The sequence below is a fragment of the Nycticebus coucang genome, chromosome 4 (assembly GCF_027406575.1).
Source record: "Nycticebus coucang isolate mNycCou1 chromosome 4, mNycCou1.pri, whole genome shotgun sequence".
Classification (NCBI taxonomy): domain Eukaryota; kingdom Metazoa; phylum Chordata; class Mammalia; order Primates; family Lorisidae; genus Nycticebus; species Nycticebus coucang.
This window is the reverse complement of record NC_069783.1, coordinates 97,223,894-97,368,072: the sequence shown is the minus strand read 5'-3', so window position 1 is coordinate 97,368,072 and position 144,179 is coordinate 97,223,894. Positions and strand designations below refer to the sequence as shown.

Genomic DNA, 144,179 nt, shown 5'->3' with positions numbered 1-144,179 from the left:
ACAGGGCCATCACCTGGGCAGGTGAGGGGACAACTTAGCCTGCAGTGGAATTCCAGGATGATGGTTGAAGGCATCTCCACTTCAACCTCCACCTCCCCTCTAAAGGCAGGGACCTGGCCAGGCTGCATGCCTATCCTGTGGCAGTCCTATCAGCATTTATTTCTAATCACACAGATTGAGGGACCAGGGGATTGCATTCTGAACCCACTGTCATCTCCTATCACATCAATACAATATCGTTTTAGTCTATTAAAGTGTCATAACAAAAACTGAGGTGTTAGGGCATGGTAGCACCTGTCGGGGGGTTGAGATACTGGATTAAACCAGTTTCATGACTTTAGTGGCAGTAACTTATCCCTGCAGACTACATTAGTCATTTGCACTATGTAAATGAAGGTGTCCCATATGGGCTAATATTTTTTTTTTAAGTTCCCCTTACAGAGTTGTGGCATTTAAAAAATCTAGCATCAAGAGGAGTTTGGAGACTGTAACACAGCATCTCTGTCCTCACTCTTCAAGGCCAAGCTCACCAGCTCCCTCCTCCATGAGCCCTTACTAACCTTTTCCATCTACATGTATATGGGTGAATGTAGATACTTTGATCATTTTCAAGCAAGGAATTAAAGTAACATAATTTACACTGGAATCTAGCTGCCTCCCTATTTGTTGTTTCTTTGACTAAATTGTAAACTCCTTGAAAGAATAAGGACAATCTTCTCTTCCTCTTCACCATAGCATTCAGCATCGGGCTTTCCATGTATCAAGAACACAGTGATTATTCACTGATGGTCTAGCGCAGTCTTTTTTTTTTTAACAGATGAATAGAACAACCCATGTACGTCATAGAAGAGCTATTTAGTGGCGGAAATTTTTTCAGTCGCCTCTCCAAAGTACACATTCGTTTATTGTACAGAGGAATAATCTCATTCACTATTTATAAGGATATAGGCAGACCTTAAATTAAGAATTTAAGATTAGGCCTTCAAATCTAAATATGAGCTGTGAGGTTATCAAGCTGGGATTTGAGCACACTGGTTTCTAATCTTACATTTTATTACTAGGTGGCTAAACACAAAATATTCACTTTATCCCAGAAATGCTCTGCAATAGTGATGAAATAGTAAGAGAAGAACATAAATTTTTTAAAGTCTTGATAAAACTCACTGGTTTATTTTCCACATTCACAGGCTATTTGGAAAATAATAGCATTGGGAATGATGATCCTTGTGGGGATGATGTTACTGCAACACCAGCTGCAGGAAAACTCCAGGGCCTGGGCTACAAAGTAGAATGTGACCCCAGGTAACAACTCATTTATAATGTCGATGATCATACCAGCCTCCTGCCTAACTAGTTTCCATTGTCTCTTAATATGGGATCTAAAACGTTTAAAAGGAGGAACCTGAAGTTGGCTCTCTGCTCTGGGATGCAAGGAACTAAAAATGTAACATTTAATACATTTGAATAAATTTACTATTAATACAACCCGATCAGAAATAGAGCCCAGGTTCCCCCCAGAGACAGGGCTCTCTGCCCTCATAGACGGTTCCCATTGCGCTGATGTTCATGAAACCCACTGGCTTGTCTGCTCCTCCCTGTAGCACATGAGCATGCACATCCCTCAGCACCGAGGCTTAGTTTCACCTGTTTTTAAACCTTCTTTTCCTCAACATTACAGTCATGAAATCCAACCATGTTTTTGTTTCCAGCTAGAAGCTCACTCATTTTCAGTGGTGTATATGATGTCATTATGTAAATACACCCTATTTATTTATGCATACTGTTGATAATGACAATTTGGGTTCTCTTGTTCAAGATAGTAATAATGCTATTAAAAATATTCTTTTGGGGGGTGGCACCTGTGGCTCAAGGGAGTAGGGCACCGGACCCATATGCCGGAGGTGGCAGGTTCAAACCCAGCCCCAGCCAGAACCTGCAAAAAAAAAAAATATATATATATATATGTGTGTATATATATATATGTTCTTTTGTGTGTGGATATATAGACAGATATAAACATAGATACATATAAATATCTACATATAATCAATATATATTACATGTACATATACATTTATCTTATGCACATATGCACACATTTAGAGGGTATATTTCTAGGTTGGTAATTTCTGCATCATAAATTTAGATTATCTTCAACTTTAGTAAATAATTCTAAGCCATTTTTCAAAGCAGCTCTACCAAGATTCACCATCATTAGACATGTATAAGAATTAATACTGCTTCTTTTTCTTCAATATATCATGTCTTTTTAAATTTCAGCCACTCTTGAGATTATGTGCATAGTATATTTTAGTATGTGTGTATTGCATGTCCCTGATCATGAATGAGTTTAAGATTGTTAATATATTTATCAGCCACTTTAGAAAGGATGATGTGTTTGTCTTTCTCCCACTGATATATAAGACTTCCTCATATACAGTATTTTTGAAATGAAATTGTGAGGGTTACATGCATTAAAATTATATCCTCCAACTCTGTTACATTTGTTTTCATCCCTTCTGGAATGATTTTGAAAAAGAAACTTTTAAAATTTAAAATTGTCACTCTATTCCTTTTAATTTTTTTTTTTTTTTCAGAGACAGAGTCTCACTTTGTTGCACTCGGTAGAGTGCCATGGTGTCACAGCTCACAGCAACCTCTAGCTCTTGGGCTTAGGCGATTCTCTTGCCTCAGCCTCCTGAGTAGCTGGGACTACAGGCGCCCACCACAACACCTGGCTATTTTTTGTTGCAGTTTGGCTGGGGCCGGGTTCGAACCCGCCATCCTCAGTATATGGGGCCAGTGCCCTACTCACTGAGCCACAGGCACCACCCTATTCCATTTAAATTTTAAGGCTGTCTATCTTTGTGATGATAGCACCTGGTCTTAAAATTACAAAGTCTTGATATGTAGTAAGTTCTACAGCCTGCCTTGTTATTCTTTTAATTTCTTGTTATTTTTTAATTTCTTGGACTTTTGCATTTCACAACAATGGTAATATAAAACAATAAAGTTCCACAAAAATAAAATTTGAATTTTGGTTATGATTGCAGTGAAACTCTAGATCAATCAGTTTGGCATATTTATGAAAATGAGCCTTCCAATTCACTACCTTAATGTGGTCCTCCACTCACTTAGGTCCTTTAATTTATCTCAATAAGGTTTTAATTTTTTTTATGTAGAGGTTTCAGCCATAATTTTTTTGGTGTACTTGCAGATATCATCATGTCATTATAAATGGTTATCTTTTCAATTTTAATTTTTAAGTGATTTGTTGATAGTAAGTAAAGATAAAATTTAGGTATGTATTTTTTGTGGTATATGTATACTTTGTATAGTTATGTATTTGTATGCTGTTGTGGACTGAATGACCCCAAATTCATTATGTTTATGTTGAAGCCATGGAATCTGGAGGTGTGGTCTTTGGGGGAAAACTAAGTTTAGATGAGGTCATGAGGGTGGGGTCCTCCTAATGGGATTAGAGCCCTTAGAACAGCAGTTCTCAACCTGTGGGTTGTGACCTCTTTGGGGGTCAAACAACCCTTTCATAGGGGTCGCCTAAGACCATTGGAAAACACATATTTCCGATGGTCTTAGGAACCAAGACACGGCTCCTCTATCTGTCTCCAGGCAGGTCCGCCCACATGCAGATACATACACATACAAGTACCCATGTGCTGACATCATCACACCAACCCCATCACATACACCCTGTACAAATACAGGTGCTTTAATTATGTTCAATTTGTAATAATGAAAATGCATCCTGCGTATCAGATATTTACCTTATGATTCATAACAGTAGCAAAATTACAGTTATGAAGTAGCAATGAAAATAATTTTATGGTTGGGGGGTCACCACAACATGAGGAACTGTATTAAAGGGTCACAGCACTAGGAAGGTTGAGAACCACTGGCCTAGAAGAAAATAAGAGAGAAAGGCATCCAGCAAAAGCCATGCGAGCACACAGTGCAAAAGCAGCTGTTTTGTATGTCAGAAAGTGAAAGGCATCCAGCAAAAGCCATGCGAGCACACAGTGCAAAAGCAGCTGTTTTGTATGTCAGAAAGTGGATCCCCACCCAAAACCAAGTCTGCAAGTAATTTGATCTTGAACTTTGGCATCCAGCACTGTGAGGAATAAATGATGTGCTGTTTAAGCAACACAGTCTATGGTGTTCTGTTAAAGCAGCCTGAACTGACTGAGAAATATGCTGCTCAGATCTCCTGCTAAACTAACTTACTGATTACAATAATTTATCTGAGATTCCTTTCAAAGTTTTGCACACAAGGTCTGACAATTAAGTTTGCAAACTCATCCTAGAAAAAGAGAAAGTGCCACATACCGCAGAACAGTTGTTGTAAAATTAAGTTCATGAACTTGCCACCATGTGCTTATGTTGGTAGCACTGTACAAACAACTTGGTAGGGTTTAATAACCTTGGTATATTAGTATCTCACAGCTGTGTCCAGGTCTAAAATTGCTTTGAAGGATGGACTAGGTGCTGGCAGCCATGCATAGCTTCCCAAGGTGTATACTTTGAAGATGACTATAGTGGCATTGGACAATGAGATATGTAGCAATTTTTTTTTTTTTTTGAGACAGAGTCTCATTCTTTTGCCTAAGCTAGAGTGCTGTGGCATCAGCCTGGCTCACAGAAAACTCAGAATCTTGGGTGCAAGTGATCCTCCTGCCTCAGCCTCCCAAGTAACTGGTTCTACAGGTGCCAGACACAAAGCTGGCTATTTTTTTCTTTCTTTTTTTTTTCTTTTTTTTGTAGAGACAGGGATTGAATCTTGCTCAGGCTGGTCTGGAATTCCTGAACTCAAGGAATCCTGCTGCTTTGGCCTCCCAGAATGCTGGGATGACAGTCATGAGGCACTGCACCAGCCAGTTTATAGTACTTTTTCTGGATGAGTTCCTAAACTTAATTATTAGACCCGGTGCATAATCCTATTATATCATATCATAATGGATTTTATATTTATCAATTTTCAATTAGTATACTTTTTCTGTAAGCATGAAGCAAGGATTATTGAGAAGAAGAAAGATATGTTTATGGAGTAAGAGCATGATATAGGTTTATGGAGCAAGATACATTTGCCATAGACAACAAATGGCCTCCATTGTCTCAACAAGAAAATGCCTGCATACCTCTTATTTATGTTTATCACCCTACTCCATTATTCAAGCACATCAAGTTCAATATTGAATAGAAATGGTGACAGCAAAATTCTCATCATTTTCTGATTTCACAGGGAAGGCATTCACATTTCATTGCTAAACATGGCTTTTTATGGATCCTTTTCAAGTAAAAAAGTTTTTCTGTATTCCCAGTTCATTGAGTTTTCCTAAAATTATAAATGCACGTAGGATTTTGTTTAGAAACTTATTTGTCTATGCAGATGACCTTATAATGTGTCTCCTTTATTCCATTAATATGATAAACTACCTTGCTTTCTTTTCAAATGTTAAATCAACTTTACATTCCTAAAACATACCCAACATATCATACTAGATTATAATTTTGATAGTTTTAAAGATTAGGTTTGATATTTTGTGTAGAAGTTTTATATATATATTCATAAATTAAAATGACCTATCCTGTTCCTTTCTCATAGTTCCCTTAACAAGTTTTTATAACAAGGTTACACAGGCATCTCAAAACCTGTTCTGGGATGTTGCCTTTTTTCCTCCCCATTCTCTGCAAGGATCTGTGAATGATTTATAATATTTATTCTTTAAATTCTTGGTAAAACCCACTGGTAAGCCATCTGTACCTGGAGTCTTATTTGTGGAGGTTTACAATAACTCTCCCATTTATTTAGAATGATTACTAAGGTTTTGTATTTCTGCATTAGTCATTTTGGTAACTCATACTATCCCACAAATTTAACCACTTCATAATCATTTTCAAATTTATTGAAATAAATTTGTTGATGATGTTGTGATGGTGTTTTTTGTTTTTTGTTTTTGTTTTCCCAAGATAGAGCCTCAAGCCGTTGCCCTGGGTAGAGTGCTGTGACATCGCAGCTCACAGCAACCTCCAACTCCTGGGCTCAAGTGATTCTCCTGCCTCTGCCTCTGCCTCCCAAGTAGCTGGGACCACAGGCAACCGCCACAACGCCCGGCTATTTTTTGGTTGCAGCCGTCATTGTTATTTGGTGGGCCAAGGCTGGATTCGAACCTACCAGCTCAGATGTATGTGGCTGGCGCCTTAGCCTTTTGAGCCATAGGCACCAAGCCTGTGATGGTATTTTTAATGACTATAGATTTTTCGATGAGGTCTCCTTTGGCATTCCTGTTACTGCTATATCTGTACCTTCCCCCTTTTTTCCTAGATCTGTTTCAACAGGTGTTATTAAAGTTACAAGAATAGTGTAATGAATTATTTATTAGTTATTACTGTTTTAATTATTAATTATTCTATTTTGCTTGTTTCTATTTTTAAATTAGTTAGGGCTCTTTATTCTTTCCTTTCCCTCATTTTACTTGGGTTTAATTTGTAATTCTTTTTTTCAAATGTTTGCCTTGAATTTATGGACTTTTATGCCTTCTTCTCTACCATAGGTCACTGAGGCTATATATTTCTAAGTATTGCTTACGTTGTATTCTACAAGTTTTGATAAATTTTACAATTCATTTTCTAATTTTCTAATTATTCTTTGGTACATGGGTTACCCTGAACTGTATTTTCTTCCAAACATATAGAGACTTTGTATTATCTTTTTTGTTATTGCTTTTTAGCTTAATCTGTCATGGGAAAAAATATATATATGCCACATTACTTCCATCCCTTGAAAGCCCAGAGGCTTGCTGTGTAAGATTACATTATTGTTTAAAACGTGTACTTTCCTACCTCTTATGTCCCTTTCTGCAGCAAAAGTATACTTTCTGCACTACTGATGTAGCCTTAAGCAATGTAACCTGCTTTGTCCAACCAGGTGTGCATGACAGTGACATGACATACTTCCGAAATCTCTTTTCCCTCTGCCAAAATCTCAATGTCCCAGACAGAGAAAGTTATGCCAGCCTGGGTCATGGAATGAAGGAGACATGGAGAAGGGTCAGGGGCAATATTAATGACATTTGTAATCCTGGGGTCATTTTGACTACAGAATTATCTAGTGTGTTAGGAAGACATTAGGATAGCCTTCCATGACTTCTGTCTCCTGGCATTCATGGCCTTGTGTAATCCCTTACCTTGAGAATTTAGAGACTTGTTTGCTTCAAATAAAATGAAGTAAAGTTAATGGGATGGCACTCTGAAATTAGGTTACAAAATGACGGTGGCTTCCACCTTCTCTCACCATCTGTTTCTCTGATTTTATCTCTTCTCCCACTCTCTCCCTCTGTCTTTCCCTCTCTCTCCTACCATCTCTTTCTCAACAGCCATAACCATATCATAACAAGGCCCAGGAAGCACAGGCAGATATTCCCATGGTGAGGCACTGAGACCTGCCAGGATAGGTGAGTTTGGAAATGGATCTTCTGAGCCAGCCACGCAAGTAAGCCAGGAAGTGGAATCCTTGAGCCCCAGTTGAGCCTTCAGATGATTTTGGCCCCAGAAAATAGCTTTACTGCAGCTTCACAGGATTATTAATCGGAACCATCCTGGTTAGCCACTACGAGACCCTCAATAAACAGAAACTGTGCAATAATACATATTCCTTGTTTTAAGACACTAAGTTTTGGGGTGATTTATTATACAACAATAGTTAAATAACACATTTTGGTACCATAAATGAGATGTTACCATGAATGCCTAACAAGTGACTTAATATGTGAAGGTAGCTTCAAAAACAGACAGTGGATGAATGCTGGAAAGATTTTTGGGAACATGTTACAAAAGGATAAATTCCCTTGAATGGATTCTTAGTAGCATGTGGATTTTGAGAACACAGTCACTAGGGGCCTATAGGGAAATGACAAACATGTTATTGAAAATTGGAGGAAGGAGGATCCTTGTTAAATGGTGATAGGCAGGTCTGTAATATTATCACCAACAGTAACAATGAAAGTAATCACTGGAACTAAGTAAAGTAGTCACAGGAACCTCACAAATTGTTGAGGTACCCCATGATTTCTTTTTCCTGCTTATATTAAAATACAATAGAAGAGAGATAAATTATAACAAGAACTGTTAGTCACAAAGAAACTAGGACTCTCTGGATGTGAAAATTCTCAACCCCTAGAGAAGACAAATGATACTAAAGTTAAGAAATGGCTTCAGAGTAAAATTCAAATCAAGGGCATAACCAGCAAAATATAATTTAGAGACGGAGCATAGGATGAGGAAGATGAATAAAATCTTCTTAAATATAAGGAATAAAATCTTCTTAAATATAAGGAAGATGAAAGTTGGTACCCTAGAGTGCTAGTTATGTGAACAAAGGTCCTTTAAAAAGACCAAGGGTTTGCCTTGAAGAGCATCTTAAGGAAAAAATAGGACCTCTAAAAAGCTTAAGCATTTATGGAAAAGGGATTTAGAGATGTGGCTATTACCCGATGGAGCAAACCACAAGGCAATTCTAAGGAGACCTCTAAGTTTTTGAGAGTTATGTTAGGAAAAATATGATTACTTCAAACTAAAGCAGCCAGACAGTATAATATGAAAAGAGGTATTTGAACCCAAAAAAATCTAATGGCAAGAAGCAAATGAAGAAAACTACTCAGCTGCAAACAAATGCTACATTTTATGAAAAAGAAGAATGACTTGCAGGATGGCATCAACAGCCAGAAAATATATGCCAGGCCTTGAAACCGGATCAAGGAGCTTTCATTATTTTTTCCAGATAGATTTCAAAATTGCCATGGACCAGTGACTTCTTTATGGACCACAATTTTTATTTACATTTTTGAACAATAACATCTGTAGCAATTTCCTATGCCTGCCCTACCCTTGTATTGATATGTTGGGCATGTACTGAGAAGGATAACTTCTTTCCTCCGTTTCATGGATTTAAAGATAAAGAGGGACCATACTGGAGTTCCACTTAAAGAAATACCTACCCGAGGAACCTCATCCACACCTGGACCTGATTCAGATAATGTCACTCTGAACTCTGAATTGAGGTTATGATGAAACTTTGGTAGACACTGAGAGAATATGAATGTATTTTGCATAGAAGAGAGACCATCGTGTTAGGCAACCTGTAAGATGCCCCCCAAATACCTCTGGCTCCTGGTATTCACTTCCTTGTATGATTCCTTCTCCCTAAGTGTATACTGGATTTAGTGTTTTGCATGGCATTCAAAGGATGTCACTTTTGCAAGCATGTATCCAAAAAGATAATGGGCTTTATCTTGAGTACACTCACTCTTTTGGTCACTTACTCTAAGGAAACTTGCTCTCATGTTGTGAGACGTTCTATGTCAAGGCCCACATGACAAAGAACTTGAGTCTCTGGCCAAAAGCCTGAGGCCTCCCAACAGCTACAATGAGTGATCTTGGAAATATATCCTCCTTCAGTAAAGCCTTAAGATAACCTGTCACTAGGACAAATACCTCGATTATAGCCTTGTGGAAAACCTCCAGCTAAAAGAACTCAGTTAAGCCATTCCCTGATTCTTGACCCACAGAGATCATGAGAAAACAAGTAGTTGTATTGTAAGGCATTATATTTCAGGAGTGATTTGTTACAAAACAGCAGATAATGAATACACCTGGTCTAAACTGAGCTAATTGATTATATTGCTTAATGGCCTAATACAGTAATCTTTAAGAAAACAATAAAACCACACATCCTGAAACTGTTGAATAGCTTCTGAATCTGTAGACAACTGTCAATCACTGTCCTTCCAAATATTGTTTCTGTCTTCCTCTCTTTTTTGTGGGATTCCAATTAAACATATATTAACACTCTACACTGTAAACATCTATGCCCCTTACCTTCTTTTTAAATTTTTAGAACCTGTTATCTTACTGTCCTTTTATCTGTGTTTCTTTTGGGTTATCATTCAATTTTTACCTTTTATCTTTAGTGTGTATATGTTCTAATATGCTCTTAAAACTATACACTGAGTATTAAATTTCATTTATTATATTTTTTAAGTTTCAGAATGTCCATCTGTCACTGACTACTCCAATATCCAGAACCCCTGGATAGCCTGGGTTTTAATTTTTTCCTCTTGTTTTGTATTCAGGATATTTTATATCTGAAAATATCAATCATATAAATTAATCATAATTTTACTATTTTCTGGGTATTAATTATATTTGCAAAAGTACATGAAGAATTAGGTTTAGGCTTTCATAGATGATTGGTGTTTGCTTTTGCCATGTTTTTGGAGACTCTGACACTTGAGAGTCACTCCAGTTTCATGATTAAAGTGTCATCCTCACAAAGGCATTTCCCTTTGTTTGTAGCTTTTAAGAGTTTCAATGCAAAGCTATGGTGGTTCACTAGGGCACTCCTTCATTTAACATATTCTATATATCATTTCATGTTGTCATAGTCCCCAGAGCTTGTCAAAAGCAATGCTCAGTGTCTCCTCATTTCAGCCTCTCCCTTTATGAATCATCACTTGTCCTTGGAGAAATGAGGGCCAGATGATTCTGTTGCAGGGAACTTTGAGAACCACCACTTTATAATGACAATAAGAACCTGAAAAGCTCCTTCTTCTTAAGGAGTAACAATATGCTAAATCTTAGCTCAAGAATAGACCATTTCTTAGGTGATAGCCATGATGTTAACTTGATAATATTATAATGGCATATATCTACTAGCTAAAACATAACATTTCTGTCATTGTACCAGATCAATTTAGAAAGAGAAATGTTGCATAGCACATATGTCTCAACTTCTATTTTTTTTGAACCACCACTTTCTTTTATGTTGTTTCTTTGTGACTTAGGCTAACACAGAGGCAACACTAAGTTTCCCCCTAGATCAGTGGTTCTCAACCTTCCTAATGCCTCCTAATGCCACGACCTTTTAATACAGTTCCTCATGTTGTGGTGACCCTCAACCATAAAATTATTTTCATTGCTATTTCATAACTATAATTTTGCTAATGTTACGAATCATAATGTAAATATCTGATATGCAGGATGTATTTTCATTGTTACAAAGGGGTTGCAACCCATGGGTTGTGAACCACTGCTCTAGATAAATGCTCCTGCCTTTTTAGAATGGGAATATTCTTCTGCTGAATTCTTGATTTATTTATCTCCCATTGCCTCTTTCCTGCTTCTTCTACCCTCCAAAATTGCTATCAAAAAAATAATAATAACTACTTTGTCTTATACCAAGTATATGAAAACTCATTTTTAGACTTTTGCAACACACCAGGAGATCCATAGAGCTCCCCAGGCTATTGAAAACATCAAGGTTTAGAACCAGTACTGTGATCTGCAGTCTTGGCTTGAAGTTAGAATTGCCCAGGCATGTGGCCCAAGCCCAAAGGAACTGATTTAGTTGGTCTGAGGATATGACCCACCCTCATACCTGGCATTTATTCCAAAGGACCCCAGGGAGTATGTTAAACTTCACCTAGGGTTGAGAAATAATTTTTAGCCCAACTCTAGCACATAGGGGGCTTACTTTTTGCTCCCTGACCTCATAAGCCCTGAGGCAAATACACTGGACTGTGTTAGATGCTTCTGCCTTCCAAGAGCAATTTTAAAGAAACCCACCATTACCACCACCTCACAACAATACTGAAGACTTCTAGTAAAATTACATTCTGAAAGTGGCAAAAGACAAATCAGAGTCTATTAAAATTACTCTCAAACTGGATCTCCAACAGATATAGGACTTTGGGCTTCATTAAAAGATAGTTTGCAACTTTCTTATGGAATTTTTATTCCTCTCTTATTCTCTGCTCCAAGCTATAGTCAGAGTGAACTGGGTTTCCAGTAACCCCAGCCTAAGGACTGCAGCAGCCTGGTGCTCTCCAAGGTAGGTGGAAGTGCTGGTGAAAGCTCCAGGCGGATACAGAACATGAACCATCAGACACCATCCAGCTCATGAATGTAGTCTCAGCAGGGTGGGAGGCAGCTCAGCGAGAGGCCACAAAGAAGTATGTGCCCTTGAGCCAACACCCAGAATCCCTCCACATACTTCAGCTTTCAGCCTTATCCTGTCAGATGGTTTGTGCTGAAATTTTTGTGTTTGATTCTCACTTTTTATTCCTTTAGTGAAAATGCCGTTATTTCCAACAGCTGTGTGTCAAGAAAAACATGGATTTTGTGTACTAACAAAAGGATCCTGTACTTGTTTCTCCAGATAGCCATCGGTAAAATCGTTTTATCCCACTTTCTTTCTTTATATTATAAAGGCTTTGTGCAGGAAGGGGAATAGATACTTTAAGGTGGGAAACTTCTGAAAGAATGAATGCAATCCCTACAAAACAGAAGAAAGTTTATAATGATCATATTTTTAAATAGTCTAGACCAAAAACAAAGTACACATATACCACTGAATTATTATTTGAAATGTATCATTTCTAGATAAATTCATAGTGGGAAAGAAGACAAGGAAGGTGACAGACACTGCTAGTGCAAGCCTTGACATTGATTTCCGAAGCATTGGAGCTCACTACAAAAGAACTTCACAGTTTAATTAGGATGGCTCAAATCCAGAGTCTATATTTAGGATAAGCTGAAAATTACAGAGTAGAAATAAGAATCATCCACCAAAAGTCCAAATGGGGGGGCAGGGGAGGCAGAGAGGCTATGGAAAAAACACCATAGCATTCCACAGTTAACCATACGATTTCTTAACTTTTGTTTTTCCCTAGACACAAGCTGAATCATCTCTAAGAACTTCTTATTTTTTTTACCTATTCAGCTGAGAGATTATGTTTTTTAAAGTTTGCCCTCATATATGTACCCCCAATTCTCCTCAATACCTGTATGATCTGCTTAAGTGCAGATAAATTTGGCATTTAACTTACAACACATCAAGAGAATCTCATTAAAATTCTGAATGTATATAAACATATTTTATACCATTAATATTTTGGCTTCTCTTTAAAAGTGGCTGGCAAAGTACTCATGGCACAATATCATTAATTTCTTAAATATTCCTGTTTTCTTCTCATCATGGGTATATCATCAAATAAATTAGTTCAAACTCAAAATGTGACAGAAAGAAACATATGATTGATTTTTTTTATTTATACTTTAGGAAATGTTTTGAATGATTTTAGTGCAAGTAATATTGGCTTATGGTCTAATAATTTATTCAAGGAGCACGTGATTATTTATGACCATAATTATGGGTTTTGGATGTCAGACAAGGGTATTTATCTTTTTCCTCTTTTTCTTCTTTACAGTGACCTGGCTCTGAATTCAAATACGCTTGTTAGTAATTTCCCTAAAAGCAGTTTAAATGCTCTAAATAATATACTCAGAATTGTTAAGAAAATAAATCACTCTGGGAAACTGACCTCATCAGCAAAGATGCTCTAATGCACAATGACTAATACAGCCAAAAAGAAGCAGGGACAAATTAGACTCGCAAGAGTAGAGTTTGAAATTCATTCAAATTAAAGTTACTTGCCTTGGCTGAAGGCTTAATTTTAAATTACAAGGAAGGAAATACTCCAGGTAAAATAGCTCTTACCTACTTTCAAATAACAAATTTCAGATATCTGCTTTAGAGGCTGAGTTTGCAACAGTCTCTTATTCGTGAATTAACTTCTCCTCATTCATTAATTTTGCAATAGGACCCACGCTCCCATACTACAGTAGAATGATCAGTCAGGATTTCCACCCGGCATTTACACCACAAGGTCTATGCTTCCGTTCAGCATGACGACTCATATTTCTACATGGCCTGAAATTCACCAAATTCCACTCTGAAGACCCTGTCTAATTAAGTTGAATTCACTTGCCTTTACGTTAATGCTAATTGAACAACTGCTATATATAACAGTGTAGAAATGAGACCAATTAACTCTCTTAATTCTTATTACTTAGTGATTGTTGTTCACATTCTACAAACGAATAAACTGAGGTTAAGTATGATTTAGTAATTTAATACCAGAGCTTTAGTGCAGACGCAGCTTCCAAGCACACGCTTACTCTCTGCTGTTCTGGGTCTCCGGTGAAGCTTTTGGAAAAAAAGTAACTGGCTGGTCCAGGAGCTGCCTGAGGCTTGAGTGAAAAACTGGGCACTGAAACTGTTTTAGTAAATGCAGGTGAAACCCACAGAGTGGATCTGGCATGCCCTATCTTTTGAAGGGAAAGCGGGAAAGGTATCAATCAGGGCTGAAATAAACGCCTTGCGCTGCCAACAATTTTTATCAGAATGGTAGCTGTCTGCAGCACTCTGAAAAACCGTGTTGGTTCTTTTAACTCAAATTGAAAACCTTCAGATTTCCACCAAAAAACTTTCATGTACTTTTGAACCAACTAATCTGAAGGACAGCTACTGATTTCCACGACAAGGCGGGCAAACCAGGCTGGGGGGAGCAGAGCAGCAATCCCGGTTTCCCGTCCCGAGCTGACCCCAGGGAGCTGAGCCGGGGATACCGCTCGGCAGCCAGGCTGGACGCGGTCGTCTGCGTCTGCGCAGGCGCCGCCAGGGCTGGCAGGGCCGCAGGAAAACAGAGAACTCTCAGGCAGAGGAAGGGCAAGGTCTCGGTAATGAGAGGCTCGCCCGGGAAGGAAATGTGCCTAACACCGCCACCAGGTGGTCTTTCCAGGGAGAGAGTTATTAAGAACAAAAACCCAGGAGGGTTTCTTGCTAATGATCAGAATCCAATGAAATCTCAGATCTATCATCAGTTTACAAGCGGAATGGTACTGGAGAATCCCATCAGCCAAGCCCAGAATTTGTAAATCTTTAGGATAAATGACCCACTGTCTCCAACACATGGAGGAAAGAAAAAAGAATGAAAGGGAGGTAGCAGGCGGGCAGGTGGGAGAAGGAAGCTACATACTTCAGGACGCCTAAGAGACCACTCAACGTGTGGGTCTTATTTGGACCTTGATTCAAATAAATACTATAAAAAGATATTTTTGAGCCCATTTGGGGCAATCAAATAGGGCCTGGATATCAAATGATATTAAGAAATTGTTTATTTTGCCAATAATGGTATTGAGACTTATTTTTTAAAGGTGGATGGAGGAAGTGCTTTATTTACTAAATAGAGGGAATCCTTTGGTGAAATGACATAGTATCCAGGATTTGCTTTAAAAGTTCCAGAAAAAAAGTGGGGCTGGGAATAGATGAAATGATGGAAGATTGTTTGTTGCTAATCCGTTGAACCTGGAGAATGGCCCCTAAATACAGTATTCCAAAGTATCTTCAGTAAAAAGATTTCTTTTTAAGTTTGCTACTTTACAAGGGAAATGATTCATAATTCTAAATTAAATAAAATGTTATATAAAAATAATGCTCTTTTTAATCCATCTTGGGGCAAAATTTATTGACCATATCACCTTTCTCTTCCCACAATGAAACAGATATTTACCACAATAGTTTCTGTCCATGTCACCTGTGTTGCTATAAAAGCTTGTCTGTCCAAACTTACAAAAGAAAGTGGGTTTTGAAACAGTAACAACTTTATTAATCAAAGCCTTCACAGCTCCACTTTAAAAGTCTAGAAATATTAAGAGTCCATTTTGCCTCCTCTGGTGAAAGGCTTTTCTCAGGGAAATGCTGTGTATTCTGTAATTTATGTTATTTCCCTCTTCCTTCATTTCTGTGATGTGGAAAGATAGAAAACAAACATATGAGATGTCTACTTCTACTTTCAAACAATCTCAGTCTTTGGGCACATCTTAATATATTTCTCTAGTACTTAAGGGGGTAAAAATCAACCAATCTTTGATAATGATACAAACATCGTATCTGAACTCTGAAAGTCAAGTTCATGTTTGGCATTCAAATTCCAGAAGGGTAACACGCACTCACAGAGTAAAATGCTACCATACACATAAAGCAAATCAAAGCATTCTCATGAAATGGGGCACGAGACTGTTTTAATTTTCTGGTTGGAATTTCAAAAGAATAAGATCGCTGACCATGTTATAACCATTGGTTGTAAAAAGTAAGAGATACAAAGAAGAGGGAAAAGTAATATAAATTTTTTAAACTGAATTTTTAAAAATAACTCCAAAATATTTGCTCCAAGATTTTTTCTTAGTTTTTAGTGTTCTGTTTTATTTTGTTTGGGGTTGGGTGGAATGGGCCTTACGTAAACATACCTAATATGATCAGGGCAATGGTGACCCTCCTGGTTAATCATGCATTTTACAAGGAGATCACTTCATGTGATAAAGGGGTGCTGAAAATTCATTGGATACAATTCCATTTTTCTCTAATTACCATTTCTCTTTACCCAAGACAGGAGGGTTGGTTTTGCTTCACAAATTTCAGAGAAGTCTCCATATCTGATTTTATGCAGAGACTTTAATTGGCCTCTTGTTTTAAGTGTGACTCTGATCTATTATCACCCCAAAGGTAAAGACTCTGATCAATAAGTCTAGGCACAAATCCCAGCTTCATCATCCACTAACTTGGGGACAGGAGCAATTCATTTCATCTCTCAATGTCTTCAATTTTAAAGTGGACACAAATCATATCAAGGTTTTGAGGATCTAGAGAATTCTATTTCCCCAAAGTGCTCAGGGAAAAATAACCTGGCAGGAGTGACAACTAAGCACAGCCCACAACAGGGAGCATGCCCACGGCACGTGTGGAACACACTCACACAGCCCCCAGCCCTGGCCCTGCACTGCCCACATCTTTCCAGCTCAGGGTCTCTGGCAGCTTCCATGACTGCACCTGGAAAACTCCTCTCCCTGAGCATACCTTGCCCTTGTCATCTCACCTTCGCGGTCAGCAGAGGCAGAAGCCTCTCTTTACCCAAAGCTCGTACCTAGTGTCCTGCTGAACTGGTTCCTGAAATGTAGCTGTAAGATTGACATGGTTACTAGGAAAGAGTTAATTAGAAAGAGCACTTGTTGAGGTACTAACTTTATTCTTCTAAGAGTACTTATAAGACTAGGAGCTGTGTGGCTTTATGCAAGGTATTTAACTCCTCTGGGCCTGAGTTTCTGCCTGGTTAAAATGAGTTTGATGGGAGACCCTGCCTCACATGGTTGTCGGGAGGGTTCAGTGAATACGTGCAGTGGTGCACAGCCCTCCCTCGGTTTGCGTGCACTGGGACTCTACTACCAGTATGGGAAGTCCCCGAGTTACAAACATCTGATTTATGTACAACCTTAAGTTAGGAATAGAGGTTATTACAGGTAATAGGTAAGTGTACCTGTTCCAGCTTACGTACAAATTCGACTTAACAGCACACCTACAGAATCTATCTCGGTTGTAACCCAGAGAATGCCTATACATTGACACCAGGATAGTAGTAGCTAGCTGCCAAGGACCTGGAACTCCGACTGGGAAGGAAAAATAGGGACAACAACAGGGCCACCCTCTGGCCTTCCGAGAGGGCACCATCTTTGAATGTCACATTGCAAAGCCAGGCTTTCCCGCGCCCAGTACCTGAGCTTCCTTCCAGCCCTTGTCTCCTTGAGGAGAAAATCAGCAAAGGCTGATGCAGCAAAGTGACGGGAGCAGCTGCCACTGAGAGCAGCTTGGGAGGGTAGAAGAAGAGAGACAGGAACGCTGCCAATAGCAGCATGGAGAATGGAACTGTGAGGGAAGGAATCCCTTTACTCTCAGTGACAGGCCACTTAGTAAAGGCAGGAGGAGCGGGTGACCCTTACTCCTCAGTGCTCCTCCACCCCTGTTCACCTTTGGCCCTGCAAGGCCAGCAAAGTCACCTTCAGCCTGAGATGTCAGCAGAGGGCAAGCAAATGCAGGCAGAAGACGGACAGTCAGGAGGATGAAAACACATTTGGCCCAAGGCACTGGCCTGGCTCCAGCCTGGAGTGACCATCCCATCTCCCAGTCAGGAGGGACCAGCAGACGAACCAGGCCTCCCGCCTGGATGCAATTAGCTATTAACAGGCTCCAGGAATCTGCATGCCAATGTACTCATATGGCAACCTTACTTCTTTTCCAAAGCCATAACTTTTTAAAAATTTCATGCAGGGACAGAAATATCTGAGACAAGGTGGCCTCTGCTGACCACCAGGTCACCATCAAGGTTCCTGGTCAGAAACCACTATCCATTAATCACCCTGACAGGAGCAATTACCAAGGGGACATTCCACAAAGGGAATGTTGCATTTCCAAGCTATGTGGGAATTGACAAGGGAATGGGTAATTGGAAGCATTTTTGGAAAAACAAATACTATAATTCCCAATTGCCTTTAATTAGAAATATAAGCAGGTATGCCTTTTATCTATTCATTCAATCAATATTTATAAGGCATGGTATTGTAGGAGAGACACATTTAAACAAACAGCATTGAGGAATAAGAGTAGGATACAAGGATTTGAGCATTAAGCATTTAAGAGAAAAAAAATTTAAAAACAAATGCAAGACTTGGTCTCTGCTTCCAAGTGCTTACACCCAAAGGGGATCAGGGAAAGGGGAAAATACCATCAATCGGAATAAAATAGAGAGGAGGATGTGAACGCATATGGGTAATACTTTGGCATTTGAGTCCGAAGGAGGCTTCTGAGCAGAGTTGGTCAGTAGTCATTGGGTGAATACACGCCTGAGCCCAAAGGGGACAAAGCAGTCATCTTCCTAGGGTAGTTATAGTTTAAAGATGGATAATGACTGTGAACAGAATTTATCCAAAGTGAAATTAAAATATTAAAATTATAATGAAATTTCTACACCCTTTCAGTAATGCATCTGGATTCAGATTAACTAACCATACCATGTATCTTCATGAATAGTATTTTATTTAACCTTTGCAATTGCCCTGTCATGGAACTGAGGCTTAAAGCTCTAAGTTACATAAATCGTCCAAAGTAACATACCCATGGCTTTATAGCAAGAATCTGAACCCAGATTTTCGGATTCCTTCTTTCTTTACAAGAGGTCAACTTTCCTCTTCTTATTAAAACAAACAAACAAAAATACCAGTCCAAACAGTGAGCAAACAGGACAAAAATCTGTTATCTGTGTTCCACTTTGAAATGCAGCTGTCTTCTTAATATTCTCGTGGATAATTGTTCAGCTTTAATCTACTTTTTAAAATTTGACAGATCAGGGGAACTTAACAGTTCATGGCAACAGACATTCCATAGTCACAGCGTTGGAGTCAGTGGAGAGAGTTTTAAAATCCCCGTGTGTCAGGGCTGCCGAGCTTGTGGCGCAGTTTTGGGTCCAGGCGCTTGGTCCGAGGCTCAGCTTGCTGAACCCGGGCCTGTTCTTTCCCCTACATCAATAACTCCACAGTGACACCTGCTGGCGAGGGAGAACGGCTAGGGCCCGGGGCCGGCTGGAGAGCTCCCTGGCTGTGAAGGGGGGGTCTGCAGGCCCCGTGGCCATCGAGCAGTGGCTGTCCCCAGTCCTCCACGAGGACACTGGAGCGCTGCCCCATGATTGATAGCCGGACGCTGGGGCCCCACAGAGCTGGCCCGGTGTTTGAACCAGGTCCAGAGCAGAGGACCTCCGTGGGAATGGCAGGGACACGGGACATCATCTTATTGCCCCGTTTCTTCTCCAGCTCCGGCTACGCCTCTGTCTGCAGCCGTTAGTTCCTCCACCACATGCCATTCGTGACTGTTTGTTTCTCCATGGATCTCTGTGATCCTGAGCTTAATAACAAAGTGAAATTGAAAAAACTCCCCTGGCATAACTGAGAACAAGACGACTTCCGCGGAAAGTGCCAAAATGTTTTAGAAATAAACAGCAGACAACAAAGTCGTTGCATATTTCACTAGGCTGGGTAGTAATTTATGTAATGTATTTTTAACCGTGAGAAGTGATGGGGAAACCACTTAAATATAAAGTGAATTGAAGATTTGTCAGTTATGTGGTTCATACAGTGGCAGATCTAGAAAACGTTACACAAATTGAAGGATTACCAACAGAGAATGCCTAAAATCAGAGCTCTTATTTGAGTTCTAACTCCCCCTATCGCTGGCAATTTATGCTTTCTGGGAATATTTTCCTTTTTGTAAAAGGAGCCGGAGTTATACACCGTCAGTCACATATTCTTTTAAAATCACCTTCCTTCGTTTTGTTTGAGTCCTTCAGCCCTCCTGGCAGCCTCTGTGACGTTCAGATGGCCTGAATATCATCTACCCGGCCCCAACTCGCTCCGTGTTTATTTTGGTTCCTGCCCCATTTTAGGTGGAGGGAACTTTTGGAGAACAATGGAGGATTCACCAAGTCTGGATCGCTCCATGGAAGAGTTATACGGAAATTACTAGTCTTTAAGTGCTGTAAGTATTGTGGTTACAGCAGGGAAAAACGGCATCTGTAAGCCATGGTGAATTCACACTTAGGCACACACCTTTCCCAAAAGCTACCCAAGGCTATAACTCTCCATCTCTTGCCACCCCTCTCCTCCCCCCACAACCTGCCACTCCCTCATCCTCCTGTCAGTCCACCCCACCCTTTCAACCCTCAACTACTCTTTAAGACAGGCTCAAAAGCCCTTTGCAAAGTTCCTGAGTTTTCAATGGAAAGGTTTCTTTATAGATGAAATGCGCCCTCTAGTGGCAACTGTAAAACTTGCGGTCTGTATTCTATTTTTATGATTTGGAGGCTGCTGGTTCAGCTGCTTCCTGCTTTCAGGACCCATCCAGGCCTATTCTCACTCCTTGTAACTGCTTTCCCCGAAAACAATCCTACACTCCTTTTCACAGTATGCAGAAACCCCCAGGATCTTTCCTTTGTCTACTATTGGAGCAACTCATTCTCCTGGGTTGACTGCCAGAAAATTAATCTAGGATCTTCCAGCCCCCTGGACTTCCCTGATGTAGAATTACTGGGCTTCTGACATCAGAAGTCGCATGGTGAGAATGATAACACCACCATGGCAGTCAGTTAGTGAATTAACAAACACTTGTCTCCCAAATCCCCTTACAGAGGACTAGATTCCCAGTTTGACTAGGAACTAGAGCCACATTACATTTTAGTTTCATGGTGTTTCAATATTTAACATCCCCACCCCAAAGCCCTATATTCCATCATGTTGGTCCTATCTAATACCTACCTTTTTATTTTTATAGCACTCCAAAAAAACAGAAGAGACAAATTTTGAAAATTTAAGATAAAGTGCTAGGAAGTACTAAGTTTAACTTTTAAAATCTTCTTTCTGAAGTTTGGAGAATGCTCAAGGAACTAAAAGTAGACCTACTGTTTGATCCTGCAATTCCTCTACTAGTTATATACACAGATGATCAAAAATTATTTTACAACAAAGACATTTGCACCAGAATGTTTATTTCAGCCCAATTCATAATAGTCAAGACATGGAAACAGCCCAAGCACCAATTGACCCATGAATAGATTAACAAATTGTGGTATATGTACACCATGGAATATTATGCAGCCATAAAAAAGATGGAGACTTCACATCTTTTATGTTTACCTGGATGGAGCTGGAATATATTCTTCTTAGTAAAGTATCTCAAGAATGGGGGAAAAAAAGTATCCAGTGTACTCAATACTACTATGAAATCAATATATAATCACCTACATATTCATACAAATGGCAAAACATAACTATAGTCAAGAAAGTAGAAGGGAAGAGGAGAGAGAGGGGAGGGGAGGAGATATGGGAGGAGGGAGGGTATTTGGGGGTACCTCACCTAATGTTCATGATGCAAAGATACATTTCAAAACTATTAAGAAATGAGTATAATTGTGATGGATGTTACTTAGTTCAATGTAAACATTTGACAGAAAAAAAATAAATAAAATAAAATCTTCTTTCTTAGCAGTTTGATTTACTTATTCCACAATGTATACACATATTAAAACATCCCATTGTGCTCCATAAATATATACAATTATTATTTGTCAATTAAAATAAATAGTTTCAACTTTCACAATGGGTACGATGTGAAGCTATTGAAGGCAAAGAGATATGAAATTGGTGCTACTCTGGATGTGAGAATTGCGGCATCTCCCTCCAGTCAACAGGTGCTCTGTGGGATCTTCATCAGTCAGAAAAAAATGACCTGTATTTAGCACCCACTGTTGAATGTCATGTGAAATAAACATCATTACAAAGGCAAAAAAGAAGATTCCTGGTCACTTCATGTTTAGGGTCACGTGCAAAAGGGAGAAAAAAACAATAGGCAAAAGTCAATTAAGAACTATTTTTTCAGAAACTTAGAAACATAAGCACAATTACTACAAGTGAGTTGGTGCTGTATGGAGTATTACTAATGATGAATACATGGCATTCGCTCAGGCGACGAAGGACTTTATTTGTGCTGCCTTGGAGAAGATGGCAGTTCTTTAACCATCCTTAGTTTCTCTCTCCTGCTTTAATTTTTTACATCTACAATGTATTTAAAATTTATTCTCCTTCTCTGCTAATTGCTTAATTGAGGTCTCAAGGTCTCTCTGCCTGAACAGTTGTGAGACGCTCATGGACTCAAATCCCCTCCATTTGTTTCACCCGAAGCCTTTTCGCCCATTCTCCACAGAGCCCTGATCTGATCCCTGCTTTAAAAATGGTTGGTGACCTCCTGTTTCCAATACAACAGTTGCCAGTCCACATTCAGGATTCTGATTCCCGGGGATGTTACTGACAAATGAAGGGGGCTCCACGTTAGGGAATGGCACATATGCATTGAGAATTACCGAGAGGCCGAGGGGAGGGGAAAGGCAGAACCTAGATCCTTCCACCCAGGAGACCTCTGCAGAGCCTTCCCTTCCACCTGCTGCTGAATTAAGCCCTCCTTCCTCTGCACACCCTCAATACTTTAGACATACATTGAATTTATACACACTGCATTACATTCACTTAGTTACATGCTTCACACGCTGTTAGAGTATGAGCTCTTGAGAGGAGGAACATTATCTAATCATGTCTGTAGTCCACTGCCCAGGCCAGGGAACTAAGGAAAACAAGAATAACAACTTCCTATAGTCAACAAAGGCAGACCCTCAGTAAAAACTATAGCCAGCCCTCAAAAGTGATGACAGAGCTTCACAGTTTCCTGCTTAAGACTTCCCAAACTTTTATCCATGCAGCACTGGATAATCAGGTTTCTCAAATAAAAGAGAATAAGACTTCATGAATGTTTGAACAGTCATCCAATTGTATTTCTTATTAATATTAATTTCCCTGTGAAAAAGTTGATAGTAGAGTGGTCTTCTACTAGGTTTTTCTTTTTACTGAAACACAGGGAGATGAAGCAATGTGCCTTGTTCATTTTTACCTGATTTTCCTCTAATCACATCAAAGTTTAGGTCGAGACAGAGGCCTGTCTTCTAACTGCCATGGTTTTGATACAAGGATAAGAAGAAATACTAACCTCTCATGTCACCTGCTTCAGGGTGTGATCTGTGCAGTCACATAGGGTCCCCACTCAGAAGGACCCCACACTTGGTTCATACTTCACAGCCACTATCTTGAAATTCTTGATAATTTTGCACCAAGAGACTCCATTTTTTCGCTTTTCATTGAGCCCCACAAGTTCCAAAGACAGTCTCACAGTGGGGAGCCCTCAGAAACCAGTTTTTGCCTCCCTAAACAGTCAACTTTCCTGGAAGTCCTTTCCCCAGAGCAGAGAGAGAGAGAACGAAACCAGTCTGCATAGTTGGGAGTCAGGGAAGGAGAAAGTGCAGCTAGAATTCAACCCACTTGAGGCACCAAGGACCCATCAGCCCCTCATCTGCCCTGCATGATCAGTGTGCAGCTAACATTGTGGCTCTGCAGAGGCTCATTTTGGCTCTTCTGCTCCAGGTTCCAGCATTACTTTATGAACCACTAGCAAAATCCATGGCTCCCTGTAAGTGGCACCAAAACAGCCCCAAGGCCCCCAGATCCCACAAAGCTCAGAGGCATTGCTACAGAGAAAGATTCTCCGAGACCAGCACTGGCCTCAGACACCTGCAACTCTGCCATCAGCATGGAGAGCTCTGATATTCATTTTCTAGAACACACTCTCCACCCTCTTAACAATAGCAAATCATTCTACAATGTGTCTGCAGAATCTCCTCAACATTTGGCTATGTGTGCTTTGTTTTGCTCTAGTTCAAGTCAAAAACAAAGAATTGTTTTATTTATCTTAACGAACAACTTTATAACGCTTGACATTTTTTGGAATTACAACTCCCTAAATTGGACAAAAAGCAAATGCAGAAACTTCACCTTCTTATGTCTAACATTTGTTTTTAAAATTGAATTGGGTTGGAACTAATGTTCTAAGAATTCTCTGTGACACATGAAAAAATTAGAAACACCACGGGGTGTCAGAGAACTGGGGATGGAAACTACCTAAGAAAACAATTAACGTTGGAAGGAGGTGCCATAATAACATGGAGCTCTCATCTGCAGCTGGCGTTCATGCACAGGGTAGCAACATATTTCAACTAGCTTGTGAGGCAAGGCTAAGTTTTATGTGTCACACTCAAGAGAGGTCCCCTGTCTCTGATTTGAGCTTTAAATTAAATGCATTTTAATAATCACCATCTTGGAGAGAAGCTTGGAATGGCCATCACATACCAGGATCCCTCATATAAACCAAGACTGAACACTCTCTATGGGAGGCCAATTCCAGCAAGATTGACAAATGAGAGGTGATATGTGGTAAGGGTGACACAGCTGACAGAGACCCAGGTCTCTTCCTGTGTCCATAGCCATGTAACCATGAGTGAGTCCTTTAACACTTGAATCAATTTCCTTCTCTGTAAAAGGAGAGGGTAGACCAAAAAAGTCAGGATTAAAAAAAAAAAAAAAATCAATGTTGTCACAGGAACATGGTCTGCTTCACACTCCCCAAGAGCTCATCTGAACACGTGGCTTTTGAGTTTGCTGCTTATGAAACCTTGGGCAAGTCATGTAACCTTTTTAAACTTCCCTCACACCAAATGCTGCAGAGGGTGTGAGGCAATAGGAACTCTTATCCACTGCTGGTGGGAGTAGAAGATGGTGCAGCCCATTTGGAAGACAACTGGGCAGTTTCTTACAAAATTAAGCACACTCTTCCCTTGTGATCCAGCAACTGTGATCTTTATATTTACTCCAAGAAATTAAAAATGTATGTCCTGAAGCTGGGCATGGTGGCTCACACCTGTAATCCTAGCCCTCTGGGAGGCCAAGCTGGGTAGATCACTTGAGCTCGTGGATTTGAGACCAGCCTGAGCTAGAGTGAGGCCCCATCTCTAAAAATAGCTGGGTGTTGTGGTAGCGCCTGTAGTTCCAACTACTCAGGAGACTGAGGCAAGAAGATCACTTGAGCCCAAGAGTTTGAGGTTGCTGTGAGTGGTGAGCCACAGCACTCTACAAAGGGTGACAAAGTGAAACTCTGTCTCAAAAAAAAGAAAAAAAAACTGTGTCCTGCACATGAATGTGTATTGCAGCTTTATTCATAATTGCCAAAACTTGGAAACAACCAAGATGTCCTTCAGTGGGTGAATAGACAATCACACTGCGGTACATTCACACAATGGAATATTATTCAGTGCTAAAAAGAAATGAGCTATCAAGCCATGAAAAGAAAGGGAGCGACCTTCAACACATAACAATATGTGAAAGAGGCCAGTCTGAAAAGGCTCCATACTGTAGGATTCCAACCATGGAACGTTCTGAAAAAGACAAAACCACTGAAATAGTAAAAAATCAAAGTTTTCCAGGGGTCATAAGAGATGGGGGTGGGGGGGAATAGACAGAACACAGAGGACTAGGGGGCAGTGGGACAATTCTATATGGTAGCAGAGAGGTGGGTACTTATAGTTACACATTTGTCCAAACCTGCAGAATGTACAACACTAAGAATAAGCCCTGATGTAAACTGTGGACTTGGGATGACAAGGATGTGTCAGTGGTAATAAATGCACCACTCTGGGGTAGGATGTTAATAACGAGGGAAGACTGTGCGTGGGGTGGGGCAGGGAGGATATGGAAAATCTGTACCCTCTGATAATATTGCTGTGAACTTAAAACAGCTCTGAAAATTCATTAAAAATAGGGCTATGGTTATTGTTATCTAAACCCCCTTCTAGCTTCAGATTCTGGTGCTACATGTAGCCAATATGTATTTGTTGAATGAAGTCAACATTTGATCAGCACTTATGTCATCTTAGCCCCTGGTGGTGGATTTGCAGAGCTGCCATAATTCTTACTACTGAATTTAGCACTTTTGTACCACAGTTCCCCAATCTTGATCTTGGTTTTTCTGTGAGCTGTTATGATTATTGAGCCTGTCACACTCTACTCCCAGCCAATTACTGTTATTACCCTTAATTGGTAAAGGAGGAAACAGGCACAGTAAGCCCTCATATAAACAGTGTTATTGGGGCTTAGATAACCCCTCAGGTGTAAAAGCAAGGTAAAAATTTCCATTTTGGCATTCAATTAGAACTAGACCCTAGGAATATTTTATTCCTAAGATAATAGCCAGCAAGTGGAAATCCCAGAGTGATTAACTAAGGATACCTGGCTTTTGTAATAAGCTGCTAATAAATTCAGACATTGAGCCATCTGCTTATACATGGGACTGCACGGTATCTGCCAGAGCCCTGGGCCTCTTTTGCTGATGAGCCTTGAATGGCGAGGTAGACCAATAGACTAAGTATTCAGAGACCCTGGCAAGATCCCCTAGTCAAGTGTGCATTGTCATGGTCACATAACTTTAGCAAGACCTTGAACCTTTCTAAAACATCAGTTTTGTTTTCTATTTAGAGTAGAGAAAACCCTGTCTTTTCTCTGCCCAATTCCCAAGGCTCACCTATATCTGTTCAAATGAGATCTTGTATTTGCAAATGGATTGGACATCAGAGGAGGGGGGCCTGGTGTCCCTCTTACCTTCCATTTTATTTCTTCTATTCTCCCATCCTCTAGATTTCCCGAGAGGCTAAGGAGAAAAAAATAAATAAATGAGGGACATGCAGATGCAAATAGTCAGGCCTAAGATGGTACAGGAATGAGGGTTTCTTTTTATAGGTAGAGTGTGGTGACATGAAGCTCATCAATGTATGGTCCTTCAGCCTTAGAGTTAAAGCCAAGACAAAGTCAGTCCAGGGGCTGACTCAGTAATGACTACAAACAGCCATAAGATCTCCAGAGACATATTTAGACTTCTATACATCTCACAGACACAAGTCACAAGAGCAGGGAAATTAAAAATGCTTGCCCACCCAAGAATCCTTGCTCAAGACACACACATGCTATTTGATCATGAAAGTTTAGCTGGGTTCCTTTGCTGACTCAGGTACCATTTACATAAAGGGGACAATTTACATGACTTTGAATTAGCAGATCCCACCTGATTACAGAACAGTGGTGCTGTCACCAGGAGTAAGATTTATTGATATCATGTACCTTCTGATATGATGCACCCAGAAGGCCCCATCACCTCTGTGGTATTCTTTCCCTAAATCCATGGCTCCAATCTATGATAATATCAGACAAGATCTAAAGGAGACACATTTGATAAGGTATTTGGCCAGCACTCTTCAGAAGTGTCAAGGTCATGAAAAGCAAGGGAAGACTGAAGAATTGTTAAAGTCAGAGGAGACAAGAAGACATGGCAACGAAATGCAATTGGAATCCTGGACCCAATCTCAGAAGAGAGAAAGGACACTGGAGGAAGGCCTGTTGAATTCCAAATAGAGTGTGTAGTTTAGTTGGTGGTATCATATCAAGGGCAATTTCTTAGTTTTGAGAGTTGTATGTGGTTTCAAGAAGTGTTAACACGGGAGAGGATGCGTAAGGATGCAGGGGAGAGTTAACCATTCTCTTTGCAACTTTTCTATAAGTTTACATTTGTCTCAAAATTTTAAAAAGTAAAATAAAAAATAATCGCAGAGCTTGACTTGATTTTCTAGTCCCCATGCATGAGAACCCCAAGGAGAATTGTAGAGCCAGGATTAGAGATGGTGGCAGGAGAGAGATAATATCTTAAGTTGTTTAAATTGATGCAAAGCTCCCAACTCGCATGGTTGTTATTTCTGCAAAAAGCATATCTACAACTGTTTTATACCAGACTGTGAACAAATAACTGAGAATTAGTTTGATTAGCACCTGTCAGCAGCCTTCTTCTCCCTAACCCGCCACTCCTCCTCCAACCTCCCACCTGCCTGAGAAAGGGGGGAGCTCTTCCCTAAAATCATAGCATGCTCCAATTTTTGTGTAAACCACTGCAAAGGCACCGACTCTTTTCTTTTTACATTGTTCCCATGAAATGTGCCATTAGGGGCTCAGAATAATAAAGACTGCTGTCATAATTAAGCTCCGGGATGTATTTCAAAGACTCACAGACATTAGAGATGAGAAAGACCCAGCAGGTCATCCAAGCCTGTCTCTCTGCCAGTGCAGGATGGCTGTGTGCAATTTGGCAGATCTGTTATCAGGCTGTAAAAATTCTAAACTATTCAAAAAAATTACCACATTGTATAAATTATGATAAAAAGTTTACCTTATTTCTGGGCAATTTTTGAACGTAGGGTGGGGGCGGGGAAGAAGGAAGTCACTGAATAGCTTTCTAAAAACAATTACTGTCCTATTTAGAATATATTTTCCAAGGTGAAAGTGTGGTTATTTTCCACTCAATGTGACAGCCTGTGCTTATTGTTATGCAAGAGTTGCCTCCCTGCATCTGATAATTTAAAATTTAGCGCTGACCCCAGCTGTCCCTCAAATGATATTATAAATGTGCTTGCAATAGTTCCAGCTTCTTCTGGTTTTTATTTAAGTGTCAGACTTGAGCACAGTGGTGTACGATGCCGCCCCTGGGGCTCAGACATCCTAACCCCAGTGTATTCATTTTTAAGAATAAAGATCGGAATGAAATGTTCCAAAAGCCTTCAAAGAAGGATACTCATGACACTGCACCTCATTCAGTTGAGTAAGGCCTTTTTCAGGCAGAATTGTGAAATGACCAGGATGCACACACTGATTCCAGTAGAAACGGGCAACAGCAACTAACTACCATGCCACCACAAGTAGGAAGTTCTTTCAGGGGATAGAATTTAAAGGAGCATGATTGAAATGGAAGGGTTAACTTATAGTCCAGAAATGGATCCCTGAAATATGTTGTAATTATGTACAATGTGGAAATACAGCAGAAGAAAGGATGTAGGCAGATAAAATCTGGTGAAATGCATGATCATTACATCATTGAGAATGGACATTTGTCTGTACTCTGTCATGTTGGACATGGAGAGAGGGGAACACAGCAAAGTTAAATATGTCAAAATTTCCTTTTTTTTTTTTTTTTTTGAGCTTTCTTTATTTGGAAAATACAACTAACCTTCATATAATACATAGAAAAATCTAGGTCTTGTCCTATGGAAAAATAGAACATTGTTGCAAGAACTGTGCCCTGGCTTTCTTTATAAGTTCCATAGTAGGTGGGTAGACCACGTTTGCAATAAGCCATGGCAGAAACCTACATGGAAAGGTACATCTTGTTCAAGATCTGCCTGAACGAGAGCGAGACCCCATCTCTACTAAAACCAGAAAAATTAGCCAGGTGTTGTGGCGCACACCTATAGTCCTGTAGTCCCAGCTACTCAGGAGGCTGAGGCAAGAGGATTGCGCAAGCCCAAGAGTTTGAAGTTGTTGTGAACTACGAGGCCATGGCACTCTACCCAGGGCGACAGAGTGAGCTTCTGCCTCAAAATAAACTAAAAAAAGGAAAATAGCACATCCTAAGAACTGGTAAGTCTGGGTTTGACATCCTTCCATCACTCTTCTTTTAACATGACTGCATGTTCATGTATGTGTTCATATAGGCACACTAGACCCTATTTGTCTTTGCATTTCAAAATTTCATTTATCAGTTGGTGAAAACTTAGAACGCACTTCTCCAACATTCTGGTGTTGTACACACAGCTTATTTCCAAGGTCAGCCCTCAAAATTCATCATCAGAGCTGGTATCACATCCTTAAGCACATTTATATAGAGAAAGCTGAAAACCCGAATGCTGAAAACCCCGTGAGTTCACACACCATCAGTATGTATGCCAACAATCCAGTACTTCTGAATAAATACTGAGTGTCCAGTCCATGGTCATTTGTATAAAATGATGTCGAAAATTGATTGTACATTAAGTATGAATATTTTGGTATTGAAAATAAGTAACAGTTTAGACACATGAAAACAGCAAAAATAATAAGACATTTCCATGACCACAACAAGGAATGGGGGTCAGAATGAAATACACTGCAAGAGACACAAACCCTTAAACAGAATTGTGTGAGCCATAAATTCTCAACTCACACAGCTTTCTCAACTCTTCAGTAGTATACAAGCAGTAAAAACATACGTCCTTCTACCCTTCAGCTATCATTATTACCAGAGATATGGACATTAACCTATTGGGGGAAAACGAACCCTAAATTTTCTTTTTGTGTTTTGGTTCAGCTTTGGGGGTTGCTAAGAATGGGGGATGCCTTCAATCTAGTTCAATTGGAGCAGTGGGTGCTCAAATGAAATATACGATGCAAGAACAAACAGTCTCACTAAAAGCTAAGAACCCAAAACAAAGACCTCAAATGCCTGGCTCTGAAAGGTGGAAACAAGGAAGTTGTGATGGCAAAATCAGAGGCCTCATGACAGCCCTCTGGCATCCCAGGGACTCCTCTGTGATCTCCATGTCGATGGCTCTCTGGCCTGCTGCCAACAGCTGCCCGTGCCTCCTCATAACCGTCTCTATGCCCTGAGCCTTCTGCCTGTGCGTGGCCCGTCACTGACTCCACTTTCCCAGGGTGACTGCTGATGCATCCTGTAGGTTTCTGTCTTGACCTCTAATAGCACCTTTTGTTAAATCCTTAGTGTAAATTGTTGCCAGGGGAGAGGACTGGGTGGGGGGGAAGAAATACAGAGCGAAGGGGAAGGAAAAGAATCTGTCTGCTCAACCCTCCTCTGGTCCTGGGATATTTGTCATAACCATCAGTGTTTGGGCAGGCTATGGATTGGCTGTCTTCGGGTCAGTTGTCCCACCCTGATATAATTATTGTACTGATCACATGGCATAAACTGGGGACCTGTTCCCTAGAAAGTACAATAGGAGTGAAGTCTGTTACATTATTAACACTTTTATTAAGAAGTATATTTCAACAAAGTGCTATAAGTAAATAAAATCCAGTAATGCTTAGTGTAGATAAAGGAACTATTACCACCCAGCTGGGAACACCCAGCTATTCCATAACCTTATCCTTACACTTAAACTTCTCATGCTGGGAATAACTTGTTCATTTGTATATATTTAAAAAGGAAGGCAAAACTCAAAACATTTGCTAACCTATTCTCTGTCCCAATTCTTTAAGGGAACATCTATTTATTTATTGACCTAAATACAATAAATAGGCCACACAATATTTGCTTAATATAAATATTCACAGGGAACTCTACAGACCCCTTATGCCCTTGAAATCAATTTGTAGGCAATTTCAGGCTAAAAGCTTAGCTTTACAGTCTTTCCAGGTGTCACTCTTTTATTTCTCATTGTCCAGTTTCTCCTAAGTCATCAATAAAAGTGACCTTGCCAGAACTTCACAGCAGGGTGACCCAGGCACTTCACACAGTCATTCATCCAGCCAGTGCCCACTGAGCACCTGCCCTGGTACAGCTCATGTGAACCCTCGGTCAGAGAAGGTTCAACCAAAAAAGTGAGGGGAGAGTACAGGGCTCCAACAATCATGGGCAGACTGCCAGTGACACCTCCCTTATCTTGGTGATCACTCAGGAGAATTAACTACCACGACCATGACATGGTACCATGACCAACAGGTCCTCTTTTACCAGAATGAGAAGAGATGTCAAAATCATGAGCAGTTTTTCTGACAGATTTCCTACAAAGACAGCAGGCAATAAACTTAGAACACAAGCTAGCCAGCCTGTTATTCAAGCTCTCTAAATGACTATTTTAACTTCATGGATAGACAAACACATACTGTCTTTCCTAAGACTACAATAGACATCAGCCTAGAGTAGAAGAAGTGTTGCCATGCCCACTTTCCCTCAAGTACAGACCCTTGAAAAATGGAAGGTTAGGGATAATGACCTCCAGTGCCCTTGAAAGTCTTCACACAACATTTGACTATACAGACCTTCCCTGCTAATGGTGGACTCCTGTTGACCAGAAGCTTCTCAGATAACAAGGAGTGAGTTAACACATTTTGTATATGGGACGTGTTAGATGTTGTAGTCTTACACTGAAGTAAACTAGAGAAGAGAAAATGCTACTAAGAAAATCATAAGGAACAGAAAATATATTGACTATTCATCAAATAGAAATGAATCATTACAAAGGTCTTCATCCTTGTTGCCTTCATGTTGAAAAGGCTGAGAGGAGGAGAAAGAGGAGGAGCTGGTCTTGCTGCCCCAGAGGAGGCAGAGCAGAGAGAGGTAAGGGAGGCGGAAGGAGAGACAGGTGCTCATGATGCCATTTTTATTGGAAAAAATCCTGTGTACGTGAACCCACAGAGTTCAAACCCATGCTGTTTGAGGATCCCCTGCAGTAGCAATTCTATCAGTTGGTTCTGACCGGGGTTAACTCCGCTACACGCCACCTGAGGCACATTTCACTCTTTGGTTACTCCTCGCGTGGAGATTTGATTTCTCTTCCCTGGAAGATAGCCATGTTTCCTAACCAAGCCACGTTCCAAGACGTTTTTATTTCTCTAAAGTTAAAACCACAAATCGGTGTTATCCAGATAAGTATGTGGATAGCACGTACCAGCCAAATCTTTGTGGGAAGTTGCTTGTTTTTTCTTTCTTGTATATTCTGTGAAATTCCAGCCTAGGGCACGAAAATGATGATGAGATTTACACGTGCTTTTCTAACCCTCAGCACTCAACGGTGCTCTAAAACCTTGTCGCAGTTCTTAAGCAGGGGCAATATTGTTCAAGAGCAGTCTCCCGAGATCAGTGATGCACAACGTACTTTGGTTCAAAAGAATGAGAGGAGAGAGAAAAGGCCAAAGAAGCTCATGTTGGAGGCCGGAAGACTGGGGACTTTTTGAAGTCACTCACAAATACTGTGTCTACCTTCGAGAGGCCATTTCATTACAGTTAGCACTTTTTATTCGTTTGCAGGGGCCGTGTTAGAACCCACCACCTCTGGTATATGGGGCTGACGCCCTACTCCTTTGAGCCACAGGTGCCACCCAGCACTTTTTTATTTTCTGTGCTTTATAACTTCTTTTTTTTTTTTTTAATTATTTTTTATTTTCTTTCAGTTCTTGGCTGGGGCTGGGCCTGAACCCGCCTCCTCCGGCATATAGGGCTGGCGCCCACTCCATTGAGCCACAGGCGTTCATAACTTCTTAAGGAAATGTAGCAGGGAGGAAAAGCTGGCCTATCCTGTGATACAGTATATCAGACTGACAGCCTCACTTAGTGTCCCCAGGGGTGTGAGCAAGACGCTGTTCCAAAAAGAACGCAAAAAGAACGGGAAGAGATCACAGAGATCTCCCCTTTCTGTTTAATTTCAGAGAAAAGGACCTGAAGTTGATTTCTGTTTAGATCAGTGGTATACCAGTTGGAACATGGTGCCTGGCACTGCCACACAGTAATATGATCTGTGCTATAAATAGCTGCCAAATAGCCATGTGGTGGCTGGCAGCACGCTACGTGTTGTGATGAGAGCGATCTGTTTCAAAGGGAAGCCACATAACAAGAGGGCAAAAAAAAAAAAAAAAAAGACAAAAAAAGCTGAGGTGCAGGAGAGCCGTTTTCATTATCTTACTGTGTTTCTCTTTTTATATATATATTTAAATTAGGAGTTTCTTGTGGGTTGGCCATCTATAGTTAGGAACCCACCCAAGTAATTTCTGAAATGATTTCTCTTCTTTGGTGGTTTGTTTCCTCCAACTGAGACATCAGATTACCATTCCCAACCATTTCTTTCAGTTTTTCCTGCTCTCATAATGTTCCCGGGCAAGTCTAGACTAGAAGAGGGGGTGAGATGCGAAATGTTTCTGAGATGAGTATGGGAATAAGAAAAAGAAAAGAAATAGGAGTGAAGACACAGTATACAGTGACCCTTGGATAGTAAAGAGAGAAATCTTAGATCATAGATTACAGAAACGTGGTACACAATAATTTAAAACTAGAAGAAGAATAATAGCAACAGTAGATAATATTTCTTGAGTGCTTTGTGAACATCTCACTGTCCCTATTTCATGGGTGAGGCTGAGCTGCAGAGAGGTTGCATGATTGCTCTACACCGTGCTGCCTGCGGTGAAACTGGGATACAGCCCTGGCTGTCTCTCTCTGTCCAGAGCCCTCTCTCCTAACCACGATGTCCCCAAGCCACCCTATTCAGTTAAAAGCCAACTGCAGGCTAGTTATTGCTCTGGGAACTTTGCCCAGTTGTATTGTTTAGAAGAAAGTGGAGTGGCTCAGTCATTTGCCTGAGGCACACAGGTCCGTGTGAGGCTTGGAAGCCCACTCTACCTCAGAGCCTCACAGCCTTGTAAGCACTGGGAGCAGTGGGGCCAATAATAACACCAGGAAGTTGTTTCTACAGGCAAAGCTGCTTTCTTAATGGTGAACTTTCTCTTTTGCCTCAGAGAGGCACATAACCATTTGAGTGGTTTCAGACTGCTATTGCCTTGCACCAGATTCTAGACCACTGAGGTCACTGGGTAGGTCCCAGGGACCTTGCCATGCTGTATCACTCCATGCAATGCCTCACTTTTTGCAATTTCATGTTTTCTTCATCCAACTTTCTTGATCCAACCCAAGAAATTTTTCCAATTTCATTCAAAAATGTTCAAAACATATTCCCTCCACTAATAGGAAGAACTCAGTTGGTATCATGGAAAGAAAAAGAGTCTAACACCTGGAAACCAACCATCACCCCTTCCTAGCTGTGTGGCCTTGGGCATATTACATACCTCTCATTTCAGTTCCCTCAACTCTCCAACGGGACTGACACCATCAGTCTGCGAAAGGAAAGCTATGGGCATGCAGAAATGTTCAAAAATCGAGGTTATCACCTTCATGAGCCTTGTCTTGACTTTCTTTCAGTGGAAATTTAGAGAATGCTTTTTATTTTTCTAATAGGATTTTAATTGTCTACAACTACTTAACTCACAATAACCTTGAGTAGATAATCACTAGTATTCCTCCATTTTTAGATACATCCATATGTGAGTAGCAAAGAAACTCAAAAAAACAACGGACTCTATAAAAGAGTCAAAGACTCAAATACTGACCAGGTTGTTGTACATCCGAGTTGTGCTGGCTTGGCTATGGTCCAAAAAGTCTAGGTAAATAATCTTTGAAGTGTTTAAAGACACAAAATATGTCAAAACTTCAGTATTAAGTAAAAAACAAGGTTTGCAAAACTTTGCTCTGTCTGACCTCCTTCTAATTACCTATTAGAACTATTAATACAGCTTAACTTTAGCAGTAGAATTATGGATTAAATCTGTTTCTTTCGTTTCGTTCTTTTGTACTTTCTGAATTGTCTAATGAATATGTATTACTTTTGTAAAGAAAAACAGCTTGGAAAATTAAAAGATTTCTTGAACATCTTTTTCCCCTGTCCTATTGTGTCTTTGAATAGGCAGTAACAAATTATAGATACTATGTGTTTTTCTGAAAGCTTGATAGGGAGTGAAATATTTGGCTTTGAGGCTATTTCATGATTAAGACAGCAATGTGATAAAGCAACATTATATTGCCTTGTGTAATGTGCACCCCTGTATAACATGCCCACATTTGGGGCCCAAACTTGCAGGGGGGAAAAAAATCTTTCATTTAATTTCTTAATCCAAATTTCTATTTGCTTTTATTTAGATATTTGTTTTTTGTATCATGAAGGCATTTATCATTTTTTAACACATTATGGTATAAGAAAGAGTTCTATTTTTAATGTATAAGCATAAATAAAAGGATTTCAAATGCTTAGATAGAGAGTAAGTACTGCTCACGTACATGCAATCCTATTTGCCCCTAAAAACTCTGGGAAAAAAAGTGTTATTATTCACAGCAAAATGTGGTAAATTTGGCACATCTGACTATCTGTGAGAAATTCTTGTGGACAGGTAAAAGTATTAAAAATCATAAAGTGTTGAAATTTCTGGAGTCAGTCAAAAACCACAGAATCTATACATAAAATCAAGGGTGTGACACTGGCTGTGCTTGTAGTCATTTGGGCCAATTATGCATATAGAGTACTAAAAACAACTATTTTTCTATATCACCTTTTAAGAATAAATGCCTTTGCTTTTACTGCTAATGAATTAAATATAAGAACTTTTTAGAGGCTAAATTGAGTCCATTTAAAAAACTCTCTTTCTGATCCTTTTACCGTATCACCTCTCTTTTATAAATTTCCCTTTTCCTTTTATCTTAGTAGATTTCCCTAGATCAAAAACAGATGATGTAAACAACACAGACTCCAAGGTCTAGTGTAATATCACAGGACATCTTTTGATTGAACTTAAATAGGAAGCTGATTAAACCAATAAATAGCTTTATGACAGTCCCTGGGATTCTTCTAGATAGGAATAAAACTAAACCAGTTTTGAGAACATGCTATAAAAATTATATTTCTTTACTGTCTTTGTGAGGCCTCTTTGGATGGGTTTCACACACTCGTTTAAAAGTGAACCCAAGTATGCTTCCTTGAGGAGGCATTATGTGCTATATCTTCTTTCAGTGAATGGAAATGTTTCAGAACTCTGTGATCTCGGGGTTGAGAACGTTCTATCGAATACATTTCTTCACTTCTTTTCTAAGAAAAAAAAAAAAGAAAGAAACAGCCATCAGAAATAAATAAGAGATTTCCTTCTCAAATACTTATCTAGAGAAACAGGTCAGGGAACATGTAACTTCACTAGTAAAATGGAATCTTCCAGATATACACTAGACAGACCAAGATTGCTGTCATGTTTATTACTACTCAAAATTTTAACAGACCTATCCTTCTGCTCTGTTGACCCCCTCGGATCTTATTTACATGCTTTGCAGATAAGCAATGATGAGTGTCACAGTTGACCTGTGAAATGTGACTTGCCACCTTTCCGTAACCCCAATATCTCACCTGGAGCTAGTAGATGGTAAAATGTACAATAGTGTTTTTGTTTGTTTGTTTTTGTTTTTTGTCAAATAGAATGTAATGACTGTTTTCTACAGTCTAAGCATTTTCAAATACGTGAAGTACTTACCGTTCCTCCTTGGACATGTCGCATACTCTGCTCTTGGTCCTTTGCCACATCATCAGCTTCTCTGCACAAAATAACTTTTTTTTTTTTTTAATTTATACTCCACTATTAACATATTTAACATATATGGCCCCTCCCGTCTTCCTCTTCTCTTTTTCTCCTTTCTGGGCTATAATTGTGTTTTATTTTTCATCTGAAAGTGTGGGTAATTATATGTTGATTTCATAATAGTGTTGAGTACATTGGGTATTTTTTTCCCCATTCTTGAGATACTTTACTAAGAAGAATATTATCTAGTTCCATCCATGAAAACATAAAAGAGGTAAAGTCTCCATCTTTTTTAATGGCTGCATAATATTTCATGGTATTCATATACCAAAATTTGTTAAACCATTCATGGGTCGATGGGCACTTGGGCTGCTTCCATGATTTGACAATTATGAATTGGGCTACAATAAACATTCTTGTGCAAATGTCTTTGTTGTAAAGTGATTTTTGGTCGTCTGGATATATATCTAGTAGAGGAATTGCAGGATCAAACAGCAGGTCTACTTTTAGTTCCCTAAGTGTTCTCCACACTTCTTTCCAGAAGGGACGTATTAGTTTGCATTCCCACCAGCAGTGCAGAAGTGTTCCCTTCTCTCCACATCCATGCCAACATCTGTAGTTTTGGGATTTTGTTATCAAAAACATGCACTAGCTCTTCATTTTTCAAGTCTTAGTAATACTCTCTATTAACCCAATGTTCTCCTCTACCAAGAGCCATGACTCTCTGCTCTCCCTCAAAGGCAGCCTTCTTTAGAAGTGACACAAGCTTTTTTCTCTTTCTCCCTCCTCAACTCCTCAAACCAATCAAATCTGGGTTTCGTTCCCATCACTATGCCAAAACTTCTGTCTTTGCTGTAGCTAACAACTTCCAAAGCTTCCATCTCCAAAGCTCGCCTTTCTTTGCCCATCTCACTCATCCTCTCAGCAGCATTGTGAAGATCAAACCTCAGTGGACACATTATTCCCCCCGGGGTTTCTTGATATCGCTTCTCCCATCCTCCTTCTGTATCTATTCTGTTCTGTGTCTATCTATTCTGCAGGCTCAGTCTTCTCCCCTCCACATATTGGGTGCTCCCCTCCACATGTTGGGTTCTCTCTAGCCACCCCCCTCCTGAGGGCTCTCATCTTGCTGATGACTTTAGTGCCGTGGCTCCCCCATGTCCCGCTCCTGCTGAGGTTGCCCCTCTGAGCTCCCTAACTGCCAACTTCACCCACCTGCCAGAGTTTCAACGTGGACACGTGCCCATTTCACACATGACACGGTGAACATAAATCATGGATTCCTGTCTCCTCCAAGTTTGTTCCTCTCATGTCTTCCCAATTCCAGCCTTCTCTACCCACCCACTTAAACTGGAAATCTGAGTCGTTCTTGATCCTTCTCCTCACCATCCCATGCCAATCCTCATCAACTCCTTTACATTTGACATCTCAGAATAGACTGTAATGGACAGAGGGGAATGACCAGGCCCCTCTCATTCTCCAGCTTCATCACAAACCTGGGATCAGCCACACGGGCTGCCCTCCCATTTCTAGAATGTGTCAGGATCTTTCCCTCTTTCAGGTCTTTCTTCCATGGCTTCCACTTTTTACACAGATAGCAATATACTCAGAGTTCTTTGCTTGGAAAGAACTTCTCTTAGTGTGGTTTCATCTCTCCTATGGCTTGCATATTTTCCTTTAAAGAATATATCACAATTCATAAATGTACAGTTGTTTTTTGGTCACTGTTTGCGCTCTATATCACTTGTTTTAATTCTAGTTTGAAAATGAAAAAGATTATGTCTGTTTTGTTTTGTAACATGTATCCAAAATCTAGCACCATTTTTGAAATGTAGCATGTATATAATCACTATTGAATCAACTAGTGAATATTTTATTTTTTATTTTATTTTTATTTTTTGAAACAGTCTCACTTTGTTGCCCTAGGCTAGAATGCCATGGCATTACACCTCACAGCAACCTCAAATTCCTGGGCTAAAGTGATTCTCCTGCCTCAGCCTCCCAAGTAGCTGGGACTACAGGTGCTCACCACCATGCTCAGATAATTTTTCTATTTTTAATAGATACAGGGGTCTCACTCTTGCTCAGACTAGTGATCTCAAACTCCTGAGCTCAAGTGATCCTCCCACCTTAGCCTCTCAGAGTGCTTGGATTACAGGCCTGAGCCACCACACCCGGCCTTGTGAATATTTTAGATGAAAAAACTGAGACAAAGGAGGTGCACAATTCATCAAATTTTAGGTTTAAAATCCAGTATTGGAATTCACCTCTGCAGATACAGATAAATCACGTTCCCCACCACACCATAAAAGGCTCCCTATAGGGGACCCAAGGAGTTCATCGGGAATCAATTGGCTTAATCTTCTGCAGAGGAATTGAAAGAATAAATCCACCAAGGAACACTGCATTAGAAAGGAATTCTTTTACCCAAAAAACTTTGTAACCGTTAAATAAATATTTACCCAACTATGAATTGCCAGATGGTACCCAGAAGAAACGCCATCGGGCATTTATAGGGAAATGTGACCAGTCCATTCCCCATGCATCACCACACAGGCTGTGGATCTCAGGAAGAGAAGGCCACCATGGCGTTCATTGTCTCCCCTCCACCCCTCAGTCACCACCAGCACAGGCATGCAATAACGCAAAGATGAGCTGTGCCCTTCTTCTCAGAAAACCTTAAGAGAGGAAAGCTTGAGACAGATAATTTGGATATGTGTTTATATAATATAGGCATTTCTTATATGCATGTGTGTATACATTATAGAAGACCAAATATTTTTATAAGTATACATATCTATGTATGTGTGTGTATGTGTATTCAGACACTTATGTGTGTGTGTGTATACATCCAGGTTTATTGAAACCCCCATGTGTAATATACATACGTACCACAGATGTATATACATAGAAACATGCATGCCTAGACGAGGCTATAGGTTCACACGCATGTATCCATGCAAACAGGTTATCCAACTTCCTACTTCATGTATCTCCCAGATATTTGTAGATACTCAGAAAATTCTTGAGAAAATTTTTCCTTGTGTTTTTGAGGGGTGGGGACAATATGTTAGGATGTTTTACAGTGTGTTTTTATATGCTAGACCAAAACATGAGGCTGTAAGCATTATTATTTATATATCACTGCTTTTTAGTTTATGTCATTTAAATATCTATTCATTTGGATAATTTTAATGTCAATAGTCTCTGCAAGCATTGGTGAACTTTTTAACAAAGTGGGAAGCTTTCTCTAGAATTAGTGGTGAAAATGCTAAGAAAGGAAAAAGGAATTGTCATAGAAATGGAGAACGATGCTACCTTTTCAGTGAATTATGTCACCATAATTCCTGCACTCCAAAAGAACAAGAATATCAAAATCTTTGCTCTGTGTGCATTTATTTTATCCTGGGGAGATCTATCTCCACCAAATCACCTACAGATCACACTCAGAATAAGTACAGGACACCAATTACTCTGACCATGCTCATTTCTCTGTCATTTGTGTGAACCAGGAAAGCCATCATCCTTTGAAGTATCCCTAATCATTCTAATTTACTTATATAGATGTTTTATAGATGAATTATAGAGAGAGAATCTATCTTTATAGAGATCAATTTATCTAGATGGATAGATAGAATTAAATAGAATTATTAGCTCTGCTATATGATTCTTTATATCCAGAAGTAGATCATTCTACAAAGATCAACCCTTCAATTACCACTTCAATTTTTCGGTCACAGCTACAAACTAGGGGGTGGATAATGATCTTTCAAAAGCCAGGTGGGCCTCTTAGTGCATTCAGCCATTTCAGACATGGTTTCTCTGACCAGACCTGCTTACTCAGGCTGGCACAGGTTGCTCTTTCTATTCCTGAAGGTAAAGCTCCTAATACTTGCTATGGGAACCAGTTTATAAACTCTAATTTGTAATTGGATGTTTTTCTTTCTTGCCTAATTTCTCTGCTTACCAGATTAAACATTCCTCTGCTTGGCTTGTGCTTATTATAGTATGAAAGATATCCAGTGTTCCCCCCACCACCACTTAAGGCTACCATCACCCTAAGTCCTTGCTAGAATTTCTCCACCTCTGCTTGATCATTACCGAAGAAATATCTCTATATATTTAACTCCTTCAGGCAATCAGTCAAAATTTAGTATTAGTTTTTTTCTCATTTCTGGAGAAGTCCCACAAAAACAAAATCTGGTTTTGATTTTATTCATGAGTATTTTTTCCATGTAAACCCAGCACTATCGTTCTTTCTCACGATTCTGCCCACCTGCCAGATTTATGTCCAACTAACTTGGCTAGGATCCTGTATTTGTCTAATACCTCTGGAAATTCTAAGTCTCTAAGTCCAATTTGGTTGCTTTTATGAAAATATAAATAGAACTATGTTTTCAACTGAATAAACCATCAGTAAGTGAATAAAACTGAAGTGGCACCCAGGGAAATACAACCGTAATGTAATTCTGTCTCCCAAGGGAAACTGATCTTTAAACATTTGCTTAACTCAAATATATTGATTTATACCCTTCCCTTTATCTCTTTCTTGCCAAATTTGCAATTAGAATAAACATGCATGCTCACTTGTACACACAAATATACACAGACAAACCCCCATATATGTTGATGATAGACACACAGATGGTAAGTAGATAAATGGATAATTATTAATATGGACCTCCCTCACCAGATTTTTATTAATGGATTAAATAATCAAGTTTCATAAATATATCTAATAGCTCAGTAATAAAAAATGAACAAATGATAACTAAGTACACGCTTGATAGTATTTTCCTTTCAGAAAGCCCTACAATCAACTCCCAAGTTGGATGCCATTCTTAAACTTCCCGGTATGGTCTTTCCAGCCAGTTTCAACTTTTATGCTCTTGGCCACCTTAGTGAACTAAACCAATTGAATAAATACAATATGGAGAGATAACAGCTTTCATCAGAAATGTCACTGAAAAGATAACCTTATTTGTTAAATTAGAACTTTATGATGCAAAAATTAACACTAAGATTTTAACACTGTTTGAATGCTTCTGAAAATTCATCAATACGTGCAATAAAGAGATAAACGTTGCATAGACATTTTGCAACAAAGCATCCCAAATCAACATAAATCCATTACAACACTACCCTGCACATCTCTACTATTTTTAAGTATATTTTACTCAATGACATAGCAAACACAACTCACCTTCATTCCTCTGGAGGATTGCTGCTAAACTGATAAAGAAGGAGCCTTGAAATTAATGTTGATTGATGAATTGAAACTATAAAATACTTCCAAAGTGTAGCTCTGTGTAAACGTGCCACACACACACACATCAGCTATTCAGCCAATTGCCGTATGATGAATATACAGTAGCTGCAGAAGTGTATTAGAAAGTGAGGGCAACCATCTGAAATTTATAAATATTCAAACCTTTACTGAAAGCAGCTTGTATGTGAAATTTAAATGGCATACAGTACACCCAAAAAGGCTCCATTCCAAAGTTCTACAAAAAATTATTGTATTTACAGATGACATGAACTAATCAAATATATCCAGCATCATCTGGAAAACTTTCTGGCATGCCATAACTTAATATCACAGTCAATATGCATAACAGAACCCATAATTATTTTTCTAATAATCAAGCCAAAAGCAAAAAGAAAAAAATAAGTGGAAGCAATATAAAAATAAAACAGAAGACGACAAAAGGAAGTATCCACAAAAACGTTTATGATACCATTGAAATGACTTAAGAAACCAGTTAAACCCAGGAGATTTTCATTATTATTATTGATATAGGCAAGTCCTAACTGTCACTAAAATGTCCTTGTGATTCTGTAGATCCCTCCGATGTTTGCTATTCCTACAAAGCTCTCTCACATTGAAACAAAGCTTAATGGAAAAGTAGAAGATGTGCAGAGAAGACTGGGACAATCTCTCCATCGTCATGGGAACAGCAGGATGGAGTGCCAGAATTCATCTAGCCCAGAGCATCTTCTAGATGGGGCCCCTTCTGTCTATGAGTCATGCCTCATAAACAGCTGCAGAATGTCTGGGCCTCCAGCAAAGCCTGCATGCCACGCCATTTCTCTCTTCCTTCACTAACACCAAACTTTTCCACCATGGAGGTTTCCAGAATGCAAATACAACCTAGGCCTCTCAGATGGATTTGATTTAAATCACCATTTGTGCCAAATGAACATCTTTGGTCTGCAAAATGTCTATGCTAGTGAATAATAAAGAATTATTTTTCCCCAGAATAAAACTTTCTTCCAGGTGATTAAAGGAAATAGCAGATCTGTGAATGTTAATATACCTATTGTAAAGAGAAAGAAGTTGAGAGACAGTAATTAAGGAAATCAAATGATCAGAAGAACTGAAACCTATAAAATCTCAGGGAAAGTTAATATTTCATGATATTTAATGAAGTAAGGCTATGATAATCTTCCTATGGAAGTTTTTCAAAAGTTTACAGCTAAAGACTATGAAAAGTATGTTTCATCAATAAATTTTCACATGCTGAACATGTTGCCAATCTAATTTTTAAATGAGAATTTTAGAATATCAAATAGAAGTATGCACTAAACTAAGGTCCTCGCTTTTTACATATTTTAAATCACATTACGTTAGACAATTAACTCACTTGGAGTTCATAAAGATTTGATCTGCATTATACATAATTTGGCTTCTAGACTTGCTACTTGTAAATATAATTTAAGTTTTATGTAAGTGTGCAGCACTAAGTGAATAAAATAAAGTGACCAAACTACTGTTTGAAAGAAAGCACAGTTAAGTTCATGTTCATGGTTTTGTTTGTTGTGGTCCATTTTAACCGATGAGTATGTGATTCCTGTTAACAAGGACAACTGCCGTCTATTTTTAAATGAGTCATTTGCTCACAGGAGCCAATGAATACGTTCACGGATATGCACGTATGTCAAGAAAAAATGAAGTACGTTCTCTGACAATATTTGTTTTTTATTCTTAATTATTCTCCAAAGACTCCTTTTTTAAAAATTAGCAGAAATGAACCCCAGGAAGGAGATTTTCTGTGAAGCCTAGATTTTCCCCATGTGATGGTGGTATGCCATAAGCAGGCCTTTGCCACCTGCATGAGCTCTAACATGTCCCATGAAAGGAAGACCCATTTGCCTAGTTCCTACAGAGCTAGGTCCTGGATTGCTTTTAGACAAGATGGAAACCTTCTGGTGATCACAGAGATTCTAGGACCTTCTCGTCAGAGGAAATCACAAATAAAATGACTAAATCAAATAGCAACTAAAATTTACATCAATTAATTTTATGCTGGGATCATTGAAACAAAATGGAGAAAAAGAAAGACAGGTATTCTCTGTTTAAAAAAATCTCTCAAGACAATACTTGTGGCAACAGTTGATTTAGTGATGGATCTGAATGTGCCGTCCAATAATTAGAAATAGTAATCCAGCTAGCAAAGAAAAAAATATCCCCGCTGGGGCCAGAAAAAATGACCAGCCATACAGAACAGAAGGGGTGAAATCCAGGCAGTCTCGCATTCTCATGTTTCTGTAGCTTTCCATGTCTGCTACTGCCTGGACCCAGATGACATACAGCACCACCACCAGGGAGAACAGGATGCCTGGGAAAGACAAAAGAAAAAAAAAAACACTTTAGCCTTTCTGAAGATGTTTTCTGGAGAACACTACACTAAACCAATGATTTGTCTGATGATAAGCCTCTACAAATATATTTCTAGGTAAACCAAATACTTGCATCAGACCTTTTATTATGTGCTTTGTATTTATCTTTCACTTTCAAAGAATAGCAGCAACCACTGATAGGTATTTATTCTGCACCTACTGTATGCCAGGCACCGCATTAGTTACTGGTGAACATCAGAGTCAAAGCCCTTAGCCCTTGTAGAGATTATGGTCTAAGATTTGTCCATTTTTCTTTGCTGATGTTTGGTTTAGGATGAACACTGACATGTTCTTTCTTTCAATATATACAATAAACCAATGGAATAGGTACTAATCTCGTCCCCTGCTTTAAGTATGCACCGCCACAGTTAGTGGTTTTCAGAGCTGATTTTCAGCTCATTCTGATTCTATTATTACTTCCCAGCTAACCAGGGCTGCAACTGAATATGACCATAAAAATAGAAGCCGAGGTAAGCACCAGAGGAGAACAGAGATAAAAGCACTGAACCAACAGAGAAGAACATAGATGGTTTTTCAAAACTGAAATATATATATTTATACATACACTGAAGAGTGGTCACAGCAAAAGAAAATATTGTTTCAATAAATGGACAGGAGAGTTTATGATAGAAGAGTTTATAGAATATAAAACCCTAAGTTTAAGACAAAAACCTTATTAAGCAAAGGACAGAAAGAGAGAAGGAGGGCTGGGAGGGAGGGAGGAGGAAGGGAGAGGGGGGACGGAAAGAAGGAAAAAAGAATGGAGGGGGGGAAGGGAGGAAGAAGGGAAGGAGGAAAGGAAGAGAAAAGAAAAAAATACCCAACCACTAAGTAGTAAACGTCATCACAATTTATCGACAATTCCAATGTAATCCTCCAGTTCAAAAATAGTGTTGAAATTAGACAAAGAATTACAGTGCTGGACCTTTGTTCTTAACAAGTAATATGACAGAAAAGCTTTGTGAATCCTGAAATTTTAGAATACTGCTAAGTGTATACTTTTCTGTGTACCTGTTACCATAATTACCAGAGGGGAAAATGCTGTTTTGCTGAGTGACAGTCTTCAGAGAGTCAGCTAAGCTGAGACACTTAAGTGCCAGGTTACACACAAAAACCACACAGCCCAAGGGATTCAACTTTGCCCCAAAGCAAAATATACTTGAGGCTACTTGCTCTTTGTCCAAACACGCCAAAGATCTATTACACCCGTTGAATGAATGAGCTGAACCATTTGGTATAAGATTTCCATAATCTTATTGCTAGTATGTCTGAAAGGCAAACACAACTCTGAGATGAAGAGCAGAGTTTGGAGCCCCCTGGCAGAAGAGAGCAGATTTTAAGGACCCAGCCATCGATCCTACTTCTCACATTAATTGTGCTCTTAACAGGATTTAGGATGCCCCGCTCTCTCAGGCCATCGATTTCATAAACGAATCTTAGGAAGTAAATGCAAAAGAAGAGCTCATAAACATAGTGGAACGCATCAGTATCAGAGCTTAAACTTTCTCATGATCATGAGCCAAGCTAGGGAGCAATGAGGAATCAACATGGATGCTTCACTAATAAGAAACATCCTTCACGTCGTAGTCTGTAATGTAAATGCAAATACTGGCTCACGGAATAATGCAATGTAGCCAGGGAACAACAAGTAATCACAGAGAAATAGTGAAGTCACAGCCCTCGAGCAAGCTCCTTGCAGAGCCGTACCTCAGCTTTTGACAACAATATGGCAATTCCATGTGTTGTCTAGCAACTCTGTGTATTTTAATACATTTTTCAGCAAATATATAGACTGTGTTCCCTATTAATGTAAAAGTTTGGCTTAGGCATTTGCATAATATCTTCTGCCTTATTGCCAACACCTTGCAAGCCTTTGTATTATTTGTTATTATGGGTTTTATCTTCTTTGCATCCTGTGAATCTCTTGTGCTTTCAGATATTTTTATTAAAAAAAAGAAATTGCCTCTGTGAAAAAATGGTGGCCTTAAATACATTTTTTTAAAAGTTATAAAACTCCTTACTCTATTTTAGGTGTTGATAAAAGGTGTGTTGAAAAAGGTGTTGAAAACAGAGGTAGGTGATTCTTAATGAGGAAGATTTATATTTAAATTTTGCCATGATTTCGAGAGGAATTACATCTTGAAAACAGTGAAGAATATTAATTTCTATAACTGTAGTCTTTAACTTTCTCACTAATTGAAGATACATTCCATTTAATTTGTATTGGATCTGTTTGTGGTTATATCCCACCAGGGGGTAAAACAGTGAGTGCCTCTCTACCCATCAAATTGCCGATGGGGTGCGCGCACGTGTGTGTGTGTGTGTGTGTGTGTGTGTGTGTGTGTAGAGACAGACAAACAAGGAAGGAAAATGAACTAATAAACATGGAAAAACTATGTACACCAAAGGCCAATGGTTTAGCAGATAGAGAAGTAAGAGTATAACTTGGTGGCCTATATGTGCCCCAGAGAAGAAACAGGAGGCTGCTATATGCAGGTAGTCTAGTCAAATAAATAAATGTATTAAGGCTAATTGAGTCATCTGTCTCACTAACTTATAAATGGAGTTGCAAATTTTGAAAGGAACAAAGTTAGGATGAGTTCTATAGTGTATGATTGGAATTGAATACATCAATGTGAATTAACAGATAAGTAGATAATACAGAAATGAAATAGAACTAAAGGTGAGTGTGTAGATTTTAAAATATGCATTAATATATATACATAGATTTATTTCCTGGCTCTGTCTCAAGACACTCTGGAGTTGCATAGCGCACACCAAGTGTACAGATCTTGAATTCTAAACATCAAGATCCAGACTCCTCAAAGAAAAGGTTGAATCCAGGCTGGGGAACAACATATAAGATGAACCAGGAACATCTTAGTTATACGAGAAAGTAAAGATGCATTCAAAGAATGATGGAGGTGCTTCAGAAACCTTATCCTGATGGGACTTCCTGTAACTCAAACTGAGATCATTTGATCACCCAGCAGGTAGTGGTACATTATATCTCATTGAATAAAACCAAAAAGGATTTATATAAATGAGTGAATAAAGAGAAGTGAAAGTTTTCCTTACAGTAAAAATCTAACTTATAAATGGAGAAGGAATGGAAGACTTAGAAATCACTATTGGACAATTATTGAAAAAATAATTCAGGCAAAAACCAAAATCAGATGATAAAATTGGTGGGTGAATTTTGGACGAGATCGAGGATACTTACATAGGCACAAAGTCTTTTCCAACAAACTACTTACTGATTGTAAAGAGGAAATGAATAACTTTATATTAAAGAGACCCAGCAAATTACATCTTAGTCAAGTGATTAAAGTCAACATCACTAATGACATGACAAACTGATGTCACAGGTCACATCGTGGGATGCAGAAGGGACACAGCCCCACTGCCAAGATCTCTCAGCCAAAAATGCAAAGCTTGAATCCAGTCATGAAGAAATATAAAACAAATCCAAATTCAAGACCATTCTACAAAACCACAGGCCTGTACTCTTCCAAAGTGTCAAGGTCATAAAGGTCAAAGAAAGACTTCTGCTTTAAAAGACTTAAGTGACAAACAACTAAATATAAAGCATGATCCAGGATCAGGGTCTTATCAATGGAACAGTTAACAGAAGTAACAGAGTTTGTGGGTAAAAGGACTCCCAATTTCTATGTAAATTTGAACACATTTCAAAACAAAATAACTCAAAAGAAAAAATGTAACAAAAGTCTTTGGCCACGTGTGTTAGAGAGAAGATATGGGTAAGGAAGGGCTGACGAGAGCACGTGTATTTACCCAGAAAGGTACGTTTTGCTTTGGTGAGATACTGTGATTAATAAACAGGAATATCATTGATTTGGTCCACCTACCAAGTGAAGTGTTTCCTCTGAGGCAATATTATTACTAAGGAAATACTTTAATTATCACCACTTGATACCTTAGTACTTTCATTTATGAAAACATAAACTTGCTTGAGCAAAAAATGAGTTACATTTCAAATCCACTTTCCATGGAGATTTTAGCAAGAATACAAAATACTCAGCAATGCCTGGTTGCTTATGTTTCTAATCCCAGCACTTTGGGAGGCTGAGACAGTAGGATCACTTGAGGCCTTGAGATTACAGAGAACTATGATGATGACACCACGGTACTCTTAGCCTGGTGACAGCTAGACACTGTCTCCAAAAAAGAAAAATAAATAAAAGCTAATATGTAGGTAGTAATTTGTTTTTATAAAATCCATTTTTGAAGTCCAACAACAAAATTACGAAATAGCTCACTGGGAACAGAATCAAAACATGGCCCCAAAATCCATGAAGATTTGTGGTTGTAATAAAACCATGGGCAAATAATTGAGTCACTCCAAGAATCCATTACATTTCTTCTTCTTGGCAGGGTGTGGAAGAATCAGTCAAACTTTTCTAATTTTGCATGAATTCTCTCACAAAGATGAAAACTTCCCCCCTTTAAATGTCATGAATTCAAAATGGAAATTATTTTTTTCCAAAACAAAGGATGCATAACATTTAGTCACAAATGGCCATTAAGAATGTAACTGCTGATGATAAACAATAAGGAACAATCACAGTATGGAAACAAAAACAAACAGATTCCCCCAAGGCAAAGTCGAAGACTGAGAAATAAAACTGCACATCCTCAGTACAAAAATGTAAAAATGAAAAAAAGGAGGCATACTAGAAAGATCTTTTTTTACTATATTATAAAAACCAGATTTATTAAATAAAAGCACAGGAAAGGAAATATTTGGTTCCAGGAAGGAAAAACTTTCTTCCTTAAAAAGAGGCAAATTATTAAGATTCTATATTTTTGTCAAGAAGTACATATACTGGTACATGTATTTTCTTTTAAAAAAAGATGGTTTTTAGAGTTCCTTAAAAATGATAAACTTGATCTTCTAACTGCTTAGAAGTAAGTAATCTGCTTTTAAATGGGCTTTACCAACTCGAGTCATGGGTTACTTGGGGGAAGAATCAATTATAGATGATTCAATGACATCGTTCAGTCATGGCCAGCAACTCATTTCAGCTCTCCACGGGCATAATAAAGTTCTTAGAGGCTTAGTGCCCATAGCACAGTGGTCATAGTGCCAGCCACATACACCAGAGCTGGCAGGTTTGAACCCAGCCCAGGCCAGCTAACCAACAATGACAAGTGCAAGAAGAAAAAGCTGGGTGTTGTGGCGGGTGCCTTGTAGTCCCAGCTACTTGGGAGGCTGAGGCAAGAAAATCTCCTGAGCCAAGGAGTTTGAGGTTGCCTGAGCTGGGACGCCACGGGACTCTACTGAGGGTGACATGAAACTCTGTCTCAAAATAAATAAATAAATAAATAAATCTTAGAATCTCATAATCCAAAAAAGGCATTAAGAAGGAAGGAAGCCAAGGTGAAAAGGAAATTGGAATCAGAAAAACCTGTCTTGTCTCTACTTGAAGAATACACACATGCTAGAGATAGGGTGATGTTCAAAAGGGCATCTTCATAGAACTAGGGAGTGTCCTAAGCTTTCAGGGATGATGGCATTATCCTCCTGATCGTGGCTATTTGCAGAGGATGAAAATGAGGAGTGTGGTAGTTATTTGTCCACCAAGATCCACCCCTGAGCCCATGGCATAACTCAGAATAAAACCCTGATAACAGGAGTCACGCGTTAGGCTGAAGACGTTCTCAAACATCCTGCAGGAAAGAAAATATTCCGAGGCCTTTCCTGGACCTATAGCATGCAAATATTGTCTCCACTTACAACTTGGACTCAAAATGCAGAAAAGTAATCCATGTGACCAAAATGTTTATACCCCTATAATCTTCTGAAATTAAAGAAAAATTATAACAAGAAAGAAAACATTACAAGGAAGCATTAAGTTACTTTTCTAGATGGAGCTGCCTGGAAGGCAAGGGGGAGAATTTGCACTAAGTATAGAATCAAAGAGAAAATCTGGGGCTTGGGTGTTTTAAGGATGGCATCGTTATTAGAATGGTGAACAAAACGGAAACTTTACAAGCTATGTATTTATCATCATTTTCTAAGAGGAATCATAGCCATTCATCAAGTCAGATACAATGAATCTTCTGTAAGTCTGCATAGGAACATTGAGAATTGTGAATGACAACATCTCTGCAAGGGGTTTTCACGGGCAATATATAAATCCTCTCTATAGAAGCATTTTTTAAATTGCCCATACCTAATATTTGAGGATACTGTATTAAACTCCAATAATTTGAAATTCTAAGGGGTAAAAATATTCATTTATTATTTGACTTCTTATTCTTTCAATTGATGTATACTTTACCTAAAGTAAAACATACTGATTCTAAGTGCATTATTTGATGATGTTTGACAACTGTAAACATTGATGTTGTCACAACCTATTAAAAATAGGAGATATTCATTATTTGGAAAGGTTCATCATGCCTCTTCGTTCCTATATCCAAAATATCTATCACTATAGCTCAGTTTTGCCCTTAGAACAGGGGTTCTCAACCTGTGGGTCACAACCCCTTTGGGGGTTGGATGACCCTTTCACAGGGGTCACCTAAATATATCCTGCGTATCAGATATTTACATTACAATTCTTAACAATAGCAAAATTACAGTTATGAAGTATCAATGAAAATAATTTTATGGTTGGGGGGTCACCACAACATGAGGAACTGTATTGAGGGTTGCGGCATTAGGAGGCATTAGGAAAGTTGAGAACCACTGCCTTAGAACATCATGTAAATGGAATCACAATAGTATGCAATTTTTTGTTTCTGGCTGCTTTTACTAAACAGGATGGTTGAGAGTTCATCCATGTTGTTATATGTATTAGCAGTTCACTGCCTTTGTCGCTGAGCAGTATTTTATGAGTATACCACAATTTGTTTTGACTACTATGAATGAAGCTGCTATGAATATATTGCTTTGTGATGTTCTAACTTGTCCATAAAGTTTTGAACTAGTGGATAGCATTTCCTTAGATAAATGGTTTGGGGGAAAATGGCAACAAAATCTTTTTGTGGAGCACAGTCTTACACAATCTTATACATTGATTAAATGGCCCTGGGTCTCACTTATGCTATAGCAGGAACCTGAAGTGCCCCTGCTGAAGCTTCTTCACTTTCCCTCAACCCCAACAAGTTCACAGCCCTGTTAAATCAGACTGAGAACACACTTCTTAAAAACCCACTGCCTTAATTGTTATCCTGAAACATCAGTTTTCCAAAAAAAACTTCAGACAGTCATTCAGTAGCGCTCCCTGAGCAATTGAGACTTCCGAGTGCCTAGGGCACAGGGATTGTTTGGGACTGGCGGCTTTCAGTTCCTTCTCTTGGTTTATTTTTATGGATTATTTATATTTTCATTATGCATTCTTCAAAACTTATAAAAATGGCGTATAAATGAACGTCATAAAGCTTAATTATAAAACACCTATGAACTGGTCTTCAAGCTAGGAATCAGAATACCACCAACAACATTTGGTCTGAGACTCCTTTGGAAACAGAGTCCCTCGCCTAATATTTACAGAGTATCTCTCAGCTTTAGAGGGTCAAAAATTACAAGCAGGGGGAAGCAGCTGGACTCATAAGCACCTGGCTGTGCAGGAACAGACAAGTGATTTAACCTCTTGAGATGGACTCACAATGCTTCTTCATGCTGTGGATAACACTGGGGTCCATCAGGATTATTTGACTTGATCCCCACATTCATAAAAGACTCCCAATTAGACTTCAGATGATCCCTGCAAATTATGTTATATACAGGGTCATTCATGTTTTCTAAAAGCATAGAGCACTAATGTCTTAAATATCAACACTCTAAAGATGCTACAATATTCCTAAACCTGTTTTCACACATATTAACTTTAACAACTAGGAACCCCCCAAATTGTTCCAGGCAGTCCTGTGTGTCACACTAAGGGAGGAAACATGACAGTGAGTGCAGGCTGACCTGCTGCCGCTGGTCCATCCCAGAGTCCAGCACACCACATACCCGGCTGCACACTCATGATAGGAAAGGGGAAATTTGCCAATTCTACCTTTGCAGAAGAGTAATTCTTGCCATTACGCTGCAATATACTTTCAAAGTAGTCTCAAAAATATTATTGCATTCTGTGAAAATTTAAGCAGTTTTTCTAGGAAAAGTAGCCAGAAATTCTTTTTTGCTTTTTTTTTTTAGACAGAGTCTCAAGCTGTCGCCCTGGGTAGAGTGCTGTGGTGCATCATAGCTCACAGCAACCTCCAACTCTTTGGCTCAAGCAACCCTATAGCCTCATTTTTTCTATTTTTAGTAGAGACAGGGTTCAGGCCTGGCCCAACACCCACCTTGGCCTTCCAGAGTGCTAGGATTACAGGCGTGAGCCACCGTGCCCGGGCCAGAGGTTCTTAAAAATGATTTAAAATGGTGTTTTTGTAATAATCACTTCTTTCTTCTTTACATTAATAGGCAATTTTATACTAAAATTGTACTCATCTTTATGTATCACATTTCAGAAATCATAAAATACCCAATGCACAACGGCCAACATTCTTGATTTAACTCCACTCTCCATTTCCTCGGATTTGTTTTCCACTGACTTTTCTCTAGTTCTCTGAAACAGCCTAGTTGCTTATATAGTTGTAATATCATAATTATATCTTTCTGATTTTCAAACACTCATTGCCACACACATTTCATCATACTACTTTCCAAAAACATTAATTGGCTCCTCTCTTTCATTTTCGGGATTTATAACTTTATTTAGCCAACCAAACATATATTAATGCCTATTGGATATCTTAAACATGTATGGCTTTCTTAGATTGGCAAAATAGCTTTCAGCATTAATCATCCCATATACTCAGTACTCCTGAATATACAATTATTAATAGAAGGCAATCATAGAGGTTTATTCACCTTACAAGTAATTAGGGACTTGATATGAAAAGCAGAATTTCATTTAATACCAGGGCCCTATCAACTCATGATAATCAAGTTTTTGGAAGTAGAATGTGCCCAGATTCTGACTGTTCAGTTTCCAATCCTGCCTCAAAGATTTATTAACCAAAAGATTTTACAACTCACTGAGCAAACTTGAGCAAGTTTCTTACTCCTCTGTTTTGGTTTCTTCATTGGTAAAATAGAGAAAGTGTAAGTGCCTCTCTCAGGAAGGAGCCAGGTGGAATTCTCAGAAGTAGAGCACTTAGCAGGATGCTGGGTAATGTTGTTTTCATTATTATTATTGCAAGGTTTGACATGAGCTCCTGCCAACAGCTAGCAAATATTACTCTCCGAAATCTTCTACAGCATCAGAGAGTCTCATGTGACTGAGCTATTTCAGGACTGGCCAAGAGGCAGAAGAATAAAGTCATTCACCAGGGTGCCTTCGAGTTCTGACATTTCCTGAGAGGGACTGAGAGGATGAGGACCTCAAACGTTGTCTCTCCATGTCTTACTGGAACGTTCCACAAGGTGGCACCAATCTCCCCCACAGTCCCAGGACAGAACATTTTGCAAAGAGCACAAGGGAATACAGACTTGTTTTCCTTCACATTAAGGTCAGTTTCTGCTTTCAATGTCCAGTCTAGCAAACTCTTGTGGCTCCCCGGCAGCCCTTTACTTATAGGAAGAGTCTTTCTGGGACAGACTCTTAGCATAGGTTGATAGGATCATTCTGATGAGTCTACACTCTCTAAAATGTTTCTCTTCCCATTCAAAATAAAGCGTAAAGATTCCTTCTAAAGTTTCAAGATCAAAAAAAAAAAGAAAGAAAGAAAAGAAAAAAGGAAGTATAAAGAACAAAAAAATCCTCAGGGGAAAAATTTTTTAAAAATTGGGAAACCAATACAATGCTTCTTAGCCACTCACTACTAATTACTCCTGAGCAAAGTGACCATTTCAGGGAGGACGTGCAATGAAAAAGAATATTTGCAAAGACATTAAATCCCTCACTGTAATGAGAATAGTTGATGTTAATGAGACACATACTTTGAAAAAGAAGAGTAAAGCATATGGAAACTCAGTCTGACTCTCCTCTGTGACAAAACCTCATTCTGGACCAGAGACAGGGCAGAAATAATCTTGTCACTTTGAACACCTGAAAACTCCCTTTCAGTGTGAAGATTCATTACACCCTATAATAATATGTCACGTGAGTAAAAACATGCATTTGTTTGCCAGGCACGTGGCTCTAGTTCTTAAAAGAACGGCACATTTTTTAAGGGGATATGTGTGGGCATGGAGGGGAAGCATTTATTCAAGTTCAAGTTCAAGGATTTTCAGAAAAGCTCCACCAAAGCTATCGCTGAGCTGGTGATTTATCTGGGCAGGAGTTAGACCCAGAATTCCTCTAAGGAAGAGCTGCATGACAAGTCAGGTAAGGGTGACCACTCACAGGACAGTAATTGCTCTTTCTGGAGAAATGGCTCTCTTCTCGTTTTCACATTCTCATTTCTGTTCATGGCCTTTATCTGGCTGAGATGTTCCAGCCTCAGAGAGCAAGGGTTTGGGATTTTTCCTGCTTCATTTTCGTGTGGTGTATCTACCATAGCAGTGCCTCTTTTGAAACGGATTCTGACAGTTTATCAACTAAAAGTAATGTAGGGGAAAACAAACTTACAAAGAAGAATCTGAAGGGAAAAAAATTAATAATGTTTTAATTTATTTTTATACATAAAAACTCTTTCCTACCTTTTGCTGTATAACCTAAGCATGTTGACTTATTCTAGCACTTGACATTTATATAAAAATGTCAGACCAGCCAGGCACGGTGGCTCACACCTGTTAATTTCAGCACTGTGGGAGGTTAAGGAGGGAGAATTGCTTGAGGTGAGGAGTTCAAGACTTGCCCGAACAAGAGTGAGACCCTTACTCCTAAAAAAATGGAAAAACCCAGCCGGGCACCACAGTGATCCCCTGTAATCTCAGCGCCTTCTGGAGGCTGAGGCAGGGGGATGCCCACAGCCCGAGTCTGAGGTTGCAGTAAGCTATGACGCCATTGCACTCTGCTCAGGGCATAGGGTGGGACTCTGTCTCAACAATAACAACAACAAAAACAAAAATGTCAGAACAAGGACATTAGAAAATCATCCACATTAAAAACTGAAAAAAAGACACTCCCATATTATAATAGGATCATATGCAGAGCTGTCCAGAAAATTGCTGATTTTTCCAGACAAATTCCCAAATATGACAACTGAAGGAACAAATCTGTCTACAAAGCAGGCACTTTTAGAAACATAAAAATAGATCTTCTCCACTCATGCTTGGAAAGCAGATCTAGCGTACCTACAATTTTTTGTCATCGAAACCAAAGACACTGATTGTACTATAAGAATTACGTCTGGCTGGTGTATGAGTAATAAATAGTTTTTAATAATTACTTTTTTGTTTCTATCATCCACCTCCAACACACTAGAGCTCTGAACATGGTAAGTCCTAGAATTTGGTGAAATATTCAGTTTCCTGTTAGGAAGTGATGCATTTGATATCCTCCGGGAAGCCTACTTTTTATGCACCAGCAAAGTCACAGAGGCTTTAGAAAAGCCACCCTAGCAGAGTGTGCACTGGCCCTGCAGGCCCCTTCTGCTACCCCAGAAGCCCCCTCGCTTGTCCACAGGGAGCACCTGTTTACAGCCTCAATCTTTCACTAGATAGACGTGGAGACAGCAGGTGCCACAGAGTCTGTGTGTGCCTGCACGTTTAGGATGCCTGTCCTCAGGCCGTCAGCAGCTCTTTCCTAATCGCTTTCTGCTCTCGCTCTTCTGGATGGCTCCACACACTCTCCCACCCCGTGTGGCTTTACGTGGAGGAACATGTAAGGAAGACGAGCGTTCAAACTGTTTGTCAGCGTGTGTGAGCTGTTCTTTCCAGGATTAAAGAGGGGAAAGCCACTTGTCCTCGGCATGCATCGTATCTCTCTTATCTTGTGTACCTATGTTTTTTGATCATCAAAACCAAAGGCACTGATGGCACTGTAAGAATTACATCTGGCTGGTCTATCAGTAACAAATAGTTTTTAATAATTACACTTGATAAGTGACTTCAGTTTCCCTTGATCTCTTGAAAGAGAAAAGGAAAAGAAACCACAAATCCCACTTCCTTCTAAGTTAGCCTCACCTGCTAGAGATGGGAATTGTTTTCTTCCCTGTATGTCCAGTGACCTTTCTTTTACTCTTTTATTAGGAAAGTTCACATCACTATACTTCTAAAACACTCTCTCCTCCAGAGCAGGGGGAACAAGGGTAGCCCCAGGAGGCTGTGCTTCAGGCTGCGGGTCCCTCACGGCAGAGGATTCACACAGTTCAACCCATCCAGCTCTGCTGACATCCCAGGGGAGCAGAACAGCTTGTGAAATGGCTGTTGGGGCAAGGAGCACACCCCACAGCCTCAGAATGGGGCTGAGCAACCAGAGCATGGAGCAACCAGAGCATGGAGGAAGCAAACCACAACGTTGCCTGCCTCAAGTTCCACAGGCCTAAATTACACTGCAAGGGCATCCTCTGTTTTCTTTAGCACATCCCAGGCCTGAAGGCAGAGCCTCTTCTCTAAACCTGTTATCATAAGATACCTAGGTAGTCTCACCCCCTCGGTCTAACAGGAGAGCTGTGTGGGCCTCTCCACCAATGGGAGAGGCTGTCTACATCTCCATTCAGCAGAAAAGCTCAGTGGTCACCCTGGTTTGCCAGTCTGAAAAAAGGGAATTTTGATTACAGCAGATAAATATTTCTGCCCTGACATGCTGATAAAAACAGCAATTTCTAGTTTTCATGGCTAATCCCCAAGGCCAGTGTTCCACACAGACTACAACCATATTCTTTTCTATACTCACAGACGTCTGGCTTACATACAGTAATTGCCGTGTTGACGTTGTCTTGCCCAGGGTTTAGGAATATTCGGCTCTGTGCTAATTTTCTTCATATAATCCAAGTCTTTGAATGCCACACTTGCTCATTCTAACACTTCCTGTGTCTTTCCTATCACATCCAATATCATAGGGGCAGGAAGACAAATGTCAACCCTTTTGTGTGTAAGAGTTCTCAGTGAGTCCACATTAAAGCAAATGACAGCAGTTGTTTGGGCTTTGTGGGGGGGCGTGGTGACTCACTGAAGCACAGGCTCGGGGTCATCACGTCCTGACAATTACTACGTCCAGAACAGATACCCCTCAAAAAACACATGGCCTGGCCTTCCTGAGAAAGATTGGGGAGTGGAGATATCCGCCTTCCCAGCCTGTTGACCCAGCAAGGGGAATACCACCATCCCACCCCTCCCACCCCACAGCTGTGACATTGCCGTCCCTCTGCCATGCATGGATTGCCTGAAAATAGTCCTGCTGATGCCAAACAGTCCTCCTATGTGCACACACCCAGCAATGGTCAATTAAAATTTGGTTCTGCCCTTCCCTAAGGCCATCTGCCCAAACAAAGACAGAGCACCCAATCCCATCTTGAGGCATGGATAAAGCAGCGTTGACGACCCTGAACCCACAGCACCTGTTCCTAAGTGCTGGCCAGGGCACAGTGTGTTGGCCCCAGGCAGGCATGGGAGACTCATGATAAGATGAACAGTAATACTTTATCTCATTCAATTGGATATCTTACCTGATTCTTGAGAAACAAATTGTCATACACAAATAATACAAGGAAATTAAAAGTCAAATTTAAAAGAAGCATCCTTATAATCATTTATTCTAGTGGCTTTGAAAATGGGCCCTCAGAATGTCTCACACACCTCGGCATTCCCAGAGGCTTTTGCATGAAGTCTTGAGCAAAGAGGCCTCAGACTGTCCATACCTGCTCCAAGAGATGCTTTGAAAAAGAAAATCCACTGGACATACACATATAGTTATACAAGCACATGTCAAATGCTTTTTCATTCTATCAAGTTCTCACCCAAATATCATTTTTTGTATATACTACTTTCTTACAAAGATTATAAATTAGAAAAATGACCAACAATTTTTTGAAAGTATCAAACACACACACACACACATATATGTATATACACACACGCACACACATATATATACATACACACACACAAACACACACACACATACATATACATACACACAACACACACACACATACACACACACACACAAAATTCTCTAACTGGACCAAACCCAGGATCAAAGCATTCTGGGCTTAAAACAATCATGTGGCCCATAATGCAGTAGTACAAAAATATTCCTCTTATTGATTAACTGAGATTTTAAAAGAAGAGCAAAGTAATGAGAAGAAACAAGTACTTACATGTTATAGCAAGTGCTATTATTTCTGGGAAGACAGATGAAAAATTATGCACCCCCATTAGAACTTTAAATGAGGCCAGGGTAGAATGTGCTTTTCGGGAGAAAAAAATATTTGGCAAAGAAGATGCTCATTTTTAAGGGATATAAAACAAGTCTGGTCATGATGGAATTATGAGTTCCATAATGGGCTTGGTCTTATGGAATTATGAATTCAAACAGAGAGACGATTAAGTTATGAGACCTAAGCTAGAGAAGCCAGACATAGAAAGTTACATATTGTGTGATCCCGTTTATATGAATTATCCAGAACAGACAAACCCATAGAGACAAAAAGCAGATGATTGGTTTCTCGGGGCTAGTGGGGAGGAGAGGAGAGTAGAGAGTGGGGTTTCTTTGTGGGAATGACAAAGGTATTCTGAAATCAGAGAGTAGTGACATTTGCACAGCTCTGTGGATGTAGTGAAAATACCATTCTGAATTACACACTTTGAAATGGTAAGTTGTATGTTATGTGACTTATATCTCAATAAAAATGTTTATCAAAAATGATAAGCTCTAGTGGGCAAATCCAGTCAAGGAAAAAATTGAAATAAAAGACATAAGAGACAGGCAGAATAGATTAAAAAGGCCTCTTCTCAGAGTGTTTTTTTTTTTTTTGAGCTCTTTGAACAGAGGATCCATATCTGATTATTTTTTATTCCCTCTGCAGAATTAAGCACCACATTATGGAAACAGAGTTGTGTTACCTGCTCATTGCTGAAATGACAGTGAGAGGCATCAGGAACTCGCTTTGCAATGATTATGAAGGCCATAAAGCTACCCATTCCTTTCCTCTCTTTTAACTGTCACCACAATGTCACCTAGAAACACCCTGTCACTCTAGTCTGATGTTACAATCTAGCACAATCACGTACAGTTTGGTCTCAGCCACACTGAAGTGTGCCTACTTTTCTAGAATGGTCATCTCTATAAATAACCTTGTTCTTCCTAATGAAAAGAAAAAGCCTTATAATTCACAAGACTCACTTATTCACTTGCTTTTCTCTTTGTACCACCACAATCATTTTAGCAGGTGTGAAACTAGTTGGAAAAGTGACTAAAATAAATGCAAGTTTTATGCAGAAAAAAATGTAGTTAGATAATACACAAATGTACACAATTAAGAAAACTGAATGGTGATGAGGTACAAAAAGATTTTCGTTCCTATGATATATAACTCATGAGAGTATGTTTATGAAAAATAACCTCACAGGGTTATTTTCTAAGAGCATGCAAAAAATTCACCTACATCCTGATATGTTACAGAGACACATGTGGGTATTATGACCCCCATGTTACTGTAAAAAAATTAATAGAGTAAGAGAGACTAAAAGGCTCTTGCATACCTAAGAAGGTCTCAACAGCAGAGCTTTCCCCTCTAAGCCTTGATGTTCTTGTTTGTGTAATGGAGCTGCAATGGCAGAGACTGCCACTTAGTTAAGTGTGTCAGCACATGGAAAATGGAAAGTCCCTAGAAAGTGTGTGACATGCACTTGCCACTCAAAAATTATTGTATATGAACATCATCATGGTACTCTTGACATCTGAATCTCAAAATGAAAAACTAGGCAACATGAAGAAAAGCCACAATTAGGAACCATACCTTTGGCACTGTACCTACCTGCAGCAATGTACGAGCCTCCCCCAGCTTTGTAGAGAAAATGGCTGGCAAAGGGGGCAGCACAGATGATCAAAAAGCTGGCAGTGACCACAGCGACTACCCCCAGGAGCATCAGGACTGCCCAGAAACCACGGTAAACTGGAGACCACAGGAGAAAGGAGAAAAGGGAAAGAAACAGTACTTAGGTATGTTTCTTTCATTTTCATTTTTCTAATTTCAGCCCTACCACTGCTAGATGGAATCCCAGCTATACATCTTCAATTATCTTACACAAGAGATCTTACCAGATGTCCTTGGATCTGGTGATGCCCATGTTGGTGACCTTCAGTCAACTCTTCTTGCACATACATATTTAATATACTACAGGACCTCATTTTCCTCACCAGATATTCCACTATAGAAGTAGGAGCACCTCAGATTCTGGATAGAGTCCTCTCATGCTGGGACCCAGTTGGATAACATACAGGTGTTTTATACCAGATTTACAAAGACATGAAAAGATGTTTGCACAATTTACAAGCACTGGCTCTTATTTTCTGCTAAAATATATTTGTAGCACAGTGATCCCTAAGAAGATAAAAATAATCACCCCAAATCCTTAAACAACAACAAAACCCCCCACCACTTCTATTTAGAGTGTAGCTCTTTTAGGAAAGAGCCCAAGGCAATACAAAATGGCAAGCAAAACTATTTTTAGAAGTTTTTACAGCTATGCTTTCTAAGCAAATCTAATTTTAAGTCAGATTTATTTAAAGCATGCTACTTTCTCTTAATATTTTTACTTAGAATGGTTCAAAATAAGAAGTACAGGAGTCTCTAAGTTGAGGACAAATAAGGCTGAATTAATGGCTGCAGCTGGTGAGAAATGGATTGTGGGTTTGGTGATATGTAATAAATAAAAAGGAATTATGATGATCACTTTTGAGTTGGATAATTGCAGATCTATTAAACAAATTCATCATTTCCAAAAGGCTAAAATGCTAAAATAAAATCTTGTTAGTATAAGTTGGGGAAAGCTCAGCAAAATTTATTAGTCAAATTATAATATTTTAAGAAAAAATAGAAACTTCATAAAAAAGACAAAGAATGATTTTTCTCAGTAAGCTTTCCCAGCAAAGAAGAAATAAATCAATCAGCTGGAATCTTAGAGAAAAGAGGATGGAGAGATGGAAATTTGAGAAGAGGAGGCTCCATAGTTAAATGGGAGAGGAAGGCTAAAATTCTTATGTTGATAAGAAAGTCCTAGAGGACAGGACTGACTTCAAGGTGCTCAACAGAGCCACCACAGATGGCATGGATGTCAACTTCTGAGTGCAGGAATATATCATGGCAGATTGTGGACCAAATATTTGCTGTTGTGTCCTACCAGAATTTATTAGATAATTGGTGAGTCCCCCATTTTACATTTCCATTCACTTCATTTACAAAAAAGAAACTAAGGTTTTTTATGACAGGTTCTACGCCAAGTGCTAGGTGTGTGGCCATGAATGAGAGGCAGTCCAGGAAATAAGGATCCTATTCTATCGCTCCCCACCCCACCTCATCACAGCTAAAACCACATAAGCATGACAAATAGCTACATGAGCTCTCTGAAAAGTAAATAGTGGCAAAGTGGATTGAGAATGAAAATTAAATCTTGAAGAAAGATCAGCTTGGCTACAAAGAAATATCTGGGTTTTTCTCATTTTTTTTCTTCTCAAGCATTTGGGCTGAAAGTAAGCCTAATTGGGAACTGTGCAAAAGGTAAAAATAGCAGGAAAACCCTAGTGGAATCCACTGTCTGGGCAAGAGATCTAGGGAAGGAGGTCCCCGCAAGTCAGAGTGTGGAGGAGAGAAATCTCCTCCGCCATGGTTATTTTTCTCTTTTAATTTTCCATATCCTGCCTCTAGCTCATTTTCAAACATTACAGCTACATTAGTGGAGGTATGGGCACTTACAATCCCAAAAGATGACCCAAAAGATGGAGAAAATAGAAAAACAGGCCCTCATAATGCAGAGAATAAGAGAGAAATCACAATTACATATATTTTTCTTTTCTTTTGATGCTTGCTGTGTGATACAACTGCATGGAACTATGTGTGCCACAGCACAAGAGGCCAAAACTGTGAGATAATCAGATCTTTCTGGCCAGAAAAACTGGAAAAGGGGCCTCAGAAGCCAGAGGGTACCAAGGAAACCCACAGAGAAAACAGCTGCAAAAGAGACTCTAAAGTTCTGTACTTGAACCTACACAAGTACTAAGCTTACTGTTAAGTTGCACATGCATAGAAAATAGCCAGAGAAGTACAGCAAAGGTTTTGAGAAGTGACTGACAGTATAAAAACCACCTGGATACCAGAGCAAGCCCTGAGTGGCACCTGTTCCTGGGGCACATGACACAAATTTTAAAGCAAAGCAAAGGCTTTCAACTGACACTGAAGCAAACACCATAAAAGAAAAGGACAGAATGAACAGGTTGATGGCCTGTTACAACAACAACCACAAAGGAATATTTTCCAGAGGATTTTAACAGTATTCAAGCATGACAACATAATACTCAAAATGTCCAGGATATAACCAGAAATGGCTTGATATACCAAAACCATGAAAATATGATCAATTCTCAATGGGACAGGAAATCTGTAGATGCCAACCCAAAGATGATACAGATGTGTCAATTTTTAGATAGACATGAGGCAGCTAATAGCACCATGTTCTATGAACTAAGGTAAATACTCTTGAAATGAATAGAAAGAAGGAAATTCTCAGGCATGAAAGAGAGTCTATTTCTAAAAAGGAATTAAAATGAGTTTTTAGAATTAGAAAATACATCACTGGGTACGGCACACCTCTTGAGGGTGGGACACAATCACAAGAGGGACTTTATTTAACAACTGCAATCAGTGTACCCTAATTCTTTATACCCTCCATGAATCCCAAACAATAAAAAAAATGGAAAATACAATATTTGAAATTTCAAAATAAAAGAATAGAGATGAGAGAGGAAAGAGGAAATGAACTTGAAGGTAGAGCAATAGAAAGTATCCAACATGAAGAACGGAAAGGGAAAAGATTAAAAACAAAATGACTGGAGTTTCAGAGACTTGTGAGACAGTATCAAAAGTTCACGCATTTGTGTTATTGGAGTCCCTAAGGCAGAGGCAAAAGATACTAGTGGAGAAAAATATTCATAAAAATAATGCCCCTAAACATTCCCAATATGGTAAAAGACAAATTTATAGATACAAGAAATTCAGCAAACTCCAAAGAGAATAAACTCAAAGAAATTAGCCCATACAAATAACAATAAAATTCCTGAAAACTATAGAGAAAGAAGAAGTCTTGAGAGCTGAGGGAGGGTGGGGGTGGGTGGGGAATAATGACATATTACATATAGAGAAATAGTCTCAGTAACTACAAATCTCCCACCAGGAATGATGGAGAACAAAAGACCATGGAACAACATTGTTACAGTGCTGGAAGAAAAGACCATCAACCTAAAATGCTTCCTCAAGTGAAAATGTCATAGAGAAATTAAGGTAAAATAAAGCCATAGAGCTATTAGTGAAGGAGGAAAACAAGGAACTTGTCACCAACAGACCTGTTCTATAAAAAAAGGCTAAAGGGAGTTCTTCAGAGATTAAGGAAGACAAAGACTTGATTAGCATCTGTGTAAATACAGTAAATCACTTTTCTCCTTTTAATTAAATTAAAATAAACTTGACTATTGAAATAAAAAAAACTGTCAACACAATATAGTAGAAAAATCTAGGTTTTGGACTCAGACGGACTTGAGAATTTACTACTTTCACTGTGTAATCTTGGACTAGTCTTTAACCTTGCTGAACACTGTCTCTGCTTCTGTAAAATATGGCTGTTGTATCCATCCTAGAGAGCTGTTGAAAGAATTATTTACAATGTATATACAGTGTGTGACATACAATAAGAGACCAATAAATAGCATTTATTTTGTGGTTGCTTTTATTGCTGTTATTGTCAAAATTGCATTATTAAAGCACAGCAGGTGGCATTGTGTTCAACAATAGTAGTATGAATCATTTCTTTCATAGCACCTTGTAGACTGTTTTTTATATGCCACTGAGGTTGGAAAATTATAGCTTACAGTGCAGTGCAAATGTTGCATTTGGACAAAGTGGACTGCCAATACAGAAAGTTCCAGGAAGTTCTCATAACCACTCCCATGGAAAATTTCCCTGTCCATTAACCATCTAAGAAGGCATTGGCCTTTCATATCGGTGACTTTACTCCTAAGTGCCTCAAAAACACAAATAAACAGGAGCAGAGTCTGACACAAAGGCAGGCAATCCAGGGTGACCTCTGTGCCATGCCTTCTGTCTGACACACAGTTTGACAACATGAGTTGACCTAATCCTAATCAATATGCTCCTTTGAGAACTGAAAAACTGAAAAAGTGAGGTCATGGTAGCACAGTTGAATGAAACTCAGAAGAAGCACTGGTGGGTATGCAGAAGTACCAGGAGGAGCCTCCTGCTTCACCACATCCAGAGGTGATATAAGAAAGAGAATAAATATGTGGTGAAGCAGAGGAGGAAAGAGAAAACAAGACAGGAAGGGGGATACATGCTCCCCAGAGCCGCTGGGATTCCTGACAACTGCCAGTTCCTATCTTTGCATTTGCTCTGGCAAAATAACCTGGTTTTTGATTCTGAATCCCCTGCAAAAGATAGAAGCAAGAAACTGGTATTTAAAGGGCTGGGGGGCTGTCCACCAGGGATTTTTGACCACATAGACAGCCTCCAAGTGGGATTTCTTAGTGCCCTCACCACACACTTTATGTTTCTGTCTGTGCTTCTAACATTCAGAAGTTCTTAACTTCAACCATATTACAAAATTTCTGGGAACTTTCTGTTGTTTTCTTATCTGATTAAATTATATCATTAATACATATACTACACTTTGATTCCAGAATTAAAACGTTCAGTCATAATAAAGAATTGTCTTGTGGAATTGGGTGGAGTCTGTGCACTGTTCAAAGTAAAACTGACCCAATCAGAGAATCTTCTGCATAAAGTGAATCAAGCGTGTGACTCCAGGGAGCTGCACACGAATGGGGCCTCCTCTGCTAGCTAAACTTAGTTGACAGTGATGGCCTCTGTTTTCTAATATGGAAAGAAATATCTCTACAAAGGTTCACAGCGCGGATTAATAGAGATAATATGTGAAAAGTAACTGCAAATAATAAACACTCAATATATTTGCTATTATTACTATTAACTATTACACCTGGTAATTAAATGATCTTGGCAATGTTGACATTAACAGATACCTTCTAGTATCATAGAACTAGGCTAGGAACAGGCTTCAAATATACATATATGTAAATATATATAAAATACATATACACACTGATGTATTAGAACCAAAAGCCAAAGCCTGTCTCCAGGCTTTCAGCATATACGTGTATATTGTAATACTCAATATATACCTATGACAAAAGATGAATACAAGTCATAGTGAGAACCTCTTGTAATTGCAGAAGTCAAATGTGACTTGAGTATTACAAATAAAGACAATTTTTTCTTGTCTTAAAAATGTGTTTACATTTTTTAGGCACCCTGTATACATACACATACTTATATGGTATTATATAATTTTGTATAATGGTATACAAACATATATTTAATATAATATACACATATACCTATAAGAGAGAGGTCTGTTATATATACCTATAAGAGAGAGCTTGGATCTCCAACCTCCAAAAGTACAAGAAATAAATGTCTTGTTTATATAATATATATAGAGAGAGTATATATAATGTAGTGTATAAATATATATATTATTACATATAATGTAATATTTATAATGTATAATGTACATTTATAATGTATATTTACATACATTTATATATAATGTATAATATAATGTATATATTTATACATTATAAATATATAGTCTGGAGAGGGAGGGTTTTGATATGGTTAATGGTTTATATTGCTCCAGACTCACAGAAACCTGAGTTTGTTTCCTTGTTCTTCATATGAACCCATTAAACTTGAAAAGCCTTGTCTTCAAAAGATTTAGACTGTGCCTAGTAAAAACATCTCTAAAAATCCATTTGTACCATTCAATACAATTCAATGTTTAACATAAACAGTATCGAATTTCAATTAGTTCCTATTAGAACCTAGAACAAGATTTACAATGTAAATGGATTTTCACATAATCTATATCATCACAATTTGGATTAATTAAAGGAAAGTTTCATCTGAACCCATGAAAAGATTAAATAATTAAAGACTAGTTTCAAAGAAAATAAGTTCTGTTGATCTTAAATCAATTGACGAGTTGGCCTAACCAAGTGCTTGTTGGCCAGGTCTTGAATTGAGTAGAGGAAGATGGCCAGTAATCAGTCTAACCACAGATGTTGTATAAATGGGCATTTGTTCTGGTTTCCATGGGAGGGTTAGAAAAATAAAGTCTTACAATACATAGAAACTCTGCACTCAACCATCCAAGGGACTGTAACAAACTGGTCAACATGCAGAGGTGGTCACCATAAGGAACCAGGCCTGCTATACTGATAAATACATATGGTGCATGTCCAGTCTATGAAGATTAGGTCAACTTAAGGAGGTGGTCAGCATTCAACTATGGAGGGTCTACTGCATTTCTTTTTCCAGGGGAAAGTACTAAAACCTCATTAATTTAGACGACAGGCAAAAGCAGCCTGAAGTTTTTTAATTGTGGATGATTTTAGAATAAGCTACATTTCAAGCCATTCACATCCATCCCGTAACTCAAACTGGTGTCTCACCAGGGACTTCTAAGAGCTGCCCTGCCAGGCTTGCTTGGCGAATGGGAGCATTGCAGACAACCAGAAGCCACTTAATTTAGCAGACATATGCCGAGGGCTTTCTACATGCAAGGCACCAAAAACTGCTCCCATAAGACATAATCCTTGTTCTCAGGAATTCATTTTAGCAGAGGGAAAAGCAAACAAGTTTAACACTGGGTGGTAAGTGCCTTCATGGAGGTATGCTTCAACATGGTGGTGCCCCAGTGACTACTGCAGGGAGAGGCCACAATTTCAGGGCTGAGCAACAGTGAGAGAAGCCATGGTAGGATTTCAGGAGGCAGAGGTAGGGGCAAGGCCATTCCAATCAGAGCAGGAAAGAGTTCTATGGGGGTGAAACAGTTAGCTGCTCCCTGTGGCTACCTCCCTGGTATGTGGGTAAGAGAAAATGAGGATACAGGAAATGCAGTTGAGGGCTTATCTGCCTTTTCAAAGAGCTGGTCTCTGATTATACTGGTTCTCGGTAGTCACTGATGACCATGAATCAGAGATGCCAATCAAATTGGTATCAGAATACCACTCTCGTAACTATATAGAGAATGAACTGCTAGGGAAAGGATGAACAGAGAAAACTAGTTAGGTAGTTATTGTAGCAATCCAAGTGGGTGTTCAGGAAGGACTGATCCAAAGCTAAGCAGTTAGGATAGAGGTAAAATAAGCTTTAGTATTACTATCATCATAGGTGGTAAGCAACTAGCAAGAATCAAGGGTGTCTCTATGAGTTTTCATTTGCAGGCCACAACAGTTTGTCCCGTTAAGATATTAACACATTTCTTCTTGATTTTGTACAGGATTATAATTTGCAGAACAAACCTTCTATCCTACAGAGTATAGAGGGAAAAATCAACCCAAATGATCACAATTCCAAATTCATAATGTTTTGATAAGTGATTTTCTTGTACATACCAAAATGTAAATATTTCATTTGCAGCTTAAAGATAAACTTAAGCGTTATTCATTTTTCAAAACTTGCTACATTGCTTTAGACACCTACAAAGTTAGTTCATAAAGCTAATCCTATGTTTCGACACATCCTCCAGCACACGCAGCGTGAAGTGCTATAAAATGTTCTAAATGAAGCCACAACAAAACACACCACTCCCCCCACCCCCTCAGCAAATGAGGGCTGCCAGCATATGTCGCCATAGCTTTAGGCAACATGCTTCTTTGCACAGGCCAGCAAGCCTGGCCTTCATCTCCATAGACGGCTTGTCTTGGCAGTGTTGGGCAAGTCTAAAAATACAGTAGTGCCGGCATCAAAGCAGAAGGACAGGCTGTACAGTTTGTCCGTGCCTGAACCCCACGTCAAGCACTCGGCACGGTCCATTGATTATTTTCTGGACAAAAAGAATATGAAGCAACCCGATGGAGTTTATTTACCTCCTTACTATAAGCCCTCGCCAGTGGAAGAAAAGCTTCCAGGGAGGGGGCACGTTGGACAAGAGCGGGGGGCACCCCACCTTCCACTCTGTCATGCCTTGGGAAAGTCCTGAGTAGGAGGTACATGGGTTTCTTCACACACGGTAGAGAGCTTTCCAGGTCTGAGAGTGGACCCACATTTGTTAAGTTACCTTGCTTACTCCTCCAACGACCTTGCAGATAGGAAGGATGGCTTCCCAGGTGCTGATAAGGGTGGTTTCTAGTAAGAGCAGTTATAGAAGTGGTGGCTACAGTAATCAGAACAGTAGTTGCTGCCTGAGAGCAGCAGCCACCAGCATCCTCAGAGTCACAGTGGTAAGGAAGTGAAGTAACGGGTACAAAATTGTTCAAGCCCCAATCTAGGGGACCAGGTGAGCAACCAGGGATTAACCTCCCATTCCAAAGTCTTAATCTGCCCCTTGCTCCCTCAGTTATGAACCACCAGACTCCTGGGCCCTGTGAGCTGCAAGTTTTATTGAATGGGGTACTGCACGCTGCTCAGAGGCTTAGCCTTGGCAGGAATTCTTTACTGTCCCATCACAACAACCCTATTTTGTGTTTTACCACTGAGGCTCAGAGAGGTTAAATGATGTTCCAAAAATTAAACAGCCAGTAAATGATAAGGTCGAGATTTTAATTCAGGACTGTCTAGAATATCAACTATCTCTGTATTTGTTGTTGTGTTTTTCAAATAAATGGTATTGATCCCTCTACATCTTTTGGGCTCAAATCCTCTTACTCTGGCTCCTTCTACTATATCTGCTAAAAATGTTGAAAATACACTGAAGTTCCCTGGTTGGAGGGGGTTATTATCATGCCTCAAGGCCTTTGCAATGTTGGTTCCTCTAACTAGAATAAATAGCCATCCTGCTTGTTACAGACGAGATGTGTGGGCCACCCAACTTCCACCATAGTCATATGTTGAAAGCCTAACTCCCAAAGTGAAAGAATTTGAAGATGGGGCCTTTAAGGAGTAAATAGATTTAGATAAGTTCATGAAGGTGGGACACTCGTGGTAGGCTTAGTAGCTTTATAAGAAGAGAAAGAGAGGTGACTCATGAGGACAAAGGAACTACCTGTAGGCCTGAAGACAGCCCATCCTGAACTTGAACCTCCAGGCACCAGATCTATGAGAAATAAACATCTTGTGTAAGCCATTCTGACTGTGGTGTTCTATTACCACATCTCAAGCTTACTAAGACATTTCTTGGTCCGATCAAAATCTCTTTTCCTCCTTGTAGGGACAGAATGAAAGGAGTTACTTCCCCATCTCCTTAACTGGAAGGCAGAATCCCTCCGAATATAGATAGAGTCAAGAGTTGGAACACCCCTGACCCGTTGTGTGATACTGGGCAAGTTATTGGGCTTCTCCATACCTTAGTTTCCTTCCCCCAAATGTGATAATGGTGATACCTATTTTTCACCTTCTAGTATTGTTAGGATGATTGGAAGAGTTAATGAAGGTGAGCACGGAGCAGAGTGCCTAACCCAAATTTGTGTTCTTGACACACGGTGGTCACTGGTCTGAGCACGCTGCATGACCCGTCTCTACTGCTGGACAGCCAGCTCCTTCCAGGCAGAGACTTGCTCTCACTCACTTTTCTAACCCTAGGGGAAGCTTTATGCCTTACATGGAAAGTGAGGTCTAACAAATTTGCGAACTCATCCTAGAAAAAGTGCTATATACCTCATTGTTGAATATCACTAGGGTCACCTTCAAAGCACTCCCCCGGGAAGCTATGCACCACTGCCAGAGCCTAGTCCACCCTTCAAAGCAATTTTCCAGAACTCTTTATTTCTGGAATGGCCATCAGAGCTGTCATTGTACTACTCTTAATGTCTCAGATGCCATCAAAATGGCTTCCTTTCAATATTTCCGTCATCTTCGGGTAAAGATAAAGGTCATTTGGGGCCCAATTAGGTGAGTAGGGAACATGTTCCAATATAATTATTTGTTGACTGGCTAAAAACTCCCTCACAGACGGCACTAAATGAGCTGGTGCTTTGTCATGATGCAAGAGCCCAGTTTTGCACGTGCCTTTGGTACACCAAGATTTTCAGTTAAGATTTTTCTGTTTCCCTATTAATATTTACTTGGTCTGCTGTGCTTCTCAGTCAGCTGCTGATGTGACACTCAATTTGATGAATTTTTGCAGTGCTTTCATTAGTTCTGTGCACAATAGCAAGTTTGTGAACTTAATTGTCAGACCTTGTAGATGCTCAATAAAATGCGAGTGAACAGCTAACCAGTAATCTGTTCCCCAATCCCCACAGCACTTTCAAGATTAATAGGATATTCAACGGCCATGATCACTCATTCAAAACAGGAGCGAGTCCAGGACCTTGACCTCATGACCTCATGACTGGAGAGTCTTTTATTACCTAAATCCCCACAGGGGAGAGGCAGCCCCTGAGAAAGAAAAGCTGAGGTATTAAGTACTCAGGTGTTAACATCTGGGTCCTAATTAAGAGCACAGTGCTGGGTAGCCTTCCTTTTCCATGTGCCTCAACACCAGCACTTAAAAATGAACCCAGAACTGCATGGAGTTCTATGTTTCTGTCCAATGCTAAAAATGCCAGAAGAGAGAGAGATTCCCTCAGTCATGGTTTCCCTTTAAAAAACAATTCTGATTCCAACCTAAAAAGATGTGACTCTTTAAATTAAGCCATGAAGGAAATAGTTTAAGAGCACTTTATTTATATACTGTTTAGAACACTAAATTAGAATCTTCTTGTCAAAAGTTTTTGTACAGACAACAGAAAATATTGACAGTGAAGTCCTACACACTTAGCCGTTAAGTACTCTAAGCATTCTAGGACCTCTGAAGCTTCATTTTCATATCTTTCAGATGATTTGCCCCTACAAAATTCTAACATCCTAGAATCACATTCTATTTTACAGAATCTTTTGGTCTTTTTATTATATTATCATACATCCGGGATGTGACTCAAAAGTAGTTTCTACAACTTTTACATCAGAAAAGTCAGTTTAGAAATTTTATGATGCTAAAATGATGTGTTATTGTCTCCTCTATGTCATAAGACACAAAAGAAATAATGAACAACCAACTGAATTCCACTCTTTCATTCACCTACACCTAAGCATTGGTTGAAAATCCACCTTGTAGCAGGCCCTGTGCTAGGTTAACACTTACTGGTGATAGAAATGAAAAAAAGTATAATATGTGCCACCAAGCAGTCTACGAAGAGAGAAACATACAATCAGATAGCTATCAGCTATGCCAAGTACAAGGGCAGGCTCTGGATGTTCTTCCACTGAAGAACAGAGGAAGGATGCATGACCTAACGGTTAGCTAATTGCACAAGCCTTCTTGAAAGACATGATTCCTAAAGAGGAGGGTGGGACACCCAGGAATGGAGGCAGCAGAACAGACAGCACAAACGAACCAAGGACAGTGGGGCATGCATGGAAGTGACTTAGTGTGAAGGTACAAAAAGTGAAAATCTCTGGTGTTGAGCAGTGGCTGGAGGGAGAAGGTAGAGGGTGTATCACAATGGTCCTTGTATAATGTGGTGATTTTCTTTTCTTTTTTTTTTTGTTCTTGGCCGGGGCTGGGTTTGAACCCGCCACCTCTGGCATATGGGACCGGCGCCCTACTCCTTGAGCCACAGGCGCCGCCCAATGTGGTGGTTTTCTAGTAGAGCATTTTGGCCCAAGTTGTGTGAACTTTCTATATAAATGATATGAAAAATCCTTGATTACCTTAAGTTAAACTTGGCTTTTGTCCACGCAGAGCTTAAATCTATCAATATCAAAACCACTTTTTTTTTCTTAAGGGGTAAAACACTATTAGACAAAGCACCCCCCTCACCAAAAAAATCTGACAATACCGCATGGAAACTTGCCTGCCTGGTAGGGAAAAAAAATGAGCAAGGATACCTTATCAAGAATTGGAATAAAAGGGGAAAGAAGCAAAAAAGTGTCCAGGAGGAAAATACATACACAGAGATGAGCAGAGCTTCAACTGATGGGGAGGGAGGGTTGGGCTAGCAAGTAATGACATGTGCCTACTAGCAAATGCCTTGGAAAAATACTTGGCTGGTTTGGGATCAAGACCTGCGTAGTCTGGGACATGAACCACGCATGCAGGGCATGCTAGCACAGCTGGTGTAAGATAACTGTCTCCTTGGCACAGACAAGACAGCTGAGAAATAGCTGGCATCTCTGGCAGGGTGAGAAGGCCTCATTTACTTGGGAACAAACTTTCACACTTCACCTTTTTATGGACAGATTGAATTCTACTTAGCAAGAGACAGGATCTTATTTTTTTCTTTAGAGATGGGGTCTTGCTATGTTGCCCAGGCTGGTCTCAAACTCCTGGGCTCAAGAAATTCTCCCACATCAGTCTCCCAAGAACTGGGACTAAGCTTTGGTCATTAAAGTCAGCATTTACTAAATACCTAGACCTTCCTTGGGCATCTTTCATTGATCTGGCCTCTTTTAGGAATGGAACTGAAGAAATGTGGTGGAAACATCTACTGGCAGCCTGAGTTCTCCTCCCTATTTGCTGTCTGTTCTTTAGAAGCAAGTCACTTAACTAACCTCCCTGGTTTTCTGTTTGCCTCTCTATAAAAAGAAAATCAGCAGCCTCAGTAGTCACTTCTCACTCTTCTGGTTAGAGTCCCAGCTAGTAGATTGTCAATATTTCCCTTTGTTAATGAACTACATACATGGAACTTCCAAGTCTTTGCTTGAAAGGACCAGTCTTCTAAAATTGCCCATTTGAAGCAGAAAATCATTGCAAAAATCAAACATAATGTTCCCATAACTATCTGTGTGTGGTTTAGTAGGAGGCTTGGTTTTCCTTATTTATTTGAGTGATAGGATATATCTTTGGAAGACTTTCCTCTCTAGCTACTCAACATAGCAAGCTGTTACTGCAAACACCCTTCGTACTGCATAACAACAGCTGTTGCTCTGGAAACAAGTTAACACTTTGCTTTCCATACAATGGTGGTTCACTTTCTTTACAGCACTGAATCCATATGGATGATAACCTTGGCCTTGGTCATGGGCAGACTTGAAGCAATAAATTTGGGTACTAGGAAAACCACAAATAAAAATCAATCATATTTTAAAATAAGTACATTTAAAAGTCACTTTGGTTTTATTTCCATACCACCAAACCTGTGAATGGCAAAAGGAAAACTGACATTGACTTACTATTCTAAAACTAAACAGTAAAATAATAAAACTTACCATATATTCTCTAATTAACAAATAGCATTTTAAAGTGAATATTGCTCATGAGTAACATAAAATGTAATTTTTTCTACAATGTTATTAAGAAGTTGAGTACAAAAGAAGTTATGGAAATGGAGGCAGCTCACTACTGAGTGTGATCTTTCGGTGCAGAGATTGAATTCTCTGTTTTCTTGACTTTTAAAAGTCAGTATTATATCTTACTTCATAATGCAGTCATCGAGATTCAGTGGGGTAATATTTACAAAGCAAAGTAGGTGGATCAACACAATTATCTATAATGTGAGTGCCATGCATATTCCAATCATTTCATTCAGTTTTTGATAAAATGGAAACAAAGTCATTCTGTTGTGGAATTAGCAGTTTTTATCACTAACAACTTCATCCCTGCAGTTGCTAAGGACAAAGAAAAAAAGTCATCACTGACAATTCTTTCCCTCATACCCCACACCCATCAGCAAATCCAATCACCTGTTTCTTTAGCCAAAGGATAAAGTGAACTTCTACACCCGGAGAAATAAAGTAGGCACACTTGTCCTTATTCCTTCCTGGAAGTACAACTAAAAACCATGGAAATTATCTATAAAGCAAGCATTAAAAGACTCCAGAAGGTGGACAGCAGAAGGCAGACCAGCCAGGGACACTGGGATCCAAAGAATAGTACTGCAGCAAGTTCCCTAGATTTTACTGTTGTCCGACGTAATGTATTCCAGACTTAATGATGGAAAAGCCACAAAGCTGTAGTCAACAATAGACACAAATGGGGGGGAACTGTTCAGTCAAAATATAAGGCAAAGTATAATGTAACAAGGTAAAATTTTGGAAAATAAACCCTCTACACTTTGGCCAAATACCACAGAAAAACAGCATCCCCACTCCCACGCATAAGCAAAAACCAAGGGGAGAGGGTACACTTTTACCCTTTGCTTTCTGTAACAAGATGTCTCAACCCTGTGCCCCTAGAAAACCAGAATAGTAAGTAAGGAGCCTGGACTTTCATGCCTGCAGGATAACAATGAGGCCAGCCTCCATGGAGACAGTGGAGACCATGTAGGGCACCCAACTCCTAAGTGATATTAAATAAATGAGGCAGCCGCTCCCAACTAGGGAGGTCGAATAGGAGGCCTGGGGGAGAGTAGGGATATTCACCACCCCCACTGCATACTACCTACATATCTTGTCTGTGGGGGCTATGCTTGGAGTTGTACTAAGACCCGTTCAGGGTAGGTTGGAGGCCAGAATCCTCCTGGGTATCACTCATAGTAACAAGGAGCATCTCTCCACCACAGATATCATAGATGACCTAGGGTGGAATCTGGACTTCCACCCCCACTTAGCAGTAATGAGACAATGCCCACGCCTTCCCCCACTGGAATGGTGTCAAAGGAAGCTAACTACAAAAAAAAGATTTAACAATATCCACAGTCTCATAGTTTAATATTCAGAAAGTTCAGATTTCAAAAAAAAATCAGTAGTACTACCAAGAACCAGACAAATCACAACTTTATTGAAAAAAGAATAGTTAGTAGACACCAATGCCAAGATGAAAGCGACCATGGGATTATCTGCTGGGGATTTTGAAGCAGCCATAAAAAAAAACCCAAAATGTTCCCGTAGCACACACTAAAATGCTTGAATCAAATGAAAAGGTAGAAAGTATAAAGAAGAACCAAATGGAAATTTCAGAATTGAAAGACATGATAACTAAACAAAAAACTCCCCAACAGATACATTTACAGCAGAATGAAGGAAACAGAGAAAATAATCTGTGAACTTCAAGATAAAATAATGGAAATTATCCAATCTGAAATAGGCAGAAAATACACTTGGGAAAAAAAAATGAGCAAGGAAGAATGAGAGATCTGTGGAATTATAACAAAAGATCTAATGTTCATGTCTTTTGAGTCTCAGAAGGAAAAACTCATGGAAATAATGGCTGAAAATTTTCAAAGTTGTTGAAAGACCTAGACCTAAAGATTGAGGAGCTTATCAAAGCCTAAACATTATAAAGTCAAGGGAATGCACACCAAAACACACAATAATCAAACGTTTAAAAACAAAGGGCAAAGAAAAATTGTTAAAAACAATGATGGAGAAACAATACCTCACACAGAGGAGAAAACAACTTGAATGATGATGGATATTTCATTAGAAACCATGAGTATTGGGAGGAGGTGGCAGAGTACTTTTTAAAGTACTGAAACAAAAGAGCTGTTAACCTCAAACTGTATACCCAGCAAAAATATCATTCAGGAACAAAGGGAAAATTGTGACATTTTCAGATGAAGGAAAACTGAGATATTTCTCAGCAATAGAATAATAATACTAAAAAGACAAAAGGAGCTTTCTAAACAAAAGCAAAATAAAAGCAGAACAAAAGCAAGGAATCAAGAACAATGGACAGAATTCACATATTCATGAACAGGGTAGGTATTACTCCTTTGGAGTTCTCTAAAGTATGTTTCATAATTGAAGTAAACAAAAAGTAATATGTAACATGTGGTTCTCAAATAGGTGGAGGAAATATGTGAGGCAATTAAATTGCCAGAGACATAAAGGGAGATAAAGTTTTATAGTTTCATTATATTGGTAAATGTCAACACCAATAGACTGTGACAAGATGTATCTATAATTTAATACTTATATCAATGACTATAGAAGTTATATAATACAAAGATACGTTCAAAAACACTATAGATAAATCAAAATGGAATTCTAAGAAGATTTCAGTGTACCCATAGGAAGACAGAAAAAGAAAACAGAGAAACAAAGCAGAACAAACAGAAAATAAAAATCAATAAGCCAGAATTAAGTCATAATATCAAAAACAATGTTAAATATAAATGGTCTAAATATACCAACTAGAATGCAGAGCTTCCAAGACCAGACTTTTTTTAAGTCACCAGTTACATACTTTCTATACAACACTCACTTCAAATTTAATGATATAGGTAAACAGAAAATAAAGAATGAAAAATTTTATACCATGCCAATATTAAAGGAATATACGAGAGTACATATATTAATGTCACATAAAGTAGACTTCACTATAAAGAAAACTACTAGAAACAATATATGTCAATAAAAAGGTCAAGCTGTCAAGAAGACAGCAATCCTAAATGTGTATGCATCAAAAAAACAAAACAAAGAGACAAACAAAAACAGAACTGCAAAGTATGTGAAGAAAAAACTGATGGACTGAAAACAGAAATAGACAAATCCACAATTATAATTGGATATTTTGATAACCTTCCTCTCAATAACTGATAGAACAACTAAAGAGAAAATTAGAAAGTAGATAGAAAAACTAAAGACACCATCAACCAGCAGGATCTAATCAACATTTATAGAATACTCCCTCAACAGATAGGACACACATTCTTCCCAAGTACTAAGGAACATATGCCAATATCAATCATATCCTGAGGCTAAAAACAAACCTCAACCCATTTAAAAGACTTGAAGTTCTTTTAAAGAAATGTATAGTGTTCTTTGATCATAAGGGAGTGAAACTAGAAATTAACAACAGAAACATAGTCTATAAGTCCTACTCTGTATACTAAGGCATAAAAAGAAATAAAAGAGGCAGTGTCTGTAGCTCAGTGGGTAGGGCGCCAGCCACTTACACTGAGGCTGGCGGGTTAACAAACCTGGCCCAGGCCAGCTAAACAACAACAACAACAATAACAACTGCAACAACAACAACAAAATAGCCTGGCATTGTGGCAGGCGCCTGTAGTCCCAGCTATTTGGGATGCTGAGGCAAGAGAATCGCTTAAGCCCAAGAGTTTGAAGTTGCTGTGAGTTGTGATGCTACTGTGGGTGACAAATTGAGAGTCTGTTTCAAAACAAACAAACAAACAAAAAAGACATGCAAATAATAAAGGAAAAAATAAAATTGTCCCTATTTGCAGATAATATTATTGTCTATGTAGAAAATCTCTAATAACCTTCTACAATTAGTAAGAAAATTCAACAAGTTGTCATGACTCAAGATAAAGATTTAAAAGCCAATTGCAGCAGAACAACAAAGTCAGAGGGCTGACGAATCAGATGTCAAGGCTTATATAAAGATATAAAAATAAGATATTACAGTATCAATAAAATAATAGATTAAACAAATCAATGAAACAAAATAGCCCCCCCTAAAAAACTCACACACCTATAGAAAATTACTTTGACAAAGGAGCAAAGGGAACTGAGTGGATAAGGAGTACTTTTTTTTTTTTTTTTTTTTCAATAAAATGGTGCTGAAACAATTGGGCATCTATATGCAATATGATGAGTCTGGACAGAGTCCTTATACCTTTCACAAGAGTTAATTCAAAATAAATTATAAAGCTAAATGGAAAAATATATAACTCATAGAAGATAAGAAAATCTAGGTGATCTTGAGTTGAGGTATAGCAACAGCAATATCTATGAAAGAAAAAAACGGTAAGTTGAACTTAATTAAAATTTAAAATTTCTATTCTGTGAAAGACACTATTAAAAGAATGAAATACAAGCTACAGACTGGGAGAAAATCTTTGTGAAACATATATCTGATAAAAGACTGGTATTCAAAATATACAAAGAACTCTTAACATTCAATAATTTTAAAAGAAAGCTCAAATAAAAAATGGCAAAAGGATGTGAGCAGACACTTCACCAAGAAGACACAGAGATGATAAATGAAGCATATAAAAAGATGTGTGACATCATATGTCATCAGGAAATTATAATTAAAATAGTATGATAGAGTGGCATACCTATTAGAATGGCTAAAGTCCCAAAATACTGACAAGAAGAACTCTCATTCATTGAGGGTGGGAATGCAAAATGGTGTAACCACCTTGGAGGACAGCTTGGCAGTTTCTTTAAACACTAAGCACGTGCCTGCTAAATGATACAAGCGATTGTACTTCTTGGCATTTACCCCAGAGAAGAAAACTTATTTCACACAAAAACCTGCACAAAAATGTTTACAGCAGCTTTATTCGTAACTGTCAAAGCTTGGAAGCAATCAAGCTTTGTCCTTCAATAGGTGAATGCATGAGTAAATTATGATATATCCATACAATGGGATATTATTTATCACAGTAAAGGAACGAGCCATCAAAACATAAAAAGATCTGGAGGAATTTTAAATACACATTACTGAGTGAAAGAAGCCAATAGGAAACAGCTACATTCTGTGGAATTTCAACCCTGTGACATCTAAAAAAGGCAAAACCATGGAGATAGTGGAAACATCAGTGTTTGCCAGGGGGTGGGGAAGGGAGGATAACTAGGTGGAGTCCTGAAGATTTTAGCAATGAAACTGCTGTGTATGATACTATAATGATGGACATGGGTCATTACACATTTGTAAAAATTCATCAAATGCGTAACTCAAAGAGTGAATTCTAATGTAAACCAGGGATTTCAGTTAATGAAAATGTATTAACACTGGCTCCTTAATTGGAACAAATGCACCAAACTAAAGCAACACGTTAACAATGGGAAAATCTGTGGCAGAATGGAAACTCTTTGTACCTTTTATTCAATTTTCTATAAATACAAAACTGCTCTAAAAACAGTCTGTTAATTTTTTAAAAATTAATTGCATTTCTATATACTACCAATGAACATGTGGAAACTGAAACTGAAAATATAATATCATTTAGAATTGCTCCAAAATTAAACTAATTGGATATAAAACAAAACACACATTATTTGTATGATGAAAACTAAAAAATGCTGGTAAAGGAAATCAAAGAAAATCTAAATAAATGGAGGAATATATTGTGTTCATGTGTTATAAGACTCAAAATAATGAAGATGTCAGTTCTCCCCAAACTCCTACCTGATCCCAGCAAGATTTTCTTATAGATATATAGACAAGAGTATTCTCGAATTTATACATAGTCAAAAGATCTAGAATAGGTAAAAGTAAAGGACTAGACTAGGTAAAAGTAAAGGACTAGAATAGGTAAAACAATCTGAACAACAACAAAAAGAACACGAAGGTAAATGGGGAATCTCCCTAGCCAATTTCAGCATATGTTATATATGTAAAATAAGTGAGATAATGTGTTATGAGCAAAAGATAAGATTCACAGATCAATTAAACAAAATATAGGAACCAGAAATAGTCCAATACAAGTATGAGCAATGATTTCTTGATGTAAATGGAAAAATAATTCCATAGAAGAAGGATAGTCTTTTCAACAAAGGGTAAGGAAACAATTGGACGTACATCTTCAAAAAAAATGAGACTTATGATCATAGACAAAGCTTAACTGAAAATGTATCATAGGCCAGGCATGGTGGCTCATGCCTGTAATTCTAGCATGCTGGGAGGCCAAGGAAGGTGGATTGCCCTGAGCTCAGGAGTTCAAGACCACCCTGAGCCAGAGTAAGACCCTGTCTCTAAAAAAAGAAAAAAAAAAAAAAGCCAGGCGTTGTGGCGGACACCTGTAGGCCCAGCTACTTGGGAGGCTGAGGTAAGAGAATCACTTGAGCCCAAGAGTTAGAGGTTGCTGTGAGCTATGATGTCACAGTACTCTACCGAGGATCACAAAGTGAGACTCTGTTTTAATAAAAAAATTAATTAATTAATTAATTAAAATGTATCATAGATGTAAGTATAAGTCATAAAACTACAAAACCTTTAGAAGCATGGTTTGTTTTTTTAAAAAAAATGAATTTTATCAAAATGAACAGCTTTTATTCTGCTACGTTTGCTGTTAAGGTGATGAAAAGACAAATTACAAATGAGAGACATTTATAAATCAATATGTGATAAAGTATATATATCTAGAATACATCAAGCACTCTCAAAATTTAATAGTCAAAAGATAAATATTCTAATATAAAATGAGTGAAAAACATAAAGAGACATTTCATTGATGAGGATATAGAGACAGCAGCTAAGCATGTGAAAATATTTTACATATCACCAGACATTAAGGAAATCAAAGTTGGGATATTGCCACATAGCTATTAGAATGGCTAAAGTAGAAAACTGTGGCAATAAGTACTGGTGAGGAGACAGAGAACCTGAGTCTCTCATACATTGGCAGTCGGAATATAAAAATGACTCTGGAAAATACTTTGGAGGTTTTTTAAATACTTAAACATTTCACTTATCATTATAACCCAGCAACTGTATTTGTGGCCATTTATCCCAGGTAAATGAAAGTTCTTATTCATACAAAAACAGTACACAATCTTCATAATAGTCCCCAAACTGGAAACAACCAAAAATGCTCTATCATAGGGCAATGGTTAGACAGTAACTAAGCAATGAAAAGAAATGGACTAGGCAGAGCCTGTGGCTCAAAGGAGTAGGGTGCTGGCCCCATATGCCAGAGGTAGTGGGTTCAAACCTAGCCCCGGCCAAAAACCGCAAACAAAAGAAAAGAAAAGAAATGGACTATTGATACATGCAACCACTGAAACGGATCCCAAGGTCATATGCTTAAAAAATAAGCCAGTCTTAAATGGCTTATATGCCGTATAATTCCATTTATAGAACATCGTTGAAATGACAAAATTATAGAGCTATATAACAGATTAGTGGTTTTGAAAGGTTAGGGGGTGTGGGGGAAGAAGTGACCATCAAGGGGTACCCCCAGGGAGATTTGGGTGTTGATGGAATAGTTTGGTACCTTGATTGTGGTCGTGGTCACACCACAGGAATCAATACATGAGATAAATAGCATGGAACCATACACGTGCCTTATACTAATGCCACTTTCCTGGTTTTGATGTTGGACTACAGTGATGTAAGATGTAATTGATGAGGGGACTTGGCAGAGAGGTGCCAGGGATCTCTGTACTATCTCTGCAATTTTCTGTAAGTCTATAATTATTTCAAAATAGGGAGTTTAAAGAAATTAATCAGATAGAATAGAATCTGTTAAAGATATATGCTGATATATTAATGGTAGAAGTTATATTATATTTGGAATTTCCTTTAAAATAACCCCCATGTAGATTACTTACACAGATTTACAGAGATGAAATGAGATACATGATAATGATTGAAGTTGAGTGATGACTATTGAAGTTGCAACATATGGGTTCATCATACTCTTTACTTCTGTAAACATTTGAAAATTTTCATAATAAAATATTAAACACAAAACAGAACAAAAACAAAATTCAGGACTGACATGTTAAGGTCCATAGCAGCCCAGACATACATAGTTTCTTGGCATTTTATTTTGTTTTGTTTATTACAAGCCAAGTTCACTTGATAGATTCACTTACTGGTAGTTAATAAGATGGTACTAGAATTAGAGAAATTTTCATCTCCTAATGTGCTGGTCTAAACAATCTGGAATATAACAAACCGTTTAACTGGGCTGCCTGATTCCACCTTTGTCTTTCTAGGGCAAGTTAACAATGTAACCAACTGGACAGATTCTTTTACAATACAGCTCAGAGTAGACACTTTTCCTCAACCCTGCCATCTCACCCAGAGCAGGGGCCCACATCCTTACAACCCAGCCTCCCCACCACCAAGACCCACTACCTCCCTGAGCACATCTTCTGCTCTTCTGCAGCTGTGCTGGCTTCTCTTCTCTGCACACATCAGGCATCATTTATGCCCAGCCCCTGAGCCTCCACAGCTGATGTTCCCTCTGTTTGGAGCACCCTTCCTCCAGATATCATACAAGTCTCTCTCTCCCTTTCTTTTGGTCTCTACTCAAACATCACTTTCTCAGAGGCAGGCTTTCCTCCAACCACATCATAGAAACATGTGTCTATATCCACCCCCCCGTCCCCAACTCTCCCAGGTCCCTTGGTCTGCAGCTCTTCTCCAAGTTTTATGTTCACCCAGAGTCCTTGTCATCTTGAACCACTATATATTTGAACAATTTATGTGGCTTTGTCTGACTCTCCCCACTAGCATGTCAGCACCCCCAAGGGCAAGGATTTTTATTTGCTTTGTTCTCCACTATTCCTCAGATCCTACAAAAATGTCTGGCACAATATATGCTCAATAAAGATCTGCTGAATAAATTTTAATTAATATTACCAAATAAAGAGTGGCAAATCTTGGCCTGTACAGATGCACAATATTAACCATCGTGTACTGGGATAAGGGTGATAATGATAATAATAACGAACATTTATTTATGAAGCCTTACTCTTTGCCAAGAATCCACCCTGTCAAATGCTTGATGTGACCACACATACACACAAACACTTTCTCTCTCTCCCTCTCTCTCTCCAGAGAGCAGGAAGCATTTCACTAGGGAGAAGCTATGATGAATTTATGTGCCCTGATGATAACTTATTTTTGGTGTTCTAAATTGGTGTATCATCGTAAGGATAGCTGACATTTATTGAATACCAATTACATGGCAACCAACCTGCCAAGCATTTATATTATGATGTCTTTCTAGTTTGAAAATAACTGTATGAAGCTGATACTATTCTTATTTTCCTTTTACAAACCAGTCTGTGGAGTTTAAACACCTACCCAAGTACTCCAAGCCCAAGTGCTAGTACCAGGTGATGAATGCAGACTGGAAGTTCCCAGCTTGTCGCCCCCAGAGAACCCTCACCACGAGCCCGTCCATGGCTGGACACTCTGTACAGCATCCACTGAGCCCCCAAATGAGGGATCAGGGGAACCCACCAAGACAGCTCAGCCAGACTGCAGAGCCCACGTTCAACCCAGGTCTGTCCAACTCCAAAAACCCTCACCTTGTCCCTAAGGCCTCCCCAGTCACCCTGCCTAGCCTTGACGTCCCCTCCACACACAGCTCTCTCATCTTCTATTTCCTCTCAAGTGTTGACTGACTTATTTTGCTTATTCTTGCCTCCCCACTACAGTGAAATCTCTATGAGGGCAAGAATTTAGGGCTGATTCTGGAACACCCTGCCTAGCGCCCCACATACAATAGATAACTGTGTAATTTCCTTCCTTTAATCTAGTTGATCCTATTTTCCAAGAAAAGATACACACTAAGATGAGAGGTGAGAGAGGCCCAGATGAGCTCCTAACTCCTTTTTGGTTTTAATACACCGTGTGAAAGAAGATAGCAGAAGGAAACGATTGCCTGTGCTTTGGGGTCCAGACCTGGAACTGGCTAGAGGTGCTGCTAAACGTTTTACAATAATACACAAAACAGTCCCACAACAAAGATTTATCTGGCCTCAAATGTCAACAGTGCCAAGGTGAAGCAGCCCTGCTCTGTGGAACCCAGAGGTCTCTACCATGGGAGATTTCTACTTATGAGGGTAGCAGGCATTTTCAGGGGTCACCAGAAGCCTCCAGAAAGGTGGGAGCTATTTCTCTCTGAATGGAAGCAATGACCCTGCCGGGAATATCCACCCAGTAACACCCTGTCATTGGAGAGGGACATTCTGTAAACTGCCAACCAATCTGGAGAAGCCAATGAATACATTAAAGAAAACACAGAATGACCCCCTCTGAACAAAGGGATTTTTAGTTGTAGCATTGAGGTTGCATCCTAGAACTGCCAAGCTGATGCATATGAAAGCTGAGAAAGCTGCCCTGAGAGCGGTACTCAAACTTGAACACCACACAAGCTGGGCTGGGGTCCCAGAGGGACAGTCAGCTGTCAGTCTGGAATGGCAGCCACCCCTGAGCTTCAATAGCAGATACAATGCCGTGTCTGAGGTCATGGCTGTGTGATTCCAAACGTCTGAATGGATAGCAAGAAATTCTGCTGATGTAAAGGCATTTCCAAATGCCTAAGTACTTGACATTTATGAAAAATAATGACGGAATTGCATTTTACATCAAATTTTGCAGTGAATGGTTTTTCCTCTACAACTAAAGCAAAGCAGAAATATTTGAAACTGTTTCACATACATGTTTAGGACAAGGGCCAGAATCATCATATAGGAATGCACACAAACATTAGTAAGTAACACCCAGCTACACCAGAATGATCCATCTGCAAGCTGGAGGGCGCAGGGGAGGGTATCCGGATAAGATTAGGTACCTAAGACGTGTTGATGTGCCTCCAAGATGATTTAAGTATTTACAGTTATACTAACTCTGGATTCAAATTTTAATTCATTCCTGTGCTGTTTCAAACTGCCAAATGCAAGAGCATTCATTTTGCCTTGTATAGTCAAGCAGGCTTTCTGTGTGTTTTGTGGTTGTTTCAGTAAGGACGCTGTGCTCTTTCAGTGGCTATTCCAAGCCCAAGTGTTGACTAAGGCAAAAGTCTCAACTTCCTCTCTGACTGCTCACTCCCTAAACATCCCAGTGTGGGGTTTCACATTCCCAACATTCTGCTCACCACCCCTTTAAGAAGGGCCACTGCTTCCTGCCCTCTCTTCCGAAGAAGAGAAGAAAGCATGGGGTAGGGCGTGGCTCTCAGGGGAATCTTACAGTGGCAAAATGTGCAGGAAAATGGAATGGGCTCCCAATGGGTTCAATGAAGAAGGGAACTTGTTGCCAGGAAAAGAGGAAGAGCTTCCAGGTCCAATCTCAGGGAATGGGCAGTGAACCAGAAGGAGCTACACCACAGATCAAGAAGTCTCAGGTGGTTTTAAATGGAGAAGTGGGTGCCTGGGAAGAGCAACTTTAACAGGAGTCTGTGTCTACCTGTGCCCTTGCCACAGAGGGGGCTATTAGAAGCAGGAGAACTTCTGCACCATCCTCATAAGATCCAATTCCTTCTTGTTCATTTCTCATGCATGTTCATTCTGCTTTTGTTGTTGAGGACCACTACCTCCTTCCTAAGACTTTCCCCCCACCCCAACCCCTTTGCAATGCCCCGGACTGCTCATCCTGTGGACACGTTTCTCGATGCTTCTTTTTCTTCCTCACTGGTGGGCTGTATTTGCTTTCTCCCTCCCCCTGCCCAAATGTAATTGATATTTCACTATTCTCTTTACTATGGTTTTTCTTCTTAAAGATTAAAGCTGATATTAAAAACCACCTCTGTAATTTCTCATTAGTGTCTACTATGCTAATTAACGATGTGTGGGTAAATCAGTTTTGCATATCAAGCTACCTGCTGAATTATTTCAAACTGATATTCCACCACCGACATGGATTTAATATTTCTAAACCAAACTAAATCCCCACCCTCCACTTCAGAATATGCCCCTTCCTCTTAACTTTGAGATTTCTATTTCTATTTCTATTCTCCTTTCCAAATTTTCTTAATTGAAAATCATTCATAGTATCAGTTTGCAAACTATTTGGTACTATGGCACAATAACAACAAGAAAAGCCTGGTCCTGTCTTCTGATTCACCATTGACACGTCTAGAAATATAACCCAGGGAATTAGTACAAATTATGAAAAATGGTACATGCCTAAAATTATTTTTAATGTGGCGATACCAGCTAACAATTAAAAATTTGAGAAACTATTAAAGGAAAACATGGAGAAATATGTGATAACAGAAAAAATGGAAAAGCAAGACAGACAGACATTTGGTTTTAGCCATCACAAATGTACATGTGCAATATGTACATCAAAAGGACTGGAAAGAAAAACACTAACGTAATGATCATTGTTCAGAGGTAAGTGAAGGTAACTACCTCCTATTGTATATTGTTTAAACAGAACTACACCCACTTCAAAAGGAAATTTTTTTTATCATTCTAGATTCCTTCAGCTTTCTTTTATTTAGCTACCAAATATTACACGCTAGTTCTTCAAATATCAATTACATCCTTTGTTCCCATTTTGTGCTATTCTACCCTTGTTTAAGCCCTGATGGTTTTGATTCAACCAGCCCTCACTCCTCTAGTGTAGTTGCTAAAAAGTCAAAAACTCCATGTCTCAGCTCTATTCCTGTGATATCATTCTGATGAATAAAGCATTGGCAGAAACCTACTGGCAAATTAGAGAGACACTCCTGCTTTTCTGAGGATGGAAGAACATGAAGGTGACTGTCTACCTCCAAGAATGCTGGAAGAAAAGTTTGATAGAACCTGGGTCTCTGACCACACATTATGGCAGCTGCTTCTGGCCTTCTTGTTATGAGGGAAAATAGCTTTTAAATTTAGCTACTCTTTGTTTCTTGTTACTTGCAGCCTAGTGCATTGTTGACTACTATCTTGCCTTTCTATCTTCCTGATTCTAGTCTCACATCATTCTTTTCAACTTACACTTTTTATAGAGGAGAAGGGGAAAACCAGAAGAGGACTGTATAAACACTGACAATAAAAGCAAAGGACAGGTAAAAACAAGGTGGAATACCAAAAATTATTTTTAAAGTATGTAAAAAAATATTTAAGAGCAATCTAAGTCTGTTTAGTAGAGGGTTAAAAGAAATCCTATACACATCAATCTTTACTTATGGTATTGGTATTAATACCATATTACAATGTAATAACAGATTTTCCCCCAAAATAATCATTTAGCTTTTGGTCTCAAGTTGATACAAAAGTGAGCCAAATAAACAAGATGCCCTCTCAGGGAGCTTAGAGTTGAACTGGGAAGAAAATATATGAACAAGATAATTATACCAGGAATGCAAAGCTGTCCCATGAATTATCTAAGTACGAGTTTTATAAAGGAGAATGTGGCCCAATTAGTGCATTAGTGGAATAAGGGGCCAGCAAGGAAAGTTTCCTTAGGAATGCGAAGTTTGAACTAGCTGTAAGAATAAACCTGCTTTGTTAGAAAAAATAAATAGAGGAGGGAGTGGGAAGAAAGGAACAGCATGGTGGGGGTGAGGGTTGGGGGGGTTAAGGCATGTGTTTTTACAAAGGCCCTGGAGGCAGGAGGACAAGGACTGGGTCCAAGGAACTCACAGCAGCTCAGGGCAGCCATACCCCATGTGTACATATTTATTTGGATTCATCAAGAAAAGGTGAGATTTGGTCCAGTATATTGCTTAAGAAAGAAATCAAGCACGTGATTTAGTTTTAAAACATTTCCACTTAGGAAAAATAAACCTAGTTTATTACTAAAAATACTAACTGTAAGTTTCGTATAACATCATTCTACACAAATTTTTAAGCATTTACTAATTACCAGGCACTATACTAAGTTCTGGGGATATAAATATGAATAAGTTACATTCTCTGCCTTTTGGGAGCTCAAATAAACACCGAAGAAACAGGAGTTAACAATTACAGTTAATTATAATGAGCACTTTGACAGAGGGGTTGTAAAAGGCTATGGAGACACCAAGAAAGAGAAAAATTAATTCACTTAGGGTTGAATGTGTGTCACACTTTATGGGGGCAAGACATGATTGCAAGAGGGACTTTACCTAACAATTGCAATCAGTGTAACTGGCTTATTGTACCCTCAATGAATCCCCAACAATAAAAAAAAAAAAGAAAGTGTTAAAAAAAAAAATTCATTACCAAATGATACCAAATAAATGAACTGTGACTGAATGTAAGCATGAAACAAACTAGAAAATCTAAACTCTGCCAAATCTCAAAAGGGAATAGAATTGTTTAATAGACTTCAAAGTACACAAGCCTGCCTCAAAAACAATTCTGGAAATTAGACCACCCTCTCTAGACTTGAGCAATCATTCAAGTAACTAGATTTGAAAATAATTGAATTTTAAAATATGTGTCAAAATATGGATTTTTTAAAAATGAAGGGAAATGAGAATGGACTGTATGCATAGGTCAGGTTCAGATAGAAAGGCAGAAAAATCCAATATAAGCTCACTTGTGCTTTTGTCGAGACACAAATAAAAGACTTATACTTTTATAATATAGTGTAAGTAGTGTAGTACAGTAAACGCTGCAATTAGCTTTTTTATTCATTGTAGTTTATCTGATTATAAATAAGACAAAAACCAGAGACTTGGATCTTTGTGTGATTTCTGCCAATAATCAGCTGTGTGGAGATAGAATCATATGCTTTCTCCGAGTTCCAGTCTCAAAAGAGGATAATCTCATCAGTAGTGTCTTATGATTCTAAAGTAGTCACTCCAAAAAAATAAATCATACATCACTATATTATTTTTACTAAATCCAATATCAACTAACCATAACTGTAAAAACTCAGGAAAACACAAAGTCATCTTACTGGCAATTTTCCAGGTCATGATATATAAGATGTTGTATAATAGTATTTTCAATTTATTAAAGATAATTTGGCAATTATCTAATGCCTGGTAATTCTGAAGCTATAGGAAACTAAATAGTGGCTCTGGAGTCTAGAGAAGATTACACAGTTTTTTTTTGTTTATTTTTTCTTTTTTTTTTTTTTTTAGCTTTCATGGCATATATTTATATACACATGCTTTTTTTTAAATTTCAGGTTAATATGGGGGTACATACAATTAGGTACCTAAGTTGCTTTTGTAAGGTTAAGTTCCACATTATAGTAGTGTCCTTTCTCAGGAAGTATGCCATATACCTATGCAATGTACCCACTGGATGGGAATTTATTCAACCTCTTCCCCTTCTCCACCACTGAATTTAGTTTTTCCCTCATATAGGCATGTAGGATCCTTATTTTTCCATTCTTATGCTACTTTGCTTAGGAGAATATTCTCCAAAACTGTCCAGGTTGTTACAAACTATACAAAGACTCCATCTTTTTCTTTTTTTTTCCTTTTCTTGCAGTTTTTGGCCCAGGCTGAGTTTGAACCTGCCACCTCCAGCATATGGGGCCAGTGCCCTACTCCTTCGAGCCACAGGCCCCGCCCAAGGTTCCATCTTTTTTATAGTTGAATAGTATTCCATGACATACACATATCACAATAAAAATATGGAATACTTCGTGAATTTGAGTGTTGTCCTTGCACCAAGGCCATGCTAATCTTCTCTGTATCATTCCAATTTTAGTGTAAGTGATGCTGAACCAAGCACAAGATTATGTAGTTTTATAAACCAGGAGACACATACTGAAAAGTCAATAGGATATTTTTGATAAAATCTATGATGTTCTCCTGGGGACAGGAAACAAACCAACAAAAACATGAATCACAAACTTCAAATTTCCTTGTGCAATATTATAAAGCTAAATTAAACTTGGGTGTCCCATTTCCATTGTAAACATATTTTTGCGCATCTCAATCATTTTTTTATTTAAAATGTTTGATAAAAATTTCTTAAAGTGATTAAGGGCTTATAATATTTGTGCCAAAGAGGAGTTTGATAATTTAAAAAAAAAATTGCACATGGGTTGTCACTAGATCCAAAAAGTGACTCACTAATTATATGCAGTGCTGCATAATAATTCTAAGTGTAATTGCAGTATAATTTTTCTGACACATATTTACTATCTGTCTCCATCATAATTATCATGCATAGATTATGTTACCTTGTTTTTCAAGTTCTCCACTATGTCCTCCAGGTTCGGACTTTTCAAACATGGACATTCCTTTTAAAATATACTGTGTCTATTTGAGTATTCTGGTTACAGGGTTGTAGACACTGAATGGTCTGTACCAATTTTTTTTTTTTTTTTGGTTCCTATGTTTTGGAACATTAGGTTTTTCTGGAATGCATACACCGTGTTAGAGGAGAAATGTCTCTGCAGTGTAATACATTCATTAGCATCCCTGAGCTCACCATATCTGCCAGTCTAAAGTACATGCTATGCCACAGATCACCAAGGAGGAAAAATAAAAGTATTTTGCACCACAAACACTAACACTAGCATGTACCATGTCTGTCAGAAAACGAGACATAGGAATGTCTTCAAACATGGATTTTCTAGACAAATATGGACCAGCTCTTCGCAAATTCTTACACCTCATCCCCGAACAGACAATAACTCTTATCCATAGAAACAAGAATTACAAGGGTCTGTGAATATAAGGGGATGGACCTGGACAGTCCACCATGCCTAAGAAAATGGGCAACTAACCAGCAAATGTGCCTACATCCTCCCAGAGCCCATAACTCCAGTAAAATTAGCCCATATCATAAAATCCCAAGACCAGAGATGTTGGCATGGATGTGGAGAAAAGGGAACACTTCTACACTGCTGGTGGGAATGCAAATTAATACATTCCTTTTGGAAAGATGTTTGGAGAACACTTAGAGATCTAAAAATAGATCTGCCATTCAATCCTGTAATTCCTCTACTAGGTATATACCCAGAAGACCAAAAATCACATTATAATAAAGATATTTGTACCAGAATGTTTATTGCAGCCCAATTCATAATTGCTAAGTCATGGAAAAAGCCCAAGTGCCCATCGATCCACGAATGGATTAATAAATTGCGGTATATGTACACCATGGAATATTATGTAGCCTTAAAGAAAGATGGAGACTTTACCTCTTTCATGTTTACATGGATGGAACTGGAATATATTCTTCTTAGTAAAGTATCTCAAGAATGGAAGAGTGAGTTTAGGAGAGGATATTTGCAGGTTATGTCTCCGACAAAGGTTTAATAACCAGAATCCACAAAGAACTCAAACGCATTAGCAAGAATAGAACAAGGGATCCCATCGCAGGCTGGGTAAGGGATTTGAAGAGAAACTTCTCTGAAGAAGACAGGCGTGCGGCCTTCAGACATATGAAAAAATACTCATCATCTTTAATCATCAGAGAAATGCAAATCAAAACTACTTTGAAATACCATCTAACTCCAGTGAGACTAGCCTATATAACAAAATCCCAAGACCAGAGATGTTGGCGCGAATGTGGAGGAAAGGGAACACTTTTGCACTGCTGGTGGGAATGCAAATTAATACAATCCTTTTGGAAAGAGACATGGAGAACACTTAGAGATCTAAAAATAGATCTGGCATTCAATCCTGTAATCCCTCTACTAGGCATATACCCAGAAGACCAAAAATCACATCATAACAAAGATATTTGTACCAGAATGTTTACTGCAGCCCAATTCATAATTGCTAAGTCATGGAAGAAGCCCAAGTGCCCATCGATCCACGAATGGATTAATAAATTGTGATATATGTACACCATGGAATATTATGCAGCCTTAAAGAAAGATGGAGACTTTACCTCTTTCATGTTTACATGGATGGAGCTGGAACATATTCTTCTTAGTAAAGTATCTCAAGAATGGAAGAAAAAGTACCTAATGTACTCAGCCCTACTATGAAACTAATTTAGGGTTTTCACATGAAAGCTATAACCCAGTTACAACCTAAGAATAGGGGGAAGGGGGAAAGGGAGGGGAGAGATGGGGGAGGTGGGTGGAGGGAAGGGGATTGGTGGGATTACACCTGCGGTGCATCTTACAAGGGCATATGTGAAACTTGGTAAACGGTTTGTGAAGCTAGTGAATGATGCCCCATGAATATATCAATGTACACAGCTATGATTTAATAAAAAAAAATAGCATAGCACAGGCAAAAAGAATAATAAACAAGATCAGCAAGTTTTGCGAATTATCTGTTTATAATCTTTAAAGGCAAAATGTTGGAATTAATTTACATTTGAAGCAGAAATTAAAAGCCACCATCTTTAAAAAAAAAGAATGGAAGAAAAAGTATCCAATGTACTCAGCCCTACTATGAAACTAATTTATGGCTTTCATATGAAAGCTATAACCCAGTTATAACCTAAGAATAGGGGGAAGGGGGAGAGGGAGGGGAGGAAGGGGGGGGATGGGCAGAGGGAGGGTGATTGGTGGGATTACACCTGCGGTGCATCTTACAAGGGTACATGTGAAACTTAGTAAATGCAGAATATAACTGTCTTAACACAATAAAATACATATATATATACTGTGCCTACCATGCCTATGACATCACAAGACTTCAGTGTATGCATAACAACAACAGTACGAATATTTATGCAAACTACTTATGTTCTGGAAAGACAATCCTGTATTACTTCTCAGTTCACTTGTAAGAATAAGATGGTCAGGGAAAGGGCATATTTTTTGTAACTTGTCTGCAAAACAAAATAGTTTGTTCCATTTCTTCCTGTGCTGTCTCTTCTCTTAGCAGTAAGAATCCACATTCTACCACAAGGCACTGGATTTTGACAAATGTGAATGTGATGCCTCATTTAGTTTTTCATGGGAAGAAGAATCTACATCACTTGTTCTCAAAGGAAATAGTCCTTGGACCCAAGGAAGCCCAGTGGAAAAACACAGCTAGAGGTCAGCTCACCATCCAGATCCCACGCCCTCTCCATGAAGTGTCATGTAATGACATGATATAAACAGATGCTAAGTTCTTTGACAAACCTATAACTAATTCATAATGTATGGAATTTACATAGTCGATGGAAAGATGAAAAATAGTTAAATGTAATTTTTGTTTGTTTGTTTTGTGATGGTTAATGTTTTCTATTAACTTTTTTAGACTATGGCGCCCAGTTGTCCGGTCAAACACCAGTTTGGATATGACTGTGAAGGTATATTTTAGATGCAATTTGCATTCACAATCACTTCACTCTGAGTAGAGCAGATTACTTCCCATAATATGAGTGGGCCTCACCCAGTTGAAGGCCTTAAGGGCAAAGACAAGTTTCCTGAGGAAGAAGGAAATTAGACTCTCCTGACTTCAGATATGAGACTGCAGTATCAACACTTATCTGAATCTCCAGCCAGCCAGCATGCCCTACACGTTTAAGACTCACCAGCACCCACAATTATGTGAGCCAAATCCTTAAAATTTCCTTCTCTGTGTGGGTGTATGTGTGTGTGAGAGAGAGTGCTTGTGCATGTGTGTACCCTACTGGTTCTCTTTTTTTGGAGAACTCTGACTAATATAAATTTATTTGGAACATTAAATATATTAGGTATTCATTTTGAAAAACAACACTTTCTGGCTTTGTATATGACATTGATAGTAGGTATCAGCCATTAGTTTTAGAGTTATTAGAAACTTCATGTTTTTAATATGACTTTCACTATTTAACTTTTTCTATGGGGTATCACACACATACCGTTTAGTCATTTTATATGAAGATAGCAGCATGATATATCCTTATATGGAACAATGGCAAGAAAATGTCTTAAAAGTAGGATATATATTTCAATATTTTTGGTTCTAAGGCTAGTTTTTGGTCAGTTAAACCCTTTAGAAGCAGTTCTTTCTATTAAACATCACAATCTTCATTTCAGAAACACATTTTTTTAGAAATTATTTTTGTAAGTAGCAAGTAAATTACAATGGCTTTACATCAAGGTCAAAGTTATATTCTTGCACATGGTTTGTCACTAGATCCAAAAAGTAACCCACTCATTATACATGGTGTGCTAAAATAACACCTTTTTATGTCTAACAGGTTGATAGAGAAAATGTTGAAATTACAGGGGTTCAATTATTTTTTAACTGCTCACTAAAATTTTGCAGTAGGGATCCTTTACAAAGGCAAGTCGCTTTCAGAGGCAATCTGAAGACAGAGGGTACTCACTAACTGCAGAGTCGTAGGAGGTGGAATTGTGCTCGCCTCTCATGAAGGGGTATGGGGACAGGTAAGCGTGCATGCAGTTCTTGGATGGTGGCTGATTGGCTGGGAAGGAGAGGAAAGCAATGGTGTTAGTTACTGAGACGCTCAGTGATGACTCGTTCCTAATGAAACAGAAACAGGGGGTGACACAAGCAAAATAAAACTACTGGTCCCATTAATCCATTCAGAGAATTGTGTGAGTGAGGAAGAGCTTCTAAAAATCTATCAAGAAGCACAGCAGACCTGAACGTTGGATTCATCCAGAACATCTATGTATATGACCTAGTTCATGGACTCAGCACAAATGCCCTTAATATCACTTTAAAATTAAATGTATCATGCTTTGTTTATTTTCACATATCCTGTAATACCCCAATACCTAATATAAATGCATAGTATGCATTATGCATTCAAAAGTAATTATCTTAAAAATACAACAAACTGAACCTTGATTCAGTCTAATTAATAGAACATTTCTTCTATACCCATTTTATTTTCAGGGAAAACATACAAATGATTAATCATACAAGTTAATAATTCAAGTAAATGTTAGCATTTGAAGAAATCAAAAGAAGAAACTTCTGGTTGTGTGAAGACTTTAAAATTTTATATGAATACTTTAAAGGGAAGCGAAATATCGAAATATTTTTCCTCGCTCTAAGTGTTTAGCAAAATCTTCCTCTTGCACAATCTGATTTCTCTCTACCAAAGTCTAAATAACTTCCATTGACAAGCTGCATGCTTATTCCCTCCTGCCCCCAAAGCACTGTAAGATAATCTACTAGATATTTGTCTCAAAGGGCCACTTCATCATTACTTTGTTCCTTTTATATAAGCTAACTTACTATCAGGTTGCTCACTTCTTCAGTTGCCTCATATGTTTATTACGTATTCCATGATATTGACTATTTTATGAAAATGATACTTTGATTTTTCACAGGTATGCTTGATAAGATTAATAATTTCAACCCTCAGTAAGCTTTAAGCTAATGAAGTTCTTTTAATGTTGAACATAATAAAATAAATGGCAGTTATTTTCAATAAATTGATGTTCAAACATTAATACAATACAAGAAATACAGTTGAAAGACTGCATCAGAGTTTTTAAAAGTTATTCTACTTCAAAAAAAGAACCTTAAAGTTTCAACAAGAAAAGGCAAACATCAAAAGCAAGGAATGTCTTGATAATTACCTAAAAACTTGGTTACAGCCAAAAGAAAATAAGCTTTCATCTGTTCTTCTGGTAATTAAGTTTCATTATATGAAAAAAAGATTTTGTTAACCTTGAAACTATGAATATAAAATAATACATCTCTATTTCTGGATTTTACATTTGAGATTTCAAGGAGTAAGAGTAAAAAAATGCTTAACAATAAAAGACACTTGAAAATAATACTATGGGTAATGTCTATTTTGTTTGTTAGGGTTAGTGTATTTCAAATATGAGCAGGGAAACTGTAGATAACTCAGTTTTCCATAAATATTTAGACTTCTATTTTATGTTAGAAGATAGAATAATTATTCCTGTAGTCTTTCCTATTTACTGAAAAGTAATCTTTCACAGACCTTTTGAAGACATCTTACTTAGATTTTACAATGAAGAATCCAACTCTCTGCAAGTGAAATCTACTAAATAAGCAGCTGTTCATTTTTATAGTAGAGAAAGAGAAAAAATAAAGTTAAATTGCACTTACTGTACCAGAACTTCCAAACATTAGAATCATTCTCTTCCACAACCCCATTAAACCAACATCTCCAGAAGAATCCTTCATGGTGAAAAGTGACGTTTTCTATCTGTACAGAGCACAAATGAAGTAACTTGTCATCAACACAAAAAAATACAGTCAAAATTATTACATCCCAAATAATCCCAAATAATGATGTTCAGTAGCTTTTCACATATGTTTTCTATGAAGAAACAGAAACTCACGTTCCGTTCACCTGAACACTTCCCCACTTCAGTCGCAAGAAGCCAGTAATCTGATCCAAAAGCCACCAAAAACAGTAGAACCCCCAAAGCACCAAAAAGAGCCCCAAAGAAGATAGCAATGTTTAGTCTCATTGTTTAATTCACTGAGTTTTCCTTTTAAATAAAATAAGAAATTTTGCAATCTCTAGCTTAACAATAATGACAAAAAAAGAAAAAAAGAATGAGATCTTTGAGCAGGCAGTGCTCTTGAGAAGGGCTATCCTAGCTCATGCTTTGGCAGCTTCTTGCTCACACCCTGCCGGCAGATTTGTATTCCCCTGGCTCTCTCCTGGAGGGACTCCAGCCTAGCAGCTGAGAATGGCTATTTTAAGATACTGATTGAGGAGTTGTCTTTTCTCCCATGGGGATCAAAAAATAGCTGACCTTCCCCTGGCTACAGAGGGGAGTACCAGGAACTGGCTTGAATTATCACTGTTGCTGTTGGGTAATCCATTGACTTGGCAAGAAGATGGAAAGGCTATGAAGTCATTGGCCACAAATCTTAATAAGAGCCTTAACAAGCTCCTCTTAGCCTAAAATGACCATTTCACTCCCAAAGACCCTTATGACTCTGTTTGAAGATATATACCCTGTTTCCCCAAAAATAAGACAGTGTCTTATTTTAAGGTGTGCTCCCAAAGATGCGCTAGGTCTTATTTTCTGGGGATGTCTTATCTTTCCTGTGAGTAGGTCTTATTTTCGGAGGATGTCTTATTTTTGGGGAAACAGGGTAAATGGCAGCTACAAGGAATCACAAAGATGTCTTGTAAATACAGTTGAAGTTGTAATTAACTTCTTAATTCCTTTTGGACATTCTTGAGGTAGAAATAAATTTTGCATCGAATGGTCTAACACCACTAAGTAAAATTCAGGATGACTTAGACATTCAGAGATGTACTTAAAAGATCAAGAACATCATGGTAACACAATTTCTGAAAGTATTTAAAAAGGATTTTATGCAGCAAACACTAGTGTCATAAAAACAGCACTTTACACAGCACTTCCTACGAGTCATTCCAAATCATCATTTCAAAAGTGGATAGATGGAAAATTTCTCAAAAATATATTGTGTCATGAATTAAGATGAAAAAACCTGGTCTACTCTTTCCTTCATTTTAAATATGTAACTTCCTCAAAATATGAATCATACTTAATACCTATTCAAACTAGCTAATAGTAATGACTCTACATTTTGTTTCAGCCTTGTCTCTTTACAATTCATTTGTCATGTGTGAAGACCCCAGTGAGTACTTTTTCTAAGGATTTGGGCACTATTGAAAATCTTGCACTGTTCCTTTATTATTTTTATATTCTCAGCAATAACATGTACCATTTAATTTTCCAAGGATGCATCTGAACTCTGCCAGCTTCCTTCACCCCTTCTTTTGTGTGGCATTAGATAGATTCTCATGAAGGCAAAAACGTCCTTAGTAAGAATGAAGGGCCTTCGTCTGCTCTAGCTATATGCAATTGGAGGTATTTAAAGGCCATAAATAGAATTTGAAGAATCATTAGCTGTGAGGGTGAAATTGGACTTGAGGGTTCCCTGAGCTATGCTCTCACCTGAGGCCCACACCATGAAGCTGTGACATTTCTAGTTTGAGATATTTAAGGACATAATAGCAACACAACTCTGCCTTACTTTTTCTCAAAAGCTGCATCCTGGGAATTACCATATGTTTACTCTACTCTGTCCTCTGAGATTACACAACACAAATTTAAACCCTGTCCTGTGACAGGACTTTCTGATGTTTTGAAGACCACAAGCATCTTATCCCTCCATGAACCACAGCCCCCACCTCATCCCTAAATCCAGGCCTTCTTTTGCTCCAAGCTAAATACTCCCTCTCTTTCATCATGCCTTAGATTTGCACAACTCCAATCTCCTCCTCTCTATTCTGTCACTTCCCTACAAATTTCAAGTTCGTGATTGAAGCAAGGCAGGGTAAAATGTCCTGGGTATAGTCCAACAACTTCATGCTACCCAACTTCTTATGTAGATACTACGATAAGAACAATAATGACCTCCCAAGGATGCCTGTGTCCTAATTCTAAATATGATTGTATAATTTTACATTACATGGCAATATCCTGTATTATACCAGTGAGTCCAATCTATTTATATGAATCCGTAAAAGAAAAGCAGATTCTTTCCTAGCAGAGCAGTGGGAGGAAGACACATGACTACAGAAAAAGGGTCGGAAGGGGGTGGTGGTGGTGCTGGTTTGAAGATTGAGGGAGGAGCCACAGCCAAGGAATGTGCAGGTCTCTAGAAGGATAATAAGCAAGGAAACAGATTCTCCCCTGAACCCCCCCAGGAAGGAAGGCAGCCCTGTCAACACCTTGATCTAATCTCAGTGACACCCTTAGGGCATCTGACCTCCCTGACTCCTCAGAGCTATAGGATAGTTAACTTGCATTACTTTAAGCCACTAATTTTGTGACAATTTGTTACAAAAGCAATAGAAAATGTAGATGCCATTCTATAATAATCCATGCAATATCAGATGAAATTAAGTTTTGTGCAGGGGCAGGGAATACATATTCAAGAACTGCTTGTTAAGAACACCTTTTATCAGAATGAAGGTTATAATACACAGGCCCTGACCTTAGGATTTCATGAGCTAGTGGGGAAGAACAAGTGATTCATTGGAACAAAGTACACAGAGGTTGTAATAATGACCTTCTAGTTGCTCTAGACATGTTCTGCTGCTCCCCCATCCACGCCATTCCCGGATTAATGTTGTTTGTGGCTGTGGTGATCGTGCAGGGGACAGCACGATGTTGAGAGAGAAGGAAGAATCTGTTGTATAGGAAGGTTTTATTTGTTTTATTTACATTTCAATGGTTCGTGGTTAAAAAAAAAGTTCCATGAATTAGTGTTAAGTCTTTAATACACATACATATGCAAAAGTAGATTTTTTTTTAATTTATAGAAGAGTATAGGATTTTGTTGTTCGTACAATTAATTTCAAGTTTGGTCTTTGTCACAGGAAAGTCATCTTTCTGGAATAGGTTCATCAACTAATAACATTTTTCTAACCATTATTGGTTTATCTAACAATGTATAAGCATCATTGTAAAAAATGTTGCCAGGGTAATAAAGACTGCTCTCAGTAACTAGGTAGGTTTATCAAACCAGGCATTAATGTAAACCAATGAACTATTTCCAAACATTCATGTACGTGTATCTTTTTGAGAAAAATTATCATAGAATACTTTTGATACCAAAAAGCTGAGCCCCTTTAACTTGATTATCAGCACACATCAGGCACTAAAAGAAAATAAAAATCAATTAGCATTGGGACTCTTGGCCAACATACAAATACATGACCTCTTGAGCTATCCAGCTGGCTTTGCCCCAGAAGAAACAGCACTTACCTGGCTCGGCTTGTTCTTTGTTAAATGCTGAAGAAGTAGATTACAGCAGGGTGCCCCTATCCTGTACAGATGTTCACAAACCACATATAATTTGATGCTGTATTTTTAAAGATGTTACTGGGGACATTGATAGAAATGTGTGAGTGCTAAAAACAAGTTGCACTTCTACAGCACACTACCATAATTATTAATCTTAGAGACGTTATAAACATTGATTCGCTTAACAAATATTTACCAAATATGTGATACTTGCCTGCTATGTCCTGGGTTGATGACAGGGAATGGAATGTGCTGTTAACCTCGAAGAGACCACTTGTGTCTTCACTTTGGTCCCTGCAAAGCTCAGAGGCTACACACAAACGGTGGTGTGCCAGCTTTCACCCTGCCTTCCTTAGCATCCTCCCCATGTGCCCCGATTCTCTCACATACACACACTTTTTAACCTATTACTTTGTATATGTCTATGAACGCTCTTCAAATACTTTTGAGAAACACCAAAACGACGAAGCAAACCAACAAAGCCAGTTTGTGAAATTGGGTCTCAGAAGGAATAACATGCCTGGCTAAGAATACAGGTTCAATTTGGTTTGGTTTATCCATTCAGAAAACTCCTTGAACTTTATGGTCATCCCTACCTCTTCCCCTGATCCTCATTATTTCCACTGTCATACTTGTATTTGGAGACCCTCCTGACTTCTTGCAAAGAATAACTCCTTAAGAGTCTCTACTCACTCAGAGGAACTGCAGGGAAAATGGTTTAAATTTACATGACTTAAATTAAAAAATTAAAATTAAAAAGTTATCTTTTAAAATCTAGAGTATACTAACATTTAAGATACTATGATAAATCCCCCTTTGGTTTTCACAAGTTCAATAAACCTTGACAACCAAATCCTAGATGATGATAAACAAGGGAACGGAAGGCTTTGCCTGTTTTGATGCAAAGTCTTTTATTCAATTAGCTGCAGTTTTTTCTTTAATCAGTAGACACATGGAAACTTAACAGAAATCTCAAGTTATATTTAATTTGTGAGTGAAAATAAGCAAAACATCATTTTTTCCCTAAGGTCAAAATTTCTGATCTTGATATTTCAGTTGTCTTAATTATCTCAAAATATTTAATGAAACTATTCAAAAGTTCTGAAAACAAAATTAATTCTAATCCACGTTAGTTTAGAAAACACAAGCATGATGGCACTTGGCACTCAATGACCCTAAACAAATCTGTAAAGGTCATCAAATTCTTGTGGCTACTACTGACTAGGAGTCCATGTTCCCAAAAACTGAAGTTAAAAAACTGGGATATCTGTTTTTAAGATTTTAGGATAGACACGTTTTTCCCATGGGATCTTATATTGTAGGTCTACAATGCCTATTAACATCCAAAAGTTTTAATATCCAAAAGTCTCTGAGAACCAAAAGCTTTTGGCAAAGCAGATCTGATCAACTTGAGGATTTCTGTGTATTTTATTGCATAAATATGAATGTGTTTGATTATAGGACTCCCCAGGTTCCACTGTGGGTGTTAGATAAGGTACAGAAGATGCATCAGTTTACTTTTGTAAAATCCCCAAAATTCTCAGTGCTAAGTGCAGCTGGTTGAAGTGTTATAGATTCGGAATCGTGGTGCACAATTTTAGACATAGGACAATAGTCTGAGCAATGACTCTAAGATTTTCTACGGAAACAGATTTTTACTGCCCATGAACTATATTCCTCTGAGCCTCTGATGACCCTTTAAATCTGGTTTTGTGTTACTGTTTGCACTTCTTGTGTGACATCCTCTCCTCTATCTCCGCAACCCACTGATAGGGCAAAAGGACCGTTATCAGAGACGTCTGAAGGATTATGCACTGATTCTAGAAAACCTTACACATAGCACAAGGACAACAAATAAACTCTATGGGATGGCAGGTGGTTCAGTTTTGTTTACAGTTCCATCCCTAACATCCAGCACAACGCTGTTGGTAGCTGCTCAGTGTTAAGTTTAGCTGTCACCTCTTATTCGGTTGAATTAAATTGGTTTGGATACTGCCATCTGCTGGCTACAGGCAAAATTTGCTTTCAATGGCACCCTGGTCAATTGTGGGGATTTTTATGTATCAAAAATATTGTATTAAGACATTTACATTCTACATTTACTAAGTTTCACATATACCCTTGTAAGATGCACCGCAGGTGTAATCCCACCAATCACCCTCCCTAAATGTCTTAACACAACAACTGAGAAAATGCCAGGAAGGCTATGTTAACCATTGTGATGAAAATGTGTCAAACAGTCTATAAAACCAGTGTATGGTGTCCCATGATCGCATTAATGTACACAGCTATGATTTAATAATAAAAAAAAATTGTAGATCAGAGACTTACTAGTTCTACAATGTTGGTGTGAACACAGTCAGAAGCGGTCCAGGAAGAGGTTGCCGTCTACAGAACTGCTGAAGGTGCTACCAGTTTCTGGGTAGATGGCTCCACAGTCCTCGCTTCACGTTCTGCTTAGCTGAGTCCTTTAAGCTCTGCTTAGTTCAATTACGTATGTCATATGGGGTAAGCACTTAAAAATTCGAACATTATCGGCATACTCAAATAACTCAAAAGCTAAATAACAAAAATAACATCAGCAACAAAATAATGCCTGGCACACACAGGACACTCATGTTCTCATGCGCTATTCTAAGTGCTTTGTGCTTACTGACTCATTTAATCTCCAGAGTCACCACTGCGATAAGTGTCATGATACCTCTGTTCTATTGATGAGGAAATTGAGGCAACTCTGAGTCTTTCCATGGCAAGTTTCCTTGGCTTAGGCACTTTTTATGAACTGAATTGTGTTTTCTCCAAATCCATATGTTGTCCTAACCCCGGCTGTAACTGTATTTGAAGATAAAGTCTGTAAGTGAGTAACGAAGGTTACATATGAGAGGCCATGTGGGTGGGGCCCTGATTTCATGGAAGTGGTATCCTATAAAAACAAAGGAGAAGAAATATCAGAGAGCTCTCTCTCTCTCTGCACACAGAGAAGAGGTCGTGTGAGGATTCTGCAAGAAGGTAGCTGACTACAAGTCAGGAAGAGAGGTCTCACCAGAAACCAACACTGCCAGCATCTTGATCTTAAACTTCCAGCCTCTAGAACCGTGAGAAAATGTCAGTTTAAACCACCAGTCTGTGGTCATTTGTTACAGTAGCCCTAACAGACTAATACACACCACTGACCTATTGGATGGATAAGTCTGTGCTATATATTGTAGGCGGGGTTAACAGCATTCTGACCTCTACCCACTAGTACCTCTCCCAGGTTGGGATATTCAAAAATGTGTACAAAGACACCAGCTGCCTGTAATTCCAGCACTTGGGGAGGCTGAGGCAGGAGGATCACTTGAGGCCAGGAGTTCACCAACAGCTTGGGTGACATAGTGATACCCTGTCTCTACAAAATATTTTACAAATAGCTCAGCTACTCAGGAGGCTAAGGCAGGAAGATCACTTGAGTCTAAGAGTTCAATGTTGCAGTGAGCTGTGATTATGCCACTACACTCCAGCCTGGCAACAGACTAAGACACTGTCCCTAAAAAAAATTTTTTTTAATTAAAAATATTGTCTAGGGTTGGTGCTCATAGCTCAGTGTTTAGGGTGCCGGCCACATACACTAAGGCAGGTAGGTTCGAACCCTGCCCAGGCCTGCTAGACAAGAATAACAAGTACAACAAAAAAGTAGCCAGGCATTGTGGCAGACACCTGTAGTCCCTGCTACTTGGGAGGCCGAGATAGAGAATCATTTGAGCCTAAGAGTTTGAGGTTGCTGTCAGCTATAATGCTACCGCACTCTACTGAGGGTGACATAGTGAGACTCTATCTCAAAAAATATATATATTGTCTACAGAGGCAAGTGTGGCAGTATGCAGCTATAATCCAACAAAGTGAGATTGTATCTCAAAAAACAAACAAAAAAAACGTCGGGCAGCACCTGTGGCTCAAAGGAGTAGGATGCCGGCCCCATATACCGGAGTGGTGGGTTCAAACCCAGCCCCAGCCAAAACTGAAAAAAAAAAAGAAAGAAAGAAAGAAAAAAATGTCTATAGTGGTTGCCCAGTGTTTCCTTAGGAACCACTGCTCTAAGACATCATTACAAAACTCCCTTCTGCAGAGTCTAAGAAAGAATGAGCTTAAGTGGCACTCACTCAAGTTTTTATTCATTAAAAATTTTGTAAGGTTTTGACTGTTTGACATTGGAAAAAATATTCTATTATGGCAAATCAGGGAAATGGACAAAAAAAAAAAAAAAAGATGATTTTGGAAAGGAGCATTTTGCTTCAAGGAAGACTCAGATGGCAAAATTTCCTTACGACAGAAGCCACATCAACAGAGAAAAGTCCTACTTGTGACTGTCCCCTGACAACCACAGGCGACACACACAAGTTGGTCTGTTTCATACTTCACACTTTGTGCATATAATAGTAAAGTTCTGGTGAGGGCCAGCAAAGCTTCTATTGTGCCACTTTGTATTAAACACTGAATTTTTAAAATGAGTTAGCAGAAATGCTTACTCTGCTTTCACTAGTAGAAAAATATGCAGAAAACAACCATTTCAGAGTTCAAGCCAGAAAATGAAACATTTGGGGACTGAATTTGTGCAAGTCGCATATTAATTAGATAAAATTTGATTTCTTTTTCTTTTTGAGGAATCAGTAGCTATCTTTTCCCACTTCATTTTTAAAAACAAATGATTAATTATTATAAATTAATTTAAATGATGACCAGATAGAAAACTGGGAAATGTGCAAATAAAGATAAAGAAAATACTCTCACCACTTAAGATGTAATCGCTGGAGACATTTTGATGTATGTTTTTTTCATTCCTTGTAACATGCATATCCACATCTAATTGTTTTGTGTGCAGGGTGGGAGGCAAAAGTTTGTATTTTTAGTCTAGAAATTAGAATTAGTGTTGAAATTTTACACAGGCAGTTTATGTTTGAAACTCTATATTGTCATGCAAATAGAAAATAATCTTTTCTGAATAGGATGAAATTCATTCCATGTGAAATATATATATTTATGTACACATAATACATAAATTCTATTTTATACACAATTATGCAATTTCATGTTGCCAAAATACTTTCATAAGAGATGTTTAGTTTAAGGTTTTATTAAAAGCACCTTTTTGAGATATAATTTGTATACTATAAAATTACCCTGATTAAAGTGTACATGTCACTGATTTGTGGTATATAGAGAGTTTTGTGGCCATCATCATAATCTAATTTCAAAACATTTCAAAACACCCTCATTAGAAATCTCCTGTTAGCAGGTGCTACTCACTCCCATTCCACTTCAGCCCTTGGGAACCACTCATCCACTTTCCGTCTCTGTGAATTTGCCTATTCTGTATATTTCATATTCAGAAGAAATCGTTCCACACGCGGGCTTTTATGACTGGCTTCTTTCACCGAGCATGTTTTTGAGCTCATCTATGTAGTACCATGTGTTCATTTTTGCTTATTTCTGTATAATATTTCCACTGTACTCATATGCTACTTGTAAACTATTACAAATAGTGTTAACATTTCAAATGCAAAAATATTCTCATTTTACTTTTTAAAAAACAAGCTCAGGATCTTAAGTTCTAAACCAGCGTGAGATAATGAAGAGTAAAAAGTTTTAATTCTTTGAAATATGTCCAATGTAGAGAACTAAATTTATCTCCTTAAAATGCATAAATCCAAGAGTCTGGTCCATTCATTGTGATAAATTTCACCAGCAATCTTAGATTTATGTCATCCATTATTTATTTTAGAGTTGTCCTTGGAAATGTAGACTGCTTGAAATTATGTCCTTCCTTTCAAAAGCTCTGAAAGTGGTGGAGAATCAAAGCTTCCAACAACTGGGGAGATGATTTAATGCCAGTCTTAATGAAAGAGCAAAATGAAGCCTGGGTTAGAATTAATGTAAAGTCTTCAGCGATAACACCATTTTTAAGTTTTCAGTTTAATTTGATAATTCAGAATAAAAAAGAAAAGAAGAAAAATAACATGGATGAGAAGAAAATCCTTGTTTAACTTTGGAGATTGAAGCACTTGTAATATTAATCCTTTTTAACCTTGCTAATCTTTTACATCAGGAAAACTGAGGCAGAATGCAATTAAAGATTTTGTTTTACTTTTTTTTTGAGACAGTCTCACTTTGTCACCCTTGGTAGAGTGCTGTCACATCATAGCTCACAGAAACCTCAAACTCTTGGGCTCAAGTGATTGCCTTGCCTCAGCCTCCCCAGTAGTGGGACTACAAGCGCCCACCACAATGCACAGCTATTTTTAGAGGCAAGGTCTCGCTCTGGCTCAGGCTGGTCTCAAACCTGTGAGCTCAGGCAATCCACCTACCTCAGCCTCCCAGAGTGTTACAATTACATGGGTGAGGCAATGCGTCCAGCCCTTGTTTGTTTGTTTGTTTGTTTGTTTTTAATCCTAGTAAAAGTAAGCAAGCAATTGACAAATGGTAACTTTTGTAGTGTGCCTAGCATGGGACTCACAACATTGTAAATAATCTATCATAAATTTGTTCCATACCCCTTTTCCACTCTAACCTCAATACTTCCTCAATTCTCTTTAGATAAAAACAGATTTTTCGTCTAAAAATCAAGTTGTCATAGAATAACATATATAGTACACAGCAACAGATTAGGAACAGAAAGATCAATGACAGTAGCAGGAAAAAGTAGACCCAGAACATAGAGAACCAAGTGCATTTAACTGAGGGGCAAACTGTCAATATGGCAAACTATTACTACCCCTGGATTTCCCAGTGTCCTTGACATTGTATTGGAGATCTATGTCTAGATTTTGGTTATTTGTAAAGACATTAGAAGTTATTTCCAGTCCAAGGATTTTGAGAATGGGTGGGACTTATTCATCCCTCACGTTGCCCCTAAAGGTAATTGTGAAGACCAAGTATTAAGTCAGGGGACTACGAGATGGAGAAACATGGATCCCTGAATTATCACAGGGAAGAAATCTATCTGAGACAGTTTTCTGACCCTCACAGGCCATTATAGGAGTAATTTAAAAAGTTCAAGACATGATTGCAAGAGGGACTTTACCTAACAATTGTAATCAGTGTAACTGGCTTATTGTACCCTCAATGAATCCCCAACAATAAAAAAAAAAAAAGAGAGAGAAAAAAATAAAATAAAAATAAAAAAAGTTTTCTATCTTGATGCACTGAAGTTTTAGGAGTTGATTTATAATGGCAGCAAAAGAGCTAGCCTATTGTGACAAATGCATTGCCCCTCTCAAAAGCCTGTGAAGACCTGCGTTATTCCAACACTGAATAGTGATCAAAAGTTTCAATAATGGAAGTGGCAGATGTTTGAAATGTTTAAGACCACAGGGACCTTATGTGTATAGTTATGTCTATACAAATCCCTTTGGACTTAACAGGCCATCTGAGGTTTTGTCTTTTTTTTTTTTTTTTTTTTTTTTTTTATGGGCCAGACACTAAGGATCACTATTTTTTTATACTTCCTTTGGCTCTACATTTTACATTCACATGGCATCTCAACACAACTTGGAAAAACCACTTTTCTAGCTACAATATACCTGTCTGACTGTAACCACTGCCTGGAGGTTCCTGTTGCCATAACTTCTGCTATCATACTTAACAATTTGGAAATTACCATTCTAGTTTACATGTGAGTTTAATGTGCATATTCCTTGCTAAATTAATACTTGGATAGTGATTATCTTTATGCTTAAAACACTACTCAAAGATACAGAATTAATTGGATCTGCATTATTTTCTACATCTCTCCTGAAACTATACAGATTATAACACTTTTGCTGGCAAAGACAGCTTCCAAAAGGACTAGATAAACACATACCCATATATTAAAAGACTAGTCAAAAGTTGTGTTCACCTCTAACCATTATATATATACATATACACATATGTAACCATGTACTTTCCTATATAGCATGTTGAGCCTTCAACAAAATACTACAAAACATACAAAAAGCAAGGAAAATTAAAAACAAAGTCTGAGTTCCACTTGCAGGAGAGCAGTTTGAAGAGCTGCATGTACTCCCTCACCAGTGAAACAAATATAACTGGTGAAAAGTGTTTAAAATATTAAACCATTTGAAGCCTATGAAAATTATCTTAAAGGCATATAGAAAATTATAAAATATTTCTTAAATAAAATTCACTAAACATTCATTAAGAACATAAAGACTCTGTGATTCCAGCTAGAATCCAATCTCACCCTCCCTCTCTCAAAAAATATACAAAAATTAAGTCAAAGGGGATCTGAGGATGAAATTTAAGTGCTAAATGTATAAAGCTCTTAGAAAAAAACATAGGAATAAGTCTTCATGGCCATGATTTAGGCAATGGTTTCTTATCACAATAAAAGCACAGTAAAGACACCAGTAACAAAATAAACCATAGATACCCTGGAAACAATCAAATTCTAAAACTTTTGTGCATCAAAGAATGCTACCAACAAAATGTAACCCAGAGAATGGGAAAACATATTTGGAAATCACGTATCTCATAATGGACTTGTATATAAAACATGTAAAATATTCTTGCAACTCAAAAATAAAAATTAAAAATTTGCAAACTATCTAGACCAGTACCTCTCCAAACAAGATATACAAATAGCTAATAAACACTATTAAAAGAGTCAATGTTATTAGCCACCAGATAAATGTAAATCAAAACTATAACAAAATATCACCTCGCATCTACTAGAATGTGCTAGAATCCAATCACAAAAAATGAAAAGTAGTGATGCAGATGTGGAGAAATCAAAACTCTCATACACTGCTGGTGGAAGTGTGAAATGATATAGCCAGTTTGGAAAACAATTTGACAGTTCTTCCAAAGTTTAAACATAGAGGTACTATCAATGAAGTAATACTAGATCAAAAGAAATGAAAACATATGTTCACAGAAAAACTTGTGCACAAATGCTCACAGCAGCATTATTCATAACATATTCAAATTGGAACCAATCCAAATGTCTACCAGCTGATAAATGGATAAATGAAATATGTTACATCCATGCAATGGAATCTTATTTGGCATTCATGCTATGACATGAATACACCATGAAATTATCATGCTAAGAAAAAGAAGCCAATCATAAGGGAACATACATTGTTTGATTCTATTTATATATAATGAATAGAATAGTCAAATATGTATACATGAAAGTATAATAGTTGTTGCCTACAGTTGCAAGGTGTATTTGGAAGGTGATATTTAAATGTATAAGGTTTTTATTGAGGGATGATTAAAATATTCTAAAATCATAGTGATGGTTGCATAACTTTGTGAATATACTGAAAGGCATTAAATTGTATGTGTTAAATAGTTGAATTGAATAGTATGAGAATTATACCTTTAAAATGTGAGATATACAGGGCAGTGCCTGTGGCTCAAAGGAGTAGGGCGCCGGCCCCATATATCAGAGGTGGCAGGTTCAAACCCGGCCCCGGCCAAAAACTGAAAAAAAAAAAAAAATAGTGAGATATATAAAGAGAGGGAGAGAGAACATTTTGAAGAGACTACACAATCATTACATATAAACACAGATATGACACAAATGATGAAACTATCACACAAGGACATTAAAATAACTATGATTAATATATTAAAGACTATAATAGAAAAGGTAAACAACATGCAAGACCAGATAGTTATCTTCATCAAGAGATGGAAACTATAAGAGAGACTCAAATGCAAATTTTAGATGTTGAAACCAAGTAATAGAGATGAATATTGCCTTTGACATTTCATTATCAGACTTAACACAGCCAAGGAAAGACTTGGCGAATTTGAAGATAGATCAATAGAAATTATCTAAACTAAACTGCAAAGGGAAAAAAAAAAAATGAGAGGAAAAAAACAAAAACAGAATACAACATTTAAGATCTGTTGAGAAACAGTAAATAATTTAACATATGTTTATTGGAGTTCTAGAATTAGAGATAGAGAAAATGGGGAAGAAAAAATATTTGAAGATACAATGGTTGAGAATTTTCCTAAACTATAGACAGACACCAAGTGGCAGAGTCAAGAAACTCAGAAAATACCGAGTAGGATTAATACTAAAATAGAAAAAATATATGTGTAAGCATCTCATATCCAAAATGCTAAAAAGACAAAAATAAAATTTTAAAGGCAAGTTACCTATGGAATAAGAGTAAAAGAAAGGAAGAAATAAAAATATCCTTGTTTGCAGATGATATGATCTTATATTTAGAGAAATCTAAATACACTACCACAAAACTATCAGAACTGATAAATTCAGTAAAGTTTCAGAATACAAAATCGACATACAAAAATCAATAGCACTTCTCTATGCCAACAGTGAACAATCTGAGAAGGAAACCAAGGAAGTAATCTTAATTACACTCGCTACAAATAAACTAAAATACTTAGGAATAAACTTAACCAAAGGAGTAAAATATCTCTATAATGGAAACTATAAAACACTGATAAAAAAAATAGAAGAGGTAATGCCAGTATTTCCCAAAGTGATCTACAGATTCAATGTGATCCCCATCAAAATATCAATGACATTATTCACAGAAATATAAATAACAATCCTAAAATTTACATAGAATAACAAAAACCCAGAATAGCCAAAGCCAAAAAATCTAAACAAGAAAAATCACATTACCTGTCTTCAAATTATACTTCAGAGCTGTAGTAACCAAAACACCATGGTACTAGCATAAAAACAAGCACACAGGCAAATGAAACAGCATATATAGCAAGAAATATATCCACATATCTATAGTGAACACATTTTCAACACAGGTATCAAGAACATACATTGGAGAAAGGACAGTCTCTTCAATAAATGGTGCTGAAAAAACTGGATATCCATATGCAGAATAATGAAACTAGATGTCTATGTCTTGCCATATACAAAACAATGGATTAAAGACTTAAAATCTAAACCTGAAACTATGAGACTACTAAAAGAAAACAGTGGACAAATGCTCCAGGACACTGGTCAGGGACAAAGCAAAAAGTGACAAATGAGATCACATCAAACTGAAAAGCTTCTGTACAGCAAAGGAAACAACAAAATGAAGAGATAGCCCATAGAGTGGGAGACAATATTTGCAAACTACTCATATGTCAAAGGATTAATAACAAGAATACAGCAGAACCTCTGTAAGTTGGCCACCCGAAGGACTGTAACAAATTGGTCAACATATAGAGGTGGTCAACATAAGAAATGAGGCCTACTGTACTGATAGGTACACGTGGAGAATGTCTGGTCTATGAAAATTTGTTCAACTTAAGGAGGTGATCAATGTAGGGAGGTGGTCAACTATAGAGGTTTGATTGTACATAAGGAGTTCTAACAACTCAATCAGAAAAAATCAAATAATCTAAGTAGAACGTGGGCAAAAGATCTGAATAGACATTGCTCAAAAAAAGACACACATATGTCCAACAGGTTTATGAAAACATGTTCAACATCACTAGTCATCAGAGAAATGCAAATCAAAACTACAATGAGTATGTACCCCCTTGATAATTCTGAAGTTTAAAAAACCACAATGAGATATCCTCTCACCTCAGTTAAAATGGCTTTTATCTAAAATACAGGCAATAATGAATTCTGGGATGATGTGGGGAAAAGTGAACTCTCCTACCTCATCAGTGGGAATGGAAATCAATGCAACCACTATGGAGAATGGTATGGACAGTCCTCAAAAAAAACCTAAAAACTAGTGCATAACCCTGCAATTCCACTGCTAGGTAAATATTGAAAAGAAAGGAAATCAGCATATTGAAAAGATATCTGCACTCTCATGTTTACTGTAGCTGTATTCACAGTAGTCAAGATTTGAAATCAACCTAAATGACCATCAATGGATAAATAAAGAAAATGTGGTACATGTACACAATGGATTATTCAGTTATAAAAAAGATGAAATTTGGGTTGAGTGAAATAAGGCAAGCACAGAAAGACAAATTTTGCATACTCTCTTTCATATCTGGGAGATAAAAATTAAAACAATTGATCTCGTGGAGACAGAAAATAGAATGATAGTTACCAGGGGCTAGAAGGGCTACTCTGAAGGGGGGAATAAAGTGGAAGGATGGTTAATGTGTTTAAAAATACAGTTAGATAGAATGAACAATATTTGATAGAACAACCAAATGACTATTATCAATAATAAGTTATGGCATACTTTAAAATAACTGAATGAAACTGGAATATACCTTACACAAAGAAATGATAAATGCTTAAAGTAATGGATATCCCAATTTCCCTGTTTTGATTATTACATCTTTCATGCCTATATCAAAACATTACATGTATCCCATAAATGTATACTATTGTTACATGTATTTTTACATGTATTTTTAATTTTTAAAAATCTTATAGAATATTTTTCATAAGAAACATGAAAGAATGAAAACAACAAATGAAATCTTCCAAGAGATAAAGGAAAAAAACCCACATCAATCAAGAATTCTGTATACTTGAAAAATGCAGTAGAAATCAAGCCTGCTTGTATAACAAAAACAAAGGAAATCTGTCAGCAGATCTCCTTTACAAGAAATGTTAAAAGTAGGAAGACAAAAATGTGATACAGATCAGAGATTGTTTCAAACCAAAGAAATTAAAATTGTTCTTTTTCTAATTTCCTAAGGTGGAAGCTTAGATTTATTTCAAATTGGTTTTCTTCTGATAAATTCATTTTAAGGCTATAAATTTCCCTCTAAATATCACTTTAGTTGCATCTCACAAATTTTATATAAGTTGTGTTTTTACTTAATTTCAAATATTTTCAAATTTCTCTTGAGACATCATAAGCTATTGTTTTAAAATGTATTATTTAATCTCTAGATATTGGAGCAGGGGAGAATTCCAGCTACTTTTTGTTACCGATTGTTAGTTTAACTGTGGTATCAGGGCATATTTTATGTCTATTTTTTTAATTTGTTAAGGTATAATTCATGGCCCAGAATGTGGTCTCCCTTTGTGAATGTCAACATGAGCTTGGGACAAATGAGAATTATGCTGATGTCAAAGTATTTCACAAAGTTTTAAACTCTCAGGCCAATCCATTCTAGGCCTCCAGTAATTCACCAAAATTACCACCAAAGTCTGCTTACTAGTTACTTGTTCCAATAGTTTCTACTCCTAGTAAGCTGCTCTTGACTGTAATTATCTATTTTAGCCTCTTTTTACAGATTTCCAGGTAATAGGTGATCTGTGATCTCAATTCTCTAGTGTATCTATGATAAGTTATTGATTTTCAGTTTGTCCTTTTTTCCTGTCGACAGAGTGAGAGTGGTAACTTCCCAAGTTCTTTACCTGTTACAACAGGAACCAGAAGTCCTCTAAAAATTTTATATGAATGGAATCATACAACATATGTTCCTTTTCATTTGATTTCTTCACTGAGCCTCCTTATGTTGAGATTCATCCATGTTATTACATGAATTCATAGTTCATTATTTTCATTGCTAAATTGTACTTAATTGCATGCATATGCTATATTTGTTTATCGCTTCACCTGTGGATGGATATTTGGGTTGTTTCCAGGTAGAGGATGTTAAAAATAAGGTTTGTTTGGGCATCTGTGTACAAAACCTTATTTAGTTATATGAAGGATGTCCAGAAAGTATCCAGGCATGTAAATATGTAATGGGTCAGACCACACCTATGGTACATTTTACAAGGGTATATGTCAAATACACTAAGTGTAGAATATTAATGTCTTAACACAATAATTAAGAAAGTACAGTGAAGACTATGTTAACCAGTTTGATGTAAGTATTTCAAATTGTATATAAAAAAGGCACATTGTACCCCATAATACATCAATGTACACAGCTATGATTTAATAAAAAACATAGAGACATACATGGCTAGGTACTTTCTGAACAGTATCTAAGCCTACTAAGGCTGACATATCTTTTGAGTATATCTCCAAGTGTAATATATGTGTAATATGGTAAGTGTAGTTAACTGTTTAACTTTTTAAGAAATTTTCAATCTCTTTTTTAAAAGGGTTAATCCATTGCACATTTCCAATTGTCTTGCTGTTCCATATCCCATTAGCTCTTGGTACAATCTTTTTTTTTTTTGCATTTTTTGGCCAGGGCTGGGTTTGAATCCACCGCCTCTGGCATATGGGGCCAGCACCCTACTCCCTTGAGCCACAGCCACCCTCTTGGTACAATCTTTTAACCTTTAACCAATCAAATTACAAATAGTTGTATCTCAATGTGCTATATCATAAATGAGAATGACATCCTAATAATATCCAGTCTTCCAGTTCACAATCGTGTTATATCTCTCCATTTATTTTAACCTTTTTCATATTTTCATATGTGTATAGGCATCTGTTGGATCTTTCATTTGATCTTACCTTATTTAAAAACTAAATTAACCTATTACAGTTTTGTGGATGACAACAGAAACATGAGACTACAAGGTCAGAGACAAAAGACTTTGTTATTCATCACACAGCAAAGAACACAAATTTAAGCATGTTTATGTTTCTCTTGCTGCTACATCCTATGGCAGTGGACTCATATAGATGCTGCTATTGTAGCAGGTGCTGGCTGTATCAATTACTCCTGAAATTTAGTTACGGTCTCACTACATATTCAATCATCTAAAGACAAGATTCTAAAGTTCAGTTTGAAAATCTGTATATAAAATTATACTTGGAAGAAGACAAAATGGTTAGCATATACAAATAAGCACACACGCATAATAAACAAAGGGAAAATATGCAAAACATTTACAATCCTTGCTTCTGTAATTGGTCATAACATCTGAGTTGCTATCTACGGTTTCTTTCTTTTGCTATCTATATCATATTGTGCTTAGCCAAATTATTAGCTGGTCAGTATTCTTTAACTTCATAGAATGGTGCAAACCTTCATTCATAAGGGAAGATTCTTCAATAGTTCTGCCTTTTTTTGTATGTTTTTACAGTTTTCTAGATACAACTCTCATTGCCTGTATTGTATAACATGAACTCAATTTCTCAAAATCAATTATTCTAACAACAAACCTTTTTACTTCATGATGAGACCAAAGTGGTTGTCTCATCTTGTCATTGGATAGAGCCTTTCTTATGCCGCTCTGCCACCCTGGGATCTAAGATCTCCAAACAAGTACAGCTTACAGTTTCCAGGCTGGGAAGCAATTATTCTGTCAGCGAGTTAACAGGTGTAATAGCGAAAGCAACAACCACCTCTTCAACCCGTGCATTCTGGCTTTGAGAGAGACATACCACAAATGGTTTTTAATGTGAAGGTTTTAAGATATAGCTCCATCTTTTTAGAGTGTTATCTCTATCTAACACTGTAACTGAGCCTCCAATAAGTCATTTCACCCTTCAGTTAGGCCAGCCTTTACTGGTCATGAGGAATGGGATATCATCAGTTAATCCAATAAGGATGAATCCATTGCTTCACTTCTTTTGCAATAAAACAAATACATGGGTCAGGAGGAATGTTAAGTGAAATGCCATAGTGAGTCCACAGATTATGGTAGTTACAGGCATTAGGAACAGAGTAGGCAAATCCATACCCATAATATTTGTTTATTCCACTGAGGATGACTCTCTGCACCTTCCATAATGGAAGAGGTCTAATATAATCAAATTTCCATCCATTGCTAATTAGTGTCCTCAGAAGTATAGTGGCATACAGGGGCTCAGTGTTGGTCTCTGCTGTTGGCCAATTAAACATCCAGAAATTGCATTGGTAAGGATAAGTTCATGTTATTCAGCCCATGATGGGCTCTATCTTTGCTACCATTGGTACTTTGTTCTATTAAAGTGCCTAAAAGAAGCACTGTGTGGGTGGTGACATCTTAAGGGCACATCTTTTTATCCACCTGATTATTAAGAGTCTTCTCTACATAGAAACCCATTGCTGGGCATCCACGTTGGACAAAAATATCTTCTACATTTTGTACGTCTTTTGTGATATCCATACACAGACTTCTCCAGACTTCTTTGTTACTATTTCATCCAACCTGTTAGAAACTGTCTGTGAATAGACAGACATACTCTTTTGTCAACACTCACTTTAGGCAAAACAAAACTGCCACTTGAAGTTTTAACCACTGGGAATATTTTCCTTCACAGGAAAGGAAAAATATTTTCCTTCTGCCACTTTCAGGTAGTATCACATGTCTTTAAATCAGACTCAAGTGGTGCTTTTCTTCTTTAACCAACTGGTTGTAAGGAATGTCCCAGAAAGCCATACATATGAATGGGAAGATGACAATGCAAGAGGCTTTATTGCAGAAGGTCTCTGAGTCAAGTCACAAGGTCATACCACTTCCATACATTCTGAAATAGGCCATTTCTGTTTGATGAAGTATGAGCACTACCTTATGTCTAGGTGGGTGTGGTGAGCTGCAAAACGGTCTGTCAAAAGATATCCATGTCCCAATTCTTACAACCTGGGAGTGTTACTTTATACGGGAAAACCAAAGGCTATTTTTTTATATGTGCCTTTCCAAATACTTATGGACAAAATTTAAAAATCAAGAAATTGGGGGATTATCCTGGATTATTCGATGTGCCTCAAATTAAATTATATGTATTCTTAAAAGAGAGAGACAGAGGGGGACTCGGTATACATAAAAGAGAAAGCGATGAGGAGACAAAGCAGAGGGAGATTTGAAGATGATAACCTTGAAGATTGGGTTGATTGGGACTTCAGACCCCAAAATGCCAGCAGTCATTAGAAGCTAGGAAAGACAAGAAGTGGATTCTGCTCCACAGCCTCCAGAAGAACACAGCCCGAATAATACCTTAATTTTGTCCCAGTGATAGTGATTTAGGCTCCTGGCTATTAACACAGTGAAAGAATAATTTTTGTGGTTTTCAACTAATAAGCTTATGGGACTGTGTTATAGCAGCTATAGGAAACTAATACTCATTTTCAGATGAAAAACTCAGGCCACATGGTCCTTTCATGTCTCATAGTTAGTTGTATAGTCTCAACTAAGGCCCAGAAACAAGCCAAGGGTTTCAAAATATTAATAGATATCTGCTAAAGAGGGCATATGTTTGCTTCAGTGGTTTAGAGACCCATGCTGTGATTTTATTACAGGGGCTCACCCAAGGCAACATCCTTACTTGCCACAGATACTGTGAGGATCACTGGATACACAGAATGATAAGACCCAATTAGTCAAGCACCTCTGATACAGCCACCTGAACTTACTGAACTGCCTTCTCTTACTTTGTTCCCCACTTGAAATCAGCACATTTACAGCCCGACGTAGCCCACTCAAATATGGTATATCTTGCCTTCAACACCCAAAAGGGCCTGCCAAGAATTGTGCCTCTTCTTCCAGGGTAGATGGTAAGAGATACAGTAACCTGTCTTTGCCTTTGCAGGCCATAACTTCATGTGATCACACCACTGAAGGATCACAAGCTTCAATGTAGACAATCCCACATTTTTGTGGGGTTTATCTTCTATCTTGGATATATTTGCATATATCTGACTAATTTACTTAAAAAACTTACTATATATCCTGCATATCAGACCCAATCAGTACAAATTGTAAATGGAATGGACAAATGGGACGTTAGATGGAATGTCAAAATAATGAATAGCTAATTATGCCAAGAGGCAAAAGAACTGACATTGCCCTCAGGCAAAACTCTGAATCTATGCTGTGGGTACTGTGAAATGAAAGCAAATTTCTTTTCTCAACTTGTCCTTATGAATATTTATGGACAAAAACAGCATTAGCCAGGGCAGTAGCTGATTATTAAGTACCTGGGGACATTTTGGTTATTCCTGCAAAGGTACATCTGGGACACCAGCTGCAACTGAAGTCACCACCTGATCATGTTTGTGACATAGTACACAGTCTTTCTCCACGATCCATCTGACTTCTTCATATGGCAAACAAAGGAGTTCAATGCAGATATGACAGGTATGGCCACTTTTACTTCTTTTAAGCTTTTTATGGCAACTTAATCTCTTTAATTCCTCCAGGAAGGAATATTGCTTTTGATCTACTATATTGATAAGAATGTTCTAGGGGCGGGTCCCACCTAGCCTTTTCTGCCATAAAGGAGACCACCTATGAGTCAGAAAGTTAATATGTGAATACTGTCCTTGTTGAGTATACTGTTTCAATTATAATATGTTCAGGACTGAGGAAATCCACTGATAACTGGGCCAGCTGTGAGTCAGACTTTAGATAAGATTCTATTTATTACCTGACTATTCTCAGGTCCTGTGCAAAAAGAGTTAGCATAGCAGACCTGAGTGTTATCTGTTAAAAGCTCTGCTTAAAATGTCCCTTCCCTGGTGTCTGGGAACTCAGATTTCAAGAGTACTCCCACTATTCTAACTCATAAGAGTGACTCACTGTGTCTAAACAGGATGTACAAACAATATGGCTTATTCTGAATGCTGACTGTCTTTCAGGGAGTCTGGTGTTTTAACAGGTACTGAGTAAAGAAGGGTCTATACAAGTCCACACACACAAACAAAATAACCTGGGCACTAAATCTCTAGTGACCTTCTCTGGCAGACAGTATTTCACACATGTCATCACAACTCCTTGCTGGAGGAATTGATCATATCCTATGTGATTTCACTGAGAGAAGACCTGGAATCTTGTGCCTGTTTTCCTTCACACTTCGCACTATGCAAATAACTTTGCTGATTTTTCTTTGAATCTTTTTCCTATAATAAATATTAGCCACAAGTATGAGTCCTCCTAATATTTAATTGAATCTTGCGGGAATGTGGTCTTTGGGATCCTCAATACAGCTTTACTCTGACTTATGGGACACAAGTAGTATTTTGAGTCTACAAGAATTAGTATAAATTTTGAGCCATTGTTTAGTAACCTCCCAAAGAATTGGGTATTCCCTTTTTTTGCAATACACAATCACTCTGGTAGATGGGTACAATTTCCTTATGGGAAGGCCTGGAGAAAGATATATAGTATGTACTCCTGTGAATGCTACAAGCCCCTTCAATCAAGGGCCTTTGTCTGTGGATTGAAATAGGTCCAGTAATTACATGAGATGCTGTGATTATCCCTCATTTATGATAAATGAAGTGAAGGTTTTGGGTACCAGACCTAGAATTTCTTCTGTTATGTAACTTAAACAATGCCCTGGCAGGCTTTCCATCTATTTCATCTCTAGGTATACAACCTTAAATTAGCCACAGTTCCAATTCCTACAGGCTAAGGCATTCTGATTGTTGGTTACTGGTACCTTGCTGATGCCCTCTACAGTAAGTGTGTCCACCCTACTGTTGGGACCTAACGTCTGAATAATCTGGGAATCTAATCCTCATTTAAATCAGAGAACTCATCTCAATGGTGGTACTCATCTCATGGCTAGATCTGGTCAACAAAAGAGAGCAATCACAAATCTTTTCAAGAATGAAAGTATGTCTCCCACTAACATTTCTCAATGCCTCGGTGAAGGGCATGTCCTCTGGTTTTTTGTTTTTGAAATGTATTTGGGGATTAGGTTTGCAGTTATTACATGATAAATCCACTCTAACTTCTTGCCAAGCTTTAGGATTCCCTTCTCCATATTTTGCCATAAAAAATCTGACATCTAAACCTGGTTAAATGTAGGCTATTTGAACACAAGTTTCAGTCAACCAACCAAGTAAACTATTAGATCTTCCTCTAGCTGCACAAGCTAACGTATTACATCTAGAATCGCTAGTAAATGCACTCATATCTGTGAGTTCTGCCTAATTTAGGTTTTATTTTTCCCTCCTTGATCTAACATCCTTAAAGATCTCCCCCTAATATGTTCCTAAGGTTTGTGTTTAATATATATCTATCTATATATAATATATATTAGTATTCTAATTCTTTAGGAGTATAAGTGTAGTGTAAATTTACACTAATCATAGTGTATATCTGTCCCCTAAAGCATGCTGAAATTTCACCCTAGTTATATATTTAGTGGCCAAAATGGGTGGTTTTGATGGGTTTCGAGGTACATAAGTATCCTTCAAGGCACCTTTCCCAGATGAGTTAGTCACAGAATTGCAAGCACAGGAAGGCGAGTTTCCCCAAATATAGGAAGGCAAATGGACCGACAGGCAAAAGGAGGATCCGAGTGACTTGGAGGTTCAAGATTATCCATTTCATCTGGATTTTACCATATGTCTCCATTCTAAATCTCAGTATCCCATTCTTTCCGAAATAGTGCCCTGACTTTTCTATGAGAAACTTTGCAAGACTGAATACTATAGATATCAGAATTCGGCAAGTTACAAAATTAAATTGAGATTTTGAGCAAAATCTTAGTAAAATGTCAGAATTTTGTGGATAGAGGAGTGAGAAAGGAACAAGTAATGAAATAAGTTTCTGAAGAAAAGAGGGGTTAGTATCCATAGTTAATATTTCCTGAGTACTTACCATATGCCAGGTACCTTGATAATTAATTTAAAGCCATTATTTTGTGTCATGTACCTTCTTGATTCCTTTCATTGCACTCAGAATAAGGCACTAAAGCTCTTTCGGACCTTCTATTCCTAAATAATTTGTGCCTCTGCCTACCTGACTTCTGTATTTCTTTAGAAAGTTTCAGCCACGCACATCTTCTTTCAACTCTTCTCAGCCTACATATTATCGCCTCCTCCAAACTGCCTTTCCAAATGGCTCAGTCCCACCACATTGGTCTTTGCTTCCTTATATTATTTGTCACGATATTATTTTATTTATTGTGTGGATTTGTTTCTTTATTGGGTATTATTTTTATTTATCGTGTTTATTGTGTGCTTATTATTATTACTCCATGAGACTGACACCTCAGCTCAGGAAGAGACCACCTATGGCTTGTTCACACTGTACAGTGTTGGGCCTCAATAAATTGTATTCCAAAATGAAAGCCTCAGAAGCAAAAGTTTTTCTCTAGCCTCTCCTATCTTCCTGCCTCCCGGTTCCATTTGCTCCCAAGGCTAGATATAAAAACTGTAATTCCTCTTCCCTAAGGCAAGTCACTGAAACCAAAACACTTTTCCCCCAAAGCCAGAGGTAAAAATCTAAAAAAAGAAAAGAAAGAAAGAAAGAAAAAAAGACTTTCTCTGACTCCTGTAGAAAAACTAACAATAAAGAAATTATCTGATCTACCTTGTTTGACTATGAGTCATAAGACCTTTGTTCCAGAGAGGACTGCTGCCTAATGCCCAAAAGGGAGGAATGTGTGCCCAGAGAGGACTCAAAGAACTAGACAGACAGGCTTTGTTGTGTTTCCCTGCCCAGTCTATTAGCACTAGATCATAAAGATGGACAAGTTTCCCCTGCCTCTTTGGGTCTTCATTCTGAAGGCTCCCATGCATTAAATAAATTTTTATGTCTTTTCTACAATTAATCTTTCTTTCACAAGTTGATTTTTCAGAGAACCTTCAGAAGCGCAACCTCTTTGGTCCTTACAAAGCCAGAGAAAGTAATCAACAAGCATACGTAAAATTCTCACAGCTGGTGACACTGACCTACATTGTTTCCCCCTGTTTTTCAACTAGGCAGATGGAATCTTGGAAAGCCAGATTAATTTATATCAAGTCTGTCACAGCCAGCTTGTGGCCAGGGTCTGTGGCTCTTCAACCTGGCTTGGTCACCACTAGGAGGTGAAGACATCACAATTCCCGCTCACCCTCCAGAAACAGCAGGGGCTTTACCCAGACGGAACACAAAGCATCAGCCTTACCATCACAAAACTGGCGCATGCCACCACGCTGTTAGGTACCGGGTCCCCACTCCATCTGACCTCCCCCTACCCCGGACCAAACTCCGGGACCAAACCGCCCCGCCGCGGAGCAGCAGCCCCAGGGCGCTCCCTCTGCGCAGGCGCGCGCCGCGGCCTTCCGCTCAGGGCGGGGCCGGCGCGCAGGGGCTGGTCGGGCGGCTGCCACCCGTCTGCGCCTCCGGCCCCGGCGGGTATGGAGCCGGGGGACCACCCGGTCCTGCGGTCGGCCCCGGGGCCGGGCTTGACCACCGCGGAGTCGGAGCAGAAGCGAAGGACCGAGGCCGAAGCGGGGGCTGCTGTCCCCCCCCGGCGCTTCCTGCTCTGCCTCTACCTGGTGGGCTTCTTGGTGAGTGCGGGCGCCGGGGCCCAGCGCTGACTCCGCGCCGGCCTTCCTGTTTTCCTGGGGTTCCCGCAGCCTAGTAAAGCCCAGCCAGGGCTGGCACCCCTGCGATCCACCTGGTCGGTACCTCTCTCTCCCTCAAGCCTCTGCTCTCCCCATCATCCCCTTCACTCTGCGCCTGGCCTCACCGCCTTGTCACCTCACGCCCTGACCCTTGGGCTAATTTCGCCGCCGTTGCCCCTCCCTGCAGTTTATGAGGACCCCGCACCACGCTAGCTTCGGGTGTGACGCCTTGGGACCCAGGAGTTAAATGCTGTGGCAGGTGCAGCGGTTACAGGGCGGAGAACAGGAGCTTAGGCAAGCTTGGGGAAGCCCAGCTGGTGCGGGGGCTGCTGGCACAGTAGGGACATACAGGTCCCTGAACGGGTAGGAAATCGCTGTTGATGACCCCACATGAACAACATTAGATATATTTCGTTTAGGGTTCTTGTTTGGCTTTGATGTTTAGAAGAGCAATTCAGAGGGAATGGTACTCATTTGCTTCTCGACAAACTGTGTATTGCACGATACAGGTCTGGTGAGGTCATAGTTTGTATGTGTCCTATTTTGTCCCCTAAGTAACAATTTCCCAGGGAAAATGGAAAGTTTAGAAAACCGATTCATGGAATTTCTGAACATCTGCCATGTGTTGGTGCTGTGGAGCTCCAATATTGTAATACACGGTTCTGCCATAGAAGAACTTACCATCTTACTAGTGAGTTTGTGATGTGATCGTAGTTTCTGGGCAATTATCTGCAGAAACCCTAGGTTTGCTTCCTTACTATTCCTTTTCCTGCCCAGATGCAGTTTGAGACTATCTCTTCTCCCCCGTCTGATGCTTCGTTAGAGTTAGGAGTTAGGATGAGTTAGGAGTTAGGATGAGTTAGGAGTTAGGATGCTGAGCCATGTTTAGGTAGGAGAACAGATCTAAATAAGGCAGGCTCCATCCTGCCTCCACCATGCAAGGTGACCAACAGTCAGTAACTAAGGTTCTGTGTTAAATTGATAGTTAAGACGATGATGAAAGCATATTCAGCAAATTGCTGAAGTAACAGAACCAGGAGACACCCAGGGAGGGAGGCTTTTTAGAAAGGATCTCTGACTCCAGTTCTCAATTGCAGGTGCCACCCCTGTCCCTTTCATCTCTTTATTGTATCAGTCTCAGAGTGCAGGTGCCTCTTCCAATTTCCAGTCTATTTCATCTAGAATTCAAAACCAGCAAGTGTGGGTGGTTCTTCAAACTCCTACAAAGGAGTTGGACGACTCCAAGCTACTGCTGCCCTAACTCATAGGGTACTTGGGGTGATTTTGCCAGATGAAAAAATTCAAGCCTTTACCTGGTAAGTCCAGACTAGGTTTCAGAGAGTTTGGAAATTGACAGGACCTAGAATCCAAACTAGTTTGAGTTTTACGATAAAACAATTCACAGATCATTTATTATGGCTGACCTTCCAATACAGATTTGAATATTCCCAGCTTCTCATATGTTGTCTTGTTGCTGTGTACTTAGCAAGTATAATCTCATAAGCCTGGTGTAAAATTTTAATAACTTTAATAATGTATTCAAGAGAATCATTAGGTGTCCACTATGTTCCAGGAAAAATGTAAGATTTTTTGAAAGTTAAAGGAGTGGGGATATTTTAAATGAAAAATGGTGTAAACAAAGTATATGTAGCCTTTTGTATCTGTGAAGAATCTAGTGACTCTTTGTTAGATAACATTTAAAGAATACTATACATAATTTACATAATTTAGTTATTGGGGTATATTTACTGTTGTAATGACCCCGTAAGACTCTTAGGGAAAATGATTTTCAATTTGGGGAAGGAAGGGAACAAGATTAAAGAAGTCATTTGCCAAATTATTCTGGATTTAGCTTTTATCTATACTTCCAGGTTTGACTTTGTTTTAGAGAGAAGACTAAGGTGACCCCCTAGGCCATCTTTTGGTTAGGGTGCTAGGATGGTCCTGAGATGTATTACTTCATCCACTTCTTTCCTCCAGGTACCTGGTGAGATTTGTTTTTCATTTTATCAACTTTAGGGAGGTGATAATTTATTTTTATTGAGATACTAGTTCACTAATCAGGAAATAGTAGGATTCTTACCTGGAAAAGATTCCTGAAACTTTTAAATGTATGCATTCATCAGTTTTTATTGAGAAATGTTGGTGTTTGGTGAAAGGTTTAAATGGCTGCCTTTGACCTGACTTTTATAAATGGTTACACCCACATGACCAGTTGCCAAATGCAATGTGCACTCAAAAATAGTGGTTTTGAAGAAGCTGTGGATTCAGAAGCAGAGAGGAATTCCTTTTATAAAAAAGAGAAAATAATCAGTGTAACCTGGCTTATTGTACCCTCAATGAATCCCCAACAATAAAAAAAAAAAAAAAAAAAAGAGAAAACAACTTTAGAACAGAACTTCCTGAGAGGAAACTGTCAGTGGCCAGCCTCTTGGAGAAATGATAGGCTTTTTTATTTTTTTTTTGGGGGGGGCACTCACTAAGTGCTGAAATAATATCATTCATCAGTTATTGCTTATGGTTCTTTATTTTCATATTTACTTTCCATAGACCTCAGCTTATTGTTTCAAATATTTCCCTACGTCTTTTATTTAGAATAAACATTTGAATATTAAATGAAATGTGGTACTGTCCTTTTTATTGGAAAAAAAAAAAACTTGTTGAGCAATTGAGTTCCCTTTGCTGAAAGATTCAGAAGACTCAATAGGTGGCTCTTGCATTATGAGTCCTTGAAATGATATAAACATCGGTAGGCAGATGGGATACAAATGACGGTAAAGCCCAAAAGAAATTGGCTCAGACCCAAAACAAATTTTAGATCATTGTAAAATAGAAATAACAAACCATTATTCTGATACATGTAATATACATTTATGATCTATTTAAGACTCAACCTTAGATATATGGACATCTAAAGATGTAACCATGGAAAAAGCCCCCAAAAGTACATGTGGAAGTTTATGTTTCTGTAATTATGTGAAGATACAGGTCGGTGGGAGGAGTGAAAGATTAACTCTAGGTCTAAAGAAAACGTATTCTTCATGCATGTTCTTGGTTTCCAGTTAACCAGGTTCTATGGAAGAAGGAATCAGGTTGAATATAAAGAATAAATGAATCAGGTTGAATGTAAAGAAAACTGTGTTTGTGAAATATGCTTTTCTTCCCCTAGCGAGTGTAACTAAGTGAAGTGAGAAAAAAACGTAAAGGAAAAAAATAAAAATCCTGTCTGTTAACTCAGAATATCTACCAAATGTCATCCCTACAACTGAAGAAAGGGGAAGGTGGGTTTCAGTTTCTGTTGTGGATTGGGTCTTTATTCTCAGCCATCATGCCACTTCATGTTCAGGCACTAATTCCTCTTTTTACAGAAGACAACAGTAAAGCTTAGCAACTTTAAATAACTTCCCAAGGACACAGGTTAGTAGGTGATGGAGCCGAAATTGAGACCCCAGGGCTGTGTACTTTTTATAACTTAAGTGCGAAGAGTGGGCCTTCCCCGGGCCACCAGCCTGCTCTCTCCTTCCTGCTTCACCGAGCCTTTCTTCGCAACCCGGTGAGGCTGTAAACCTCAGATTCTAGGATGTTAGTTGCTTTTGCTAACTCCAGAAGGAAATTTATATTTTTAAGCAAGTGCTGCTTCATCAATAAATATGAATTATCCCTCCATTTTTTCCTCCCTACTTCATTATCCACAGAAAACGTTAGGCTGTTTGTTGTATTTGAGGAACTTCTGATCCCCTCCTTCAATGTTAAGAGTCAGTTTCAAAGGAGCTAAAGCTAAAATGAGTTCTAGGTCAGGGTAATTAGGCACTTACAGGTGACAGCTGATTAGTATGACATTCTGTTTTAGGATATAATTATAATTTCTTGTTTGCTTAAAATTTTAGATACTGGTTTTGTTTCTTAACATCAGTTTGTAATTTAAGGTTTATAAGTTTAAAAACACCTAGGCTTTGGTGACTACTTTGAGTTAGTCATTGTTCGTTTTCTCTTAGGATTTGTTTGGTGTCAGCATGGTTGTCCCTTTATTGAGCCTTCATGTCAAGTCCCTTGGAGCAAGTCCCACAGTTGCTGGCATAGTAGGTGAGTGGTCAGTCCTGCTTGTTCTCAGAGCATTGAATTGTAAATCCTCTGAACTAAGTACCTGAAAACACCCCAGTCTTATAGCTAAATATCCAAAGGTAAGTGGAAAATGAGATAAAACAAATTTCCAAATATTTCAAAATATTACCCTACAGCAAATATAATTCATCTCTTTCTATACTATCTGTATTTGAAAAGGGTTGGGGTTTCAGCATTAGCCCCATGTCTCATAACACAAGTGGTGTAACCAATATTACTGAGCATCTCCACAGAGCTGACTGTGTGTATTAAAGGTTAGGAACTCTACAGGAACCTGTAACTTAATGCAAGAGAAACAGAATCCACAAAAATTAATACCTTATGAGAAAGAGTTTGGATGAGCCTTCAAAAAGTAATTGCAGGTTTCCTACACCATCACCACCACATTGTAGAGGACAATAGGGTTTCTTTGCCTATGCAGGATAAAAATGCCATCTGGAAGTCATTGATTTAGGAAAGAGGCACAAGATAGCAGGGTTTAGAACTCTGTTAATGAGAAATTATTAAAACCAACAGCTCTTGATCATTCCGAAACTGGACAAGCAAGTTTCTGGGAACAGTTTTTTTCTTTGTTTGTTTGTTTGTTTGTTTGCAGTTTCTGGCCGGGGCTGGGTTTGAACCCACTACCTCTGGCATATGGGGCCAGCGCCCTACTCCTTTGAGCCATAGGAGGCGCCCTGGGAACAGTTTTGTACATAATATTTATTAAATCCTAGTCCATGCCATGAATTGTATATCCCTGGAGAAATGTCCTTGCAACTACGTTGGATTACTCGTTGTTAGGAACAGCAGAGTGGTTGTTAGGAACAGCAGAAGGCATGATGGTTGTTAGGAACAGCAGAAGGGATGTGTTACATGATAATGGAGGTAAAATAACTCCATAAAACTTTGTAAGTTCTTTATAAAACATTTTACAAAACTTTAAAGTTAGAGGTATATGAGACAATGTTAAAATTTTAAGGTTTAGTAGGATTTTTCTAAGATTCAAATTTCTACTCCCTTAGAAGTTCTATTCTTCTCTATGGAATTTTATGATTGGAGCTACATATTTTCACATGCTATGAGGAGAGGACTGTCTTAAACAGTCCCTAAGGTCAACCATTGCCTTTATTCTGTCTTCTTGCCCTCAATTTTATTTTGATGGTCTTTTATTAAAAATTATATTATTTGCATTTTTTCAAAAAAGGTGTGGACAGATTTCTTTTTAAAAAATGGCCTTTGTGGCTCAGCACCCGTAGCACAGTGGTTACGGCACCAGCCACATGCACCGAGGTTGGCGAGTTTGAGCCCTGCCCAGCTAAACAACAGTGACAACTGCAACAAGAAAATAGCCAAGCATTCTGGGAGGCACCTGTAGTCCCACCTACTTGGGAGGCTGAGGCAAGAGAATTGTTTGAGCCCAAGAGTTTGAGGTTGCTGTGAGCTATGATGCCACAGTACTCTACTGAGGGCGATATAATGAGACTGTCTCAAAAAAGAAAAAGAAAATGGCCTTTGTTCCTTAATGGTTTTCTATCAACTTCTATGTTATTAACACATTAATTCATTTTTGTAACAGATCTAGCTGATTTTATTGATGTTATCGATTGGTTTTTTGCAGGCTCCTCCTATGGTGTTTTGCAACTCTTTTCTAGCACATTGGTGGTAAGTTTTCTTGCATCTGGCAATGGGTCTTAAAAATACAATCACATGACGCTGAGGTTCATCCATCATGGGTGTAGTAAAGGTGAGGGCTTGAGGTTTACCAAAAAGTGTGCAGATAATTAGATGTATAGTGTTGGCAGGTCAAGAAGGAGCCTTCTATCACTTGTCTTCCTTTTGACCGTGAGGAGAAGCTGACCTAAATGGTTTGGACGGCTTGTTCTGAATGGAACACACTAGAAATAATAGGTGAGAACAATTTTTAAATTGTAAAATGTTTTCTCTACAATTCCCTGCTAACTTTTTAACTGAAGAGAAAAATGTAAACAAAAGGTATTGCCAATTTTATTGTTTGTTTCACTTAATTGACAGTAATTAAATTCCCTTAGATTTTTCATGTTGTGCATTTTGAGCTAAATGCTTTATTATATATAAAACTTACGTATATTGACCAGTGTTTTTCAACCTTTTTCATCTCATAGCACACTTAAATTATGTTGATCAAAGGAAAAAAGAGATTACAAAAAGAATAGACTTACTACGCTTTGAGCATCTTCTGAAAATAATTTAATTAACAATCTTTTAAAAACTTTTGTGGCACACCTAAGATCCTCTCATGACACACCAGTGTCCTGCAGCACACCAGTTGAAAATTCCCAAGACAGAAGGAACCATTTGGAGTGGTTGTATGTCTGCAACATGGAGTGGAAAGATCAGAGATGATTTTGTCCCTCTCTAAGCAGGAGAGTAGTTCTCACTACTCATTTGTTAGAACTTCAGAGACCTCTCCCGCTGGCGCTCTACTGTGGCTACACTTGTCTTGAGCTGGCTTGGTGGTCTCACATTTTAGAGGACATGACGTATACTTCTATTCCCTAAGAGTTGCTTTCTTATAAAATATATTTTTAAAAGGAATTCAGATTTTATAATTAATTACATAAAAATTAAGTATAAAAAATTAATTTATACTTAATTTTTAAGTAAATAGCTATTTCTTAATTTTTTTGAAGTGTTTAATACAGTACTAAATTTGTGTAACAATAATTGTTTTATTCTCATTTAAACTTTTTAATAACCCAGCAGAGTAGTTTGGTATCTCCTTTTTCTGTAGAAGGAAATTAAGACTCACAATTTAAATAATTTGAGTTACCTAATCTCCTATTCAGACTCTAAAACCATATTATTTTTTAACTAAAAGTCATCTGCTATTGTCTTAATGACATAAAAATGTAAATAGATAACTAGACTTATCAGATCCTACAGTTGTCAGGGAAGATCTACACAATTTCTTATTTTATATACTTTCATGTGAGAGAAGAATTGGGGGTACATCTTCAATAAACATCTTTTCTGCTTTATTTTTAAACTCACTACCCAAATATTTGACATGTATATACTCCTATGTCAGAGATGTTAAGTCACAAAATATGTTAATTTTTCAAGTACTTTTCTCCTGTTGGACTCTGAACTCCTTGAGATAAAGGCCCAGGTTTTATTTATTTCTTTTTATACTATTGCACCTGCCACACAGTTAGCATTTTAGGAATATGCATTTTTATTCCTACCTATAACCCTACTTACTTTTTCAAATTGACCTTCTGTTTAATTTTGCTTACAAAGGATATTTCATTTATCTTACAGCTGGAATATAATAAACACCTTCCTTAGAAATATTTCAGATAAAGAAATAGCTAATTTAATTTTTTTAACCAATACTTTTGTAAGTACATATTTAATCATAAGTTTTATAAAACCATTTTAATTGTAAGAACAAATTTTTATGAAGAAAATATGAGTTCTGTCAGATGTGGCTAATGTTTTTTAATGCATTTATTTTAATAAAACGACCAGCATTTATAAGGTACTTATTGTGTATTGGACCCTGTTCTGAGATCTTTAATTTTGATAGAACCATCCATAAAGGGTGGGTGTGGGTCTTTAATAACTCATTTTATGTTAAGCACATACGGAGGTGTTGAAGGGAAAAATAAAACGTGAGGCAGATATTATTATTACTCCTATTTTATAGGTAGAGAGGTTACCTAATATGTCCAAGGTAAACGAGTAAGGAATGAAAGGAGTTCAGAGTTGAACCCAGGTAACCTGGCCCAGGGCCAAAAGTGCAGTCACCAGTTTATATCACTGCCCTGTGACTACAAGGAGGCCAGTGACTCTTTACCTAGATCAAAAGAGTGTGGGGAATTTCTGAAATTCATTGAAATGAAAGTTAGGGAATGGACTTTGTGACATTTGGAGAAGGATGACAGTATTTTGGAGCAAGGGTTCCCAATCTTTTGGGCACCACCAACTGATTTAAGGGAGTGAGTTGAGACAGTAGGCAGAACTCAGGTGGTGATGTGCGTGATAGGGAATGGCTGTAAACACAGATGAAGCTTTGCTCACTCGTCTCCCATTCACCTTTGCTGTGAAGCCCGTTTCTAACAGGCCACAGACCAGAGACTTTTGTGTACCAGGGGCTGGTTTCATGGACAACAGTTTTTCCCCGGGGCGGGGGGAGGTGGGGGTTGGGGAGTGGGAAAGGAGGCAGGGCTCAGGTGATGTTGTGCAATCCAGTTCCTAACAGGCCACAGATGGATACTGATATCCATTCATGGGTTGGGGACTGCAGTTTTGGAGAATTTGCCCTCAAAATATTTCCTAGAAGAATTTTATATCTTTATGTAAAGAGATTTTTGGTGTCCTTTAGAAAAAAATAAACATATCAATGAAAATGGAGAAAGGGCACTAGCGGATATAGTTGGCAGTTGGTAAGGAAGAGCAGCAGGCTGAGTTGGCTTCCATTGTTATTTGGAGAGAGTGGGGAAGCTATGGATCATCCCTGCAGATGGGAAGCAGGACGCAGTCTCAGGTTCCTCCAGCCAGGACTGACAGAGACCAGAGCTGGGGCTCTCCTGAATGTTACAGCGCCCTGGGGACGCTGTTCTTCACCCTTCTCAAACAGTGCCCCATTGTTACCATAGTGGTTAGCAATTTTTATTTTAAGGCATTGATATTTTTTTCAAACATTACCCCATCCAGAGCCTCCGTATGTAAATGGGTCAGCATGGAGGCGCTCTGGTTGCCTTAGGCATATTGGTCAAGCTGATGTCCACCTGTGAGTCACAGAGCCTTTCCAGCACACCCTGAAGGAAAAGTGAAGCATGCCATTGACACTGCCCAGGTGTCTGAGTTGCCACCAGGCTCCTGCTATCTGTCACTCTGCTTGGGCCATGCTTAACTAGATGGCTGCTCAGGCCTCAACATGAAGGGGGCTGTGCTAAGCAGGAAGACAGGCAGGACAAAGAGCACAAGGCCGAGTTAGCCAGCGCCCAACTCCATCTGCACAGGACTGTTTCAGAAGCCTTGCCCTGTCACTTCTGCATCTTTAAGGACCAGAGTTCAGCTTGCAAGTGAGGATTGGAGATTTTGTAGTAATGAGCTAGAAAGGCAGCCCTGGAGCTCTGCTCACCTGCTGCCATCCATCCAGGAAGCATCCCTGCCTCACATGTGAGGCCAGGAGGCCTCCATGCAGCACACACCCCCTCTCCAGGCCTTCCTCACTGGCCTCTGCTTAGTTCCTGCCTGTGTATCTCTCAGATTCTGCTCCCTGCTTTCCTCTGTAAGTGCCTCGCAGGCAGACTTTCATCAAGTTGCTGGTGTTTTCAGCCATCATCATGAAGCATGTCATCCCTACTGGGCAAGGTTCATCTAGATCACCTCTGTGCTTTTAACATCCAGACTTGTCTTGGAAATGGTTTAGAAGCAGCCAGCAGACATGTCTCTCAAGAGGAAATGCAAATAGTCACTGCAAACATTAAAAGAAATTATCAGGGAAAAAGGTCAACACAATAAAAAGATGCCATTTAATCAATTTGCACATTTTTTAAAATTGACAGTACACAGTGTTGGTTGAAATATGGGTAAACGGAGAGTCTCCTACCTACCTTATATATAGGGTTGCCACTAACATGACAGCATGCTGGAGCTTTAAACTGTGGTCAGATAAAGAATTTAACACAGAGCCATGAAAACAGCCTAGGATGGACAAATGTCCCTTGTGAAAAGACAACCAGAAAAAAGAAAACCTCCTTGCCACCCTCACGGGCAATTTGACCATGGTCCTTCCAGGGAGGTACTTCAAGCCACACCAGGGAGTACGCTGGCCAGAGACTTTCAATTGACACACCGCTTCTGAGCGGACAGGACAGCCAGGAAGAAACAAAGGGTGCACGCCACATTAAAGTATTCAGAGTTTATTGATAGATATAAAAAAGCTCTGCAAAAGTTAACAGTAGACAAAAGGTTAACAGTAGAGGGGTGGTAGAAACGGCTCACTATTCTTGACTCAAATTTCTTCTTGTTGTATACTTAAAGCTACCCTTTTTCCAGTGTGGTATTCTTTCCTAATTTGCATAGTTCAAAGCAAAGATCACTTTAACTTTTAGTATAACTCAGTGACTTATTACAACATTCCACTTCAAATGTTAATCTAAATCAATCCACCTAAGCTACTCAAGATAGAGTAGGGAGCTACTTTAGGGTGGGAGCTAAATTTACAGAGCAGTAAGAAAGGGAGATAGTGAAAGTCCGGCAGGACGTAAACCACCAGACCAGCTGTGTCAAATGGGAGCTACAGGATGAAGGTCAGGCAGGATCTAAACTGACCAGACCAGCGGAGTCCTGTCTGCCCCAGCCTGCCTGACTGCATGTTATCCACACTGCACGTTCTTTCACAGGGCCCCTCTGCCCTGTTGTTCCTTCTGCCTTTGAATGTAAGTTCATTGCTACTTCAATCTTCTCTGGCCCTATGCTTTGCTTTGTCAACTTTAACTGCTTCCCTCCCTCGGGGTTGCTCTCTGCTTTACAGAGTTCTCTCTGAATAATAGGAGGAGGCTGCTTTTTGCTTTTTAGAGACACCCTTCACTTACAGATCTTCCTGGAGAGTCAGTGTATGTCACATGCCTAAAAATATGCCTTTCTTTTTACTTTAACCACTCCAGTTCCAGGAATTTGTTCTAAAGAAAATTTCAGGAATGTTTGCAGAGTTTGGTATAAGGATGTTTGTTGTAGCATTATTTATATTTTTTCACAAGTTGAACCAAAAATTGAACGATGCGTAACTGTTGGCACATAGTGGAATATGGAATATGATTAAAAATAATAAAGGCAAATTTTTAATGACATGGAATGATATTCAAGTCATATCAAGTAAGAAAGCAAATTACAAAATAGTGTACTATATGACCATTTTATTAAAAATACAAGTAGGTTTGGGGTTTAAAGGTATTTTTGTAGTCTTCATTTTGTTTTTCAGTATTTTCTAAATAGAAAATGTGGTTTCTTTTTGTTATTGTTCTGGGATTGATTTTGTTTATTTGTTTTGTTTCAGAATATTGTGGGAGTACCAATATTTGGTTCTATACATTGCTTTTGTACCATTTGGGTCATTGTAGGTGTATCCCCATCACCTAGATAGTGTGCACTGTACCATTAGTTGTGAATTCACCCATCCCCTCCTCTCCACTCCCACCTACTTGACTTTTGATAACTTTATTTCTATATGTGCATATAAGTATTGATTGATTAGTTCTAATTTAATAGCGAGTACATGTAGTATTTGTTTTTCCATTCTTGTGATACTTCAATTAGAAGAATAGTGTTCACCAGTTCCATCTAGGTGAATACAAGAGGTATTATTTTACCTTTTTCTTTAATGGCTGGGTAGTATTCCTCCCATGTATTGTTGAGTAGTGTCGTCATTTCTACTTCTTTGCATTTGTGAATTGTGATGCTATGAACATTCAAGAGCAGGTGTCTTTTTAATAAAATGTCTTTTTTTCCTCTGGGTAAATACCACCCAATATAGTGGGACTGCTGGATCCAATGGTAGGTCTACTTTAGTTCTTTGCGATTTCTCCATATTACTTTCCATAGAGTCACACCAGCAATGTAAGTGTGTTTCTATCTCTCTGAATCCATGCCAGCATTTGTTGTTTTTGGACTTTTTAATAAAAGCCATTATCACTGGAGTTAAGTGATATCTCATTGTGGTTTTGATTTAACATTTCCCTGTCGACTAGAGATGTTGAACATTTTTTCATATTTGTCGGCCATTACTCCTATCTTCTTTTGAAAAGTTTCTGTTCATGTCTTTTACCTGCTTTTTAATGAGGTTATTTGTTCCTTCTTTATTGATTTGTTTGAGTTCATTGGAGATTCTGGTTATTAGTCTTTTTTTGATGTATAGCATGCATCTCTCAATCTGTAGTTTTCCTATTCATTCTATAATGATTGTTCCCTTGGCTGTGCAGAAACTTTTTAATTTAATCAAGTCTCTTTTTTTTTTTTTATTGGTGGTGATTGCCATTGGGGTTTCCTTTATAGATTCTTTGCCTAGGCTGCTATATATAAGAGATTTTCTAACTTTTTCTTCTAGAATTCTTGTAGTTTTATGTCTTAGTTTTGTGAATGGTAAGAGGTGCAGATCCTGTTTTAATCTTCTACTTGTGGCTATCTAATTTTCCTAGCACCATTTATTGAATAGGGATTCCTTACCCCAGTGTATGTGATTATTTGCTTTGTCAAAAATCAGATGTGAGAAGGGTTTTATATCTGAGTTTGCTGTTATGATCCATTGGTCTATGTCTCTGTTCTTGTGCCAGTACCATGCTGTTTTAGTTATAATAGCCTTATAGTATAGCTTGAAGTCTGGTAAATTGATGCCTCCCAATTTGTTCTTGTTGCTTACAGTTGCTTTGGCTATATAGTATATTTTCTGGTCCCACATGAAGTATATAATCATTTTTTCTAGATATTTAAAATATGATATTCATATTTTTTTTAGTCTTCATTTTGTTTTTCAGTGTTTTCTAAATAGAAAATGTGGTTTCTTTTTGTTATCGTTCTGGGATTGATCCTATAAATCATTTGGATAGTATAGACAGTTTAACAGTGTGGAGTCTAATGATCCTTAAGCATGGTATGTTTTTCCATCTGTTTATATCCTTTGCTATTTCCTTCTTCAGTGTTTCACAGTTCTCCCTACAGAGATCTTTTAACCCCCTTATTTAAATACATTCCTAGGTGTTTTATTTTCTTTGTTGTTATTTTGAAGTGTATTGAGTTTGTGATTTGGTTCTCAGCTTGACTATTGTTGGCATATAAAAATGCTACTTATTTTTGGACATTGATTTTGTAACCTGAGACTTTGCTGAATTTATTTGTCAATTCCAGGAGTCTCTTGGTAGAATCTTTAGGGTCTGTATTATATCATCAGCAAAGATCAATAGTTTGACCTCTTCTTTCTCCATTTGGATACCTTTGGTTTTCTTCTCTTGTTTGATATCCAGCATTATGTTGAATAGAAGTGGTGATAGTGGGCAACCTTGTCTGGTTCCAGTTCTAAGTGGGAAAGCTTTCAGTTTTACCCCATTCAGTGTGATGTTGGTTATGGGTTTCTTGTATATGGCTTTTATAATTTTGAGGTACGTCCCATCTACACTTCTCTTGTTACACATTTATATCATAAAAGGGGGCTGAATTTGTCAAATGTTTTTTCTACTTCAATAGAGACGATCATATGATCTTTCTTTTTACTTCTGTTTATGTGGTGAATTACATTTTTAGATTTACATGTGTTGAACCATCCTTGCATCTCTGGGATGAACTCTACCTGGTTGTGGTGAATTACTGTTTTGATGTGCATCTGAGTTTGGTTTGCTAGGATTTTATTGAGAATTTTTGTGTCTCTGTTCATAAGGGAAATTGGTCTGTACTTTCTTTTTCTGAGTCTTTTCTCGTCTTTAGTATATTCAATGCAACATGGGCTTCTTGAAACCTGTTGGGGAGGATTTCTTTCTTTTCAATGTTAGGGAATAATTTCTGCAGAATGAGTATCAGTTCTTCTTTGCAGGTCTGATAAAATTGGGTGTCATCTGGTCAGAGACTTTTTTTTTTAGGAGATTTTTTATTGCTACTTCAATTTCTGTGCTTGATACAGAGCATGGCTTTTGAGGAGTTATATAAAGTAATGAGAATGAAGACAAACTTGAAGCTTTATAAATTATACTTCATCATCTTTCCTTCTATTCTCAGGTACCAGATCATCAGGCTTTTTCTTTTTTACTTTTTTTTTAATTAATTAAGTTATTTATTTTTATTTTTATTTTGTTTGGACAAAGGAAACTACTACTGTGTGAGAAGACCAGAGAAAATAACGCACTCTGGCAGCTAGCATAATGGAGTGGAGCATCTGAGAACCGTAAAGCAGATGCTCTCATGTTTTCCACTGGGTCACTTTGCTGTGGGTGTTTGCATGGTAGAGGTTACATGTGACCCTGTGGAGTGAGTCAAAGGGCTTTCTTTTTCTTGCTTTCCTCAGGGGTGCTGGAGCGATGTGGTGGGAAGACAGGCCTCCTTGCTGGTATGCATTCTGCTCAGCGCCCTGGGTTATCTCCTCCTTGGAGCAGCCACCAATGTGTTCCTGTTTGTCCTGGCTAGAGTCCCTGCAGGTGAGTTCTGGCTTTTGTGTACACGAGTCTGTGTGTCTTTATTCAAACTAAATCTCTGTCTCAGTATAGAAGCCTGTTCTTGCCTGACCTTGCCTCGTTGATTAGTCACTTATGTAAAGAGAATCTAAGGACAGCTGTACAATGGAAAACTGTAACACAGCAGCTGCTGTCGATAGAGCACTTAGCATCAGTTGGGTCAGGCCCTGCCTCCTTCCTGTTGCTACAGCTCTACATTCAGTCAATAGGAATTTGTTAAGTGTCTCAGACCAGTGCTGTGGTGACCATTCCCTCCTTTCCCTCAGTGAGCTTTGAGTTTATAATTAAGCTTCCAGACTTCAAATTGAAATTCATCTCTGTAGCCCTTCTGTAGTCTTCTATAAATCTGATCTTTGGTTAGGGGGAAGCTAGGATTATAATATAAAAGTTCATGGGTTAGCATTTGGTCTTCAGACTGGTCTTAACTACTTCTAACATTTTAGTTTGTCCATTTATTAAAACCTTTACCAACAAGGAGAGCTGAATATAAAAATACCACAGTCTTTCCAAACAAGGAGCGCTAAATATAAAAATACCACAATCTTTCCAAACAAGGAGAGCTGAATATAAAAATTCCTTTTGCCCACATAATCTCCACAGTGTTTGTGGTGGTCTGTGAACAGGAGGAGCCCTGGGGGCTTCTCCAGAGTTCTGCTGCACAAAACAAATTATAAATTCAAGTCTTCGTGTCCTAAAAATGAACCACTGACTCTGAATGTACCTGGGATTGAAGTACCTAAGTTGGACACCTGATTCACTGCCTTTTTTGTCCACCACCCTAACCTCTGAAAGATGAGAGGAGCCTGGGTTGGGTTGTTCATGCATGCACTTAGCACAGTCCTCTTCCTTTGTGTGTGTAAGGTGAACTTGACATTTGAATTCCAATATGAATTTGAAAGCCCAGTTACAAAAGTTTAAAAAATAATCACAGAATTCTTGAGAATCATCTTCTGGCTGACTCCTTTCTGACATTTAAGGAAACAAGTCTAGAGAAAGTCTATTTTCCTAATTCTGAAAGAGATTTATAAGTTTGATTCCCAAAGAGGCTGGTTATCAGACAGATGCCCACGCTAACTTTGACACACAGCTGGGAATAGACTAATAGGACCAATGTGTTGAAGTACACAGTTGTACAGTATTGTGTAGGGCAAGACTGACTGCAGGAGATCACTGAAAACCGTGTGTCACATCACAGTCAAGACTGATTCAGGCTGACCACCTGCAGCATTTATTGAGTTACTACCATGTGTTGATCAAAATCGTGAAATCCACCAGCAGTTTTCCAGGTGTATTCTGCACATGGGTGTCTAGGTGTTTAGGAGGCAAACATCCACTGAAGTATGAGGAGTATAAAGTTGTTATGCTCATTTTAATCTCTTATGAAGAGTCGTGTCATAGTTCTCTGGTCAACAAATTCACAAGCCTCTTGCTGGTAGAAAGTCCTTTTGTACTGGGGGAATGACTGTGCCCTTAGATTTGTACTCACTCCCTGTCCTCTCCCCTGCCTACGTCTCTCCATAGCCTCTATCACCTTCTAATATATCTCTTTGTCACACCAATGAAGATGCAGGCTCTGTGAGAGCAGTGATATCTGTCTTTCTATACACATATTTTTTTATTGCTTTTTGGCCTATGTTCTTTGATTTATGCCCAGGGTCAAGCTTAGTCCTGGCCAGACAGTAGGCATACACAAAATGGGCTTCAGTGAGTGAATGAATAAAGAGTGTAACTCACTCTGTGGAAGCCACCGTGAATTGTAGTTGGATGACAGGACTGAGGGTGCTGGGACATCATGACAGGATGGGGCAAGCCAGGGCTTGGGGGCTGATTATGGTGGAATGGACCCTGCAATTCTCCAAGATGCAGGAAAGGGAAAAGATCTCCTTCAGTGGTAGAGATTAAGGGTAACATCACAAGTGAGATACTTTTGGTCTGGAAAAAGTTACAGAGCATGCTTCTTATCCTTTTGCAGGTATTTTTAAACATACCCTCTCCATCTCAAGGGCCCTGATTTCTGATCTGGTTGCAGAGAAGGAACGACCAGTCATAATTGGGCAGTTCAATACAGCATCCAGCGTGGGCTTCATCTTGGGCCCCGTGGTTGGTGGCTATCTCACTGAATTAGACGGTGGATTTTATCTTACAGCCTTCATTTGTTTTTCTGTCTTCATTCTTAATGCCGGTAAGTTGACATTTTTCATGAGGAGATTGTTTTGTGCATTCCTAGTGACCATTCTTCCTGCCTTACAATTTATTTTTTCTGGAGTAAGTAGACTTGTCATCTGAAAATGATAGTCATCTCAAGGAACCTCTCTACTGTTTTCCTAGTAGTTGTACCAATTTATATCTGCCCAGTAGTGTACAGGGGTTCCCTTTTCTCTCACATCATCATTAAGCTTGTTATCTTTTATATATATATATGTGTGTGTGTATATATATATAGTATTTATAGTATTAAATATATAAATATATAATATATACTATATATAATATACATGTATGTATATATAGATATATATCATCCTTCCTAAGCAGTATGAGGTGATTTTTCATGTAGTATTGATTTGCATTTCCCCGATGATTAATTATTTGAGTACCTTTTTATGTACCTGTTAGCCACACTTTGGAGAAATGTTTATTCAGATCCTTTGCCCATTTTTTAGTGAGGATATTTTTTTTGCTACTGAGTTATAGGAGTACCTTAAATATTTTAGATACTAATCCTTAATCAGAAGATGATTGTAAATTATATCTATTCTGTAGTTTGCTTTCCACTTTACTGATTGTTTCCTGGCTTCCCTTTTACTTGGCTGATTTGTAGGCCAGGCATATAGCCGATACTCTAATATTTAATGCGTAAGCAAGTGCATACTAAACTGTGAGCTCCTTGGATACGGAGCCAGTTGCTTAAAGCATCTTTCATCCTCTTTGCCCAGAGACAAATACAGAGCTGTACCTTGGATAAATAATATCATAAATAAGACAGAGTTTGCCTCTCCGTTTTCCTCTCAGTTATTGATCTTTTGCTTTGCTGCTGCTTTTTGAATCTTCACATTCAAAGTTCCATTTTGAATGACGAATTCCATTTTGAGTTAGAATATCAGACATGGGAAGCAAAGTTCATGAGTTTATTCTCAGTCCTCATACTTTATGATTCTTCTGCCAAGAACTGAACCTCAGTCATGAGGGGAGGCCTGACAGGTTTATGTAAATCTAGAAAAAAACTCTGCAAATATAAAGAAAATTTATGACCAGTTGGTATAGCCAGGTGCCTTCACATATAAAGGAAGGTACATTGATGTGACTTCACTCAAAGTTGAAAGTCAGACTATAAACAAAGAAAAGGACTGTGAAGTTCTCTTTTGGCTCCTCCATTGATACTGTTGTTTAATCCTTTGCCCTAACCTCACCTGTGAATGGATCTGAGTCAGTTAGGAAAACATTCAGCTACAAGTGTTCCCAGCTACATGGCCTTAAAGTAATAGGGATTTATTTTTCCCACTTAAGAAATCTGGAAATGGGCAGGCCTGGGATGATGCAGAGAATAGCAGGAGAGTGGGAGAATAATCGGGCTAGAGAGCAGACAGTGTCTCCACAGTGCTTTGGCCATTCTGTGTAGTGAATACATATATACAGTCATACATACATACATACATACAGATGTCCACAAAGTTCATGTACAGTTTAAAATAGCCAAATAATTTAAATTGCACACAAACCTTATGGACACCCCGTGTGTGTGTGTGTGTGTGTGTGTGTGTGTGTACACAAACATAGCTTCCTTATCTAATTTTGCCATCCTTTCCTCTCCAGTGACCACAACTATTTTCCTTAAGTCTCCGCTTGTCAGCTTCTGATATCCTTACTCTGATCTGTCACTTTGCCTAAGAAAGCCTTTTCATGTCCTTTTCCCATATGATTTATCTTCTGACAATTTAGAACTCAAAACTCAGGGATCCAACAGACTTGGGTTCAGTTCCCTGCTTTGCCAGTTTGGGGTACAAGCCCTGAGCAGGCTGCCTATTTTGTCATCTATAAAATGGGGTAACAAAACTTACAGGCTTGTTCTGGGAACTATAAGAGGTTTTCTATTAAGCATTTTACCTCAGTGCCTTGCATATGGTCAGAAATTAATAAATGTTAGTTGCTGTCACCATTATCATTTTTATTATTTTAATTCTACTCTTCCTTTTACTCTATCAGTGACAATTTTTTTCACATTTTTATCAACATTCAGTGAAATGTCTAAGAACCCTTTTAAAAAGATATGAATAGGGCAGTGCCTGTGGCTCACAGGAGTAGGGCGCCTGCCCCATATACCAGAGGTGGCGGGTTCAAACCCAGCCCCGGCCAAAAACTGCAAAAAAAAAAAAGATATGAATAGGTGAAAAACCCAGATCTGTGTTCTTCTGTCATAAATTTGCACATGGCTGAAGCTCTTGCACTGTGTTTTGGAAAAACCACATACACAAGTGAAGTTGTTGAAAACAAAGTGAAGAGGCGCTGAACTGACCCCGGGCTGAGTTGAATGTTGATGTGCAGAAGGACTGGAAATCCAGCAGGGAATTTGGAAGGAGGTCCGAGAATGGCACGTTTGAATTCAGTTTTAAGAACGTTTTTGGACATTGATTGGCAGGGGGTCATTCTACTTAAACGACATGGGATAAATAAAACAACATTTAAGAACATGCCATCATGAGGGCACAGTAGGATTATGTGAATGGCGGTCACAGCTGTGGTGTGAGGTTGTGCATCATGGTACGTAAGAATGGTCCTCCCTGGGGTTTTGCAGGTGACTTGCAGAAGAACAAGGCAGTGGCCCTGACTGGGAGAGTTCCAAGCAGGTGCATCTTTGGGACAGTTTGACAAGCTGTCTCTGCCCAACCTTTCAGCCAAGGCTGGCTGTGACTGCACACAGCAGGCTGTGCCTCCCACAGTTTAGCCCTTTCATTGTAATCTAGTTGCCTGTTTACTTATCTGAACTCCCTTTTAGGTTCTAGTTCCTTGAGTGCAGTGACATCATAGGCTTTGTCTTGTTTGTTAATATATTTTTGGTGTTTAGCTTAAGAAGCACTCACGAATATTGGATGTTTGAATGGTTAGATGGATAGTTAAACAAGCAGGTGATTGATAGAGAATTACTTAATGAAGGGAAGAATTTAAATGTATAAAAATTTACATATGAAATGATAGGATATGAGAAACCATCATAGGCACTTGAGCTGGGGAGAAAACAGAACTTTCTATAGGTATAGTTTGGTGTTCTTATTCAAAGGTCTTTTCCCAGAATCTTGATGTCAAAATAGAGCTGTGGGGAATGGTGAAAAACTGGATTCAAAAATAGAGACGAGTAAATCTACAACAAAAATGCAGATTTGTAACCTAATACAAATAAGGGTCTCTTCACTGAGGTGGCATTGTGTGAACTCAGTGAATTAACAGGTCTTGCACCATCTTAACAGGTCTCATTTGGCTGTTTCCATGGAGTGAAGCAAAACTGGGCAGTACAGGGAATGATCCGTGCCTGGGTAAGAACCATGTGCTGTCTGAAAAGAGCAACCACAAATTGCAGGAGGCAGTCGGCACCCAGGGGTCCTGGGTGAGAGAGAAGACCACTTGGCGTCCCTGGGCTGAAGTGTTGTCAACCTTGCAGGACATGAAGAACCTGATATTTTCTGAAATGTGGGACATATTTGTCGTGCGCCTGCTGATGTCTGTGGCGGTCTTGCTGTACCACAGCAATTTTGTCCTGGCCTTGGAAGAGCGCTTTGGGGTGAGGCCCAAGGTGACAGGCTATCTCATCAGTTACAGCAGCGCCCTGGGGGCTGTGGCCGGCTTTGCCCTGGGGCCCATCCTGCGGCTGTACAGGCACAACTCCCACACACTGCTGCTGCACTCCAGTGCACTCACCTGCCTGCTCCTGCTGTTCTACTCCACGGCCCAGACTGTGAGCGCGGTCGTCTTCTCCTCCACCCTCCTGTCCTTCTCCACTGCCATTGGCAGGACGTGCATCACAGACCTCCAGCTGACCGTGGGCGGGGTCCAGGCCAGCGGCACCCTCATAGGCGTGGGGCAGTCAGTGACCGCGGTGGGCCGCATCATCGCCCCTCTCCTCTCGGGAGTTGCCCAGGAGGTCAGCCCTTGCGGCCCCCCTAGTCTGGGGGTTGTGTTAGCCTTAGTGGCTATTTTCATAATGTCTCTAAACAAACCTTGCTCCAGAGGCAACATGAGCGATAAATTGAAAAGTGAATAGAATGGATTTGGACAACACAAAGAAACAAAATTTGAAGTGGTTGTTATAGGAGCAGAGGTCTCGATGAGAAGGGTGCTTTGGACAAGGCAGATCATGGGTGTGCCCTGTTGTTGGGCTTTTAGGTGGCCCCCGCGCTGTGGACTAGGAGGCCTGCAGTGTGATCAGAAGTCATCACAGCACGTGGGGAAGTTGAGACCGGAGTAAAGCTTTGGTCCTTCACCTGGAAGTGTCCTCTTCCTGCCCACACCAACGAGGTTAAAGTTTTCAGGGGGAGAAAGCTGCTAGCTACCAGGGTAGGCTAATGGCGATAGAATAACAGAACAGAGCATACCGAAAAACGGAAGAAACCACAAGCATTTTCCTACCAAAAATAGGGTAACGTGTTAGTGAAATGCTGATCACTAGAAAGTGAGTTTCCAGTTAAATTTCATATACTAAGAGGAAGTTTTCTGTAATCAAAATCCTAGACATTGAAGAAGCTGCTTTATTAAAACCAGCCTCTCATTTTCTCAGAGCTGGTTCAAAATTAGACACTGACCTCAGCCCTGGAGACTGATACAGGAGACCATGGTGGGATCCAAAAATCTGTGGTTGTGAGCACCACTGGTGATTTCTCATGGAAGTAAGAAAAAGATAACACTGAGATATCCTGATTTTCATTGAAGACCAGTGATGTGGCTGCTTTTATACAGAGAACTAAACGTGGATTGAAATTGTTTCTGTAATCACCATGTTTTACACTTTCCCCAGCTCCCAGCAGTCGTGCTGTGTCACAGAGGTGGGTGTCCGGGACCTTGTTCCTTGCGTTCCTTATCTCTGAGAGCTGAGCTTTCTCAGAGGCAGACTAAATCCACCTGGGCATCAGGCGGGACCATTGATCTGCTCCTGAAATCCTGTGTTCCAGCTGGTTCTATCATTCTGGTGCTGACAACCTGGGGCTGAAACCCAAGCATAGGAATGCTTTTAAGATGAGGTTCAGATGGTGTGCCAGATCAGAGGAAGTTGATTTTACAGTGTCTTGTGGTAAGAGTCATTTCCTTCATTTCATTTCATTTTATTCCTGAAACTATGTTGATCTGTAGGGAAAAATTCTGGTGTGTCTTTTCCAGGCCTTCTCCAAGCTAATGTGAGGTTAGCTGGAACTCACGGGCCTGGGCCAGGCACACAAACCACAGGATCACATCAAGCATTAGAAAAAGTTATTTAGAGGCTCCTCTTTTCCTCACAAACTGCCCAAATTCCCTTCCTTTTCATTTTCTTAATTAATCCACTGGGATGTTATGCCTGTTTTCAGCCTAACACATGTATAATTGTAAGTGATATTTTAATATACTACAGTATTTTGTCATAACCTTAATATCATTTGTAAAGCAGAAAACATTCCCATAGTTGTGTGTGTGGGGGGGGGGTTAAACCAAAATATTCATAATTAATTGGAAGTATGTTTTATTTTAAACTTGTCCTTTTTCTTATCTTGCTATAGGAAAAATGCGAACTTTGTACTAGGTGGTACAATTGTGAATTTTTTTTTCCTTTTCCTTTTCTTCCTCTTTATCCACGTTTATCCTTGCTTTTCTTTCTTTTTTTTTTAATTAAATCATAG

The 144,179-nt window shown here is 38.6% G+C and overlaps 2 protein-coding genes and 1 non-coding gene across 8 annotated transcripts; 1 reads left to right on the top strand and 2 right to left on the bottom strand.

Moving 5' to 3' along the window:
* Positions 1–44,143: 44,143 nt before the first annotated feature.
* TMEM182 (transmembrane protein 182) lies at positions 44,144–121,696 on the bottom strand. 5 transcript variants are annotated; one of them, XM_053589504.1, is made up of 7 exons: positions 121,573–121,678; positions 109,248–109,351; positions 102,218–102,363; positions 96,192–96,291; positions 94,462–94,560; positions 60,754–60,891; positions 44,144–44,804 (listed from the first exon to the last, which is right to left on the bottom strand). In XM_053589504.1, the coding sequence occupies exons 5-7, from the start codon at positions 94,532–94,534 to the stop codon at positions 44,584–44,586; spliced, it is 432 nt and encodes a 143-aa protein (XP_053445479.1). In that variant the 5' UTR covers positions 94,535–94,560; positions 96,192–96,291; positions 102,218–102,363; positions 109,248–109,351; positions 121,573–121,678; the 3' UTR covers positions 44,144–44,583. The 5 variants fall into 5 exon arrangements, with proteins under 5 accessions (XP_053445479.1, XP_053445477.1, XP_053445480.1 ...); XM_053589502.1 differs by lacking the exon at positions 102,218–102,363 and having other exon boundaries at positions 121,573–121,690; XM_053589505.1 differs by lacking the exon at positions 109,248–109,351 and having other exon boundaries at positions 121,573–121,680.
* LOC128585161 (U6 spliceosomal RNA) lies at positions 89,870–89,976 on the bottom strand. Its single transcript, XR_008379903.1, has one exon. It is a non-coding gene; the product is annotated as a U6 spliceosomal RNA (small nuclear RNA).
* A 65-nt stretch (positions 121,697–121,761) lies between the features above and the next one.
* Positions 121,762–142,593, top strand: MFSD9 (major facilitator superfamily domain containing 9). 2 transcript variants are annotated; one of them, XM_053589698.1, is made up of 6 exons: positions 121,762–121,957; positions 126,010–126,097; positions 127,737–127,780; positions 136,158–136,287; positions 138,296–138,505; positions 141,786–142,593. In XM_053589698.1, exons 1-6 carry the CDS (start codon positions 121,805–121,807, stop codon positions 142,574–142,576), a joined length of 1,416 nt encoding a protein of 471 aa, XP_053445673.1. In that variant the 5' UTR covers positions 121,762–121,804; the 3' UTR covers positions 142,577–142,593. The 2 variants fall into 2 exon arrangements, with proteins under 2 accessions (XP_053445673.1, XP_053445674.1); XM_053589699.1 differs by lacking the exon at positions 121,762–121,957 and adding an exon at positions 125,239–125,295.
* Positions 142,594–144,179: the final 1,586 nt, after the last annotated feature.

Coding starts and splice junctions, on each gene's coding strand:
- TMEM182 (XM_053589501.1), bottom strand. CDS start 96,559: ATGAGACTAAACATTGCTATCTTCTTTGGGGCTCTTTTTGGTGCTTTG. Junction 96,292..96,427: donor AGTGTTCAGGTGAACGGAAC/GTGAGTTTCTGT, acceptor TGCTCTGTACAG/ATAGAAAACGTCACTTTTCA. Junction 94,561..96,191: donor TGTTTGGAAGTTCTGGTACA/GTAAGTGCAATT, acceptor TCTCCTTCCCAG/CCAATCAGCCACCATCCAAG.
- MFSD9 (XM_053589698.1), top strand. CDS start 121,805: ATGGAGCCGGGGGACCACCCGGTCCTGCGGTCGGCCCCGGGGCCGGGC. Junction 126,098..127,736: donor CACAGTTGCTGGCATAGTAG/GTGAGTGGTCAG, acceptor GGTTTTTTGCAG/GCTCCTCCTATGGTGTTTTG. Junction 136,288..138,295: donor CCTGGCTAGAGTCCCTGCAG/GTGAGTTCTGGC, acceptor ATCCTTTTGCAG/GTATTTTTAAACATACCCTC.